The sequence below is a fragment of the Sarcophilus harrisii genome, chromosome 3, assembly GCF_902635505.1.
Source record: "Sarcophilus harrisii chromosome 3, mSarHar1.11, whole genome shotgun sequence".
Classification (NCBI taxonomy): Eukaryota; Metazoa; Chordata; class Mammalia; order Dasyuromorphia; family Dasyuridae; genus Sarcophilus; species Sarcophilus harrisii.
The window spans coordinates 8872020-8984940 of NC_045428.1; the positions used below are offsets into that span (position 1 = coordinate 8872020).

Sequence of the window (112921 nt, forward strand, 5' to 3'; positions counted from 1 at the left end):
GACTTTTTGAACTTCACAAGGTCCTCCTTCAACATATATGTGGGGGCGGGGGGTGTCAACTAGTTGGGGGTGTTTAAAACCAAGTCCTTCAGCCAATCCCACTAGATTTCCTATTATTCCTAGGGAGATATGACCAGACCTTGTTCACATGGAGCTCACAGTCTCCTTGATTAATTCCTGGATCCGTATATTCTCACCTTGTTACAGTATTTTGACACTTATTTTGAAGTGATCAAAGAAGAGATAGCATGCTGATCAGGGTGAATGGGATGCTATAGAGAGAGGGAAGAGGGTCTCAACTCTTATTTATTTCTGCTTTCTCTACCAAGGTTAATAATCTTTGGACTGGAAAGAACAAGGCATAATGGTTGATGAATTGATATGCAATATAAATTTTAAAAACTAGTTATAAAGTTATTAATTATATTGTATTATATTATATATTATATTTATTATATATTATAATCTATAATAATTAATAAGTTTGAATGATAAATCCAAATAAATTTGATCCCATGTAAGATACTAGTACCCTTTATCTATGGAGCACTTTTGTGCCAGAAAGGGGGGGGGGGGCATTTTTGTGAAAATAAAGCATTTAAATCAACTAGTAAAGAAGGTAAGATATGTCCAAGATAAAAATGTTGATGCCAAAAAATAGAAAAATAACTTTGGCTTAATAAAAAAACAACAGCTAAAATATGTGTTGGGGCAGCTAGGTAGTACAGTTGCTAAAACACTGGGTTTGGAATCAAGAACACTTATTTTCATGAGTTTAAATCTGGTCTTAAGACATCTACTAGTTGGATGACACTGGACAAGTCCCTTAACACTGTTTGCCTCAGTTCCTCATTTGTAAAATAAGGTGGAGAAGGAAATGTCAAACCCCTTTTTTTGCCAAGAAAACCCACAAAATGGGGTCAAGAAAAGCAGGACGTGACTAAATAATAACAGCAAAGAATACATAAATAAATATAGTTTTCAGTTAGGATTTGAGCAGTTTTGCTCAGAAAATGAACTGTGATGTAAATATAGGAATCAAATCATTATATACATGATATAAGATGTTTCATTTGTATGTGAAGAGTTTAATCAATGAAATAGACAAAGTACTAATTTTTTTAAATAGGAAAGAATGAGTATTAATAAACAGTTCCCAAGACACAAAGGGAGACACAAAGGATTATATTAAAGATCTAAGGGTTTAGAGCTTTGTGGTACGCAAAGTTGCTACAAGACCCAAATTGTATTTAAAGGAGAACTCATAGAACAGTGTTTGACACATAGTAGGTGCTTGAATAAAATGCTGATTGATTGATTGGAGACTACAGTAGAACTTTTAAAAGATTTCCATAGAGAAAATTTGTCATTGTCATCTTTTAAGTGAAAGGTACCTGAGATCCAGAAGGCTCTGACTGAAATTCTTCTATGACATAGGAAATAGAGAAAAGAGCTGAATTTTGATGAATGACAGGAAAACTCAGAGGGGAGTGAAAAGCAACTTTGTTTTAGTTGTCTGAAAAGAAAGTGTAGCCCCATTTCCTGTTGGCTAAGGGCAGGGGCACCTCTAGCAATCCCCTTTCTGTGCCACCTAGAGTTTAAGAGATGAAGTCACTCAGAAGTTTTTGCAGCCCTTCTCTATCTCCTCTTGTCTGAGAGGAAAAGGCATAAAAGGGAAGGACAGGTCCTGCAGCTGCTTTGCTCTATGAGGACAGATAGTAGGGCTATTTTACATCGTTCAGACAGTCAATCTGAGTTATTTGCTATGAACTCTGTTTTCATTGGACACTGCAGCATCCTGGTAAGGGAAGACACTATTGGGCTGTCTTAAGTACTCAAAAAGGGATGATGTGGTGAGTTGCAATTTTCTGGTTTGCTAGAAATGAAATGAGCTGCCTCAAAAGGTAGTAAGTTCCCCCAAGTCTTCTAGCAAAGATTGCATAACCAAGTTGCAAGTGTGATAGAGGGCAAAATTTAAAACACGTACCTTTCAAGCCTGATTTCATATTACTGTCCCTCACAGAGTCTATATTCCACTGAAACTAATCTGCTTCTTACTCTGGAGCTTTCTAGCTGGCTTAAAGAGTCTAGCAATACACATTCCATCTCCTGCTTCCAGGCTTTTAAATACATTTCCAGGCATACCTCCAACGCATGGAAAACTTTCTCTCCTCACTTCCAAATCTTAGAATCACTAGCTTCCTTCAGAGCACAATTCATAGAATATATTCTCCCTCTCATTCCTCACTCCCACCTCAGTTGTTTGGTCTTCATTCTCTTCTAAGATTATTTTACATTTATTTATCTGTATTCTCTCAATAGACTATAAGTTTTTTGAGAACTTATTTCATTTTGGTTTTGCATCGCTAAGACCTAACACAATGTCTATTTAATAGATGATTGTTGCAGCCAAGATGGTGGATCAGGAAAAAATACCGTAAGAAGTGCAAACTCCTTCAAACTGATCTAGAAAATTATATGAGACCAAACCCTGAAAAGGAAATCCCAAAAAAAGTCATAATCTTTTTTTTCAGCTAAGAAAACATAGGGAGATGCAGGGATATGTAGACAGTGTGGATGTGGTTAGGAAACAGAGCACTCCAGCACAAAGAGAGCAAGAAGTAATCCCAGATCCAGCACCAAGAAACCTAAACCTGTGTGGGATTCAGGAAAAATGTTATCTGGCAACTTTATTGTTCACTCTCCAGTGCCAGGTTACAGCTGAAAGGATGACTTAATAGAGGGCCCAAACAGAAGATGGCATCCCATTCTTGGATTAGGAACAGTAATAGCTACTATGTGGTTCATCCAGAAAGGAGAAAACAGAAGCAGTGTGGGTTTGATCCCAGGAGCACAGCAGAATCTCAGTTCCAGCTTACAGTCCAGTCTGAATCCTGCAGAGAAATAACCAGGACAGGAATCCCAGACCAAAAAGAAGCCTGCAGTTCTATTACTCTGAAGCTTTCTAGCTGGCTTAAGGAGTCTAGCAATATAGCAGTCTATTGCTGCTCAGAACCAAAAGCAGTTCAGGAATTTACAGAGTTCAGTTCAGGGGGCAGAAAACAGACTTTGTCCTAAATCAGACTATCCTGAGAGCATTGAAAGCTTCCAGGTCCCTAGCCTGAACCGTTCCTGAGATTCTGAAAAAACATAACCTTCAAAAACCCAAGATAGCAGCAAAAAGATTAGCTGAGACCTCCCTCCAAAAGAGCACGGAACCTGGCCCTAACATCAAATCTAAAGTCAGGAAGTAAGCTAAAAGAATGAGAAGGGGAAAAAAGAATCCCAACATAGGATGCTATCATGATGACAGGAATATTTACTATAGAAGAAGAGACTTCAAAAAATCTACAAGCAAAACAAAGCCTCAAAAAAAAAAAACCAAAAAAGAAAAAAAAACCACAGACTGACAACACAGTTACTAGAATTCCTGGATGAAGGGAGAGTTTTAATTATTGTTTTTAAGAGTATAAATTTTTTTAATGAAATGTAATATTTAGTATTTGATAAGCCCCAAAGATCCAAGTTTTGGGGACGAGAATTCCCTAGTTGATAAAAATTTCTGGGAAAATTGAAAGGCAATTTGACAGAAAGTATGTACAGACCAACATCCCACCCTATGTACCAAGATGAGGTCAAAATGGTTACATGATTTAGACATAAAAGATAATATTATAAGCAAATTAAGGAAGCAAGGAAAATTATATCTGTCCAATGGTAAGAGAAAAAATTATAACCAAACAAGAAATACAGAGCACTACAGTATCTAAAATGGATAATTTTGATTAAATTAAATTTAAAGGTTTTGCACAAACAAAACCAATGCAACCAAGATTAAAAGGAAAGCAAAAAATTGGGGGGAATTTTTACAGCAAGTTTCTCTGATATTTCTCAAATATAGAGAGAATTGAGTCAAATTTATAAGAATATAAGTCATTCCCCATTTGATAAGGGTATGAACAAGCAGTTTTCAGAAGAAGAAATCAAAGCTATCTATATTCATATGGGGAAACACTCTAAGTCACTTTTAAGTAGAAAAATGCAAATTAAAATAATTATAAGGTACCATCTCATACCTATCAGATTTGGTGAATATGGCAGAAAAGGAAAATGACAAATGTTGGAGGGGATATGAAAAAACTGGGATACTGATGCACTGTTGATGGAATTCTGAATCAACCCAACCAACTATTCTGGGGAGCCACTGGGAATATGCTCAAAGGGCTATGAATCTTTGCATATTCTTTCACCCAGAAATATCACGACTAGGACTATATCTCAAAGACATCAAATAAAAAGGAAAATAACTTATATGTACAAACATATTTAGTTTTTTATGGTAACAAAGAATTGGAAATTGAGGGGTTGCCCATCAGATGGGAAATGGTCACATTATGGTATATGGTTGTAATAAAATACTGTTGTGCTATAAGAAATGATTTGAAAAGATGTAAATGAACTGATGCAAAGAGAAGTGAGCAAGGCCAGGAAAACATTATACATTGAAACAGCAATATTGTACAATGATCAACTGGCTGTTCTAATCAAAACAATGGACTTATGATGAAAAATGCTAACCAGCTTCAGAAAAAGAACTGATGAAGTCTGAATTAATGTCAAAGCATGATGTTTTTAATTTTATTTTTCTTAGGAGGTTTTTTGGTCTGTTTTCTTTTATGACATGGTTAATATGGTAATATGTTTTGCATATCATAACATGTAGGTTATAAATCTATATCAAATTGCTTGCCTTCTGAAGGATAGGGAGGGGAAAGAGAGAGGGATTTTGAAAATCAAATTTTTAAAAATTTCAACACATTTATATATGATTAAAATATTAAATGAAATAATATTATGTTGGGGGAAGATTACCTGAGGATACTGGAGGAAAATTTTGAAATTAAGTGAGTTCTAAGGAAGAAAGAATTGGAAAGGGAATTAACAACTTGAAATATAAAACCTTGTCCATGTGACAAACTCCCTAAAAATTAAAATAAATCAAATAGAAGTTAATAATTTTATGAGACAACAAGAAATATTAAAAGTCATTTCTATAGTGAAAGAGGAATGGGAAGAAAATAAAAAGAAATTTATATGATAATCTTGATGTATATTTGAAAGGATTAGCAAGTTGTGCATAGTAGATTTGCAGTTCCATGTGCAATAATCATTTTGTTGTTATGTTATGAAAATGTTTGTTTTATTCCATAAATCAAAAGTGAAATTTAAAAAAATAAAAAGATTGAAAAAGTGGAAGAAAATATAAGTTGCCTCATAGTGAAAGCAACTAACATGGAAAACAGATCGAGGAGGAAAATATTTAAAAATTACTTTGACTACTTGCAAGCCATGAACCAAAAAAAGAACATAGATATATTTTCATATTTCAAGAAATCTTACAAGAATAGGGCAAAGAAAAAACCATGCAAGCAAACAGAAAGAAAGAATGCAATACTGAAAGAAAATAGATAATGAAATAGAGGATTTCCAAGAATCCCTGATGAAAATACCAGAGCTGCATAGGAACTTTGAAGTTTAAACACAGGATTTAAGAGAAACATTAAAAAGTAAAAACAACTGAACAATCATCAAGGACTAAAGAAGAATAAACTGCTTACATTCAAATATAAAAAGATGATACATGCATCCATTTTAAGCCATATATTTATTAGGGATCATAAAGAGAGTCTAATTAGACAGAAAGTCTGCTAGTGTTTCCATTATGTCTTGATAAATTTAAAAGAACAATGGAAAAAAGAGAGGAAGAGAAATTCACTAAGAGGAAGAGAAAGAAAAATTGAGGGAAATTATCTCATATAATCGCATGTACAAGTACAAGCCTATACAAAGAATGAGTAGGGGAGCAGCTAACCCTTGAACCTCATTCTTATCTGAACTAGTCAAAGAAGAGAAGAACACACATACACACACTCACAGTTTGATTCTGAAATAAATTTCACTCAACAACAACAACAAAAAAAAAGTAGAGGGAAAGGTGAATTAAATTAAATTATTAAAGAGAATGGGGGGGGGGGAATTGAGAGAAATTAGTCCTAAGCAAAACAAATTCTAATTAAGGATTTACAAAAATATATATAACTTTTTTCAAAGTGGCAACGAATAAGAATCTAGGGAGGTAGACCTATCACTTAAAGAACAGCTAAACAAATGGTGGTATGTGAATGAGATGGAATACTGTGGAGGAGGAGGAATGGTGAAGAGAAGCCTGGGAAGACTTACTTGTATGAACTGATGCAGTCACCAGAACCAGGAGAGAAACAAACACGTCACAGATATATGGGTAGATATATCTAGAGATAGATAGATAAAGATATAGATAGACATATATCTAGAGATAGATAAGTAGGTAGGTAGATGACAAATAGATAAGAAGGAAAAAATCCATGGAAGATACTCTAGTTCGAGTATGGCTCCCCAATTCTGTGATTCTAATCATATATGAAATTATTCCCAGGAACTCGGAGCATGACTTTTATCCTTTATCTGAAACCCTTAGCAGCCTCCTAAGCAACCATATAAAACATTTGTCCTCAAATTTGAGCCTCTCTTAATGATATTTTCCTAAACAAATCCTTTTTTTTCTGATTGACTCTGAGGCATGGATTACAAGAACAGTAATGATAATGACAGAGGAATGATGGGCCAGCCAAGAAGCCCTGGCTCATCCGTGGATCCTGGGATTTAGAGACGGATGAAGGATCTAAAGGTACCCCAGTGGAAAGAGCGCTGGATTTGGCAGCAGAGGCCATGGGTGCGAAATGCGTCTCTGCCGTCCATCGTCTTGTATGAGCTTGGGAAAACCACTTGAAAGTCACGGACTTTAGTCACCCTAACTGTACAAGACTAGGAGTGGATGACATCACATTGGGTTAGAAGAGCGAAGGCTCCCCGAGAGCACGGGTTATTTCAGGGCTTTTGTCTTCGCATCCCGAGCGCCTGGCTCAGTCCCCGAAGTCGTCGGTGTTTAATAAACGCTTGGTTGCTTGCTTGATTGTTGTTTGGTTGGTCGGTTGAAGTTCTACTGCAAATTTCTAATGTTACGTATGAAGAGACGTAGACCCAGAAAGGCAAACCGTTTGCTCAGTCACACCTCAAGGAGAGCTGGCCCCTAATTGCGTTCCGCCACTATCCTCGCTCCCCTTCCCGTACACGAGGCACCTTGCCCTCCCTTTAGAAGTCTCTTAGCTTATGACACCGTCCTTAAGAAAGACCCAGGCGACGTCACAGAGGGAGACCCGTCCCCCGGGAGCCATCTCGTCCCCCGGCTGAAGGGACCTTGTCGTGCAGAGGTCACCGGAGCCACGCGAAGCCCCGAAGAAGCACGCGGCGGATGGGCAGAAGGCACCTCCGGGGACCAGATTTCCACGAGCGCCTGGGCGGCCCTGCGGAGCCCCGACGGAAAGCTGCCCTCGGAGCCCCCGTTTGTGGTTGAGATTTTCCAGGGAGAGGCCGGCGGCCGCCAGAGCCGCGCTCGGGCCCGGTGGCTCAGGCTGTGGGTCCCCTCCCGCGCCCGGGAAGAGCGAGCTCGGCCGCAGACTGAGGCCGGAGCGCGGCTCCATTGGGCCCGACGCTGCCTCCGCCAGCTGCGCCGGCCCCGCTCGCCTGCGTTCAGGAAACCCCTCTGTTCCCGGGGAAATGGAATCCATGTGTCCCTGATTCATTTGCGCTGAAATCATGAGCATGTTCCCGGAGAGGCATTTGATGTCGGAGAAGCCCTTTGAGTCTCCTAATGAGACGCTGAAAGCGCTTCGCCTGGTGCTTGGAACAGAAAGTCTCCGTCTGCCAAGAGTCCGAACCGGGCTCTTCTCTCATCCCTTCCATTCGTACCCACAAAGTGGGTGGTTCCCACTCCATCACACCCTGGCTGGCAAGACAGGCTATTGAAAGTGGAGACACAGAGAGAAGGAGAGAGGGAGGGGGAGAGGGAGAGAGACAGAGACAGAGAGAAAGAAGAGAGAGACAGAGACAGAAAGACAGAAACAGAGACACAGACACACACACACACAGAAAGAGAGAGAGAGACAGAGACAAAGAAGAGAGAGACAGAGACAGAGACAAAGAAGAGAGAGACAGACAGAGACAGAGACAAAGAAGAGAGAGACAGACAGAGACAAAAAAGAGACAGATTCAGAGACAAAGAAGAGACAGACAGATAAAGGCCTCATTTCCAAAATATATAGAGAATTAACTCTAATTTATAAAAAATCAAGCCATTCTCCAATTGAAAAATGGTCAAAGGATATGAACAGACAATTCTCAGATGAAGAAATTGAAACTATTTCTAGTCATATGAAAAGATGCTCCAAGTCATTATTAATCAGAGAAATGCAAATTAAGACAACTCTAAGATACTACTACACACCTGTCGATTGGCTAAGATGACAGGAAAAAATAATGATGATTGTTGGAGGGGATGTGGGAAAACTGGGACATTGATTCATTGTTGGTTGAGTTGTGAACGAATCCAACCATTCTGGAGAGTAGTTTGGAACTATGCTCAAAAAGTTATCAAACTGTGCATACCCTTTGATCCAGCAGTGTTACTCCTGGGATTATATCCCAAAGAGATTATAAAGAAGGGAAAGGGACCTGTATGTGCACGAATGTTTGTGGCAGCCCTCTTGTAGTGGCTAGAAACTGGAAACTGAATGGATGTCCATCAGTTGGAGAATGGCTGAATAAATCGTGGTATAAGAAAATTATGGAATATTACTGTTCTGTAAGAAATGACCAACAGGATGATTTCAGAAAGGCCTGGAGAGACTCACATGAACTGATGCTGAGTGAAATGAGCAGGACCAGGAGATCATTATATACTTCAACAACAATACTAGATGATGACCAGTTCTGATGGATCAGGCCATCCTCAGCAACGAGATCAACCAAATCATTTCTAATGGAGCAGTAATGAACTGAACTAGCTATGCCCAGAAAAAGAACTCTGGGAGATGACTAAAACCATTACATTGAATTCCCAATCCCTATCTTTATGCACACCTGCATTTTTGATTTCCTTCACAAGCTAATTGTACAATAATTCAGAGTCTGATTCTTTTTGTACAGCAAAATAATGTTTTGGTCATGTATACATATTGTGTATCTAAGTTATATTTTAATATATTTAACATCTACTGGTCATCCTGCCATTTAGGGAGGGTGGGGGTAAGAGGTGAAAATTGGAACAAGAGGTTTGGCAATTGTTAATGCTGTAAAGTTACCCATGTATATATCCTGTAAATAAAAGGCTATTAAATAAAAAAAAAAGAAGAGACAGACAGAGAGACAGAGACAGAGAGAGAGAGAGAGAGAGAGAGAGAGAGAGAGAGAGAGAGAGAGAGAGAGAGATGCCGAGAGGGGCGATAGCCTCCAGAAGGTTGGTATTGGCCCAAAGGGATGTCAAACCTATCACAGAGATTGATGCTGAATTTGAAGTCAGAGAATCTGGGTCCAAAATCCCTTTCTGTCATGGTCTTTGCAAGTGTCTAAACTTCTGGTCCTCACTGTGCTTGATTTTAAATCACAGGGTGAGACCAGACGGCCTGGAAGGTGCCTTCTAGCTCTAAGTTCCTGATCCCAGGTGTTATCCATTGGCGGGAGTTATGTACTTGGGGTGAGGAAGAGCTCGGTTCCAACACCACCTGTGCCATTAACGCTGTATGCTATTGGGTGAAAGAAACTTGCCAAGCCTCAGTTTCCACAAGTGTCACATTGATTAAGCAATCAATTGACAACACTAACTCAGCGACTGCTATAACAGGACTGAGTAGTCAAAGGCAAAACAAAACTTTCCCCCCGAGGGAACTTCCCTTTCTCCTGGGGGAGATAAGGGGAACGTGTGGTGCTACGTACAAAAGTTTGGGGAGAGGCAGAGCATACGTCCCACAGGATGTTGTGATGCTCACGTGAGCAGAGGCTTGTGAGGGCTTTGCAAGCCCCAAACGCATGTGAGCTCCATGCGTGTAGCACCCAGATCCTTACTAGCTGTGCATTGCTCTTTAAGCCAAAGTTGACACAGAACGAGGGAAAAGGATGAATCAGAAATTCTTCCTGGATTCTCGGTCACATTTTCCCAGAATCCATACGTCCATATGGACATGTACATTTCTGCAGACACACCCTGAGTGAGGTCTCTGGGATTCACTGGGTTCTCTCTGGAGTAAATTAGCTCCCTGGACATTGGCACCATTTGCAAGGAAGTGGGGAAAACAACTGAAAAAGTTTTACTTTCAAGTGAGAAAGACCAACTGCGCAGTGGAAGGGGCCCATCCTGCCTGGAGTTCCTTGCCAAGGTTCCCATTCATAGGAAACCTGTAGTTGTTGGTATTCTCACTGGAGAGGAACGAGGCTAAGGACTCGGTGTCTGGCCAGAGGTGCCTTCCCATGTGAGCGGGGAAGAATTTTCTCCTCAACTTGTTCTTTTCTAATAAATGGTGTTTTTCCTTTGGTGTGTTTTATTATTATTTTGGTTTGTCTTTGAGCGTGTCCTGTGGGTAAGCAATTCTGGCCATCTGGAAAGGGAGACAGAAAAAAATCACAGAGCTAGAAAGGACAGAAAGACAAAGGGAGAAGGAGTAAAAAAAAAAGGATAGGAGGGGCAGACAGGAAAAATAAAGGGACAAAAGCAGGGTGAGAGGGAGAGAAAGGCAGGCAGGAGAGTAGAAAGGGAGGGGGAAAGGGAAAGGGAAAAGGAGAGGGAGTGGAGAAGGAGGAGGAGAAAAGAGAAAGAGACAGAGGGGGGGAGAAAGGGGGAGACAGAGAAAGGAGGAGAGGAGAGGAGACCAGAGACACTAGAGAGACAGAGAAAGAGAGGTGGAAAAGGAGAGGAGAGGAGAGAGAGGGAGGGAGGGGGAGGAGAGAGAGAGACAAAAATAGAGATAGAAAAAAAAAGAGAAAGGAGTGAGGGGGAGAGAGGAAAGTGGGAGAGAGAGAAGAGTGGGGGAGAGAGGAAAGAGGGAGAGAGAGTTGAGAGGGAGAGAGAGGAGAGAGGGGGAGTAGAGAAAGGGGAAGAGAGAGAGAGGAGAGAAGGAAAGAGAGAGAGAGAGAGAGAGAGAGAGAGAGAGAGAGAGAGAGAGAGAGGTCTGTTGCAGGCAGGAGAAGGCGTGACCTGAATGGAGAATGCCAGCCAACTCCCCAGACACACACAGGGCTCTCAGAACAAAGATAAGACAAAGAGTGGAGCCCAGGAGAGCCAGTCCCAGAACTGACACCGGGAAAGAGAGCCTGCAAAAATAAAGCAGGGGCTGGACTCTAAAGCTCCCAAGAGCAGCCAAGGCAGAATCATGAGGTGAGTGCCAGGGGTCCCCAGAGCTGCGAGGGTGGGGAGAGCAATCCCCTCTCCTCTCAGGGACAAGATCGCAGAGTGTCCGGGGCTGCCCGGAGGGGCCCCTCTGAGCGGCCGTCCCCACCGTCCAGGGAGGCTCTCCCTCTCCCCCGCCGAGCAGGCTGGCCCGGCTCTCCCAGGCACTGGGCTGGCGGGGCTGTCCCTCTGCTGGCTGCTGGGATGGTGCTGTTGGGAAAGCTGCAACTTTACACTGGCCACTTTTGCGGGGCTCCCTCTGGGAAGCCCCAAGCTCTGACTAAACCTCCTACACACACACACACACACACACACACTGCCCTTCCAGCTGACTCTGGCTGCCGCCTTTAGAAGAAGGTGCCTTCTCCTCTCTCATCTGGGATCTGTGGTTGCTTCCTCCTCTGAAATAAGCCGAAATTTGCCTCTCTCAGCAGTGCTGGGGTTGGGGGGGGGAATCAGGGGAGGGGGCTGCCTGTTGCTCCGTGTGTGTGTCGGGTGTTTATTTGTTTGGAACAGAAAAGTCCATTTCCCCGGTGCCAGCTCTTGCGGTTTCCCAATCCTTCAGAAGTTTGCCAGTTAAACCTCAATCTGAATAAATAAAACCTGTCACTATGGTACATAAAGTCCCCTATAAGTCACAGCCCCAGACAACTGGAATCGAGCAAATATAGCCTGCGCCTTTTTAGTGGATGATGCCCAGAGCACGCAGCAGGCGCCGGGACCCCCCAAAAAGAGCAGAAACTTCCAGGCAGCTTTGCTGACCTTGGGCTAAAGCTAAGGCTCTGGCGGGCGCTGAGCCCTCCTCTCCCCCGAGCCGACCTGCGCTCCCAGTTAGGGGCGCTCCGAGAAAACTCCCAGCTCATGACTTAAGCACCCCCGGGATTTTTCTAATAAGTTTGGGGGCTGCTTTGACAACCACCCCTAAAAAACCCCCAAATTCCACCGATGGGGCAACCCCCCAAAATTCCCATCCCTCCCCTCTCCCCAGCTGATTTTCCTTTCGATTGGGAAAGGCGTTAGAGGGCAGAGGACTAGAGCTGGAATGACCTTGTTCTTGCTGGGTTCCAGTCCCATTCCGGGCACTGACCGAGATCCGAAGCAAACCCTTCTCTCGGCTTCGGCTTCCGTATTGCTAAAAGAGCGATCAAAGAATCAGAGCTAGAAGGAAGTTGTCTCATCCCAGTTCCCTCCTCTTAAAAACTGAGGACAGAGAAGAGACAGTTAGGATTGTCGATTTATATCTGGAGCAGACCTGGCCCAACACCCTCATTTTACAGAAAAAGAAGCTGAGGCACAAGGGAGCATAAGGGACTGACCCAAGGTCACTATGGAAAAATCGAAAACCGAGGCATAAACGCTCTTTACAGACCTCCTGCTTCCCTGATAAGGGCTGTAGTAATTCTCTTACCGAGGCAGGGGGTTCCGATGATAGAACTTGGGCAGAGCCCTTTGCAATCTATGTCACTGGGAGGTATTATCCACAAAGAGACTCTAAGGGAATTGGGAGCACGCTCAGAGCCAGAAACACCACCGTGGCTACACGCAGGTTAGGCGCCATGTGCCCTCTCAATGTTTGTCTAGACCCTCTAAGATAATAAATTATAGAAAAATCAGCAACATGTGGTGAAGCTCCCCATCCAAATCTCTGGGACCCTCCCAGAAGCTCTCCATCCAAATCTCTGGGACCCTCCCAGAAGCTCCCCATCCAAATCTGTGAGATGCTCCCAGAAGCTCCCCATCCCGATCTGGGGTATATAATATTATTCATTTCTACAGTGCTTGGGTCAGTCAATTCTTCCTTCACTGCAGCTAAGTTCAGCATGGACAGATCCATCACTTTAAAAAAAAAACTTCATTGGCATTTGGACCTCCCAGGGAAACTAGTCCCTCTACCAATGCAGATCAACACTGGTTTTCAGCCTAAAGTCGCAGAGGTTGGTTCAGTTGAAATCATTTAGGTTTATGAGGTGCTTTCCTCACCACAGTTTACATATAGGGAAGCTAAGGCTCAGAACCTCAAACCCTAGAAGGGGCTCAAGGATTTCTGGTCTAACTCCTTTAGTTGATAGTTAAGGAAACTGAGACATAAAGACTTTACCCAGAAATCTCAGAGGCGAAGCTAGCTTCCCAAACTTCAGTGATCCTCCCATTTTAGCTTTTTGATGCTGCTGGGCATTCTTTGTCACTGTCCCCTATACCTGGAACTCTCTCCTCATCTCTGACCACTGACTTCCTGGGCTTCCTCTAGGTCCCAACTGCAGAAATCCTTCCCTGGCCCTATTAATTCCAGTGCCTTCCTTTTGCTAATTTTTTCCTCTTCATCTTGTCTATAGATTGGCTTTTAAATATGTGCATGTTTCTCTTGTCATGATATTAGAAGGTTTTGTATCTTTGTATCTTTTGCTTAGAGCAGTGACTGGTACACAGTAGGTGCATGATAAATGTTTTTGATCGATTGGTTACCTCTGATTTAGCCTGTTTGTGCAAGTAGCTGCGGCAGAGGCAGGATCTGAATGCAGATGTTTCTGAGTCTAGGTTCAGAAGTCCTTTCCCAAGTCCTAGGATGCCTCAGTGGGAGGCAACAACCCTTTAGCTGAGGGTACTAATGAACAGGAAAAATCGTGTTCCTTAAGCTAATTTAACTTTTCTAGATTTAACCCCAATGGAATCACAAAGGGGAGCCAAAAGTCTGACCCTCTGACTTTTCTATTGGATGAATCTGTTTTAATACGTAGAAATAAACAAAATCTAAGAACCTCAAAGACAGGAATTGTTTTTGTTTTTAGTCTTTGAACTGCAAAGACAAGCAACATATCTTGTATGTGATAGGTGCCTAATAAGGGCTTATTGAATCGATTTGACTTGATTGGGATGAACAGTGGTCTATATATATGAGCTAAAACCAAATGAAAAGCAAAACACTTCAGACAAAACAGGCTTCAGACCAAGCCTGTTAGATGACAGGGAGGGTCTGGCAAGTCTGGGTTCCTGGCTTCTCCACAGAGTAGGTTACCTGTGTGACAATCCAGCAGTGGGTAGTGCAGTGAACAGAGTATGATCTGGAAGGCTGAATTCAAATCCTGAACAAGGTTTAAAGGTCTACTTTTTCCATTGCTCTTTTTTCCAAGTCATGTTGTCAGGACTTTGGTTTCCCCAGCCCATTTTGGTGGGGTGCTTTACATGATACTCTGTTTTAGCTTCTACCTGAGGCTTTTCCAGGTCCCCGCCATTGCTATATCTTCCTCTCCCAGGTTATCTTGTATCTGCTTTAGCGAGTAAGGTATGCATACAGAAGCATAGATTATCTTCTCCTATAAGAACGGAAGCTCCTCCAGGCTAGGTTTCATTTTTGTCTCTGAAGCCCTAGCACCCAGCACAGTGCCTGGCACATAGTAGGCATTTAATAAATGTTTCTGGCTTAATAGTATATTATCATAATGTCATCCTATAAAAAAAAATCAAAGGTTGTCGGTAAAGAAACCGAGGTTAAGTGACTGGGTAAAAACTACCATAAATGTAAAAATTGTGAGTATGAGAATGAAACCCTGGTTTTTCTGTCCCTCCCCTTTATTTTGATAATGGCTGATCTCACCCTTCTTGGAAATAAGAAGGAGAGGGATTTTGTACCTCATCTCCCCAATTCATCCCAACCACAGAGAAATGTTCTCTCTTCCAAGGAAAAAGACGGTGCCCGGTGTATCAGAACTGGGACCCTATCATTCTCTCCAAAGACTCTGGTTGGATTTTCTCCCTGCTAATAGAGAGCAGCTGCTGGAGGCTGGATAGACAATGCCTTGACTAACAAGCTCAGACATTTGAGGACAGGGAAAGAGGAGCTGGTGGTGAATTACTGTTGGCATTTACAATCCTCCTTTGCAGCTTAAAGCAATTTTCAAAGTGTGCACCGTGGCTTGTCTTATAGTGAAGGGGCATTGACTTAGAACTCTTTAAAATCATTATGAGGATATAGAGCCGGGGAAAACAGAATGTCATGTGAATCGATGTCTTCCCACCCACTTCACCAAAATGGGCTGGGGAAAGCAAAGTCCTGATGACACGGCTTGGAAAAGAGCAATGGAAAAAATGGACCTTTTGACCCTGTGCAATTTGGGTCACGATAGTGAGTCAAGGCTGATCCTTGAGCCAAACCAGTATGTAGGACAGACAATGAGGAAGGAGATGATATTGACGATTCATCCATAAAGGGTCTCCCATTATGGGTCATCAAAGGCAATGTGGCCTTGGAGTCCTGAAGACCTGAGTTCAAATTCCACCTCTAACTGATTGTGTGGTCCTGGGAAAGTTACTTACTCTCTGTTTCATCCTCTGTAAAATGAGGATAAGTATCTGTTAGTATCCATCAAGTTTGTTGGGAACCTCAAATAAGATGCTATATACAACATGCTTTGCAAATTGGAAAAGATTATATATTATTATATATTATTACTACAAAATCCAAATACTGAATTTTTTCTAAATGTTGTAGGGGATGGAGAAGTAACACCAGAATGTTGCTTAGGATTTGGACAAGAGGCTGGAGCACAGTCCTTGGAATCACAAGTTAAAAGTTCTGGGACCATAGCCAGACAGACATGTAACTTCCTTCCTCCGTTCCTCCAGAATCCTCACTCAAAGATGTGCTCTAAATTATTGACATTCTATGATATCATTAGAGATCATAATTCTAGACCTCAAAGGGCCCTGAGAAGTCAACTAATCTAGCCCCCTCACCTTACAAGTCATACAAGTAAGAACAGGAAAGATTTGAATCAAAGTCATTGTCCTTTCTAACTATCGTGTTACCTCTCTTGGAAACTGACTTATTGGTTAAATGTCACCCTTACCATCTTCTCCCCTAAAACTCAATTCCTAAAATATGTGTTAAGCATTTACTGTATATAATGCACTGTGCCAGGCACTGAAACTACAAATGCATTGAGAAAATCTCCCCATCTTCAAGGAGTTCCTATTCTTCTGACAGTTATAATATGGATGCACATAAGTATAATGCAAAGTAATAAAAAAATTTTTTTAAATGCTTTAATCTTTACATCTTTTTTATTTATTTGGCCAAAAATCGGACATTAATAATAAAGCAATTCAACTGTTGTTTTTCTTTTTTTAACATTTTTTATTTTGAATTCCAAATTCTGTCCCTCCCACCCACTCCTCCTCCATGCATTGAGAAGGCAAGCAATATGATATCCATTATACATGTGAAGTCATGCAAAATATATTTCCATATTAACTATGCTGCAAGAAAAAAAGAAAGTGAAAAAATATGCTTCAATCTGCACTTAGAGTTCATCAGTTCTTTCTCTGGAGGTGGATAGGATTTTTGATCATGAATCCTTTGGAGTCCTTTTGGAATTGGCTGAATCTTTCAAATTAACCATCATTACAATGTGGTTGTTTGTGCAAGGTTTTTCTACTTTTATTCACTTTACTTTGAATCGGCTCGTACAAGTCTTCCCAGGTGTTTTTTTGAAACCACCCTCTTCCCCATTTCTTATAGAACAACAGAATTCCATCAATATCCCACGCCACAGCTTGTTCAGTCATTCTCCCCTCAATTTTCAATTCTTTGCCACCATGAAAAGAACTGTTGCAAATATTTTGGTAGATATGGATCCTTTTCCCTTTTCTTTGATCTCATTGAGATACAGTTCTACTAGTTTTATAGCCCTGTGGATGTAGTTCCAAATTATTCTTCAGAACAGTAGAACCAGTTCACAACTCCATGAGTGTAGCTATTTTTCCACATCTCCTCCAGCATTTGTTATTTCCCTTTTCTTTCATGTTAACCAATATGATAGGAGTTAGATGGTACCTCAGGGTTGTTTTAATTTGCTTTTTCTAGTGTATAGTGATTTATAGTATTTTTATGTGACTATAAATGGCTTTAATTTTTCTGAAAAACTGTCTTTTCAAATCCTTTGACTATCATTCGCTGCTGTTCAGTCATTTTTTCAGTTGCATCTTAATTTTTGTGATCCCATTTGAGGTTTTCTTGGCAAAAATACTGGAATGGTTTGTCACATCATTTTCTAGCTCATTTTACAGATGAGGAAACTGAGGCAAACGGTTAAATAACTTGCTTAGGATCACAAAGCTAGCAACTGACTGGAAGAGGAGTCTTCCTCACTCCAGGCCTAACATTCTATCCATCTTGCAAGAAGTTTAAAGATGAATAAAACTGTTGGTGGGAAGGGAACATCGAGAAAGATTAGTACAAGAAGGAGCATCTGAATTGTATTTAGATGGAAGCCAGAGATTCTGAAGAAAGAAATGGGGAAGAATTACCCTCTAGACATGGAGAGCAGTTTTTTCGAAGGCAGAGAAGAAAAATCAAAATGATGATCATTTGTTGGACACTCAAAAGTGTCCCCTGTTTCCCCATTGTCAGTCAAGATCGGGGCTCCTTCCCCTCAGCTCTCAGTTTATCCCTTGGACTAGTGACCATTCTAGAGCACAGCTCATAAAAGTGCTGCCCCCGGGATGAAGAGCCTTTGTTATGGGGACCTCCCAGAGTCATCCCTTCAGACAGCCAGACCCAACCCAAAGGGAATCCCTTCTAGAGCATCCCCAACCTAGCCAGCCTTTGTCCGAAAGCCTCCGGGTCTCTCTCTCAGCCAGAACCCTCCGGTGCAGCCCTTCCCCTTGGTGATCTGCCCCAATTAGGACACCCTGCTGAAATCCTACCTTTTGCAGCTCCTCCTCATTGCTCAGCTCTGCCTCCTGGGGCCAAGAAGACCTAAGCTGATCCCACTCCCTTATAACAAACCTTCGGTTATTAGAAGATACCTGGCATATGCCCTCTGAGAAGTAACTCAGCTCAACACACATGCACGTGTACACACTCACACACACACACTCACACACACACTATATCACACATACTCTTTTATACATACACACTCACACACACACACGCACACACACATACACACACACACTCACACACATTCATACACACACTCACACTCACATTTGTACTCACACACACATACACACACTCACACTCACTCGTATTCACACACACATGCATGCACACTCACTCACACACACTATTACACACACACACACACACACACACACACACTCTTATCCAAGTCAGGCTTGAGTCAGCAAAATCCACTGGTTCAGGCTCATGACCATTTAACAATTATCAAAAGGAAAGGAAGCTTGTTTCACACCATCAGGGAAGCTCCTTAGCCAGGAGTCACCAGGAAACTTCCTTGGTGGCTCGAGCCTTAATATCCTGGCCCGGATCAGCATCGTTGCCTTTGAAGGAAAAGCTGGCCCAGATCATCCAGAGTAGATGCTTCTCCCACCATACACGTGCACAGACTTCCCAGAGCATCACAACTCAGAAAAGCCTTGAGTTCTTTGCAATTATCATATTTGCAAAGCACCATGAAACTAATGTGACCCCAACCAGACAAGAGAAGAGAAGCGCCCTGAGAGGGGCAGGGAGAGCCAGCAGGATGGCTTAGGACAGGAGAGGAGGGGAGAACGGAGGACCAGAGGCCTGGGCCGCTGCCCCTGGGGAGCCGTATCACCAGCAAGGCAGCCAACCTTCCAGAGGCTCGGTGTGCTCAGCTGGGGACAATAATCCGGCCCTTCTGACGTTGCTAGTCATTTTATTTTTGTTTTTTGTGCCTGTGTCTTTCTTGACAGAGGGAGGTCTCCATGAGGAATTCTCTCTTGATGCCTGTTAGACTGTGCTCTATAACCTGGAGTTTTAAGAACTGCCTGCAGGGCTGAAAGGCACCCGACTTGCCCAAGGTCCCACAGTCCACAGGCAGCCATCCAATCCTCGCACCTGAGCTCAGACTATCCTGAGTCTCGGACTGGCCACAATATGCTTCCTCTTGGCTTCGAAGGGTTTTTGACAAAAGCTTATTGCATATCATCGATGTGGACTTTTATTCTTATTTTCTGGACTTAGATCAATGAGATCCCAAACCAAAATCTCCTTCTAGCCAGCCCCTGAAGGTCAGCCCAAAGCTCCCTTTCTCCATCACTTCTCCAGGCTCTCAGAAAGCCCCTGACACCGTGTGCCCCTCCCTGTCTTCCAGGGCCTTCCTGCTCTGCTGCTCCCTGTACGTGTGTCTGCTCAGAGCGGCCGCCAACATCGTGGAACTGAACGACATGTTCGGGGAGATCCAGTCGCCCAACTTCCCCGACTCCTATCCCAGTGACTCCGAAGTGACCTGGAACATCACAGTGCCTGAGGGGTTCAGGATCAAGCTGTACTTCATGCACTTTGACCTGGAATCCTCCTACCTCTGTGAATATGACTATGTGAAGGTAAGACTCTCCTGCCCGGCTGCCGCCTTAGACCAAGGGAGGGGGAAGGGGGTCTCTCTTCTTTGGTCTCCTCTTCTCATTCTACCCCCATTCCCCTTCTGGCAATCCCTTCATTTTGTCCCTTGTTTCTCTAGGGACTGCCCCAAAGCAGGGACTAAATTATCCTCTTTTCCCTCCTCCTTTGGAATATCCTCTTAGCCTTGAATAGGCAACGCATGTACTCATATTTCCAAGCTAATGACCAATGTGGCCTTCGTCATAAAATAATGTCACAGATTTGGAGCTTTGGCCCCTGAGGAGAAACTCTCCAGCTTCATCCGTTGCCTTCTATTACCCTTGACGAGGGAAGTCTTTTTAAATGGGCATCTCTAGACGTGTGCCAGACATGGGAAGGGAGTTCCATGACCTACAGCTGAAGTCTAGTCAGGTGGCCACTACCTGGATGAGCCAGTATTGATCATTAGAATGAGAGAGAGAGAGAGAGAGAGAAGGAGGGAAAGAGAGAGGGGAAGTCAGTCCCTCTATCCTTATAAAGCCCTCTACATATTTCATGTTCTTCAAGGTTCCTATTCATTTTATCACTCATTTCTTCATTTATTGAGCATCTTTTATGACCAAAGGATTGTGCTAAGACACAAAGGTGGATAAGATATGGTTGCAATACTCAAGGAATAGCAACAAAGCAAACAGACAATGATCTGTAATATCTGGCAAATGTGTACGGGTTCGAGGAGGGGGGAGATGTTGAGAGGAGAGAACTCAGGGGAGGTTTTATGAAGGAGATGGCATTCAGTCTGAGCCTTAGATACCAGATGGAAGATGCCGGTGAGTTGCTAAGTATTAGGCAAATTGAATATTGAGGCAGCCTTTACCTTGCTTAGAACTCAACAAATCATTGTCATAAATAGCACATTTGGCACTTGGACAACATTTTCCCATGTAAACAATAGTAGTCAGCTTCCTAGTTGAGCTACAAAAACGCTTAAATCCATAATGGGTAGCTGGACTTTCCACAAATGCCCTTTTTGGATTGTGGTAGCATAGGAATGGGGATAGATAAAGACCATACCATGGAGACCAAGCCCTGACAGGTCCTGTCCGGGTAGAAAGGGGAAAGAGAATAAGCCTTTATTAAGCACCTACTATGTGCCAAGCACTGTGCTTAATGCTTCACAAATATTACCTCAGATCCTCACAAAGACTTGTGAGGAAGGCACTGATGTGAAGCTCATTTTACAAACAAGGAAACCAGTGCTAACAGACTTGAAGCGATTTGTCCAAGTCACAGCCAGAAAGTGGCTGAGGCTGAATTTGAACACTCATCTTCTGAACTCTAGACCCAGTGTTCTAGCCACTGAACCACCTTGATGCCCAGTGGTAAAGGCTTAACAAGAATGGTCCAAGGGTTTCCGATGCCAAGGAGAAGCCAAGTGCAGGGCCTCTTCCCCCTCTCCCACCTACCCTGCTTAACAATGTAGTCCCTGCTCCTTTCAAAACTCCCTCACAAAATTGCCATTTGCTCAGTGAGTGGGCCTCTTGTCAGGGGTCAGAGGGAAAACAAGCGGATCAAATAATGTACACAATGTATGGATAACGGAGGGTGCATTGACCTTTCCAGGGGTATTTGTCTTTTTGAAAGATGACACTGTTTAAACCAAGTAAATTGAAGTTGAGAGAAAGAAAAAGACAGAGAGAGACTGACAGACAGAGATAGAGTCAGAGAGACAGAGAAAGAGACAGAGAGAAGAGAGAGATAAAGATGGAGAGAGACAGTCAGAGAGACAGAGAGAGAAAGAGACAGAGAGAAGGAGAGATAGAGAAAGATGGAGACAAAGACAGAGACAGAGTCAGAGAGACAGACAGACACAAGAGACAGTGACAGAGAGAGAGATAGAGATAGGAGAAAGATAGAGAAAGATGGAGACAAAGACAGAGACAGAGTCAGAGAGAGAAATCCACTACCTTCTGCTACAGAATTACTTCTCAAACCCACTCTCAAGATGAACATCTTGTTTCACCTTTGTCAATCTTTTTCCGTTTAAACCTCTGAATCCTTTCAGGGTGAGGAATGACTAGAGGACCTCTTCCAACTTGTGACTTTATATTGACTCAGCCAATGGCAGAGGGTAGAACCAGAGGCCCTACAAGATCTTTATAGGTTCTGGACCACCCAGCTAAAACACAAGTCCTTCTCTCGGAGACTTTATGATGGAATCTCCATGTTGGCAGAAAGGGGCCCGAACATTTTCCAGTTTCGATTTCCGAGTGAGGACGGAGGGCTTATAGGAAAGTACTGATGATTAACTAGTGGCTTTCCCCAGTGAGGGCCAGGCAAACAAAATTCTGGGAAGCAAGCTGTGCTCTCTCCAGTGGACTTTGCACCAAATTATTGAATCCCAAGCTGAAAGGAAAACTACAAGCATGATGAATCCCAGCCACACAGATCCCTATTGTTTTCCTCCGGTTTTCTTCAAAGGAAACCTTGTTTTGATTTGGTATCATCTGCTTTTAGGCAGACATCATGAAGGAAGACAAACAGAAAAGAGAGTTGACAGAGAGACAGAGACAGACAGAGAAAGACAGAGAGACAAAGAGAACGTACTGAGCGTTTACGATGTTTCTGACACTGCTAAGTCCTGAGGACACAAATAGAAGCACCCACATATAAGCCTTTCCTTTTGTCCCTATGAAATTTCATCTTATTACATTAGATCAAAGAGATAAATTTAAGCTTCAGATCAGGGACACCTTCCTAACAATTAGACTGATTCCAAAGTGACACGGGCAGCCTCTTGAAGACGAGCAGAGATTGTTGACCTCTTGACAGATCTTTAATTCCAGAGAATTATGAATTACGGCGATGTATTTCCCACCCATACCCTCTCCACCACCTCCCCACACCCATGCTCCAGTAGTTTTTGAGACTGATGCTCAACTTGGTTCTTCCTCCTGACATTACTGGGAAATTCAGTCCATTTATACATTGTATCTCTCCAGTGGAATTAGAGGCAGGGAATATTTTCCTTGTGATTTTGTATTCCTAGCCTTAGCGCAAGACCCAAGGATTAAACATCAAGTTTTAAGACAAATTTCTGGGATTTAGGTTGTGCTCATTCTGATGGACTTGAAACTGCAAGATTAGATCCCTCATCTAGTGGGAAACCAGAGAGACCATGGTGCTCATTGTTTGGATTCAGTCAGTGCTATGTGCAAACAACCTCATTTAAGAGGGAAGATTTTTAATCTGTGTCTAAGGCTTTCTTGAAAGGATTCCTTCTCATCATCACATTGTATAACTCCAGCGTGGTGAATGAGCCTGAAGTCCAGAGAGTTATCAATTACTCTCCTGTTGACAGTTTCTTCCTTGTTAATTCTACCAGGCTTGCGACCATATGTAAACCTTCATATATAATAGGCTTTCCCGGTAGGAGTCTTTACAAAAAGGCTGGATGGCCATGTGAAGGTCCTATACAGGAGACTGGGGGGGGGGGTTGTATTCAGGTCCAGACTACATGCCCTCCGAGATTCTTACTGGGGGACTCTGGTAGGGTACGATGCAATGTAAACATTATAAAAATAAATGCTTCTCTGAAGCTACCAAACCATTCATCCTCCATACGTATCAAGCCCCTACTGGTAGTCTGATTAAAGAGCATTGGATTGGATTGGTTTTTATCAGATTGGTACAAATCGGAGCAAAATAGATTCATTTTTGACATGTGTCCCTAGGGAATTGACAAGTCTTTGTTTATTGATTGATTGATTGAGGAATGGATTGGGATGACATGGAAAACAGCTTGATCTTTTCATGATCTTTTCATGAAATCCTAGATTTTAGTCCTGGCTAATAAGAAGCTCAGTTTTTCTACTTATCAACTAGGTGGTTGCTGGCAAATCTTTGAACCATTTTGACCTTCAGTGTTCTCATCTTCAACCTTGTAGAGTGAATCAGGAAGACCTGGTTTCAAACCTGACCAATAGTTTCTAGTTGTGTGAGCCTGAACAAACTGCTAAGGCTCCAGGTCTCCCAGGCAATTCTCTAAGATTATAAGCTGAACAAGTTCTGGTCTATGTAGATGAAAGGAGTTTCCTCAGTGAAAATTCCCTACACCAATGAAATCACAAGTCTGAATCAAAAATAGACCTAGAGATTTACAGTTTCCAAATTCAGAAGGTTATTGTGAGAAAAGCATCCTAGAATTAAAGGCGGAATGGATCTTAGAAGCCACTGGGGTCAACCCCTTCATTTTACAGAGAAAGAAATGGAGCCACAGAGATTGAACAATTTGCCCAGCATTGCACAACCACCAATGTCTGGCGTGGGATTTGAATCCAAGTTTTCCAGATTCTGCCTCTGGCTTGGAACTATTCCCCACTGCTTCCTTGAAGCAATTTTGTTGTCAAGCTAATGGTGGAAAATTCCTTCAGACAAACCTCTTCCTTCTTCTCCCTTCCTCAAGCCAAACATAGAAAGAGCTGTACCCACCCGATGTTCCATGGATTTTGTAAATGATAGAGCCATGAGGGAAAATTCACTGTCAGAGAGAGGATGCTCAGCTTAAGTGTGTGGCCATTCCGCCATTTTCAGATTGAGCAGAACCGTACACCCCTTCCCTTCTATCATGCTGGGAGCAGTAGCTGAATCCACTTTGGTCCAGCCTCCTGTGAATGTCCTCAACGTCCAGATCTTCAGCCTCCCTTCTCTCTTGCTTGATGAGGAACAGAGACCTCAGCACATCAGGAAATGCTAAATGGAGAATGTGAGTGAGCAGAAATCATTTGAATTTTTCTCCTCTGTTCCCTTCATGCAAAATAATCTTCTCTGGTAAGAAGTGCTGTCTCATCGACTGGAGGTCAGCCTTCCACATGGGACACTCCAAACACCCCAGATCCTGGCCCAGAATGAGTACAAATGTGACTCCTATTTCCAGGTTCTTATAACCCCTCTCCTTCACTGAAAGTTATCAGAAGCAGGGAGCAGATGTGGGAAAGTCCATGCAAGGGGAAAATACTGGTCTTTGGACACAATGCCGTTCCTTTCTTACTCAAATGATGTGGAGGCAGACATTTGTAGTAAAAAGGGAGGATGGAAAGGAAGGATAGCAGACTTCTGCCCTAGTGTATTGGGCAGGTAAAGCTCTTTCTGTGTTTGGTCTGAATAAAGGAGAAAAAGGAAAGTATCTGTCATTCTGTCTGTTGGAATCATTGGTTGTCAGCATGACAACAAAATTGTTTCCAAAGAGCAGAAAACATCCCCTACTCCCAGGCTCATGTACAAGTGCAAAGTACAGTATCTAAATCCATAAGTGATGGGTGACCCGTAGGGCTTGGGGAAGGGAGCACTGGGGGGAGTAAATGATATTAGTGACTGACAAAATAGCAGTAAATGCTTTAAGATTTACCAGAGGCTTTATCCACATTCTCTTGCCTTGGGAGATGAGTAAACCATTGAGGAAAGAATGACTTCTTCCTGTTTTCACAGCTAGTAAACACCTGAAGTTAGATTCTAACTCAGTACCTCACGTCCACAAGATCCGCTCTCTATTCACTTCTTATTCATCAAATTCAAACACCAGATTGCTACAGACCTTGGTTGCCCAGGAAAGTTGACCACATCTGTCAACCAGTTGTAGCCATGAGTCGATCCAGTAGCCAACACAGGAGCCAGGAGCTAGACCAGAGGAGGGGATGAGGTGAAGAACATAAAGATGGAGTCTAAAAACCAGCGGCATTCTTGCATTTCAATTTGTATCAGGGACCCTTTGGTCAGTAACTCCACTAGACTGTGTGTCGTGATAACAGGGTATTCAGTGGGCACCCCTTTGTCGGGATAAGTTGAGTTAAATAACCACAGAAGTTGCTAAAATGCTGCACTCCTATGACTTGAGTCTCCATTCTCATACTTGGGAGAAAATCACTTAACTTTATTGGACCCTTAATTTCCTCATCCATAAAATGGGAGTTATGGGATCTCCATTTATGGAGAGACTCAGCAACATGAGGTCTTGTTTTCCCATTAAATACCCCAGTACTTAGCTCCTAAAGTAATTGTTTAATGAATGGTTTGTCATTCATCCATTTGCTTATATAAGTTGACAAATACTTAAGTTCTTCATAAAATGCTATGCAATCGTGACACGACATTATGACATGGTTCTGGTAAATATTCTTCCACTTTCCTTCTACCATTCTTCATGGCTCAGTTGGTACTTCTGCCTGGTCTTCCTCAGCAGCTCCTGCCCCGGCCACCTAAAGTGTTTTCTTCACCCTGGGATTTTCCCAGAATCCATTTTTCTCCATCTCTCTTGCATCCCCCTCAGTCCTCCATCCCCTACCCTACCTTGCTTCATACTTTTCAGTGTATACGCAGAACAAGAGCTCACCCAGGCAAGGGACCATCCTTGTTGCCACGAGAGGCGGTGTGGTTCAATGAGCCCTGCAGAGTTCTAAACTTGGAGTGAGGAAGACTCAGATTTAGATCCCAGCTCTGCCACTTAGCGCTGAGTCTCTTTGGGCAAGTATCTTCTGGCTTTAGTTCTCTCCTCTACAAAAAGGGGCGGTTGTAGTCAACGTGAGGGACCTCCGGTTTGACATCCATGAGTCTATGATTTGTGTATCCCTGCGCCCAGCATTCATTTCATAAAAAACCCATCGCCTGAGCTCTCGCGGGCAGGACGGGCTCCGTTTGGTTGGGCTGGTTGGGTTTTGCTCTAAATTTTCCCTTTCTTTGGCTCCCTCACCCTGGCCCGACGCCAGGCATATGGAAGGTTAGGGTTAGAGGCGGCTTCAAAAATGTTTGTTGACTTGGCTCGATTTGGATGGGATTAGCGGGAGAGCGGGGACTTAGCATAATTTATGGCTAACTCGGAGGCTCTTTGTGGGGCTGTTTTTATTTGTCCGTTTCTTCCTGGAATTGGCTCAAGCTGTGAAAGAGGGATTAGGCTGTTCTGCTTGGGCCCAGAAGTAGGGCTAGGAGGAGCGGGTGGAAGTGACGGGCGGGAGAACCTGGGCTGGAAGTCAGGAAAACTCCCTCCCGGCGAGGTCTGCGAGGGTGGCCATCCACCAAATGGAGCTTGGGCGGCCGGTCATCGCGAGTGACCAGAGGGAAACTGTGTCAGGATGAAGGAGCCCCGTGGCCCCTGAGCTCCCTTCCAAGGTTTAGGAAAGCTGGCTCTCTCAGCCCTCTTCAAATCAAGAAACTCACCAATCATCGCCCTGTTCCGACCTCTCCATCTGTGGGGATGACAAAGATGCTGAGGAGGAGAGTGTTTTAAGCCCCAACTCTGTCAGCAAAGCCAATAAAAGCATTGCTCTCAGCAGCTGCATCTTATAGCAAGAAGAGCCTTGGTGATGGGGTCCTGGACAGAGAGAGACACTGAAGGATCCAGATAAATCAATGGTGGGATGTATCAATGATGGACCAGAGTCTTTCTCTCCCACTAGGAAAGTAAGAAAGGGGATACAGGGGCTGATCTTTAAAGGAAAAGAAAACCTTCTGCATCTTGAGCAAGAACAGACTTGGTGATGGGGTCCTGGACAGAGAGAGACACTGGGGGATAGCCCTCCCATTCTTACTCCAAGGGTCAGATAGATCAATAATGGGTCAGAGTCCTTTTCTCCCCGTAAGGAAGTAGGAGAGGGGCCACAGGGGCTGATCTTGAAAGGAAAAGAAAGATTTCCAGTCAGAGATGAGCAGTGAGTTCCAGGCATGGAGAAGGAGAGGTCAAGTCTTGTGAACAAAGGTCCAGGGAAGAGTCGGGTCTCAATTAGTCCAAGGCCATAAAGGCCAGCTGGAGGAGTTTTCATGTCAAAGTCCGATCAACAAGTATCTGTTATCCACAATGTGGTTTTAGGCTCCAAAAATACAAAAATAGAACATGGCACAGTTAGTTCCTCCCTTCAAGGAGCTCACACAGGATCATGAATTCATAGTAAGAACTCCAACCCTCTCAGTTCACAGATGAGGAAACTGAGGCACAAAGAAATTCCATGACCTAAAGCAGGCGTCCTCAAACTATGGCCCGTGGGCCAGATATGGCAGCTGAAGACAATTATCCCCCTTCCCCAGGGCTATGAAGTTTCTTTATTTAAAGGCCCACAAAACAAAGGTTTTGTTTTTACTCTAGTCTGGCCCTCCAACAGTCTGAGGGACAGTGAAATGACCCCCTAGTTAAAAAGTTTGAGGACCCCTGACCTAAAGGGTCACCCAGGTCTTCCTGCTTCCAGATCCAGTGTCTTACTGGGAAAAGACACCCACAGAAGAGAGAAATGGCAGCAAAAAGAAAGCCCTTTAAGGTGCTATGGACATGAAGAATCCAGGTTCAAAAACAAAGGAATAGGACTGATCTAGATGGCCAACACAACTGCCATCCATGTGCGTGGCTGTGGGGGTCAGCTCCCACAGGACTGGGCTTCCAAAAGCCCAGTCCAGAGGTGATGAGGGCATGGGGTCTTGGGGAGCTCTGGATGCCCCTTTCAGAGCTGTGCTTCTCCTGGCCACTGGCCACCAGCCAGCTAGGCTGGAGAAAGCTGAGGACGGGGAGTCGACTCCAGCTCTCCTGTCTTGTGCACTACTCCGGTCCTCAGCTCTCCGCTCCGGTCCTCGGCTCTCCACTCCAGGCATCGGCTCTCCGCTCCAGAACTAGGAATTCCTTTGGAATCCAAGATGCTACTGGAATAGGACCTCATCTGTTTATTCTTCGGGGCACACGCTCCCCTTCCACCGTGTCCTCCTGGCTTGGGGACTGACTCCCACTGCAGTGTCTCTGACAGCTGGGGGAGGGGGACATTAGACAAGCCCCGATGCTGCTTTGGCTAGCCATCGATCCAGTGGGTCGGGCTGTCCGGGGCAGCAAAGGCCTCTCCTCCTCAGACCCACAGACATGTGCGCTCCCCAGGATGCCCCACCTGACCAGAGCAATGGGCCAGCCCAGGGGGGCGTCCTCCCTGGCTCTGTCCAGTCGAGTCCGGTCACCCAGATGGCCACGTGCTGGGACACTTGGCCACTGAGCAGCCCGGCCCACAGGCATTCCTCTGTGTCATCGCTTGACTGAGATCAGCGATTTGGGGAGAGTGTGGTTTGGCTGCCGTCTTCATCAGAGCCGGATGTCCTCCTGGTCAACAGCAGGATCTCAGTCACAGAACCCCTGAGCGGGGGAGGAGCTTGGGGGTCCCCTGGGTCAACCCTCTGAGGAACAAGTAGAGTGTCCAAGCTCTACTTGAAGACCTCCAAAGGAACAAGTCAGGATGGATTGTCCAGCTCCAGCAGTGGGGGACCCTTCTATTCTACATCTCTGTCTCTCCTTGTTAGGAAATGCTTCCTCACAGCCAGCTGGACCTTCAGAACTTAGGATGGCAGACTTTGAGCTAAGATGGAGAAACTGAGGCCCCGAGAGGTGCTGCTGTGTCAGGAGTCTCGTAGCTCATGAGTGCTCAAGGCGGGAGCCAAAGCCAAGTTTTCCTGGTTCCTAGCCAGTCTCCCCCGTGCCATGCTCCTCCTATTCTTCAATTACCAACTTCTTCCCAAAGGCTCTGGGAGGCATCTCCCATCCATGATGTCATCTGTGGAGATGTTTCTCCTCAAGTCTCCTTTGAACATGGGATTCTACACTTTCACCCCATTTCCCTGGGCTGGACCCGAGCTCCTCAGCCACCCCTATTTCGTTCGTCAGTACACCTTGTAGAGAGCTTTGGAGCTGCAGAGATCCAAATTCAGATCCCAGCTGTCCCAAACTAACTGTGTTGGTTCCTGGGAAGTCACTTCTCCAACAGGGTCCAGGCAGCTGCCGCTCCAATACACACTGTAGATATGGCACAAGTCTGCACTGGGAGAGGGAATTTCCTCCCCTACACTGAGAAGAGCCCTCTCTACTCCTTTATTATCCCCTCTCGGTAATTCTGACATTAGCAAAGAAGAGAAGGGACTTCTGGGAGCCAAACTCAGGTGGCATTTTGTCACATCAAGCTGGGAAAGCCTCCCGACTGCCACTCCCCCTACCTCCCTTCCAGGCTGCTTGGTCTCTCCTCCTGGGCTCCAGGGGGACTTCTCCCCTCCCCCTGGGCTCCTCCAGAGACTCTGGGGCCACGGACCCCAGAAGGGAAGCTCCCCAGCCCGCCTTCCCCTGATCCGTGCTGGGTTGATGACAGCTCTGATGACAGTGAGTGCCGAGAACATGAAAAAGTGCAGGACCCCGGCCCCAGCCGAGCGGGATGTTCCTGCTTTGTGCAGACGCTTCCCACGGCCCGTGGCCTGATTTCCTCAGGCCTCCTCGGCTCCCTGAGCCCAGGAACATCTGTAGGCCAGGAGTGGTCTGCTCTGAGCACGGGGGCACAGCCGGGGACTGTGCTCCCGAGGGGCTCGGTGGGACCGCCTCACTGGACTCCTGGGGCCAACGGGGCCGGATGAGAACCATCGCCCCCGCTCCCCCGCTCGGCCAGGGGAAAGGGGGTGCCAGCCTCCCGTCCCCTCCCCGTCCTGCGCCTGACACTCCTCTCCTCCCGGTGCTGCAGGAAGCTCCCCAGCACATAATTAGACTCCTCTCTGTCTGCAGAGACTGACTGAAGCCCAGAGTCCCTCATAACCTGCTCCCCAAGCCACCCTCGACCTCTCCTCCCACTGGTCCCCCTCACACACCCCGTGTTCAGTTAGGAGACTCAATATCTCCACAACACTCCCTCTGCTTTTCCACCTCAGAACACACTGTCCCTCCTGCTTCCTCGGTCTTTGGATGCCAGTTTAGGCCCTCAACAGATTGCCTTTCGTCTAGACTTATTGCATTGGGTAGTAGGGAGCCATGGCAAGTTTTAAGGCAAAGGTGAAAACATGGTTAAAGTTATCTCTGGCTTCTGGCTCTTTCTAGATCATTTATTTGTCAAAGGGCAGCATGACATAGATGAGAGACAGAGAGAGAGGGATGGATGGATGGATGGATGGATAAACTGAAAGAAAAAAATAATAAAGATAAAAATTTCATATATATACATAAATTTTATAAATATATATTTATATATAAATTTATAAATATAAATATATTATATAATAATATATAAGTAAATATAAATATATATTCTGTGCTGAGCCTGAGGATTCCAATACCGGCATATTAGGAGGAACTTGCCTTCTAGGTTCATCCATTCTAATGAAGGATCAAAGAGATAAAGAGACAGGTAGAGACAAAGAGAGAGGGAGAGAGAGAGGGATGGATAGATAGATGGATGGATGGATAAACTAAAAGAATAAAAATAATAAAGATAAAAATTTTATTTACATATATATAAATTTTATAAATATAATATATATTCTGTGCTGAGTCTGAGGATTCCAATACCGGCAGGATAGGAGGAACTTGCCTTCTAGGTTCATCCATTCCAATGGCCTCCATGGCCAAATGGAGGGAGCTTGGAAGGGGAGGGCAGATGCGCTGCTCTCATGGCCCAGGAATGGGCTGGCAGGCAGCACGCTGCTGGCAAACCACAGCCACAGCCCAGCCGGGGGAGCCTGGGAGCCAGAAGCCCCACGAGCAGAGAGGAGGGGGGAGAAAGGGATTGCCCTCACCCAGGAGAGAGGGAGCCGGCAGCCTGCACTCTGAGGAGCCACCTCTGCTTCCTGGGCCCAGCCCATGCTAACTCTGTCACGGAACAAGTCACAGCGACTGCTCCCTTTTCTCCATCTCTGAGATAGAGGAACATGTGCCAGACCCTGGGATCATAATATGGTTCCAGTATCGGTTATTTCCAGGAAAGTGTTTTGCAATCCTGGGGAGATGGGGGGGGGGGACGGGGTGGTTACTTTGTTCCATCTCCCCTCTCCTACAGTCCCTTTCCATCAATGGTTTCAGGGAAAATAAGAAAGTAGTGCAGGTCCCCCCTTACGGACAAGGAAACTAAGATCGGAAGAGGCGGCTGAGCAAGTCTCTCAGCCCTCACTGCTCAGTCGCTGGTGACCCTGGTCACATCCCCGGTGCCTCTGAGCCTTGGTTTACTCATCTGTTAAACAGCAACTGCACCAAGTCCCCGGGAGAGCTGCACTATTTGAGCTGTCCTGGTCTGCTCAAGGTTATCCTAGAGTTGGTGCAAAGCTGAGACTGTCCTTCAGACTGTCCCCTCCCAAACGAGCCTGCACCCCCCCAATAGCTCTGCCGTCTCCCCTCTCCCTTCCCAAGGAAGGGCTTGGCAGCGCCACACATGGGCTGTGCTCAGTGCAGGCAGTGTGTGGGACCCCTGGGCTAACCCAGAGCTCTGCTGAGCCTGCAAGCAGCAGAAGCAGTGATGATGGGCCCCCCATGGGCAGAGGCACGGGAGCAGCGGCAATGACGGGCCCCCCATGGGCAGAGGCATGGGGGCAGTGGTGATGATGGGACCCCCATGGGGCAGAAGCTCGGGAGCAGCAGTGATGATGGGACCCCCAGGGGGAGAGGCACGGGAGCAGCAGCGATGACGGGCCCCCCAGGGGCAGAGGCACGGGGGCAGTGGTGATGAGTTCCTAGAGGAAGAGGGGAAAAGAAAATGGTTTTGAAAATCCCAAGATAAGTAACAGATTTTCTCCATAAATTAGTGTTCAGGCTGTGAAAATCATAGCAGGGGAAGGTGAAACTGACAAAACAAGAAACCTAGCACTATCTGCACCCTCACACACACACACACACACACACACACACACACACACACACACACACACATACTCACGCTCACACACTTACACACTCACACACACACTCACGCTCACACACACAGAGACACACTGACACACACAGACACACTCACACATTCTCACACTCATACACACTTTCACACTCACACACCACAGGAGCAGGAAGGGGTTGTTAGGGAAGCTTTGTATGTGAGTGCGCACACGCACAAGTTCATGCTGTATCAATCTCTGATTCTGAGGCAGACATAAAAGGCATGAGTAGCTCTACTTTACAGATAAACTGATAGTCAGGATAGTGACTTGCCTGGAGTCTCACCGCCAATGAAATCCAGAAACAGGAGTAACCCCAAGGTCTCCCTGATCCCAAGGCCAGCAGACTTGCTAGTTCTCCACGCTGGCCTCTTGAGCCAATAAAATGATGGGGGGCTGTCTGCCAACTTTGGTTCTCTAAATTTCAATTAGGGAGCTGAATAATAAGAGAAAATATCCCAGAGAACAATGACAATTATGGGAAGAGTAGCTAGTATTTGTTTAACGTTGATCTCATTTCTATGGTTTACAAAGTACTCTCCACCCAACAAGACCAGAGTAACTAGAGGAGTTGTCCCCATACCCTCTGCTTTACAGAAGAAGGAACTGAGTTAGGATGATCTAACTCTATGGTCCTTATTTGTTTGAGGGGAGGGGGTTACCTTGTGCAAACTCTTTACTCCCCTTCCTTTCAGTTTCCATATCAACAAAAGCAAAGTTTTAGGCTAGATGCAAAGACCCCTTGCAACTCTTAAGTACCCACGAATCTATGACTGAGATCAAAATCCAATATTTATTAAGCACCAATGGTATGCCTACTATTCTATTCTACTATTCTATCTAGTATATCTACTATTCTAGACAAAGACGTCACAAAAAATGTTGAACTCACAGGACTTTATTTTCTACTGAGGTGATACAACAGACTCACAATCACACTATACATTGGTATATCAGTTTAAAAGGAAATTTTCAAATAATTCCTTTTTTAACTTATACAGTCAACATGATCGTTTTTATACTTTAAAACTTTCAGATATTCAACCTTCTCTCCCTTTTCTGCATCATTCGCTTTACGTGACTTGACAATGTGGCGCAGAAATACTTGATCACTCATTAGGAAATGCCATTTTTCTCTAAGTCTGCTACGAATGATTCAATGGGGTTGAAATCAAATAAGTTCCTGAACAATTGAATCATGTTCCTCTCCATCTCTTGGATAAATGTCTTAACTTTCTGTGACATATGGCATGGTCATGCTATAGCATTTTCTCACTCTTTAGGAATTTCTATAATTCTGGAAAAATACTGCTTCTCAGAACAGCAATCCATTGGAGAGACAAGATTCCTAACCCTCTGGAAGTAAAACATCTCCAAAACAGTTTGAGGATCTAGTGGTTTATATTCTCCTAAAGATGCCCTTTCAGCATCAACTGAACTTTTTCTGATTTTTTCTGGCTTATGTTAAGACTTACATGAAAAAGTTAATTTCATCAGTAGGAATTATCTTTTGCAAATCTTCAGCATTCGACCTTGCTACAGTCTTCTAATTCATGACAAATATTTTTCTTCATCTCAGTGCTATTTTTATATTGGTCCTGCCGTTGTGCCAGCCTCAGGAAGCCAATGTCACACTTTAGAGAAATGACAATCCCTCCAGATCCCTCTGAAGGTCCTTGTTTTCTGAGGATTTCTTTGTATTTCAGAGCAAAAGTTTAACACTTCTTGATCATTTTTGACCATATTTTCCTTTGCACTGAAGTGAAATTGATTCTATTTCTATGTAGTTTTAAATAATCATTAAAATCTCCCACCCAACAGCCATCACAATATCTTTACCAATCATTGAAGTATGATCTCTTAAGAAGAACAACTTTTGCCCATTTACTCAAGTCAATATTTATTTCCAAATCAAAGAATTAAAATCCCAACAATAGAGAGCCACGAAAGATGGAAAGTGCAAAATCTAGGACTCAAATAATCCAAAGCTAAGGACTCGGTTCCTTTTCATCCGGTCAAGCTCAGATCTTCTGAATCAGCCTATTATGAATAGAAACACACATGCAAAACCATTGCTGTCGCAATATGAAACCACATTAAAATTATTGTTTACCCCCAAGTGATTCATAAATGACTATAAGAAGATAGAGTTTTGGACATAAGAGTTAGGATGTCCCGAGTTCAAATTCTGCCTCAAACACTTGCTAGCTATATGATCTTTGTCTGAATCCATTTCTTCATCGGTAAAATGGAGATTATAATAGTATCTACTTCACTACTACTACTACTACTAACTACTTGTAAGTTTCAAATGAGGTAATATTTGTAAAGTTCTTAAAAATCTAAATTCATCATATAAATGTTGTTATTATTATGTAAACTTATTATTAAAGTAAAGAGAGAGGGAAGAGGTCAAAAATGACAGGACCACAATTTAAGTCAGAAGGGACTTTAGAGAACTTTAGAGTTTTGGGAAACCTTAGAAACCTCAAGTTTCTTAGAGAACTTGAGAAAACTTGAAGTCAAAAGAGGTTTCCCAAAATCAAACAAAGAATAAGTATATCGGGGAGGGAGGAGATATGAACTCAGAAAAGCTGGCTCCAAATCTATAGTTCTTTCCACTGTGTTGGCCCATCTTTGATAGAGGAAGTCTAGAAAATTTTCTCCTGATGGGGTTCTGGAGCCATCTCCTATCAGCTTTTTAGCCTGTTAAATTTTCAGGATGAGCATTTACATCTCAGAAATCCAAAAAGGCCATTGACAAGTGTTTGATGGATTGTTTTGATGATGATCTAGACTTAAGAAAATGATAATAAAATATTAGCAATGCCGATTAAGCTTTTGGGGAGAAGGATGCTCACCAGCCACCTCTTTAATGATCCTTTTGAGGGATCTCTCAGGAATCATGATCCATCATCATCATTTCAAAGGATCTTGCTTCTTTGGGGCCAACTTTGGCCTTTGTAATTTCACAGCATTCACTTTTACGTTTCTTGACTTTTTTTGTTCTTTCCACTTGCATTATTGCAGACACTCTTGCTCTTGCTTACTTGATCATGCATCATAGACACTCTCAGGCTTCTCTGTATTTGTCACATGCATCATTTCTTACAAGCACAATCATATTCCATTAGATTCCTGCACCATAATTTGTTTAGCCATTCCCCAAAGGGCATTGATTTTGTTACTAATTCTTTGCTATCACAAAAAGTGATGCTATATTTTGATATGTTTGGGACCCTTCTTATTGTCGGTCTCCTCAGAAATAAAATTGGGTCAAAAGATAGACATTTAGTCATTTCCAAATTATTTCCCAAAATAGTTGTAGTTATTGACAGTTACACCAACAATGTATTGGTACACTTGTCTTCCCATCACCCCTCCAACAGGGAATATTTCCTCCTTTTAGCAAAAAACAAACATTACTAACACAAGTCAGAGACAGAATCTTTTCTCTATAAAAAGAAAAGGCTGTTGAACCGTTTCCAAGGCTGGTGTGATATGGAGGAATGCAAATTATACTGAAATATGTCATGGATTTTTGGTTGGCTTGTTGTTAAATATTTGCCAGCAAGTGGCTGGTTTTGCAGTGAAATTTGAGAAAGGAGAGATTATAAGAAGACAGATTAATGGTTTGTAAGGGACCTTAGAGATCACCAAGTTCATCTTCCTCATATGACAAATGAGGAAACTGAGGCACACATAGACTGACTCACTTGTTTAAGGTGATACAGGTAGAAGTTTCAAACCCAGAATCCCGTGATTCTAGACCAGCATTTTTTATCTTTTCTGGCAACTGAGGCACACACAGGTTGACTGACTTGCTAAAGGTAGAAAGTAACGGAACCGAGTTTCAAACCCAGAATGCCGGGGTTCTAGACCAGCACTCTTTCTATCTTTTCTGGCTGGCAATTACTGTCATTTCTTGTTCCCCTTCCTGCCTTGTTTCCCCAACCCCCCCACACACACACACCATCTGTAAGCAGCAAGGTACCTGGCGAGGCTTCCCCCTCCCAGATCCTTTCTCCTTCCTCCAAGAAGGGGGACCCGGGGAGTGAGTTCTGTGTTCCTCCCCCTCCTCCCTGGCCTGGAAGCTCCGCTTCCCCATTGTCCTTGCCTACCAGTTCCTGGGCTGCTCCCCTCCCTGCTTTGGCCGGGCGCCTGAGCCCTGGGCTGCCCACATCTCTCCGCTGCCAGGGAGGGATTTGCATGTGAATGCGACTTCCCTTTTTCCCTGAAAGAGGGCTTCCTCCCCCGTGTCCCACAATTCCAGCCTCCGCTATTCACCGTGGCAAAGGAGCTGGAAGGGGAGCTCTCCCAGGACTGCTCCTCATTCCTCTTTCCCAGACCTTCCCCCCTTTTTCTCCAGCCCCTTCCTGGAATAAAGGGCCAAGCCTCTGCCCCCCACCTGCGGGATGTCCCTGCCTGCGGATTCCCAGGCCTCGGCCCTTTCTTCTCCCCTGGCGTCTGCGCTCCGAGTCTATCCCTTTCTTGTCCCCCTTGCTCCCCACCGGGGCGCATCCTGGCAGCCGGCACTTTCCCAGCCTCCCAGGGACCTGCCAGCTGCTGCTCCGACCCGCCCATTATTTTTGGCCTCTAGCCGCGTGGGAGGAACAATACCCTCCTTGTGTCTAGCGCCTTCTTCCACTTGGTCCTGGTCCTTGTTACCAGACTCAGCCCCACATAGGCTGAGGATGTGGAGACATCCCTGATGGGCCCGGCTCAGGCCACTCACCCCCCAGGGACTTGAACTTGCCCCCTTCTGGCCCCGCCCACTTTCCCAGTCCGCAAAATCATGGCCTCGGAGCTCCCACCAGCTAAGGATGGATGCTTCCATGACCCTGAGTGATCTAGGGCATGTCACTCAAAATCTGTGTGCCTCAGTTTCCTCAAACTGAAGATGATAATAATAGATTTATTCACCAGATTGGTGTGAGGCTCAGATGAAACGATGTGCTCTGAAGGGCTTGGTCAGTCTAAAAACCAGTGATTCGTGAAATTGGTGGGACCTCGGATGCCCGGTCAGCATTCCGGGGTCACCTCCTGGCCCGTGGAGCCGGTCCCCACTGCCACTGCCGGATGGAACATCTACACTGAGTAGGAAAGGAAGTTCCCGAATCGGGTCACTGGCCTGAGAGATGGGAGCCAGGAGCACAAGGTCTCAGTACTCGCCCTAACAAGCTGTGGGACTGAGTTCTGAAACCTCTCTGTGCCTTTGTGACCTGAGAAGCTCTTACCCACTGGTGAGAATGACAGAACACATTTCCATATGCTTGGGGAGCGGAGAACTCAAAGGGTTGTCACAGGAACCACCGTGGTCATGGGACACCTTCCCTGGGGCAGAATTTGTCCCAAGATGAGAAGAACTTCGTATTTTCACGACAGCATTAGGAGATGGAAATGGGCAGAAATTGAGGCTTATAGAGTCTGGAAAGGAAGTCAGAGATTATTTCTAAGCCAACCATTCATTGTACAGATCATGTCTCTGCCCTCTATCCCTTCCCAGGAGAGTGTCCCTTTGGATCATGAGCTCTCCGAAATAACGATTAATCGACATTATTAATATTTTCTCCATCATTTTCTTAAGTCTAGACAATCCACAAAACAATATACCGAGCCTTGATTTGTAACATTTGCTCATTTCTGAGGCATAAGTGCTCACATCAAAAATTTAACTGTCGACTTACCATTGGAGCCGACTACAGGACATTTCTGGGTGTGGAGATCCCCCCAAGCTCCTAAAGTCCCTTTCTGGAGGGCACAAGCATGGCAAATCCCTCAAAGACCCCCCAGTGAGCTGCTCTTGCCACTCAAGGACTAGCCAAGTTCACTGGGGAGAGGTCTGTCACCAGAGGCTGTGATGAGACTTTGGCTCCAGTGACTCACAAAGATGCTCTGCCCAGGCATGGTAGGGTTTCCATCTGCGTCAATGGAAAGAATCCTGGTGTTGAGGATGCCAGAGGTCCCTACAGAATTGCAGAGCTATCCGGTTAAGAACTAATGCCCAAAGAAAATAGCCCACAGACCACACGAAGGCAGTGGTGGAACCCTACTGTGGTCTGACACACACTGAGGAAACTTTAGCCCAAAGGAAATTGTCCTAATACTAGTTTTAAAAATGTTATTCGTATTTATAGAGCCTTTTTGTTTACAAGGCTGAAGAAAGAAGTGGTAAAATTCAATCAAAAAGAAGGATAATTTTACTCTGGGATTTGGGGCAATCTGTCAGGACTCTGTGCTCAACTGAATGAATGCATGAATGAATGAATGAAAAAAGCATCATTAAGCACTTACTTCATAACAAGGCATTATGCTGACATTTATTCAGTACATATCATAGGCAAGAAACTCTAGATACAGGGACCCATGTGAATAATTAAAAAAACAAACTTCAAGGAACTCACATGTTCCTAGGGGATGCCCCCATCCACAGAGAAGAAAATAGAATAGAAAGCAATTCCAAGTATGGCAATCAAGAGAAGCTTCCTGTAGGAGGTGGCAAGAGGCAGAAGGAATGACTAAGTGTGTTCAGGGCATGGGGAGAACCTGGACAAAGGCCCAGAGATCAGAGATAAGAGTTTCTGAGAAAGCAGGCCAGTGTAGCTGGCTTGTGAGTAGCACCTGACTCGATCTACCTGGAAAGGAATTGTGGATGTTAGAGTTCTAGGGTGGGACTTCCAGAGCAAGGATTCAAATCCCTTTTTTGCTACTTATTCACTGTGTTAAACCTCAGGCCACCCTGTTCCCCTCTCCGAGTTTCAGTTTTCTAAACTGTAAAATGGGAATAGCAGGGTCACCATCTCATTTCTACTGAGCCATGCTTTGATTTGCTGGAACCAATCCAATGGGTGGTTTGCACTTTTTTTTTTTTTGATAGTCAAATGTTACCTTAGGGCTTTTTGTAAATATTTTTATTTTAAGCTTAAATACAAAATGAGAAAAGAAAAAATGCCATTTATACAGCAGACTATAAGAAAGGATTCAATACAAAAAATTTCCATTTCAAGAAAACCCATTAAATACTACATATTGTTTCAAAGGTGCCGTGCTTTTTTTGCTTCCCTGTTGGTTTTCTTTTCTTCTCTGCTGGGCACTTTTTACCTTTTCCTCCTCTCCCGTCCCCACCTTTCTCCATCCTAAAGAAAGAAATATATATATATATATATATATGAATAGTATGGCTTTAAATATATATATATATATATTTAAAGCCATACTATTCTTATTTCTTCACATCATCTGTTTTTCTGAAGTTGGAAAGTATCTTCCTTCATAAGTCTAAGTATTTCTATGTTTTCAACCAGCTCATCATTACCTATACCACAGCTATATTCCAATCCAATCACATCCTACAAGATTATGAAAGTCTTTCTTTAAACCAATTTTCTACACTCCTTCTATTCTTGGATACATAGCTTTCATTTATATGAAGAAATTTTAATTTAAAATAATCAAAGCTATCCTTTTAACCTTTAGCAAAGCTCTTCCTTATAACATAGTTTGTTTGATATTGCTGAAATCGACTTCCTTTACATCTCTTTTCCTGGTTTCTTTGAAGTTCTTGATATTTTGTTCTTCTAAATGAACTTTGTTATTATTTTTTCTAACTCAGTAAAATAATTTCTTAGCAATTTAATTGGGATGATATTGAATAAATATATTAGATAAAATTTTAAAAATTGTTTTGACTATCTATTCAGGATCAAAAATGTTATTTCAATTATTTAGATCTGAGTTAATTTGCATGAAGTGTTTTCTGTTTATGTTCATATTGTTCCTGTGTCTGTTTTGGCAGGTATGCCCTCAGGTATTTTATACTGTCTAGGTATTTTAAATAGTCCAAAATAATATTTCTGACACAGAATAGTTTCTCTATTTTTCACTGTTGATTAAATTTATTTTAATGTTAATTTTGCCTGTGATCATAATTATTATCCCTGCTTTTTTACATCTCAAATTCTGCTCCAGCTCTTTCTTTTACCTTTATGTGCATCTCTCATTTTTGTTTCCTGAAATCAACATGTTACTGAATTCAAATTTTTAATCTACTATCCATTCCTGTTTTATGAGTAAATTTGTCTCATTCACATTCTAAGCTATAATTACCTGTGTGTTTTCCTCCTCCCTATCCCCCTCACCCTCTTTAGACTAGCCTTCCTTATTCCTCTACTTTACTTCTACCTGCTACCTTGTTCTCCTATTCCTTAACCTGCCCACCCCTCTAAGAATCCCTTCCTTATCTTCCCCCCCACACCCTTTCCCCTTGTCCTCTTATTTCTTTCCAAACTTAGAAGAGTTTTATAGCTTTTTGGATACAGATATAGATATAGAAATATTCTCTCTTTAACCCATTCCTGATGAGAGTAAGATCCAGCACTACCACCCTCCCCCCACTAGCTTCTGTATCAATTTTCTCTCTTGCATCTCATTTATATGAGGTAATTACTCCTTCTATTCTTTTCTATACAGTTTTATTTTTTAGAATTTCTTCATCACACTCAGCTCACTTATGCCTTCCTTTTAAACTACCCAAATAATGCTGATAATCATGAGAGAATTGCTAATATTTTCACATATACAAAGGTCAGTTTGCTTTGAGGAGAGTACTTGGTGCTAAACAGGAAGGCAACAATGTCCAGTTTGAGGGAGGAAGGGAGGAAGGAAGAGAGGAAGGAAGGGAGGAAGGAGGGAGAGTGAAAGGAAGGGAGGAAGGAAGAGAAGAAGGAAGGGAGGAAGGAAGGAAGGATGGAGGAGGGAGGGAGGGAGAGAAGAAGAGAAGAAGGGAGGGAGGAAGGAAGGGAAGAAGGAGGGAGACTGGAAGGGAGGGAGGGAGGGAGGGAACCTGGCCATGCAAGGACGATCAGAGAAGTTTGAGATGCTTTGACTGGAAAAGGGCAAGACTTGTTGGGGACATGATAGTGTCTGTCCTTGAGTATAGCGCCGAAAGGGCTGAGCTCTGCTTGGCTATAGAGAACAGAATGGTGGAGAGGTGCAGAGAGGAGGTCTTTGAATGTCAGGAGAAACCTCCCAACCGTCTGAGCTGCCCCCCAGGCTGCCTTGGGAGGTAGTGAGCTCCCTGCCCCAGGTGGTCTTCACACAGAGCTGGCATGTGGCTGAGAGGCTTTTTGTTCAGATTCAGGCTGGGTTCATGGGTCTCTGTGGAACCGTCTGTGACTCAGGTCCCCTGATTCTCCTGCCTGAGTCGCCTCTGCTCTTGCCTGGATCTTCTGGTGAGATGCTCCCCCCTGGGTCTCTCCCTCTGGCCTCTCTTTCCTGATTGCTGCTGTTCTCCCCTTCTCGCCCTCATCCTCACTTCTTTCCTGGGTTCGTGCTTGACACAACGTCCAGCCACCAGGCAGAGTCCCCAGGTACAGCTCCAAGTCCCAGGGCAAACTCTCGATGCCCTCTGGGAGAGGGCAGTTCTGTGAGCTAACATCTTGGCTGGCATTTAATGGAATTGAAATAGGAGAGGCTCCAGCTTTAGGAGGATCCAAAAGGTGCCTCTAATGGGAGCCTCAGTGATCCCTTGCCCCATGACACCTGGAAGCTCCCGCTGAGCCAGCAGGGAGCTCACACTGAAGGTGTGATTCCTCACTCACACTGACTAATGAAGACACAAAGCATGCAGTGCTGGAGACCACTCGTCAGCTCTGCTGGGGAAGGAGATGGGAGGGCTCCCTGGGGGAGAGAGAATCAAAGGCCCCTCCTTGCACAGACAAATATAAAACAGACAGGGTCCTGTTTCATTAACCCTTGGACATCTGCCTCAATCTGGACTGCAAAGCACCTTGGGGATCTGAAGGGAACAGCCCAAAGACAGGATTTGTGGCTGAAAAGCAGAGCACTGGGATCTTACCCTCTGAGTCTCAGTTTCTATTTTTTTAAAACGACAATAACGATTTAAACAAAAACATCCACAAGCTGTATCTTCCTGGGTGGCGATAAGAGCCAAATGAGGCGCTGGATATAACAAATTCACAGGCATTATGGTGTTACTGCTTTTATTCCCCCACCCTCACCCCAATCTTCAGCATTCCCAGACTTCTCTGTTATTGTGGAGGGCATCACAAATCTCCTGGTCAGTAGATTGCAAACTTCAATTTTGTACCCTCCTGAACCCCAATCCCTTCTTCCCAAATCCATCACTTGCCAAACCTTGTCATCTCTACTTCCCCCTGCCCCCACAGCCCTTTCCCTGTTTTCCATTCACATCTACCCCTCTGGGACAAGCGCTCACCATCTCTCTCCTAGACTATTGCAAAAGGCCCCTCATTCATCTTTCTGCCTCGTCTCTCCTAGCTCACATCTCTCTTTCTCTCAGCCACAAAGTGATTTTCCTAAAACAGAGTCTGACTGTATCCTCTTCCACCACCAATTCACCCAATAAACCCCAGTGGCTCCCTATTATCTCTAGGATCATCTACAATCTTCTTTTGGGTCTTTAAAGAGTTTTATAAATTGGCCTTTCCAGTTTTCAATTCATTCAATAAACATTTCATACACTTTATTCCATCCACCATTATTGAGTCATTTTTCAGTCCTAACTCTTCATGACCCTATTTGGGATTTTCTCGGCAAAGATACTGGAGTGGTTTGCCATTTCCTTCCCCAGCTTATTTGACAGATGGAGACACTGAGATAAATTTGCCATTTCCTTCCCCAGCTCATTTGACAGATTGGGAAACTGAGATAAACTTGCCATTTCCTTCCCCAACTCATTTGACAGATGGGGAAACTGAGATAAATAGGGTTAAGTGACTTGCTAGTAAGTAGCTGAGGTGGGATTTGAACTCAGCGATGATGTCTTTCTAGCACTCTGCACTAAGGACACCCCTTAGCTGTTCCCCTTACACTTCTCCATGAAATCCATTTCTTCACTCTGATTTCTTTGCTCTTACTTTCACTTGATGTTCCTCTCTCATTAGAGAACCTTGGATCTTCCCTCCATCCTGCCAGGGAATCTTCACTTTCACCTCATAGATCCCATGACTTTTTAAAGACTCAGCTCAAAATCCCATCTTCTGTAGGAATCCTTCCACAGCATCACCCCTGTACCAGGATATATCTCCTATGGGCCTTACTCTTTGCATGTGGTCTTCCCCCATTAGAATGGAAGCCCACTAAGAACAGGGACTCTTTTTTATCTCAAAATCCCACCTTCTGTCGGAATCCTTCCACAGCATCGCTCCTGCACCAGGATATATCTGGTATGAGCCTTACTGTTTGCATATGGTCTCCCCCCATTGGGACGGAAGCCCACTGAGGACGGGAACTCCTTTTTGTCCTTCTCTGGGTCCCCAGGCTAAGCCTGCTGCTTGGCGCTAAGAGAAGGGACCTAATAAATGCCTGTTGGGTGACTGACTGTTGGCTGTTACTATCCCAGGGCAGGGATGGTGCCTTCGGTGTCTGGGGCATCACCCTCGACATTAGCGTGCCCAGGACAGGGCCGGGCACGGATGCCAGCCAGGCTGACCGACAGCTGGGGCAGAAACAGCAGGACAGGCTGGGAAAGGAGGCGGAATGGAAGGCTAGTGAATCCAGGCACTGGCGGCTCCGGGAGAATGAGGTCATTGGACAAGCGTTCGGCTGGACTGGGGCAGCAACAACAGGAAGCGGAGGGGGGCAGCCCCAGGGCTCGGGGAGCCCGCGGGGCGGGGGATTCTGGGAGAGACTCCCTTCCACTTTGACACTGCCCTGCCTAAGGAAGCTTCTCTAGTGAAAACGTTGACTCCATGACCCCTGAGGCAAAGGCTCCAAACAAGGAGTCGGGATTAATTACCAGGCTGCTCTGGGACTGTAAATGATCCAGAGAAAGTATACACTTCATCAGGGAGGCGGCAGAGCCGGGCGGGCCGGCAGCCGCTTTGTTTATGTGACTGCCAGAGGCCCGTCCTGTTCTGTGTCCTCCCCGGAGCTCTCCGTGGGAGGGAGATAAGGCTTCCAGGGCCGCTCTCGCCTCCCATGCCTCCAGGCGGGACAGGGGGGTCAGAAGGGAGCTCCCCGCCAGCAAGCAGGGATCCCGATCCCTTCTGCCTTCAGGAATAAAAATCTCCCCATGTCCACAGACTCCCGATCCCTGAGGGAGCAGCGACCGGTCACACAGACTCCGGAGGTGGTGCCAGCCTGTGCCCTTCCTTCCCCAGGGTTTCGCTCCTGATGTTTGTACCTGGCAGCGTCCCTAGGCCAAGTGTCCTGACTGAGACCCACAACCATTCAGAGTTAGGCCTGACTAACCTACAAGACAACCTAAGTGGGTGAAGACTTGCTGGGACTCAGCTGGAGGGTACCCATCTTTGCAATCAAGCCCTGACTGACAGGGCCCTATGAAAAAACATTTAACTGGTGGCAAAATTTCACCTTCAAGACCACACTCCGGCCAAATATTCCCAGGGCATATGTCAGCTGTGTCATGCCTGGGGATCTAGAGCTAGACAAGAAAGGCAGGACCCACATCTCACTTGCACTGATGAGAAAACTAAAGTCCAAAGTCCTACATGGAGTAGAATGACTGGGCAAAGCTAGGATATGAACCTCCAGGATTATTTTTTCCTTTTTCCAGTTTTTTCTAACTTCTCAAGGGTTTTTTGCCTTTTTTGTATCCCCAGTGTTTACCAGAGTACCTGGCATACAGTAAGCATCTAATAAATGCCTGACTCGGAGTAAACCATGAGATTCCTTGGCAGGTTCAACAAGTGGTAACTATTGCTGATCATCCTCTTACTAATTACTTTGAACTCTTATAGAGGAAAAAAAGATTTAAAGGTTTTATTTAACTTGATCTAGAGACACCATTTGTAATTCCATAATTTAGAACACACTATGGATTAGATCATGTTCATAGCGTGAGGCTATGAGATGTGTGTTCACCTTTATCATGGAGGAGATCCAGCAAAGAGTCCAAACTGCAAAGGGATCCCCAGGGAGGGGGAGGCGGAGACTCTCAGGGAGTACCTCTTTGTAGCTGGAGCACCAGGTCCCCTCTCTCCTTTTCCCCTCCCTCCCTCTCTCTCTCTCTCTCACTCTCTCTCTCTCCCCCTCTCTCCCTGCCTCTGTCTCTTCCTCCCTCTTCCCCATCCCTCTCTCTCCCTCCCTCTCTTTCCCTCTCTCCCTTTCTTTCTTCCTCTCCCTCTGTCTCTCTCTCTCTTTCCTTCTCTTCTCCATCTCTCTCTCCCTCTTCTCTCTACAGGCTAATTTGGGGAAGCAGACTGGATTATTTTTAAACACTGCCTTGTTTTGCCAAGAACTCTTAAGGAAGACCTAGCAACTGTCACTTAAATAAACAAAGCATACCATTGTGTTGAAAGAAGTGTCCAAACAAGCCTTGCTGGCTAACTTATTGACGGTTGGTGGCACCCCGGTGGCCTATATTAAGACTCCGGCTGCAGCCCTTGCCTGGGGGCAGACCTGCAGTCACAACAGTGGTCCCCCAGTGGGGTCAGCAGAGATCAGCAGTGGTTCTAGAGCCCGAGGACCTGGATTGAAACGCTCAGCTCTGCCACTTACTGCAGAGAAACCATGGAGAAGTCGTCTGTCTGAGCCTCAGTTTCCTCACACACAGAGCCAGAGCTCCAGGCTGTGATTCCATGAGCCTGCTCCCCCGACGACAATGTGGGGGTGACCCTGCATTCTTAGAGGAGGTGCCAGCAGAGGGCAGACTTTGACAGCTCCTACCCAACTGGAAGGCTGCAGCTTTGTAAGCCCAGAAAGCCACCAACAAGGATATGAAAAGGCAAATTTCAGATGAAGAATTTCTAGTCATTTTCTAGTCATATGAGAAGGTTCTCCAAATCACTATGGATCAGAGAAATGCAAATTAACACAACTCTGAGGTACCACCTCACACCTCTCAGATTGGCTAAGTGACAGGAAAAGACAATGCAGAACGTTGGAGGGGATGTGGGAAAACTGGGACACTGATACATTATTGGTGGAGCTGTGAATACATCCAACCATTCTGGAGAGCAATCTGGAATTATGGCCAAAAAGCTATCAAACTGTGCATATCCTTGGACCCAGCAGTGCTACTACTGGGCTTAGATCCCAAAGAGATACTAAAGAAGGAAAAAGGACCTGTATGTGCCAAAATGTTTGTGGCAGCCCTGTTTGTAGTGGCCAGAAACTGGAAAGTGAGTGGATGCCCTTCAATTGGACAATGGTGGTAAATTATGGCGTATGGATATTATAAAATATTATTTCTGTAAGAAATGACCAGCAGGAGGATTTCAGAAAGGCCTGGAGAGACTTACACGAACTGATGCTGAGTGAAACGAGCAGGACCAGGAGATCATTGTACCCGGCAACAGCAAGACTATACGATGATCAATTCTGATGGACGTGGCTCTCCTCAACAATGAGATGGTCCAGGCCAATTCCAATAATCTTGGAGAGAGCCATCTGCACCCAGAGAGAGGACTGTGGGAACTGAGTGTGGATCACAACAGAGCATTTTCACTTGTTGTTTGTTTGCATGTTGTTTTCCATCTTTTTTTTTTTTTTTGCTTTTTGATCTGATTTTTCTCGTGCAACATGCATTATGGAAATACATATAGAAGAAGTGCACATGGTTAACATATATTGGACCACTTGCTGCTAGGGGAGGGGTGGGGGAAGGGAGGAAAAAAATGAGAACACAAAATTTTGTAAGGGGGAATGCTGAAAATTATCCATGTGTATATTTTGAAAATAAAAAGCTTTAATTTAAAAAAAAAAAAAAAAAGACTGGCCACCAGCTCATGAACTTCTCAGCCCCAACAAGGGCTGAAACTGAGTCCCAAATTGTGCCATGGGATGAATGATCCTGCCTCCTAGGTCTGGGCACTTTGGGGCCATTATCCTGGCAAACACCAAACATCTCAGGGCAGTCCTCCCTGGAACAACCTCATGGGCCCTCTACTTACAAGTGCCAGCTGCTCGGGAGCATCCAAAAAGGACACCGCCTGCATCATGGGGGTCCCTAGCTGGCCCGCAGCATCCTTGTGCTTCCTCTTCGAGGATCCCAGCACAGTAATTGAATACTCCTATGGATCAGCCTGCTGCTGCCGGTGGGCTAATTGATTAAGATCCAGACTCTGGAGAAGGGAGAGCCTGTAGAAGACATCCAGGACACGATGACACAGCTGGGAGACTGGCCACAAAGGGAGAGAGTGTCCCACAAGGCCCTTGACAAGCCTGCGAACCCCATATCAAGGCTAGCCCATGGTACTAAGGAGACATATCTCACTACAGAGCCCCAAGGACTTAGGCAAGCGAGTTCCCTTGTTCTGTGACCGAGGAGGATGACCAGCTCCCTTCCACCCCGGTCCCTGCTCTGAGCCCCCTTCCTCCTCCCAAGCAGAATTAGCGGCAACATCCTGCGAGTCAGATCATCCAGGCAACCCTGGCTTGTCGAGAACGGAGCCCTGTGCCCATGAGAAGGCACTTGGAGGCTTCCTGTGTGGCCTGGCCCGCTCCTGGACCGTCCTGAGCCTACCGGCCTTCTCCATAAATCACCAGAGGAGATGGAGAGAGCACTCACGTCTGTGGCCCTCCCATTCGCAAACATTTCAGACTTGGCCTTGGTCCCTTGGAGAGGCAAAGCGAGGCAGCTGGCTTCCCTCCTGTTTGCCCCCAAGGTTTGTTTATTCTGCTTCGCTGAAGCCTGAGCTAATGATTTATAGGACCCTCAGATCTCACGCAGAGCCCTTCTGGCTCCTCCCAAGGAGGGACATCCATCTGTCAAGAGCAGGTTTCCACCCTGGGCCTGTAACACAGACGCGCAGGAAGCACAGCCAAGAAAGGATTCCCAGCTCTCCGCTTCTGTCAAGGGCCCCATCAGCCCCCGGGCCCCGAGACTCAAGTCCTCAGAATCATTCTCCCTCCCTCCCAACCCTCCCACCACACGGCTGAAAGAACCTCCTAAGGGGCCGATATCTCTCCCCTACACAGTCATCAACGTTACAGCCCAAGCGGGATGGGTCCCTTCCCTTCCTGATCGGGACTTCCAGGTCTCCCCACTGCCTCTGGGATGAAATGGAAACTTTCCCAATCTGGGGCCAATCTGGAAGGCCACTGGCACATCCTTTGATGCAGTCACACTGTGCTCTTTGCTTTTCCTTACATGGACATCCCATCTCCCCCTCCCCCCCCCCGCAGCTTTACACAGGCTGGGCCCCACTCCTGGAACACCCCTCTTGTTTTCTCTGTTCTTGGACGCCCCCCCCAGCTCCCTTCAAGGCTCAGCTTTTATCATCTCCAACACGAGACAGGTCCTGATTCTCTCAGTTACTAGTGCCCCCCACCCATTCCTTCCCATTCATCCCTTATTTACTTGTCCATATGTGTATCGTGTCTGTCTCCGCAGCAAGTCAGCAACTTGAAGCACCCTGTTCTTCTCTTATAACTCCAGTAACTGGTCTGGCACATAGTAGGCACTTAGGAAAATCATCTTGTCTTATAACTCAGTAACTAGTCTGGCACATAGTAGGCACTTAGGAAAATCATCTTGTCTTATAACCCCTATGTATAATTAACCTAGTACACAGTAGGCATTTAATAAAATTGTCCTGTTTTGGATTGAATTGAATAGTAGACTACCTGTTAAAAAGACCACATTCCCAAAAAAATCAGAGGACGTCTCCCATGCAAGAAGAATCCTTTCTCTGAGAAGATCACAAAGAGCTAGACCTTATATGTCCTTTTAAGGTTGGCAAGCCTTTGCCCAAGTTATTCCATCAGAGCTGGAAGGGAGGTGTATTATTGTCTCCATCGTACAGAGAAAGAGAATGAACTACAGGTGACACGCTCAGGGTCACAAAGCTGGGGATCTGATCTCAGGCTCACTGACTCCAAACCCAGAAATCCAGCCTCTGGCCCACCCAGCCATCTGTTCCTCTTGTGGCATTATGGGCGATTGCAGGCGTCCCGAGGTGCTGCCGGCAGCCTGACGAGACCCTTCCCAAAGCTCTAGCACCCCAGACTTCCGTATCCATCCGGGTCCTTCACACCCCCAGGCCCCTGACATCACCTCCATGTCACAGAATCTCGCTCTGGACTTGGGGATGCTTTGTTCGACCCGTCCCAGTTGCCACAGTCTGTGAGTGAGGGCGGCCCTGAGACCTTCATTGTGTCTCCAAGGCTCGGTCTCATGCCAAATGGACGGATTTATAGCCCCTCTAGTCATAGGGGGAGTGTGAGAATCCAGTGCATAGAATGGTGAGCCTGAAAGAATTGGGGCTTGACTGTTAGTGGAGCTGGGGTTTTCCCTCATCTCTTGAGGCTCCAGGCTCCTCATCTGCAGGAGGTTGTAGCCACACTCATACTCTGTACCCCAGAGAGCAGCTGAGGGATGGACGGTGGTCCAGGGTCACAAAGCGTCCTCGATCCCGGTCTGTGGCCAAGGCTGACCTCTTTTTTCTTGCCTCTCCTTCAGGTAGAAGCCGAGGACCAGGTGCTGGCTCTTTTTTGTGGGAGGGAGACCACGGACACAGAGCAGGCCCCTGGCCAGCAGGTGGTCCTGTCCCCTGGCCCCTTCATGGCCCTCACTTTCCGATCAGATTTCTCCAACGAGGAACGCTTCACCGGCTTTGACGCCCATTACATGGCAGTGGGTAAGCCGAGACTCTGTGATTTCTTGCTTTGTCCCCTCCCCTCTTAGAGCCCCGTGTGTTTCCAGAAGCTGGACACCTCTGGATGCCTTAGGCCCCCTCCCCTCCCTCCTCCCCAGCTAATCTGCCCCCTCCCCTCCTTTCCCCAGATGTGGACGAGTGTACGGAGAAGAGCGACGAGGAGCTGGCATGTGATCATTACTGCCACAACTACATCGGGGGCTACTACTGCTCCTGCCGCATCGGCTACATCCTCCACACGGACAACAGGACCTGCAGAGGTAAGGGCGGCCTGGGGCCCCAGAGCCCGGCAGCCCCCCCGAGATTGACCTAACAACACAGCCCAATAGGAGTGGGCAGGATGGGGGGAGGAGGGAATGCAGTAGGTCCTTAATAAATGCTCTTTCCATCTATCTACCATTGGCCATTCCATCCATCACACGCTTCCACTTACTGGACAAGGCTCTCCCGTTCAGAAAATGTTCATGGATGATCCAGGAGCTAAGTGATTGTTAGCACTTGCCCTTCCCCTTTCTAACCCCCGGCCCCCATCGTTGCCAAAGCAGGAGGCGGGGGAGGAGCCCTTCCTCATTTTAGAGGTGAGCCTCCTGACTTGATTGCGGATGAAAAGTCACAGGGAATAGCCATCAAATAAGGGCCTTTCCGATGATTCCAGCCTCGCTTTCCAGACTAATTCATATTATTTCCTCTCACACAAGTTACGGCCCAGATTTAGCCAATTTAATTACTACCATTCTCTACAACCAAAAGCTCCATCTCCTACCTCTGAGCTTTTGCCCAAGCTGTATCCCAGTCCGGCAATAATCTCCATCCTTCCCTCCACTCCCAGAATCCCTAGTGGCCTGGAAGTCCCCCCCAGGTGCCATCTCCTCCAAGGATGCCTTCCTTCCTCTCCCTGTCGAGAGTGCCGGCTCCCCTCTGAGACTACTGGAATTATCACTCACACATCAGGGTGTGCGTCTGAGGAGTCGCTGTTCCCTACGGTCAGGGACTGGTTCAGACTTGTCTTCACATCCCTGAGATCTAGCACAGTGCGGTACATAACAGGCACTTAATAATTCTTGCTGAGTGTGAGAGGCAGGTCGGAGTAAGCCTGGAACTCCTGGGTTCCCATTTCACCTCTGACACGTGGACTGGGGGGCCCCAGGAAAGACTCTTCACCTTCAGAATGACAAATGGCAGAGAAGGTGCCTCCCTGCGTTGGAGGAGGGATCTTTTCATCCCAGAGTTCTCCACGCCCTAGATTTCATGCTCTCTTTACAGAAAAGAAGCCCCACGAGGGCAAGCTCTGTTTCATTTTTGTCTTCATAACCAGTGTCTAACACATTAATTAGGTGCTCAATAAATGCCTACTCGTTATTCTTTTCACACTTATGAACCCCATGAGGTCAGCATGCATTCATTAAGTCCCTACTGTGTGCATTCCTTTAAGTAGCTCAGTGTAATGGGCAGGAAGGTCCCATTATCGTCCCCATTTGAAAGTAAAGAAGGCAGAGAACCTGGAAGGTAACACGTCCCTCCTGGGTCCCACGGCTGGTAACCATCTGAGGGAATTTGAACCCTAACACTCGCTTCCACAGCTCACCCACAAAGGGGGAGAAGGGTCCCCGGGGGATCCAACGGCCATTGAGTAAAAGAGCCCGTGGCCAGCTTTCTCTAGGACAGACAGAGCCTCCGGTGCCAGCTAGAGACTGAACTTGCCCCTTGGGAAAGCCCAGGAAGCCCCTTGCTGAGCCCTGAGTGACCAAGGAGCCCTGTGGGGCTCAAAAGAAAGAGCAGCGAGCGGGAGGGAGCAGCAAGCGGAGGGAGCTCACCGGCAGGACTCAGGGAGGTTAACCAAGGCAACGGCAGCTTTGCTTATAGCTACAGGATCAAACAAAGCTCTGGCTCCTCAGCTTTCCCTAATTATATCTGCAGCAAGGATGCAGAAGGCCCACTCACACTTGGGTTCTTCTCAAAGGATTTTGGGGTTTTCCCTTCAGTTCAGCAAATATTTTGGGGAGTTTGCTGTTTCTAGGTACTGCACCAAGCCCTAGGGCCCCAAAGGAATAACAGCCGGGGTACCTGCCCTCAAGGGGATCCCGGGCTCGAGGTCTGCAGTGGGGCAGAGGGCAGAAAGGGCCACCAAAAGTGCCACCAAAAGTCTGGGATCATGTGATGAGCAGCACAAAGTCTGCGTCATGAGTTCAGATGAGAAGGATCTGGGCTGAGATCTAGATAGAACGTGTGGGGGAGGATCTTTTGACTTTTGATTCAGACGCTTGATCTTGGGCATAAAGGGGGTGCGAGGGTCCTTGGCCAAGACAAAGAGCTAAAATTGCTGCCAGACCCCTCCACATTGTCTGGATTTAGGGTCAGAGATCCCAGATCCAAATCCTGGCTTTGACTTGAGCAAATCCATTCATCTCCCTGGTTGAATTTTTCTCATTTGTAGAATGAAGGGGGTGAGCAGATGCCCCCCGGGGTCCGGATCTGAGCTCTTTGGTCCATCCCTCAGAACCACACACTTGCTTGAATCCCCTGCAAAGTTCCCCTGATCCCCAGCCAAGCACCAGGGTTACAGACAGAGGCACAAGCCCCTCCCTCAAAGAGCTCTGGTTTCCCGCGAGCGTGGCTGTCCAGCGCATCAGTAGAGATTCCCCTCCGATGCCACCCTGAATCATTCCTGGTGACCCCAGCTCTTTGCCCCACCCCATACCCCCACATCCCCAAGATTCCGAACATGACAGCCCTTTGGACTCAGTAGAGCCCTGCTGGGCTATCAGACACTAAGGAAGCTTCCGGGGGGACCATGGAGCTGGGGGGGGCTATGGGCCTCCTCCTGTGTGACCAGCTCACGTGTTCCAACAGTGGAGTGCAGCGACAACGTCTTCACCCAGAGGACCGGGGTGATCACCAGCGCCGACTTCCCTGGGCCCTACCCCAAGAGCTCCGACTGCCTCTACAGGATCGAGCTGGAGGACGGCTTTGCCATCACGCTCCTGTTTGAGGAGAGCTTTGACGTCGAGGACCACCCCGAGGTGTCCTGCCCCTATGATTACATCAAGGTGAGGATGGTCAGGGGGAGGGGGCAGAACCGTACGCCTGGGGATGGAGGCTGGGGGGGACAGAAGGGGAAGCAGGCTGGACCCGGCTGGTTCCCAGCTTAGCCACTGACAAGGGCTTACCACGTCCCTTCTCTCCCGTCCGCTCAGGGTTTGGGGCCCTGCGATGGATGTCCAGAGGACCTAGTTAAGCCCACTCCGCCCTCCAGATGCCCATGTGGCTCTCATCCCCGCTAGACCCTCGTGGGCCTGTGCTCTGGGATAAAAGGCTCAGATTTAGACCTGCAAGGGACTCTAAAGACCGTCCAATCAGTCAACCAACAAATATCTATTAAACATGTGCCAGGGAATACAAACAGACACAAAATCAGTCCCTGCCCTCAAGGAGCTTCCACACTAATGGGGGAATCCAACATGCAAAAAGAAGCTGAGGAGGGGGCAGGTAGGATGGAGAATGCCAAAGAAGTCCAAAAGTCACGTGGCCAGTGATAAATGGGGAAGAGGCCGAGCCCCCTTTTTAAAGAGGACCCTCCATTCTGAGGGTCCAACCGGAGGGGCAGGAGAGTCTGATGAAGTACAAGGACCAAGGCTGATTCTGAGATGAGTTTCCTGAAGAAGGGAAGCATGATTTAGGAGAAATCTAAAAGCAATCCAATTCTCCCATTTTACAGATGAGGAAATGAAGGACAGGAAAGGTGAAGGGACTCCCCCATGGGAACCAATAAGGGACACTGACCAGGACCTTGGTCACAAAGGGATTGGACCTTAATAAAAGATAGCTCATGGGAAGCCATCACCATTCCCGGGGAAATGCCCAGGAGCAGGGCACTGCCCTCATGCCCAGTGGATTGGTGATTGCCACACCATGATCTTCTCAGTCCAGTCACCTTAGAAAAGAGAACATTTGAGTTCCGGATTCAGTGGCCTTCTGGGACACAATGGGCTCCATTATTTCCCTGAGAAACCCTGTAGTTTAAGTATTTGTCATTTTGTTCTGAAAAATGGAAACTGGCCCAGGACCCATTCTTTGGGCAGGACAGGAAGGGTGTCCGAGAGTTGTGATGTGCACAAGGAGGATGTCAGGGCATGATGGAAGGAGCCGTCTCTAGAATCTGGGACTCCATCCTGGCTCTGTCACTTACCCCCCATGTGACCATTTATGAGTCTTCTAACCTCCTTACTCCTAACATGTAAAATGATGGGGGGGGGGGGCTTCTAAGGTCTTAATCTTTGATTCTGTAATGATGGCGACCAGAGCTGGTAGGGAAAGCAGAACCACTTGGCCAAGGAATCCTGGGATATTCGTTAGGAACCCACGTTGAAGAATCATGGGCTTGATCCTCAAGCCTGACTTGAAGCCATGACATCCTCATGCCTTGGGGACTTAGAAAGCAGTGAGCTCTTCAAACTAGCTCTTGCTCAATCTCTTCTGCACAGAAGACACAGCCTCGTGCCCCTTTCCTTCCGTACTCTTGCTCCTACTTCTCTGTCTAGATATTGGTACCCGCTACCCCTACCACCACCACCTTCCTGGAGGTCAGGGATTCAGGATTCCCCAGCCTTGCATCCCTGCACCTACAGCCCTGCTCACAGGTGGGAATGCTGGCCAAAACCGTCCCGTGGAGGAATCCAGATACCAATGCCCCCTTAACTTGAGAGAGAAAGGAAGGGCTTTGAGCACGGTGTCAGCCCCCCCATAATCCTGCCCCCTTTTCTCTCTTTGTCCTTGGGCAGATTAAGGCTGGGCAGAAAGAGTTTGGCCCTTACTGTGGAGAGAAATCCCCGGGACGCATCGACACCCAGAGCAACAGTGTCCAGATTTTGTTCCACAGCGACAACTCGGGGGAGAACGGAGGCTGGAGGCTTTCCTACACATCCACAGGTAACAAGGCTCACTGCCCTTACCTTCCCTCTCAGAGACTCAGGAGCAGAGATCCTGGGGAGGGGGCTCAGGACACCTAATCCCGGCTCTGCCCCTTACTGGCTGTTTGGCCTCTCCATAATTCCTTCCAAGGGCTTGCCTTTCTCATTATTGTCAAGGGCACTCCCATTCACCCAGGCACAAGGCTCACAACCTCACCATCTCTCACCCCTCCATAGCCAATTAGTTGCCAGTTCTGATCAATTTTATTTTCCTCATGCCTCTCCAATCTGCCCCCTTCTCTTCTCTGACATTACTACCCCCACCCCCGGGAGCAGGACCTCATGCCTGGATTGTTCCAATGCCCTGTTGGGAGGTCTGCCAGCCTTGTGCCTCTCCCTGCTCCAATCCATCCTCCATTCAGCCACCAAAGGCATTTTCATAAAGTCAAATCTGACCACATTATCCCCCCAACACTCAGTAAACACCAATGGCTCCTTCCCTTTTCCAGGATGAAATAAATCCTCTGTTCGACATGTGAATCCCTTCATAAACTGTCTTCTCACCTTTCCATTCTTCTTATACCTGAAACTGCGCACACACACACACACACACACACACACACTTTGATGGAGTGTCATGGATGGAGAGCATTCTCTCTGCTGTCCCTGGTACCTGAAATGTTCTCTCTCCACATTTCTGTCTTCAGGATTTCTTCAAATCATGCTAAAATTCCACCTTCTGCTGGAAACCTTTCCCAATCCCTCATAATTCTAGGGCTTTCCCTCTCTATTTCCTTTTTTATCTCGTATATGACTTCTTTGTACATAGTTATTTGTACACATCTCCCACGTTTGACCATGAACTCCTCAAGAGCAGGAATTTCTTTGGTCTCTCTCCAACAATTAACATAATCCCTGGCATATAGTAGCTGCTTAATCAATAGTTATTGACTGATTGATCTTGGGAAAGTTACTCTTCTTTTTGTAATCCAGTTCCCTCCTGTGCAAAATAAGTAAACTAAACTCCACTAACTCTGCGGTCCTTTCTGAGCTCTGATACTCCCTGATTTCACAGAGCTCCACTTTATGAAGTCCTATAGGTAAGGACATGTTTTAATCTGAGAATTTGCCCATCTATTGGCCATCTTAGATCAGAAATCCCAACCCTTGGGATTGGTACGTATTGAGATGCCATGGGACAAAGTGACAGAGAAAACGACTTTATTTCCCAGCTTCCAAAAGCTGGCTTCCTGCTGGCTAGAACCTGGAAAGAACTGCCCATTCCAAGGTAGTCTGAGCCCTCATTCAAATATGCAGCCACTCTGGGAAGAAGAGGGTAGAGAGACATGAGACAGTCTAGCCTTTTCTGCCTTGTTTCCAGATTTTTGTATCAATTTGTTTTAATTCAATTCAGTAATTTGTTAAACACTATCTCTGTGTCTGATGATGATGATGATAACTCTGTGTCAAATAAGTAAGTTCTAGAAATACCAGGACAAAAATGAAAAAAAGTATTTCTTTTGAATTATGTAAGTCTTCATCAATTCATCAAAAAGTACCTATTATGTAATCACTTTGTGTCAGGTACTCTTCCAGGTGTTGGACGTACAAAGATAAAAATGAAACAGTCCCTACTCTTACAAAGATTGCATTCTGTTGGAGGAAAGTAAATTGTAAATTGAACATTTAATAACAAACATACACAAGGTAAATTCTAAAGGGAAGGCAAAGGTGAAATATAAAAGACTGTTTACCTCCCATATATGTGCCCCATCTATCTTTTTTTTTTTTTTTTTTTTGCTGAGGCAATTGGGATTAAGTGATTGCCCAGGATCCCACAGCTAGGAAGTATTCAGTGTCTGAGGCTAGATTTGAACTCGGGTCCTCTTGACTTCAGGGCTGGTGCTCTATCCACTGCACCATCTGCCTATCTTTATTGACACTAGAGTCAAATATAGTTTTCTAATTTAAAAAATCCCCCAGAGATTGTTACAGAACACTTTAAAATATAGTGGGAAAGAGATTCTTGCTATGGTCATCAATGTCATTGGCTAGCTGGACTGGGTCAAGTCAGAGATAGTTTTCATTGGTTATGATGCCAGGGACACTAGCAATTCTCCAGGTGCTGATGGACAGCTCAGACAGACAGAAGATACCATATACAACAAGTCCCTTCCTTCTCTTCTTTCAGTCCCTACTACCATAACACAAGACGAAGGCTCCAGGTTAGGGTCTTCAGATGCAGAGCATCTCTAGGTCAATCCTTAGTATAGCATTAGAGGAGTGATAGACCTTTCCTCCACAACCACAATGTCTCACCAGGTTCTGTTTTTGGTCTTTTCTTCTCCCTTAACACGCTCTTTCTTGGTGATTTCATCAGCTCCCATGAGTTCAATTACCATCTCTATGTGGATGACTCTCAGATCTATACAATACATCCTAATCTCTCTCCTGAGCTCCAGTCCCATATCACCAGCCACAAGCTGGACATCTCCACCCAGATAACCGATAGGTGCTTTAATCTTAACTTGTTAAAAACAGAACTTATTATCTTCCCTGTACTTAGCAATCTTCCCCTTCTTCCACAGTCATCTGTATGTAACAGAGACAAGCCCTGAATTCAGATCTTCCGGACTGTACCACACTGCCTCTCAGGCTATTTGCCTACTTATATATTTAAAGAGTGTGTGTAACCCTTCCAAAAGGGCATAAATGCCTTAAGAGCATGAACTCTGTTTTTTGTTTTGTTTTGTTTTGTCTCCCAAGCACCTAGCACAAAATCTGACACATAAAAGGGTTGTTCATAGATGGCTTTAAAAAAATGAATAGGGAGGGGACTTCCAAGGGTGGAGCCAAGATGGCAGAGAGACTCTCTGTAGCCTCCTCTAACCTTCTCTCAAACCAACAGCAAATTAAGCCTCTAAACTGGTTTTGGAGTCACAGAAGCCACAAATATTTGGAGTACAACACATTCCCAGAAGAAGTTACCTTGGAAGAACTTCAGAACAGCTCTGTTTCAATCGGGCAGGGGGACAGTCTGCTGAGCCCAGATCATAGCACAGGGAGCCCAGGCAAGGAGCTTGAGCAGAAGCCAGAGCCTTGCAGCTTCCATGCACCTGGGAGTGGACCTCTTAGGCTACTCTGTGCTGATTACAAGCAGGTGGTTTGGCAGATTTGCCTTTTGTAAAAGACAAATTGTAAACCACTGTGCCCCCAAAGAATGCAGGACCTAGCACTGGAAATCAATCAGCAGAACTTCCCTAGGGCAAATTAAAGCATCTGTCGCTCCTTTGCATCGAACAGATCTCAAGCCTTAGAAAAATTAATAAAAAACAAAAAAGAACTCTCACCATAGACAACTTTTATGGAGAGAGAGAGAAGAACAGACCTCAAATCCTGAGGTTCCTAAAGGCAAAGCAACTCCAGAAGAAGCCCCAAAGAGAGGCATGAGCTGGTCCCCATTTCATAAGGCTTTCTTCAAAGATTGCATAAAGGATCTTAAAAGAGAGTTAAAAGAAAAATGGGGAAATTAAATGAGATCATTACAAGAAGGAATGGAAAAAATGAAAAATAATGCAATGAACAAAAAAATTTAATTGGTCAATTGCAAAAGGAGCTAAAAAAGGTAACTGAAGAAAATAATACACTAAAAATTAGAATTGATGATCAGTGATGGACAGAAACAGCTACACCCAAAGAAAGAATACTAGGAAATGAATGTAAACTGTTTGCATTTTTGTTTTTCTTCCCAGGTTATTTTTACCTTCTGAATCCAATTCTTCCTATGCAACAAGAGAACTGTTCGGTTCTCCACATATATATTGTATCTAGGATATATTGTGACATATTTAACATGTATAGGACTGCTTGCCATCTGGAGGAAAGGGTGGAGGGAGGGAGGGAAAAGTCGGAACAGAAGTGAATGCAAGGGATAATGTTGTAAAAAATTACCCAAGCATATGTTCTGTCAATAAAAAGTTATAATTATTTTAAAAAATTAGAATTGAACAAATGGAAAGACAATCTAAGGATTATTGGGCTTCCCAAAAGCCATGATGAAAAAAGAATCTAGACATTATCTTACAGGAAATCATAAAAGAAAACTGCCCTGATATTTGAGAATCAGAAGGTAAAATAGCCATTGAGAGAATCCACCGACCATCTCCTGAAAGAAACCCCAAAATTAAATCCCTAAGGAATATGTGTCTAAATTTCAGAACTATTGTAACAAGAAAAAGATATTTCAAGCAGCCAGAAAAAAAAACAATTTAAATACTGAGGAGCCACAATTAGGATTACCTAGGACCTAGCAGCTTCCACCTTAAAGGATCTAAAGGCCTGGAACTGTATATTCTAAAAAGCAAAGGAACTGGGATCACAGCCAAGAATAAACTATCCAGCTAAAATAAGCATGATCTTTCAGGGAAGAAGATGGACATTCAGTGATATAAGTGAATTTCACCTATTTCTAATGGAAAGACCAGAACTGAACAAAAAAATTGAAAAAATAAATTGGATCAAAATCAAATTCTCAAGACATGGCTCAATGACACCCTCTTCACCTCCTGAGTAATTTAGAAGAGATAAGAAAAAATCTCATATTGAGCCTGGGACATATAGGAATGGAGTAAATCCTCAGCCCCAGTGTCCCAATATCCTTATATTCTTGGTTACTGTGACCTGGGTTATAGATCTGTGGGCAAGAGTCATTGCAAGCTCACTTAACTCATTATAATTAGACAGACCAGACCATGTTTTACATCCTAACCAGGGTTCTATCAACATCTCATTAGCTATCCCACTGTGGACACCTTGCCATCTCTCCTGGAACCTCTCAAACCATCCCCCCATCTCTTCCATCTTTTGCTCTTACTCTGGAAAGTACAGTTAAATCAATGCTGTCATTGCTACTAGAAAAGGCACATTATATGGCTCAACTCACCATCCCTATGACTTCCAGACTCAAATGTCCTTCCCCAGTCACCCCTCCCTTATTTGTGTGGTAGTCCTCTGTTAGAATGTAGGTCCCTTGAAGACAGGAGCTAATTCACTTTTGTATGTGTGCTCCCAGCTCCTAACACAGTGTCTGGCACATGTTTGGAGCTTAATAAATTTTTCCTTCATTCCTTCTGGGTCCCTTGTCCCCTCTACATATTTTGTATCCCTTAAAAGATGCAAGTTCTCTGAGGGTTTGGACAGAATTATTTTTATATTTGCATCTACAGCCTTCGGCACAATGTCTGGCCCAGATTAAGCACTTAATAAAAGCTTTTTCACTCAGTCATTTACAGAAATGACCAACTGTCACCACATCCACATCTGTTTTTCACCTACTAGATTCTTCATCCTTCTCTAACTCATCACTTCTGTCTCTCTGCCTACCACCAGGAAACCCATGCCCCGGCTTGCAGCCTCCTGCGAATGGGAAACTTGATCCCTTACAGGCTAAATATACCTTCAAAGACCAAGTGCTCATCATCTGTGACCTAGGCTACAAAGTAATCAAGGTATGGGGGCTCCTGCCTGGCTGGAGGGATGGACATGGACAGTCCCCAGAGTCATATTTAGTAGATACGGCCATGTTGAGAGACAGGAATTCTACAGTCATCCAAAGGGGGTCAGATTGTTAGGCAGGATTGAAAAAGTACCATGATACCGAGCCAGGGAGCTGAGTGTGCAAGAGGAGTTGGACATTGCCTCTTCCTCTTCAAGTTTCCATGAGAGTTCAAGGTGTGGATAATGTGCCCAGGTCCCCCAGGAGGTGCCCATTGCCTCATGTCTGGGAAGAGGCCGTTTCCACCTGTTTCTAAGGCCTATGTTTAGCCTATTAAATGATTCTGTGAAGCCGTGACTTGGTGTGCCTAGGGAAAGTGCTGCCATTTCCCCTGGAGCCTGGTAAACAAGGGGAAAATGGATGTGGAATCAAGTTGATATGGATTCAAATTCTCCCTCTGACTGACCAGGCATGTGACCTTGGGGGAGTCAAAACCTCTCTGACCTTCAGTCTCTTCCTCAATGAGGTGAGAGGACTGGAACAAATGGATCCTATGGTCCCCTCTCCATGGAAGTCCTTCATCTTCCCTTTCTTTGAGCCTGGAATTTTTCCTTCCTTTGGAAGGCTCTTTTGAGTCCCATGGCTTGAACATTTTCAAATCAATCTCATAAAGACCATCAGGCCATAGAGGACATCAAATCCAACCCTTTTATTTAACAAATGAGGGAAATGAGACCAGAGAGGGTGACTTGGCAAGGTCACACAGGTGCCTGACATGTATGACTCCAGGTAACACTCTCTATCCATGATGTCATCTCAGGGAAGGTTGGAGGTCCTACTTAAATCACCTATGACATTCCCTTCGTCCCCGCCTCATTTGTGTTCTCTCCACCCCCACCCCCAGGACAACCTGGAGATGGACACGTTCCAGATTGAGTGTCTGAAAGATGGAACATGGAGTAACAAGATCCCGCCCTGTAAAAGTAAGCAAAGTTCCCCACGTGTCTCATGCTTCTGCTCTGTGTAGAGTACTGCTGGCTTTAAGGGAATTGGAAGGAGAGAGGCTCTGGGACCTCCACTGTGGCCCCGGGAAGTTCTCCCGGTCTCGCTTTGTTTGGAGGGAGCCGAGAGCCCTGCTAAGCTGGTTCCTGGCTCAGAGTCTTTGCCTTAGCCAGCTCTGCACAAACAGTCACCTGGGTGGCAAGAAGGAGTCTTTCACCCACTGCGCCAGAGTGGCCAGGGAAGGGTCTCCTGCAAAGAGGAAAGGCTGGGTAGCTGAAGCGCCAGCCCAGGGATCATGGAAGGTCTTAGGAGGAGGAATCTTCCTCAAGGGCTTCAGAGCAATGTCCAGAACCATTTTTCTCATTTTTCATTTACTATACTCTTAAAATATACTTTGAAAAGGTATAAAATTGCCAACCCCCAAAATGCCATCACTCTTCCCCATGTGGGCCAGGCTCTGCATTAAGCACATGTCAATAATCCCTACCCTTAAGAAGTTTATATTCTATGGAAGAGAGGAGCATGCATTCTATATGTGTGTGTGTGTTTGAGTATATGTACGTATATAAATGTACACACATAGCTATATGTAATATATATTATATTTACATAGAATATTATAGATAGATATAGATCGAGACATATGTATATACAAAATAGACCCAATGTAATTTGGGGAGAAAAGGTCCCGATAGCATCCAGAACAATCTAATGTTAAAGGGGGCGTTTGAACTGAGTTTTTTACAAAACCAGGTGAAGGTGAGGAGGGAGTACAGGCCAGACATGAGGATAAGCCAATAAAAAGAGACTGTCATTCCTCCATGAAAGGACAGAAGGAGCCAAAGAAATGCTGCTCGCTCTTCCTTTCTCCCCACAAATATCACTTGGGTCAGCACTTGGATAGCTCCACTCCACACTATTTGAGGGGAGATGTCCCTGAGGTTCCATCCAAAGCTGCGATCCTTGAAGACCTGAGATCTGGTCCCTTTAAAATGACCCGTTTTGTGACTTTGAACAAGTCATGTCTTCACTCAGAGTCTCAGGAAACTTATTTTTATCTTGAGAAATCTGAACTAAATTATCTCAAAGCTTTCAGCCAATTCTCCAGTGACATTGGGGAATTCTAGGTAAAGTCCCTAGCTTTGAAACTGCTTTGAACCAGTGAATTTTTCAAAAACTGGAGGCTATCTTCCCAAGATGAAGGCAGCTTCAAAAATTATCTGTTACATTTAATTGGTTGGTTCAAAGCATCAAAGAATAATAAGATCTGTGTTTAAAAAGAAACCGTCTTCAGGCTTCCCTGCACCAGCACGCCATGTAAAAGCTAAAAAAAAAATTTTAAAAAAAATCAAAGACCTTCATTGATATTTGTTCTTGTGCATGTATAACCAGAGGGGATGCCATAGATTCCTTCTTCCCATTTTTTTGTCCCCAAACACTATAGAATAGAAAGATATCAGTCTAGTCTCAAATCTAGTCAAGCCCAAAGCCATTGGGAATAAATATGATTTGGAGAAAAACCTGGTAGTAAAAGAACATGAGCACACAGGGTAATGTAAGAAGGAGCATGTTACCTTGTTAGATTGTGATTTCCTTCATGCAGACACATTCTCCACTGGTTTCGATAGCAACCCAGGCACACTTGGTCATCCTCTGATTCTTGTCCCTGTTCTCCCTCCCTCCCTCATCTAGCAAGTATCCAAGAATCATGCTACGACCTGTAGCATTCTGGGATTGGGGGAGGTCTCTGATATCCCTGGAGCAGTCTTAGCAGTTGTCTATTGCTGGGTGACCAGCCCACCAGTTCTTCCGGTCACCAGTATTTTTTTCATTCATTCACTCCACTTCTTAAACAAATTGCCATTGGTATCAGGACGCTATCTCCTGAGGACACCAGTCATCTTTCCATTGCTTCACTAGCTGTGTCTGAGGCCCATGTACTGATATTCAATTTCCTCATCTTTAGAATGGAGATTATGACCCTTAAATACCTATTTCACAAGGTTCATCTGAGAAAAGGACTCAGCAAATCTTAAGTCACCGTGCAGAAGGGAGAAGTTGTTATTACTTCTCAATTCTGAACCAAATTTATTGTGTACCCATTGTGATTTAAACCATAGTAGGTGCTTAACTAAACAAGATTGAACTAAGGGGAACTAAAGTGAAGTGGAAATTGAAAGAAATTAACTAACAAAACCTATATTTCCTTTTATGTTTTCTTTAAGGACTCTTTAGATGAGCCATTATGTGCCATTTTCAAGATTTTTTAGCAATAAGAAAATGGGCACATGAGTTCACAGTCACACATCTTCCTTCACAGCCATGGTGACATAGTAGTTACACATCTTCCCAATCACTTTTTATGCTCGTAAATTGTACCATCCGTGGGTTTTCATGCCTTTGTAATCTTTATGCTTTTTTAAAGATCTCTTGAGCTTCAATATTTGAGTTCCTTTAGCATTCTGTCACCTTCACTTGGATTCTCAATTATGGTCTTGATCAAACTTTTCTTCCTGACCTCATCTTCCCACAGGTCATTTTCCTTCCTCATATTGGGTATAGAAGCCCAATTGTGACGGTTCCATTTTTTCCTCACTGTGCAGAGATTGTCACAAAATGCTAGCAGATCTGTCCCATGATCTGTGTTTGTTGTCTGCCTTCAGACATCCCCTAAGAACACTCTGGTGGATGCTTGGGCTTTGGTGGTATGGATATCACACTGAGCTCTTCCTTAATCACTTTTCAGTCTGTTTTGGGGTATCTCCTTGCAAATTAGTGGGTGTTCTAAGCCATTATTTCTTTTAGCATCCCCCTCTCTCTACTCAGGCAGCAAGATAAGGCAGTTTCTGGGTTTTGTCAACCTCCTCATTGTAACAACCATATTCTATCATGCAAGCACTTCCAGGAAATGGTTCATTTTTTTTTTCCCTTGGCCCATTCCTTATTGTGGGGAGGCAGCAGTTTCTCTGAGCAGGATGGGCTGGAGCTGCTATCACTTCCCACATCTTTAGCCTTCCTTCTGATTTGAGAATTGCTCTTTTATCCTTGTTCTCACAGGCTGGTGATCTGACATCACCAGCATGCAGCCGGTTCTGACGGGACGGCTGTATTGATGACCGATCACTTCCTTTCTGTGAAGAGAGAGCCAATACAAATTTTGTGGAGCCATTCAGTGCTTCCTATGTCTATGACCTGAGGAAAGTATTGGTGCCCCACGTGAAGAATACTCCTTCCTGGTCTGAAAATCTTTAACCGGGTTCATTTCCGGACCCACTCCCAATCATATCGGTCATTAGTTTTCAGCCTCCCCATGACCATTTCCACAAGGAAGCATCCAATTATCAAAGAATATAATCTCACAAGTGCCAGGACCAGAGAGAAGGTTTTCATAGATATTTTGTACATCTTCCTCCTCTGCCACAAATCCCACCTTGAAACTCTGCTTTTCTTCAGAATGGTCTGCTATGGGAAGTTTATGGTGAGCACTGAAAAGTAAGATGAACCAAACATGAACCTCCTGAAATTACATCTCTTGTAGTTTTGGGAAAGATGCTTAAGACAAAGCCAGCAATTTTCTATTCATCCATTTGAGAAAAACTGAATGCTTCTGCCACTGAATTTTTATTTTTTACATAAAGTACATTTTTAGTATGAGGTGCAACAGAAAAAAGAAGAATTATATTTCAGTTTGATGCAATTAATTCTAGGAGCCTTTTGGACCATTATTAAGCTTGCAGAACTGTGTAAAAACAGAAGGGACGGCAAAGACCTGGCAGGGTATAATCCAAAGATGTGAGTCCTATATTCCAGACACAGAGATCTTCAAGCTAGAGATTTAGAAGAAATAGAAAGAGAATCAGGGGGAGAATTCAAGAAAGAAAGAGTTAGAGGCAGAGAAATAAGAGTGAAGGAGGGAGGAGATGGGGACAGAAGCGGACGTACATGAAGAGAGCTCCTTCTTCACAATGATCTTTTCACTGTCTCATATGTTCAATCACTTTTGAAGAACTCACAGTTTATGGATTAAAAAAATTTGCCCCCATTGGGAAGCAGAGCCCATTCTCCAAAATCTGACTGACCCTTAAACCCATGGGCTGTTGGGTAAGGCTGCCAAGCGCCCTCATTTGGACTAACCTCTTGAATAACCCTTTAGGGCTGGGGTGTGGGTATTTATTTTTTCTTTTCCATTTTCCTTTGCATGTGACAAGGCTGGGGGCTACCTGGTATATTCTGGGCTTGGAGTCAGAGGGCCTGAGTTCAAACTTTGCTTCTGCTACTAATTGTGTGGTCTCGAACCCTTCTCTCTCTAGATCCGTTTCCTCATCTGTAAAATGAGGGGGTTGGATTAAATGGCCTCCGTGGCTCTGTGACCTCTGAGAGAAAGGGCACTTTATGGGTCAGTCTCCCATCCATCACTTCGAGAGTAGAGTTATCGAAAAATCCTGCCAGTGAAGCTGCTTGGGCTTTATCAAATATACATGAATGTTTTCTCCTAATAAACAATGTCCGTGATAAATTCCGCTCCGATATTTGGTGATAGTGACTCCCAGGCCATAGGAGCCAGAGATACTCTTATGATATTATAGCACCCTCAAGTCTGGTCTGATGGAAAGGTTCTGGATGCGAGGCCCTATTCTGGCTTCAGCTCTGGGCAAATCATCCTGGTGTATAGTGAGAGCAGCTCTGTCCCTATAGCCAGAGATCCAGGCTCAAGGTTCAATGCGCCCCTCTGACACATGTTATCTGTGTGACTTTGGGCCAGCCCCTTAACCTCTATTGCCTCAGTTTCCCTATCTGTAAAAGGAAGATACCTTCCTTGCACTAGAAACCTCCAAGGAGCTTTATGTTCCTGGAGCTACAGTGTGTCACTGTACCTCTGAGACCCCATCTACAAAATGAGATTAACATCCTTTATGTATATGACCTACTTGGCAGAGTTGCTCCATAGAAAGGGCTTTTAAAGACTAAAACAGTCCAGAAATATTGAGCCTCCAGCTCTGAAAAATACAGAAACCTTTTTCCCCGAAAGTATATGATTCCATCACAGCATTCTGCGCACCGTGAGGTCAAAACACAGGAACCTATATTAGCACAATGAGCCAGACATTGCTGTGAGCGGACAGAAAGCTGCCCTCGGGGTCAAGTCCTCCCCAAGCACTGGCTGGCTGACCCTGGGCATCTGCCAGTTGATGAGTGGAGTCGTTTCCCTCACTGGGAGTCCCCCCAGAACATGAAATGCAATATCCAGAATTCATAACAATAAGCCCTCCCCCCCCCAACAGCTGCCCTTCTCTTGTGCCAGCCTTGTGCACCTTGGCCAGTCTGGCTAAAATGATCGCTCTCTCTCCTGCATGAGCTGCTCCTGCTTTGCCCAATAATCTCTCTTTCTCTTCTTTTCTCTCCTCTCTCTCTCTCCCCCCTCTCTTGCGGCTTCTTTCCCGGTTCCTCCCATCCCTTGTCCTTCACCACGGGGGCAGAGCCTGAAAATGGAACGGAGAGTGAAGTGCCCACGGAAGAGGAGACCAAGTGACCCGCAGGATCTCCTGGCAGTGTCTTCCTGAGATGGATCAGCTACCCCAGGACCTCCGGAGAGCCCCCTGGGACTTCTGCAGATCGGGACAAGTGGCTCTCCACGAGCACTGGATGCGTCCCATGCAGTCCTGAGTCCTTCACGGACTGCTCCCCACACCCGGCCCAATTCTTTGGCAACTCCTGCTTGAGTGTCCCACCTTTCCCTGCTCATTTTCTCGCTGACTTGGGAGTGTTGCTAAAAACCAGTTCATTAGGTTCTCGGCAATGCTGAGCAGCTCGAAACTCCTTCAAAGTGCAAACTGAGTCTGAGATCCCGAGATAAATGACTCTCAATCTGCACCTAAGGGGGCTTGCACGGGGGTCACGATGGCCTCGTGAGCTCCATGGAGCGATCAGTGTGATTTAGGCAAAACTCGTTTATGTTTAATTGTTCTCACTATTTAACCTGCTGTTTGTTACTCCTAGAAGAGGGGTGATCTTAGGGGTGCTTGAAGTAGGTAGCTTCTTGTGGGGGGATTTGAGGGGCTCTCAACAGGCCTTCTTGCCCACCTGTCCCAGTGCCTGAAATGCCACCATTAGAGATTCACTCCTTTTGGTTTTGGACGCATATTTGTCTCCAACGAGAGACACTTCTGAACCCCATGAAAATGCAACAACTGTAAAATGCTGTAAGCAGATGGCCCCCTGCTTTCTTCCTTGGTGACTCTCAGAATGGAAGATCTAGCTCCTAGTTGGGCAATAGAGATGGGCCCAATACAAAGTACCTTCCTCCTCCCCTCCTCCATTTGTTCACCCAAGAACTTCTCCAGTTCAGACCCAGTCTAGAAAGAGGTCCAAGTATGGCTGTGGTACCCAAGGGTACGTTGGGTTATAGAGATGGACCCAATACAAAGTACCTTCCTCCTCCCCTCCTCCATTTATACATCCAAGAACTTCTCCAATTCAGACCTGGTCTAAACAGGGGTCCAAGTACGTCTGTGGTACCCAAGAGCACTTTGGGTTATGGAAACGGGCCCAATACAAAGTACCTTCCTCCTCCCCTCCTCCATTTATACATCCAAGAACTTCTCCAATTCAGACCTGGTCTAGACAGGGGTCCAAGTATGTCTGTGGTACCCAAGAGCACTTTGGGTTATGGAAACGGGCCCAATACAAAGTACCTTCCTCCATTTGTACACCCAAGAATTTCTCCAATTCAGACCTGGTCTAGACAGGGGTCTAGACAGTGGTACCCAAGAGTATTTTGGAAGAATAGGACTGGGAACTTTGCCAGACCCTCCTTTAGAGATCACTGGGGATCCGGGCCCTGGAGTTGGCTCTCATTCTAATTCTCTTCTCAACACACCTGAATCTCAATAGATTGGGGCAGTAACCAAGAGGTAGAAGAAAAGGGGAGAGGCTGAGACAGGAACAGAGAAGCCACAAGGGAAGGAAAAGAAACAGGAATAAGCCTTAGATGTTAAGGAAGAAGAGAGAGATAGAGTTGAAAGCCTCAGGTGGGGGAAGAAACTGCTGAGTAACAGAGGGAAACTGAGAAAATACAAACCGAAGATTACTCTTGGCCCAACAGTATGGAAGTGACAAAGGGAGGGAAAGTGAAAAATTCCAAAAGTCACCAGCCTTGGGTCATAAGCAGATGCCCGGGGACGGGGCCACAATGAGTCTGGATGCAAACAGAAGGAACCCGTCTGGCCCAGACAGGGAGGTGAAGAGAAAGTCTTAGCTAAAACCTCCTTTCAACTAAGGAAATCTGGGCTCAGAAAAGGAGGCTGACTTGGAACGCAGAAAAGCGATAAAAAGTGATCTAGTCACATGTAGATGGAGAAATGGGAAGGCTACATGGAGTTCTAAAATAAATAAACGTCTTCATCTTCCATTGACCCAGGGCTGCCTCCATTTATATGTCTTGGGGTATTTTCTCATGGATCAGACTGCCTGATCTAATGGGAAGAGAGTGTTCTAAACTAAGAATCAGGGATCTTTCTTCTCCCTATCTCCTCCCCTTGGCCCAAATTGGTAGGAGTGTTGAGGAATGAGAGGAGGAGGGGAGCTGAGAAATATTCGCAGAGAGATAATTATCTGATCAACTGATGAGCTGGGGGCGAGGGGAAGAATTCACGGGTCAGAATACGGTCTAAGGTTGCGGCTGAATATTCTCTGCCTGTTACCAGAAAGAAGGCAGACGAAATCTGCAATGAGAGAAGCCGTGAAGAGCTCCCAGCAAAAATCCCCTTCCCTAAGATTAAATCGGGCAAAGCTTTCGAAGTTTGTACGTATATGATCGAGCCGAGAAAAGGCCGATGTCCAACGTTATGAGTCGGATAACAGCGTGTCCAACAGCTAATATTATCTGTCAGCCAGACGACCTCACTAATGGGTGCCCTAATGGGTGCCCTCGAATGAAAATGGAAACACAATAAAATCCCGCCTTTGCTAGTAGCTTGGAGAGTATTTGGCCAAATCGACCTTGCGGTCACATGACCCAAGGTACATTTACAACTTAAATTACTTTTCTCCCTGTTTTCCTTCGGCCCCTCCATAAAAAGTCCCACCCTTTGGATTAACGATTCCAGACTTCTCCGACGTTTATTGTGTTAGTTATGGCGAGTGTCTACATGGATGCAAAGGCGTGGAATCCATGGGGTCCTAAGGTAGGACTCCTCTGGCTCAGAAATTAATTAGAGTAAAACTGAAGAAGAAGAGAAGGGTCTGTAGAAGTACCGGAAAGCAGCTCTGATTCAGGGAGGAAGGCTTCCACAAGAGTATGTGACCCCAGAGCACGATTCCCCAGACTAAAGTTGTCAAAGAACGGTTTCCATTTTGCCTTTTCTCTGTGTAAATGATGCAGGGAATATGTCACCCTTCCGATGAAAGGTGTTGCTGTTTCCCATGCTGCTAAGAGACAGGCTGGGGATGGAGGGTCCTGGACCGGGAAATGGGCTGGAAGCCACCACGTTGCGGGGGGAGGGGAGTAAACCCACACTTGGGACTTTTCGAAGGTCATTCTTTCTTTCCTTGTTTTCTGGGGGATTAATATAATTCATCCCTCAGAAATCTCAAAAAAGGAGCAGGTGAGGGGGGGGCCGGTAGGAGCTCTCACCCAGAGTCTCTGAATGCTGGGGTCTGACCCCAACACAGAATGCTGAGGTGAAAGAGACTCCCAAAGGACAGATAAGTCTATGAACTATGAAATACAAACCCTGGGACAGGCGAACTATACGGGGATCCGTCGTTGGGTCTTGTTGGCCTGGATTTTGTTGTTAAGGGGATTACCTGTGAGAAGTCACCTGCCCCCCCAAGGGAAAGGACTCTGTTGGGGGGGTTCTGTTGTAGTGGTGAATGTTGCAAAGCCTCCAGGCATTGAGAGTATGGAAAGATTGAGTTTTTTTGGGCCAGGAAAACCCAAGAAGTGTTTCCAAGGTACAGCCTGTGTCCCATGTAAATCTGGAGGCCCACAATTCTGCAGAGGCCCCCACTCCCCCAACCCTCCAGGTCATAGCCCCAGGACATGGCCCCCACTACACTTGGCTTTGGCTTCTGGGGATTTTTGGGAGTCTGGGCAAATGAGAGCTCAAAAGTTGGGTTCTAAGGAAACTGGAAAAGGGAACGGAGGTCCAAACTCAAAGGCTCTTCAGGAAGGAGACACAAGGCCCAAAACAAGCAGAGAGAAGAGAACAAAGCCCTCGGATCCTGGCACGGGAAGCCCTTGCCTCCTGCATCTGGGATTCCAGGCAGGACAAACTGCTCTTTCCCTAAAAGTAGGAGTGCTCCCTCCCCCAGCCAGAGTGACCCTCAGCCTTCAGTTCCAACCCCCCCCCCCCCTGCAATGGGGATCATGAAGTATCCGGGTTTCTTCCCAGCTCTCCTCCTGCCAAGGCCATGATGTTGTCACCCCACAGGCCCTGATGAGAGCGAGACTTTGGAGGCTTCTGTGCCAGTCAGAACTCGTTCTGGAGCTGATGGCCCAGAGTTTGGGGCCGGGTAGACAGAAGTCAGGTCCGGACTCGCCCAGTGTCGGGAGGCCCTCGGGGACCTGGAGATGGGAGTACTTGAGGGGGAGGGGTCAGCTGCCGCCCCACGTAGGCATCAGAGGCTTGAGGTGACAGGACTCCCTTCTCTCTCAGTTGTAGACTGCAGCACCCCCACAGAGCTGGAGCACGGGCACGTCACCTTTGCCACCAGGAACAACCTCACCACCTACAAATCCCAGGTCCACTACTCCTGCCAGAAGCCCTATTACACGCTGTTTCCCAACGTCACAGGTGAGGCTTTCGCCAAGGTGCTTCTGGGAGTGGGGAGATGGGTCCCTGAGGCCCCCCCAGGGTTCTGGGAGTGGAGAGATGGGGACTCCTTCTCTGGGAGGATCCTCTGACAGAAGCAGAGATTCTTAGGCTGAGCACCCCCGGACCAGCTGTGACCCCAAGACCCTTCACTATCCCGCTCAGAAAAGCAGTTTCATTGGTTGAGGGAACCCGTGGGTGCGGAGACTTCCTTCACTAACACAGTCTCAATCGTTGAGAGAGGTGCAGAGACCCCCAAGATTACAAGCCAGGTCTGGGGCAGCAGGTCCTGAATCCTGCCTGCTCCGGCTCCGTGTCTAACTGCTTCTCAATAAAAATCCAACATGGGCCGTGGCCGTGGCGGCCGCTGGGCTCCTGGGGGCGAGCAGCATGGTGGGGGGTGGGGGGCCGACCCCGGAGACCCCGCTCAGGCCCCAGCTCTGGCACCACATGGAGAAAGGACGCGTCAAGGGGGCATGACTGGGAAGGGGAAGGGGCCTGGGATCACCAGGCTGGGAAACGGGTGGCTCTGTCAGCAAGCGCCCGCAAGAGGGCCCACTCCTTCGGCCAGCCCCAGCGGGCGCTGGGAGGGGGGGGAACTGGAAGAAGGGCAGCTTCAGCCAGACCAGCAGGGAGAGCCGGCCCTTAGTGGGAGGAGATCTCCCCAAGGAGTGACTGCCAAGCCCTGGAAGGCTGCGGAGTCTGAGTGGCCTTTTTCAGTGTTGTGGCTGAACTCCATGCTCCTGCGTGGCTTACGTGGGTTAATAATAGTGTAACAACAGCATGATGACAATCACCGTCACCCAGCTCAGGAAGCTGGTAAAGGGCTTTTGAGATTGTCTTGCTGACCTCCCCACGCCAGGAGGCCGGTGCCCTGGGGACTGGATAATTACTGGCATGGTAAGGCCCTGGCAAAGCTCCTGAGCTCAGATCCTGCCTCTGACAGTCCCTGTCCCGGAGCCTCCCCTCTGGGTCTCACCTGCAGAGTGAGGGCTGGGACTGGGCCTGAGCCTCGGTCCTCCCCACGGCTGGGAGGCTCCTCTGGCCGGCCGGGGCCCCTGGCCCGCTGCTCCTGGCCCACTGCCCTCCGCGCCCTCCTCCACTTCCTTCCTCTCCCACTCCCCTCTTCCCTCGCTTCGCCTTTATTTCCCACCCACGTCTGTCTCCCTCGTCACCTTCCATTGTTTTGGTTCTTTCCAGGCACGTACACCTGCGAGGCCCAAGGGGTCTGGATGCACAGAGAGCTGGGGAGGAAGCTGCCCACTTGTCTCCCAGGTACTTTGCAAGGAAAGCCTGGGCCGGGCTAAACCTAGGCTGGCCCGGGCCGGCTGGGCTAGAATAAGCAGGCCTGGACTGACCGGGGCCGGCCTGGGCCCCCTTAGCTGGACTGAGCTGGGCTAAGCCAGACTGGGCTGGGCTGGGCTGGGTAGGACCAGGTTAGCCTACATTGAACTGAATTTATATCGGGCCTTGCTTGGCTTGGCTGGATTGGGCTACCTTGGGCTAGGCTGGGCTGAGCTAGGCTGCTTTGGGCTAGCCTCGATTGGACTGCACTGTATATTGGGCCTTCCCCATGGAGGCCCCGGCCCCAGGCTCTAAGTGAGCTCAGAGAACATCCATCATGTGTGGGAAGGGACTCTTAGAGAGACCAGCTTCCCAGGCGACAGCAGTGGGGCCTCCCATCATCCCTTGCATGTCCGTGTGTCTGTCTGTGTGTGTGCTTGGGACATGGAAGGGGAAGGGGCTCCCCTGGGGCCCACTCACTCAGAAGGACATTTCAGGGCACCCAGAGGGTTCTGAGCTGCTCTAGGCCTGGTCTGTGCAGGGGAGGTGGGGGTGAGGACAGGGGGGACTAGCGAGTGTTTTGGTTCCAGGGTATGAGGGATCTTGGTCATGCTGGATTCTGAAAGTCATGGATGGCCATCCAGGGTGAGGGGGCGGGTCTGGGGTTCAAAGTCAGTCAGCACCCTGTAGATTTTGACTTCCTGAGCTAATAGCCCAGCTGTCCTACTTTAGTTATGTCCCTGACGTGGGCAGGCTAAGAGCAAAATTGAGCTCATGGGTGAGATTCCCTCCAATCAGTGAGTGCTGCTGGAGCATGCGTCCTCCGTGTGGAAGAGGCCAGAAAGAGACCACCTCTCCCTCCCCCATTATATCCAGCCCATGCCCACTCCTGGGGCAGTTCTCCGGGACCCAGAGGGAAGTTTGCAGAAGCAGCTCTTACCCAGGGAGAGCGTATAGAGCAAAAGAAAGAACTCACGGGAGATTTAGGGACAGACTAGTCTGCGGAGTGGTTGCCCCGGCTGGGCTGCATCTAGGTGGCAGTGTGACCCTGGACAAGTCACTTAACCTAGATCTGTCTCAGAGTTCTCATCCATAAAATGGGAAAAAATAATAACAAGACATCTTACTTCCCAGAGTTGTTGTGAGGAAAAGAAATGATATATGCAAAGTACTTTGCAAACCTTCAAGCTCTATCTTAATCCTACTTATTGTTGTTATTATTATTTCTGTGACTTAGTGACAGGAATGTGTATCAGGGAGTCAGACCCTGGTCATCCAAATGCTATATAAATGCTATTATATTGTTGTTGTTGTAGTAGTTAATTAGTACAGGTTAGAGATCAGAACCCATAGCTGGGAGTCTGGCCACCCTGCTCCTATTCTGGGGGGAGTCTCTCTGGGTCATCAAGAGGAGCCCACCTGATTCCTGCCAAACCAAATTCAATTCAACAAAACATGCATTGATTAAGCCCCTACTGTGTGCTAGGCACCAGGGCTACAAAGACAAAAATGAGGGGCCGAGTCCACCACCAGCACATTATGGACAAAAAAGATGGCGCCCAAACTGGCCTTCGGCTTTCTCTGTACTGTGAGGAGGAGGCGGAAAAGTGACCACAGTACCGGGACGGCCTTGTGTGCGAATGGGCACGGGCCTCCAGGTCTTTTAAGTGCTCCCCTTCTCCAGGCAGAAGGCAGGGAAGTGCACTGAATAGAGCTGGCTTTGGAAGACCTTGTTCAAGTGTGGTCTGTGACACAAACTGCCTGACCCTAGCTGAGATGTCGATTCTCCAGGGGCCCCAGAAAGCGTTCGGAGACTGGAGGTCCCAATGACATACATGGAGGAAGTTTGCTCGGCAGGGAGCTCCCCTAATCAGTGAGCCAGACCCAGTCCCCATCCTCCTATTTCAAGCACGGCTCTAGGTAGTAGGGATCTAAAGGCAAAAGGAGAATAATCGCAGCACAGGGATCTATGTGACCCTTGAGGTTTGCAAAGCTCTTTACACGGCATCTCATTGGATCTTCACAACAACCTTGGGAGGGAGATATGATTATTATTCCCATTTTACAGATGGGAATCTAGCAAGTGTCTGAAGCGGTATTAGAACTTGTGTTTCCCAGGTTCTGCTCATGGCTCCATCTAATCCATACACTTGAAAGGAGACAGAAAACTTACAAACCAAGTGCACTGAGTTTGCAGGAGAGGAGCCCTAGCTCCGGGCTCGGGAGAGGCCCCGTTGGGAGGTGGTGTTTGGGGTCAGCTTGGAAGGAAGCCTTTGATTGTAAGAGGTGGAGGTGAGATGAGGATTTATCCCAGGCAGGGGTCAGCATAAGGGCCCGGAGCCTGGAAAATGCAACGTCAACATGGAAAGAAAAGAGGGGGAGAGGGGAATAAGAAAACCAGTGCGGCTAGACCACAGGGAACAGGAAGGAGAGGTCGTGTAACAGCCCAGAAAGGGACGCCAAGCCTCATGTGGCCTGAGAAGGTTCCAAAAGGCAAGCGTAATCTGGGAGGGAGGAGTGGGCGAAGTATAGCAGCCAACACTCTCTCCATGTTCGTGTCAGACCCAGCCACAGGCAGCTCTGACCAAATAGGGTGGGCAGCACCCATGGGCCTGTGGGAGGATGAATCCCATACCCTGCAGGCTGGCCTGTCATGGGGAAGGGTGCAGAGATGGTTTCCAGCACTCCCAGAAGCCTCCAGTGAAAGCCAGCAAACATCTGGCTGGGGTGCCGGGGACAGGAACTCCCCACTGGGCATCCACAATGTGTATCTGGGACTTTGTTGGCACTGAGGAAGCGAACAGCTGGGATCCATTAGGCCCGGAAATGGTTTTCTATTCCAAGCTTCCAGAAAAAAAAATGTCAAGGCTTTTTAATCTGTGAAGAAACTCTCAGGGAATCTGAAGCCCCAGGTGTGAGGGAGTGTCAGGCCGTTGGCACTCCAGGAGATGGAGCACACGGGTACACGGGTTTGGCACTCAGATGGGATGCTAAGAAGACACTGATTGGCCAAGGACTCAGCAGCAAGCCCTGGGACTTGAACTAGGGTTGTCTGAGTTTCTCTCTCATCAGCCCGGGCCATTTGGAAGACCGTCCCACTCTGGGAAGGGAACCCGGGTTCCAGGACATCAGCGGGGGCATGTGCATGTTGGGGCTTTCCTCGGCGAAGCAGAGTTTGCTAAGACCCTTCCTCCCCAAAAGGTACCCGGGGCTCCAGCAAGCAATGATGGCTGGCTCTCCAAAGACTCAGGCATCATTGCTGTTAGATTATGCCACCCCCATCCCCGCCCCGAACACAGCATCCAGCCCAGTTCCACGACTCGGCATGTCCTCGCCCAATAACACACATTTAATCTGCTGACTGCATCTATATTAACAGGAAATCCACCTTGACCTTCACCAGCATGCTCCCTGAGACCCGGCAGGCTTCAGGCCTCCCTGCCAAGCTTTCCCAGTTATCCCCCACCCCCCTTGCTAGGAGATGTCACTTCCCAGAATACTGCTGCATGGCCTCTGCTTTAGTCCCTAAGGCACTCCTCACCAAGCAAGGATCCGGCAGACTGAACTAACTGGTGCATGCAAGCACAGGCTAGGCGGGGTGGACCGAGCCATTAGACAACATGGTCCGTACCAAGGACGGAGACTCCTGGGTCAGAAGCAGACTGAGCTAGCCAGTCCTCCCCTCTGTATTTCAGCTTCACCTATGTAACACACACAGGCCCCAGGCTAGCCAGCCCTCCTCATACTCTGAAATGAAGAAAACCCAGTGTCAGCACCTCCAACCCATGTTTTCTGGACTTAGCTCACATCCCCTCTGCCAAAATCGAAATGGGATTAGAAAACAGTGTCAAATAACCATGGGGCAGCCCAAAGGAGCTCAGCTGCCTGGAACCATCTGGCGGGCTGTCTTTTATTTAAAGGGAAGAAGCTTCCTAAGGACAGAGGGGAAAATAATCTGAATTCACGGCTGACAATACAGGAAAGCAGCTTTTTTTGTCTTTTTTACCAAACTTTTAAGTCATTTTGTCAGGTTTTTTTTTAAGTTAACAAAAACGAGTTTTTGTAATTGTGAGACTACTTTATTAAATTTCAACTGGAGGGAGTGAATTCTGAACTTGGAGTCAGAAGTGGCCAGGGTTTGAGGCCTTCCGATGTTCACTCCATTGGAGTGAACCCTGTGCTCAAGCTCCTCATTTGTAAAATGAGGGTTATAATGATGTCTACTTCCTGGTCAACTCTCTTGAACCTTAAAGTACTAGATAAATGTCAGCTATGATTTTCCTTGAATTTGCCATTTATGAAACCTGATTTCCATGATCAGGTGGCCACAGCTCCACATTAAAATGATTCAGGGTTTTCACGGGCTACACCAGAGGAGTGTAGGGTCCTGGAAGGCCAAGAGGGCTTTGTAAAGCAGGCTCAGCTCCAGACCAAACGTCCGTTACCTGGGAAGCAGCCCAGCTAAATTTGGAAATGCAAAGCAGCTGAATGTTGAGGGCTGTGGACCCATGACAACCCACAATCTGTGTGACTCCATGTAGCGAGTTCAAAGTGTCTCAAAGGGAATGGACAAAAGCTCTCCATGACCTCTATTCTATTCGTCCATGGCCAAAGTGACTCTGGCTTGTCTTACTCCACCCCTAATCCTTCCCACAATTCTCTTTATACACCAAAAGATCAAGCCAGCACAGAATAGTGGGAAGGGCCATTTTCCAAGCAGATGTTAATACAGTATTGTCCAATCGGTAGTTAGCCGTAAGTGCTAGGTTGTCTGATTCCAGTGCACCTATTCAGAGTTTCAGCCCTTTAAAGGAAGACTCTACACCAATAAAGGCATTTATTAAGCACCTACTACTTCCCAGGCACCAAAGAAAGCACAGATCTGAAAGAAATTTAAAGGAACAAAGAGAAAAACTAAACTATCCCTGTTCTCAAGCAGGTTGTGTTCTACTCACTCTGAAAAATCTCTCAGATAAGGGATAACTCAAGTTAATTCAGCCTAGGGTCAGGGAAGACACAAGTAGCCCAATGAGTGTCACTGAGAGATTGGTCCCAGATGTGACATGTGCTCAGAATCACCCTGGAGGGAGGGAAAACTGTGGCTTGGCTTCATTTGCTGGCCTGGAATTCCAGACTTACAGAGACACCACTGGATGGAATCCTAGTGGTCACAGAATAGCCTCCCCTTCTCTTTTACCAGTGGAGAAACTGAGACTCACCCTCTAACTTAAACGGGCTAGACTGGATAACCTCTAATATCTGATGCCAAAATCTTAAATAAGATATTAGCAAAAAGACTACAGAAAATTATCCCCAGGATAATACACCATGATCAAGTAGGATTTATACCAGGAATACAGGGCTGGTTCAATATTAGGAAAACCATCAACATAATTGGCTATATTAATAACCAAATTAACAAAAACCATATGATCATCTCAATCAATGCAGAAAAAGCATTTGATAAAATCCAACACCCATTCCTATTAAAAACACTTGGGAGTATAGGAATAAATGGACTTTTCCTTAAAATAACGAGTAGCATCTATTTAAAACCATCAGTAAGCATATATGCAATGAGGACAAACTGCAACCATTCCCAATAAAATCAGGAGTGAAACAAGGTTGCCCACTATCACCATTACTATTCAATATTGTATTAGAAATGCTAGCTTTGGCAATAAGAATTGAGAAAGAGATTAAAGGAATTAGAGTAGGTAATGAGGAAACCAAACTATCACTCTTTGCAGACAATATGATGGTATACTTAGAGAACCCCAGAGATTCTACTAAAAAGTTATTAGAGACAACTTTTAATATCTCTTCTAAGTCAGCAGTCCTTTGACATGCCCAAAATCACACAGATGTACAGGCAAAAACCAGGATTCACCCTGACTTTAATGCCACCTCTATTTCCAGCACACACACACACACACACACGCACAATTTCTAGAGTCTCAGTGAAAGAAACTGGCCGATACTTTTTCATTTATGCTCCTGAGAATGGGAGGCCACAGAGAAATAGAAGAGGTAAATAGTACTCCCTCATTTACAGATGGAGAAACTGAGTCCCCAGGAGAAAGAAAAGTCAAAGATTAGTGTCTAAGAGCCCTGCTACTCTTGCCAAAGATCCTCCTTTCCTGCACTTGAATTGAGTCAGAATCAATCCAATAACAAGTATTTATTAAATGTCAGACACTGAACTGAACATGTGGGATCCAAAGAAACCCCAAAATAATAATAGGAATAATAACCCCTGCCCTCCAGAAACTAAAGGAGGAAACATCTGTATACCAGATAGAAGGAAGGTGCCCACCTAGAAGCAAGGCACAAGGTGGGGAGGCTCTGGAAAAACCTCCTGGTGAAGGCGAGGTTGGAAATCCTCGGGTCCATTAGCCTGTAAGTCATGATGCTCTGGCCCTATCCTAGAGATGGCAGCTCTGAAATACTAGGTACCCTCTCCTACCCCTCTCAGGGACTGTGAGGTCACCACCCTATTATCCAACTTAACTCAGTGAAGTACCATTGAATTCAATTCAGTAAGCATTTATTAAACACTTACTGTGTGCTCAGCATTGTGCTAGTGAGTATATAGATATATATAAAGACAAAATGAATCAATCTCTGCCCTGAGGAGAATTTGGGCTAATGCAGCCAACATTGCCCAAAAGAAAATCCAAAGGCAATGTGTCTAAAAGGACACAAAAAACGCTTAGGGACCCCCCCGGCCCGGCCCATTGCTCACCCTCCATTTCTCAGTGCTCCCTCGGAGCAGTGAGAACCATCAGTGACTCTCTCCCTTTATCGGTCCAGAATGGAGAAAGGAGAGGACGGGAGCCGGACCAGGGCTGACCATTCCTCAGGGTGGCATAATCTATGGTCCGTGTGGTGTCGCTGGGGGGTTCTGCGCCCCCGGGCTGCTTTGGGTGACCTGGTTTCTTTGTTTCTCTCGCTCCCCCTCCTCCCTCTGCAGTGTGTGGTAAGCCCTCCCACTCCCTGCCCACCCTGGTCAAGAGGATCATCGGGGGCCGCAATGCGGAGCCGGGCTTCTTCCCCTGGCAGGCCCTGATCGTGGTGGAGGACACATCCCGGGTGCCCAATGACAAGTGGTTCGGGAGCGGGGCCCTCCTCTCTGAGTCCTGGGTCCTGACGGCGGCCCATGTGCTGCGCTCCCAGCGGAGGGACAACACCGTCATCCCCGTCTCCAGGGAGCATGTCACCGTCTACCTGGGGCTTCACGACGTCCGGGACAAGGCAGGGGCAGTGAACCGCACAGCAGCCCGCGTGGTGCTGCACCCCGACTTCGACATCCAGAACTACAACCACGACATCGCGCTGGTGCAACTGCGGGAGCCCGTGGCCCTGGGGCCCCGTGTCTTGCCCGTCTGCCTGCCCGGCCCAGAGCCCGAGGGGCCGCTGCCCCACACGCTGGGCCTGGTGGCTGGCTGGGGCATCTCCAATCCCAACGTGACCGTGGACGAGGTCCTCAGCAGCGGCATGCGCACCCTGTCCGACGTGCTCCAGTATGTGAAGCTGCCCGTGGTCCTCCACGCCGAGTGCAAGGCCAGCTACGAGTCCCGCTCGGGCAACTACAGCGTCACCGAGAACATGTTCTGCGCCGGCTACTTCGAGGGTGGCAAGGACACCTGCCTGGGCGACAGCGGGGGGGCCTTCGTCATCCAGGACCCGCTGAGCCGGCGCTGGGTGGCCCAGGGGCTCGTGTCGTGGGGCGGCCCCGAGGAGTGCGGCAGCAAGCAGGTGTACGGCGTCTACACCAAAGTCTCCAACTATGTGGCCTGGGTGGGGTCCCAGCTGGGCTCCCCGCGGGCCCAGGGGCGGGGCGAGCGGTGAGCCCCTGGCAGGGGTCCTGGCTACTCCTGGCAACTCTGATTTCCCCTAACCAGGAGGTGTACCCCAACACCACTCGCCACACCTGTCCCAGCTGGGCTCCCCGCAGGCCTAAGGCGGGGGTGCCGAGCAATGAACCCCTCACGGCCTGGCAGGGGTCCTGGCTGCTCCTGGCAACTCTGATTTCCCCCCCGCCCCCAAGCAGGAGGTGTACCCCAATACCACTCACCATGCCAGTCCCAGCTGGGCTCCCCGCAGGCCGAAGGGGGGGGGGCTGAGCAATGAGCCCCTTGCAGCCTGGCAGGGGTCCTGGCTGTTCCTGGCAACTCTGATTTCCTCCCCCCACCCCTAAGCAGGAGGTGTACCCCAATACCACGCCCATCCCAGCTGGGCTTCCTCTGCGGATGTGGAATTAAAATCCCAAGAGGGCCGCCCTCCCTCCCAGGGGGATCTCTCAGAAAGCTGGGGGCCCGGGCTTTCACTGTACCCACCCCTTGGCAAGCCCTTCCGGGGCACGCTGCTGGGGTCACTGGGCCCTCCAGCGTCCTTCAGCCGACTTCCTCTGTTCTACCTTCTTACTGTTCTTTGGGTTCCAAGACTTTGTAGAACACAGTGGGGGGGGTGGGATCCAGATTTCCCAAGATACCCATTTAGTGGGGTTCAGCTAGACCCCGCCTTCCCTTGACTCCTTTACCCCTGAATAGCAGAAGGGGTATCTCGGCTCACTGGCCCATCCTGCCCTGAAGTTCGGGACCCCAGGCAGAGGCCCCCCCCCTGGGGGGCATACAGGCAGTGTCTGGGGCCTGAGATGGTCCAGCCCAATTTCACCCCCAGCCCATGTCGTGTACCCGTATAACAGGCCAGTAGTGAAGGCCCTAGCCCTGATCCCTCCTGGCTCCTTCACCATCCCTTCTGCGGCGCCTCCTTCACCAGCGCCCTCCCGGGAGCCCATGGGCTGGGCTCTGCTCTTGCCAGCATCCCTGCCTCTGGCCCCCAGTGGGACCTTCCCAAGCCACCCGACACGTCATCGTAGAACAGGAGCTTTGGACCAGAAGACCGACTTTGGAGGGGCCTCCCATGATCCTCTTCTCCACCAGGAACAGCCTCAGCCTCGCCACCTTACTGGGGGAAGGCGGCCCCCTCCTTTCCAAGGGCCTGCGGGGCCTTAGGTCCAGGCGAGCAGAGACGCCCCTCCCAGAGGTCCCCCTCAGGCCTCCATTCTTGCTTGTCCTTGCGACCTCGACCTCAACCCCCTCCAGGGACCCAGAGCCAGGGAGATGGGACCCCAGACTGACTCCCACGCTGGGAAGGGCTCAGGGGTCCAGCCCAGACCCTCACGCTCGTGCCCCTGCCAGAGAACGTGACAGAGACCCCAGGCCAGAGGCTCCCTAAGCTGGTGACAAACACCCTCTGCCTCCCAAGCGCACGAGCACCAGCCTCCACCCACTGGGGGTCCCTGCATTTTGTACTCCATGGCTTAAGTTTCCCCGGCTCCTTTCCTCGGGGACTGAGGTGGGAATAAAGTCCCTCTGAACAGACACGGGGCAGGTGCAGTTCTGTTCTAGGACCCCGAGGACACGCCTAGCACGTTATTGGCCAAACCCTTCATTGTACAGATTGGGAAACTGAGGCACGGCAAGTTCTGTGCCCTGCCCAAGGTCGTCCAGCTGGGAAGTGACAGGCCAGAATTCGCACTCTGAACGCTTCTCCCCAGAGGAGCCAGATCCACACCCACTGCACAGGGCAGAGTGGGGAGTGAGTAACCTGCCGAGCTTTGGAAGCCACTTTGTGCCTCCATTGTCCCTTCTGGAAAAGGAGACTGGGCTAGATCCCCTGTGAGGGCCCCTGTGCCTCCGGGGGAGACGGTGTCAGGCTGGGGCTGGAAGCCCCCCAGAAGGTGGCCGCAGTGGGTGTTAGGTTAGCACAGAATGAGGGGCTGAGACATCTCTCCACGCTGGACCATGGACCCACAGCCCCTAGAGCATCAGGGACCTGGCCCCTGTCACTGTCGACAGGGACCCCCATGGCATGGGGGGCTCTGAGGCCCCCCCCCAGGGGGCTGTGGTCAGCAGCTCCTCTTCCCTTCATCTGGCTCAGGCCAGGAGAAGCTGGAGGTCGCTCCTGCTGCCCCAGCTTCTCCCCCCACTCTGTGGGCTTTCTCAGCTCCTCCTCTCCTTCCGGGTCCCTCGATCCCCCCGCCCCATCCGTGGTTCTGGGAGAACCTGCGGGCCTCCACTTACACCCCCGAGCCCCACCCGGCCAAGAGCTCCCCGCTCCCGCAGGCCCATTCACCGGGCACTCGTCTCCCCCAGGCCTCGCCAGGGCCTTGATCCCTGATGGCAGCGTCTCCGGGGGTGGTGCCCGTCAAAGTATGAGGGGAAACAGAGGCAGGTTGGATGAGGGGAAACAGAGGCAGGCTGGATGAGGGAAAGGAACGCAAGCCCCCAGCCTGTGCTGTGGAAGTCAGACCCCAGGATCCGGCCCGGCTCCTCCCAGAATTAGCCTTTCCAGGCCAGGAGGAGGATGGGGAACTTGGTGGCAACAAACTTCCCTGGAGGATTCTGGGTGCTACGTCCTCATGCGGAGGGGAAGGAGGTCCCGCTGGGGAAAGGAACGGGGCCGCAATGGGCAACAGCGGGAATGGCTGAGGGGGGGGAGAGACTCCCGGGGCCCTGCTCTCGCACCCTGGGCCTCCACCACCTCACTCTCTTCCTCCCTCCCCTGGCTACAGTGTGTGGAAGGCCCAAGTTCTCCAACCAGCTGCTGTCCAGGACAGTCAGTGGGCGCCCGGCCCAGAGGGGGACCTCCCCGTGGATCGCCATGCTGCTCACGGATGGGCGACCGTTCTGTGGGGGTGCTCTCCTAGGTAAGGAGCGGGGGAGGGGGCACTTGGTCCAGGGGCGCCTGAAGAGATTAGACTGAGCCTGGGTCTGTCTTGGATGTGCTTGGAGGCTGCTTGGAGTCAGGGAGAACGTCCCCGACCCCAGACCCCCCCCACCCCCCGCCCAGGGAGCCAGCTCTCCACGGCGACCAAAGACGCTTCCGCCTTGTCCCAATTTAATTTGATCCAGCCCTTTTTGATGAAATACTTGGTCTGCGCCCGATGCTGGGGCTCCAAGGTGGGTAACGGGCACAAGCTGCCCTGAGGACTCTCACCCTGCCAAGGGACATGATGTGTAAACTAATAAACTGTGGGAGGGAAGAACGTAACAAAGGGCGGGGGGCTGGAAGGCTTCCCATAGGAGGGAGCCTCCAAGGAAGCCAAAAGCCTCCGTTTCTTTACCTGAAAAATTAGAGCCCGTCAGATCTGACTGGAGAGACCTCAGAGGCCCTTCTGGCTCCAAATCTAGTCCTATTGATGTGAAACAATATCCTTGGGTCTCACGCTCCCAGAGGTACAGGCCGGGATTCAAATGAACACTTCCCAACTGTGTGAGCGCGGGCAAGCTCCTTAATCCAGTTTGCCTCAGTTTTCTCAGCTGTAAAGTGGGGATAATAGTAGCACTTACTTTGTAGGGTTGTTGTGGGGATCAAATGAGCTAGCCCATAGTGGGGCTACATAAATGCCCATTCCGTCCCTGAGTCAGGGCGGCGACATCGGTCCCTCGAGGAGCACCAGGAACCTGAAAGGCTTGGGGGTGTTCCTTTCCCAGCATCCCCAGGCCCCCACTGGGTAGCTTCACACGCACAACGGTGGGTCCCGGGACCCTAGCAACAGTTAGCTTTCAGGAAGGGGTCGTGCACTCTCTAGAGCATTCACTGAAGCCAAAGCAGGAGCGGCCTCTGGTCCCACTGCCGGGCCTGGGGTCAGGGACCCAGACCGAGCTGGTTCCCTCCCCAGGGAGCTGAGGCTCAGTCCTGAAGGCCGGCCCTCGCCTCTCTGGGAACCTGGACCGGGCCAGTCACTAACCCGGGGCTGGGACAGCCCGAGCTCAGGGGCTCTGGGATCCTCCCGACCTTTCAGAGCTCACAAGGTCGTAGCCTCCAACCCCTTCCCTGAGAACTCATAACCCAGAGGGGGCTCCCTGGCCTCCTCCATGGGGGGACCCAAGACTGGGCCACTGCCATGCTGTGGGAAGATGCCTCCTATCCCTGGGCCCCTGGGGGGAGGGGGCTGGACTAGACCCCCTTGGACCCATGGATGGGTGACTCCAAGAGGGAGCAGGAAAGCAGAAAAGCCCAGGGGGGTTCCCCAGGTGAAAGATGAGCTAAGTGTGGAGCTCATCTCCTAAAGGAGTGAGCCACGGTGACAGAACTGGAGACCAGATGGTCTCCCCAAAGATCCCCCACGCCCCTTCATGTCTTGGGCGTGACAGCAGGCTTCCCCGGGCCAGGCCGCAGGGTGCAGGCTCCAGGAGAGCCTCCAGTCGGCCGGGCCCTGGGGACAGGCTCAGTGACGGGCCCAGATGGAGAGGGCTCATCGCCACACAGCTGCGGCACCTCGTAATATCTACCGGCTCGCAGAGGGCTGGGCCCCGCACTGGGGAGGGGACGCTCACCTTAATGAAGTCCCAAACACAGAGAGCAGAAAGAATTCAGAGCCAGAGCGGAAAGGGGCCGACCTCACTTCTTCGACCATGGACTACGGGACCCCAGACCCAGAGCTGGACCCCAGAGCCGTGGCGGGGAACTCACAGAATAAGAGAGGAGGGAGAAGGGGGGAGAACCCACATTTTTATTGTTATGGACCAGGGACAGTGCCCAGTGCTTCTTAAACACGTGATCTCATTTGGTCAGCTGTCCTTCCAGGTACGCACCGCCGGTCTGCCCATCTCACAATTAAGGAAACTGAGGCAAACACTTCAGGCCCAGCACAAGAAATAATCATAATAATAATGGCCAACCTTTATCTATATGGTTCTTACTATGTGCCAGGCCCTATGCTAAGGGCTTTACATTTATTGTCTAATCATCCTTACAATGACCTTGACAGGTAAATGATGTCATTATCCCTATTTTTGCCAATAAAGAAACTGAGGCACAAAGTTCAGGGTCACACAGTTAGCAAATCTCTTTGAATTCAGATCTCCCTGACTGCAGAACCGACACTATAGTAATAATTAAGTAACTAACACTAATGTAGGGTTATGTGCCAGACACTGGCAATCACAATTATTATATCATGATCTTCACAATAACCTTGGGAGGTAGATGCTGTTATTATCCCCATTGGACAGTTGAGTAAACTGAGGCAGGGGTTAAGTAACCCCTCTGTGGCCCCGCAGGAAGTGTGTGATGCAGGATTTGAGCTCAAGGCTCCCCGACTTGGGCCTGGGGCTCCGTCCCCCGCCCCACAGATTCCCCCGATGGAGAGGAAAGGCTCACCGAGGAGACAGGGACGGGATCAGCCATTGTGTGGCTGTTGGGGCAGCTACAGCATTGCTGGACGGTCCCTTTGTAGAGGGAGGGGTTTGGGCTGAGACCTGCCAGTGAAAAGGCCGAGATGAGGCAAGGAAGGAGAGCCAGGAGGTGGGCGTCCAGCTCGGAGGATTCAGGCTGAGCAAGCGGCCCCATGGGAGGGGATGGAGCCCCTACCCCAGCCCCGATGCTCTTTCCCTACATCTCAGAGCATCCAGATGGTCATCCCCTCTTCTGGGTCCCGGGCAGCACGCACATACCCACAATCCTCTCTGGCCTGAGGAGCACTTCCCTGTATTTTAAGCCCCAGCAAAGCAAGAAAGACACAGCAATAATATCTCCCACTCGGGGCTTTTGGGAAGCCAGGAGAGGCGCTTTCTGTAAAGAGCTTGCGAGGTCCCCGCTCAGCGCAGGCGTTTAATGAGGGCTTGTTTCCTTCCTTCTTGAGCATGAGGGAGAGGAGGGTCCCCTCCACACCTGGGGCACCCCAAGTGAGGGTTCTGGTGGTTCTGTGCTGAGACCCGTGGGCTAATCGGCCCATTCTGGCTCCCAGGGAGCCCAGTCAGAAGTGAGGACGTCAGCTCCCCGTGCATCCGGGCCGGCCCCCTGGCCAGGGAGCATGGTCAGAGCGGCCCGACCCAGCTTCCGCTGCGGGACTGTCTGGCCAGGGCCACAGCTGGGCCGCCAGATGGGGGGGTCCTCCCAGCAAGATGGGGGGGCTCCTTCCAGCGAGAATAAATTCATGGCAAGTGGGAGGAAGGGGAGCAGCGGAGAGGGTCTGGAGAGAATCCGAAAAGAATCCAGAAAGAATCTAGAGAGAATCCAAAGAGGGTCCGGATGGGCTCCCGCAGGAGGCAGTTAAGCTGTGGCTTCTGGGAAAGACCTGGAGGCAGCAGATGGAGGAAGGAGGCGGGGGGCACAGCCGGGGTAAAGGCCCGGAGGAAAGAGCTTCTGGGAGGTGGAGGGAGGAGTGAGGGTGCTCCAGGCACTGGGCACTGCCAGGACAAAGGCTTGGGGATGGAGATAGGAGGACTGCGAGGGAGGACGGGGAGGATGGGTTTGACTGGATCAAAAAGCACAGGAAAGGGAGCGATGCTGAAAATAGCTGGAAGGTTGGGTGCAGGCCAGGTCCCAAGGGAGGCAGGGTGGGAGCCCTCAATCCATGTGGAAGATGATTGCTTAATACAGGAAAAGGCGGCAGGGGGAGGGGGGAAGATTGTCAGCCACAGGAGCAGGAGTGGCTGGCGGGGAATAGGAAGGCTGCTGCTCTCCAGGGCATCCAAGAGGGAGCCAGTCAGCCCGGCCAGGCCCGCAGCCACGAGGACACCCCCCGGGGATGGCAGCACCAGAAGGGAGGGGTCCAAGAGGGAGCACAGCCCTTTGGGAAGGGCCAATGGCAAGGGGGGACTCAGACCCACGAGAAGCATTCAAGGTTCAGAAGGAGCATAACAACAACAGCCGACTTTGGATCACCCTTTCAAGTTCACAAGCACTGGGGTGGGCACTCGGGCATTTCATGCCCATTTTTAGGAGAGGAAACTGAGGCTCATTGGAGGGTGACCTGCCTGTGATTCCCCCACACTGCCATTTGCGGCATCTGCTCCCTCCGGGCCTTTACCCCGGCTGTGCCCCTCCCACCTCCTTCCTCCATTCTCCATCTCTGGGGTTTGCCTCCCAGAATCCAAAGCTCACTTGAGCATCCTTTCCCATCTGAAACCTTTCCTGCAGGTGCCCAGCTATCAGGCCTGTCCCTCCTTTCCCTCCTGCCAGCCCTTAACCTGGCCTGTTTTTCTGAGTAAGGGATTACCTTCCAGAGCCAGACACTCCGTGGTTCCCCCGTCTCCGGACCTTTTGAAACAAAGGACGGGCAGAACCTGGCCCGAGAAGGCCCGGAGGAGCCGGGGGCCCAGAGCGGCAGGAAGCGGGCACTGGCTTCTCTGTCCGGTGCTGGTCCCAACCTTCCCCAAAGTCTCCCCGGGCCCCGGCCGGCGGCGGGCCACTCCTTGCCTTCCTCCGGATGCCGGGGCTTGTGGGATGGACCTAGGGAAAGAACCACAGCTCTCACCGTACTGGGCAGAACCAGGGGCCTTCATGACCGGGAAGCGGCCGGAGAAAGGCGGGGAGGGGCTGCTCCCCGTCCTCACCGGCCGCCCTCGCCACACAGCCCGGCGCTTTTGTCTCCAGGAAACAGGTGGATCGTGACGGCCGCCCACTGCCTGCACCAGCCCCTGGAGTTCGAGAGCGCCCCGCTGACCAGCGCCGACCACCTCCCTCTCGCTGACATCAGAGTCATCCTGGGTGAGCGGCCACGGCCCGAATCTATGGGGACACTAATCCCCAATTATTCTTGTGACGAGACTTAACCATGTATTCAATGCGTGATTGTTAATTGTATCATTATTGTGTTATATTATTAATCAATCTCTAGTCTCTAATGTAGTGTATTGTACTATATATGGTATGTATTATATATAGTACAGTATGTATTATATACAGTGCAGTACATACTATATATAACATAGTAGGAACTATATATGGTATGTATTATATATAGTATATTATGTACTATATATACTATATAGAGTATATATAATTAGCACCTGTTAATAGTATCACACATGTATCTGTGTATTATTAGTATATAGTACATATTATTAGTCTATAATATATATGATTTGTGTATAAAATAGATCATTAGTATGTAACATGTAGTATTACTATATGTTGTGTATATATGTGATTTATTATTTGTATATTATATATACATATTAGAAGAATATGGTGTATATATATGTGTGTGTATATATATATATATATATATATATATAATAAGTTTGAAATATTGTGAGATTTCCAAAAATGTGATGCAATATGAGCATGTGCTGGGGGGGGAAATGGCCCAGGGTTCTCACCCACCTTCAATTTGTTTAAAAAAAATACACTACCTGCCCAGCGCAGTGCAGTGCCATATGCCTGCAGAAAACAGGCTAGGAGCTAGAAAAAGAGCCTGAAAGGGCTTAAAGCATTAGCCGCCCCCGGGAATGCACAAGTACAAAAGATGGTGGGGAGAGTTCGAGGATCAGTCAGAGAACTGGGCCCTCTCCTCCTGTGGGCAAATCCCTTCTTCTCCCGGGCCTCAGGTTTCCTCCTCTGTAGAGTGAGAGAACGGGACTGAGGCAGTCAAGGAGCCCACGCTGGGGGCTCGAGACAAAGACTCACTCATCCAGCTCTTGCCCTCAGGGAGCTTCCATTCTATTGGCTAAAACTACCCGTGGGTAAGCTCCTCCAGCCCTCTGTCTTGACCCTAGAATTTCTACTTCCAGGTGAGGTCACTCCCACATCTAGGTACCAGAAGGATTTTTTAATTTTATCAGAGAACGGACTTGATAACCAGACACTGGGCTGGACTTTCAGACGTCACGGAGCCAGGAGGAGAAATCTGTGGGGGGCAGAAGGCCTCCCAGCCGCCCGTAGCCAGGGTTTGCTCTTAAAGCCAAGCCTTCTTTTCGATCTTGGGCTGATGGCGTCTCCCTTCCGTGGCTGGGACTGGGAAAGGAGATTAGCCGATTAAGCCCCATTCCATCCCCTGACCCTGCATCCTCTGCGTTCCCCAGCTCTAACAGGTCCCGGGTGAACGTGGTGATAGGGGAGAGACAGCAACGGCCGCAGACCTCCCGGGGCAGGAGCCTCCTCCAAATGAACCTTTCTTTCCTTCTTTCCCTCTAGGCAAGCACATGACCCAAAAGAAGGACGCCACAGAGCAGCAGTTCCGGGCAAAGAGCGTCACCTTCCATCCATCCTACAAGGCGGCCACCTTGGAGAACGACCTGGCTCTCATAGAGCTTCTGGAAGAGCCAGTGCTGAATGACTATGTGATGCCCATCTGCCTCCCGGAGGAGCCCCCCCAGGAAGGTACCCATTTGTGGGGGGATTTCCCAACGCCCACTTCAGTGATCCCCGGGATGCTCCACTAGAGACCCTGAAATTCTCCTCGATGCTTTTTCCCTTGCTGAAGGCCTCATGCCCACCATTGATCCCCGGGAGACTCCACCAAACACCTTCCAATTCTCCTCAATGCTTTTTTCCTTCGGGAAGGGAATTAGTTCCTCCCTGGCAAGAGAGTAATGAAAGCTGAGTTTCCATGTTCATACACCTTCTTCTCCCACTTCCAGGTACCATGGTTCTCGTGAGTGGCTGGGGGAAGCAGCCCCTGAATAGGCTCCCTGAGTTCCTGATGGAGGTGACCTTCAACTTCTCCCGTGGGCAGCAGACACCCATGGGATAGTCAGTGTTCCTGCACTAGAGCTTTCCTTAAGGAGAGGAGAGGAGGGGAGTGAGGCAGCAGGACAGAAAGGAGGCTTGGAGGAAAGGGAATCATGGGAAATCTGCTTTACTTCCCACTGAATTCAGCTAACAAAGCCCATTGGAGCCCTGAGTCTTAGTCAGCATGAGCCCTCAGGTGATGCCCTTTTCCTTGGTGATCCAGAAAGCTCCTCCTGGAATCAGGGGCTTGGATCTGCAGCTATTAATGAGCCTTGCCCATCAGTGAGGCTTCTGGGGACTCCTCAGTGACCCCATTCATTGTAGCCATGATGACTCACTGGCCTTAAAGAGACATGAAATAAGTAAAATGAGTAAAAATAAGTTAAATAAGTAAAAAAAAAAAAAAAAAAAAAAAGCAGAGAAATAGAGCCTTGAGAAGGGAAGATAGGAGAAGTGTGTGTCTGTTTCTCAGCCATTTGTGCCTGTCCTACTCTTCATGACCCCACAGACCATCACATGGCAGGTCCTTTTATCCTTTACAACTCTCCAGGTCTGTCCAATGTCATGGACACTATTTCCATGACACTATCAGGAGTCAAGATGGCAAAGTGAGCACAAGGGTGACACTCTCCATCTCATCCTCTGCCAATCCCTTCTCTCTTTTCCTTCTGTCTTTCCCCACACCTGGGACTTTTCCAATAAATCCCATCTTCTCGTTATGTGACCCAAGTATTTAAGCTTCAGCTTCGGCGTTTTACCTTCCGGTGAACAGCTTGAATTAATTTCTTTAAGTATTGACTTAAATGTCTGACTCTTTGTGACCCCACTTGGGGTTTTCTTGGCAAAGGTACTGGAATGGTTTGCTATTTCCTTCCAGAATCATGTTACAGATAAGCAAGGCAGACAGAGCCACAGCTAGTACGTGTCTGCAGCTGGATTTGAACTCAGGCGTTCCCATCTCCAGAGTCAGCACCCCCATCACACTCCGAGCTGCCCGCGGCACTGGGGAGGAATTCGATTTATCCCTCTTAGAGCCGGAGGGCAGAAGAAGCATCAGTCAGTGCGACAGAGAACCAGAGTTAGCCCTGACACTGAGCGGTGGGGGGACGTATTAGTGACGAGACCATCCAGACAAAAAGCCCTGGGTCCGAGTCCCACTTCTGCCCATCCTGGCTCTGCAGGACAGAAGTGACCCAGACAGTGCATGAGAGGGAACGTCCTCCATCCTGAGGGAAAGAAGTCGTGATGGGAGAGAGTGAGGTCACCGTCACTGGAGGTCTCTGAGTAGAGGCTGGATGAGCTCTGATCAGGGAAGGTGTAAAGGGGAGTCCTGACCTGACCAGAACATCTCAGACTGGTGCCGCCAAGGTCCCCTTCCTTCTGAGAGTCTGTGACCTTGTGCTCACACACACACACACACAAACACACACACACACAAACACACATACACGTACACATGAGCACACATAGAGACACGTATGCACACGTATATGCACACACAGATACACACACATACACAGGGCCCTTTGCTAATAGTTCAGCATGTCTGACACACGGCCCTCTTGCAACAGGCTTTATAATAATGAATCACTTATCAGTTCCCCTCAGTCCCTTAGCAGCAGCAGCCGCATGCCCTTCTCTCTCCTACGAGCCAGAGGCAGTAGCCATTGAGCTCGGGGCCCTCACAGGCGCCTCACGTTCTAGACCAGGAGCCCCTTAGACAGTGACTGACCAAGCAGCCTGAGCCCCCCACCTTTTCTAACAAAGTACCTCTGTTCCAGATTGAGGTGCCCATAGTCAGCCGGGAAGTCTGCCAGAAGGCGTACAGCAACATCCATCGGAGAGTCACCGGTGACATGGTTTGTGCCGGAGAAAGGGAGGGTGAGTCCTTCCCCTGCCCAGTCCAGACCAGGGTCGGTCAGGAGGGTGGGGCTGAGGCCTCCCTAGACTTGCAGCTCCAGGGGGAAGACAGAGACCAGCAGGATTTGAGAGACAAGGGGGCGGGGGCACCTAGAGCAGGGTTTGGGGTGCCCCGGGAATGGTACCAGGAAGTAGGTCTGAGGCAGGAAGGGGGTCTGCTTTTCTTGGAGAGCATTATAACTGAAATCACGAAGGGGTGGTGGGTTCGAGACTTCCCTTCCTTGGGGACCTCTCTCAGCCAGCTTTGTGCCCATATAGTTGGGATCTCAATAATATCCTCACTGCTCTGGGAGGCCCAGAGGCGGTGTGCTGGCTCGCAAGCTTTCTGCAGCGGAGCGCGCACTGGTTAGATCGCTGGCTCTGCAGTTAGGGAGATCTGAGCGCAAGTCCAGCCTCGGATCTCCCCCAGCTGGGGGCTCTAGGCAAGTCACTGGGCTCTCGCTCTCCTCATCTGTAAAGTGGGAGGCGATAACAGCACCCAGTTCCTCAGGTTGGCGAGAGGACCAAACGAGGCGATATTTGTGCGGTTTGGCGCCAGTGAGGGGGATGATGATGAAAACCATTCCCCGGAGACTCTATTGGGGCAGGGTGAGAGAAAAGCAAACCGGCCACTGCTGGGCCGCAGCCCTGCTCTGCCCCATGGCCTCCAAGGCTTCCCTTCTCTGAAGCTCCTCGTCAGAATGGGAGCAACGATGGCCTTTGGGGTCCTCTCCAGGTCTGTAATTTAAAGCACGTCCCTCACCTGGCTTCCTGACAGGGCATCTCAGAGGCTCAGAGGTGGAGGGTTGGAGGAGTTAGTATTAGGGGGAGACCCCCGTGGGCAGAAGCACCTTCAAGGCTTTATCTCTTTTCTTCCTTAGGAGGGAAAGACGCCTGTAGTGGGGACTCTGGAGGCCCTATGGTGACCCGCGACAAGGAGCGCTCCCGCTGGTACTTGGTGGGCACCGTGTCCTGGGGAGACGGCTGTGGCAAGAGTAACAGGTACGGCGTGTACTCCAGCGTCCACGAGAACCGGGCCTGGATTCAGGAAGTCACCAGAGTCCAGAACTAGACCCCTGCCCGTGACCAGCAGCGCAGGGAGGGCGCCAGAAGCTGGCCCGTCGCCCGGCCTCCCCTCCCCAGAAGAAGCCATGATAGACTGGGCGGTGTTTGCCCCTCTGCCCAGCTGCTGACCATGACCACGGAGTCTTTGGCATCCATATGGTGGGCGGGGGGATGACTGTCAGTGTTTCCTTCTCTGTCCTTTTCCTCCTATACCCACTCGGCAGCAGCAACATTGTGACTTTAAAAAAAAGGACCTGATGTCCTAAGATTAAGGACATTCTCACCTCATCTTGGGAGAATCCATTATGTCCAGAACATTTATCTAAAGTCCAGTCTGTTCCAAATAGCTCGAAATAAGCCGGTTAAGTGGAATTCAAGGATTAGAATTCATTACCTTGATATGTCTGGGTATGACATAAAAGCCATGCTCTACCCTCAGGAAGCTCCCCTGCTGGCCAAGCAAGAATGACTTGGGTGGGAGCCATATGGGAGAGGCTCCCAAGCAGCTCTGGGTAGCGGCTCAGGGTCAGTGGCTCCCAAGGAACTCTGGGTAGTGGCTCAGGGTCAGTGGCTCCCAAGCAGCTCCGGGTAGCGGATCAGGGACAGTGGCTCCCAAGGAGCTCTGGGTAGCGGCTTGGGGTCAGTGGCTCCCAAGGAGCTCGGGGTCAGTGGCTCTGGGTCAGTGGCTCCCAATCCCGGCTCTGCCTGAACTGGACACATGTTCTGGGACCATCCGATTTACTCCTCGGCCCCTGCCCTTCTGGGTGTGCGTTCCTATGAAGGGAGATGCTTCCACCTACCCAGGCAGTGTCCGCACCTCGGACATGCCGTGTTAGAGCCACACCAGACCCCCGCAGGAAGGTGCCCGGGAGCCCGCTGGCAGAAAGTTTGTGAACCGCATCATGACAGTCAAATGTTCCCACTCATTTTCCCCTTTCAGACACAGCTTCCTAGCAGGAGGGGGGAGATTTAACCTAGTAAGGCTAGGTGGGGAAATAACTCGGAGAGATTGGAGTTCCTTATCCTTTCCAAGACATCCCAACACCTGGGACGTTCACTTCGGAGGCAGAGGAGCTGATTCCACCATTCGAGCTCACACCGCTTTGCAAAAGTCACTCAACGCTCTCCGAAGCTCAGTTTTCTCATCTGCAAAATGAGCATCTTGGATCAGAATGGCTTTAAGTCCTCTCCGACACTCCAGAGACTTGCTGACGACCAGTCTCAGGTGTTGCTCTCCTTTCCAGCCAGGCAGTCCACACCCCGCTACAGTCTCCATCGTCCATCATTACGGGCTCAGTCCCCGTGATCTCCACTTTGTCCTGGATGGTCCTAAAAGGTCCATCCTGGGAACATCGGCTTCCCCTCCCCTTCTCTCCCTAGGAGCTCCCGCTATTCTCTGGCATGGATTCGGAACGTTCTCAGATTTCAGAACAACCAAGATAAAAGCATAAAGGAGGCGGGAAGAGGGCTCCTGAGTCCCTAAGACCAAGTAGGGGCAGAGCAGGAGGAGGCTGTTTCCTCACTGGGAGTTCTCTCCAAAAGGGAGCCTCATATCTGGGCACACAATCCTCCAAACCATCATGAACCAAACTGCTATTGACGTCATTATTTTGAGAGAGACAGAGACAGTGACAGAGAGACAGAGATAGAGAGGGAGACAGTGACAGAGAGACAGAGACAGAGAGGGAGACAGAGACAGACAGAGACAGAGACAGAGAGACAGAGAGAGAGACAGAGAGAGCCAGTTCTGAAGCTGAGTTCATGGCGCAGAATTTCACACCTCAGCTCTACCTCACTCTAACTCTGTCCAAGGTGCTGCCTCTTTTTTGCCCCCAGGGCCCAGATTCAATTTGTAATCTGAGCTTGTCCCAGATCCTTTCCATGCTTCAATCCCCTGGGGCACGGTACTCCAAAGCAGGCGTGGCCTTGAAGCTGGCTCAAGGACCCCCACAAGCCCCTCCCCGGGGCTGGGATGTGGAGCCCCCCCCTCACCTCTTCTCTGAGGCCATGGGAACATTCACTCCTTGGCCACATAGCGGTGGGCAGGACCCAACGATGTAATGTCGGGAAAGCACTTTATAGCCCCGAAAGCCCCATAAAACTGAGCCATCCAGTTTCTGGCTCAGCTCTTGGCCCATGGCTGGAGGATAAACAACAAATGTTCAGAGCACAAACAGTCAGAAGACGAGTTCACAATGACAGGCCGGTGCGCCTCCCGGCTCCAAATAAAATCGAGCTTGAGCCCAAGCCCCCCCCTTGTTTTGGTTTTGCTTCTGAGAAACCCCCACTTCACTCATTTCTGCCTAATCGAGGCTGGGTCGCATTCACGGGGATCTACACACATGGAGCAGTAGGAAGATCCCCACCCAGGGACCAAGTTCAAATGCCCCCTTGGGACTTCCCACCATGGGACCCCAGACCCGCTGCTCAGTCCGTCAGGGCCGCCATATTCTTAGCTGTTGAGCGAGGCAGTGGAAAGTAGACTTGGCTTGTAGCTGGGAGGCTGGGAGCCACTCTGGGTTTAGAATATTACTCAGAAAGTAACTGCACCAACCTGTGCCTCGGTTCCCTCGCTGGGAAATTGAATGGGTGGATCCCATTGATCTGAGGGGCTTCCAGCTTAATTACAGGATATCTCGTCAGGAAGTGGGGAGCTCCTGCTCAAGAGCCCGCCCCTGGGCCCGACTGGACTCGCCTCAGGCCGCCGGCCGCCTCCCACCCCAGTGCAATGGAAGCCAATGGGAAGAAAGGGCTCTGGGTTATTATCCTGTGAATGGCTGTGAATGCCGATGGAGAGATGGGAAGACTATGTCTGGGTCGCAGAAGGGACGGGCCCCTTTAAGGCAAGAGTTCCCAAGGAGTCCCTAAATAAATTTCAGACGGCCCATGATTTGGGTCCAACACAAAGCTCACCTTTATTTGCACTGCCCTTGGATTCCCTTAAAAACCCCCACACTTTATAAGCTGTTGGGGGAAGAAGGGTTCCCAGCAGCCTGACTGTCCAGGGGCCACAACATGAGGAAGGATCGGGAGCCCTACTTGGACTCTGGGTTGGGTCAGGGGGACGCATCTTGGGATGTCCCATAGTTCCTCTGGGCTCGGCTAAAGCTTTCCCACAATCGCCTTTCTCCGTTGGAAAATAGGAAAAGTGTGGGTCCCGCCAGCAGGAGAGACCAGGGTTCGAGCCTTGTTCCTGACACTTGCTGGACTATGAGCGGTCACTTAGCCTTTCAGAACCTCAGTCTTCTCATCTCCTAAATAGGAATCATCAGACCTAAAGGTATAAATACCAGCAAGTCTATGTCCACCCCCAACTTTTGTACTAATGGCAACGTCTAAGCAGAAGCTGGTGAGTCTCCTCATGAAAATCTGCCCCCAGCCTGGGCCCTGGATCCCCTCGAGAGGCTCTGAAGAGTCAGCACTTCCCCAGCAGCAGCAGCAGCCCTTCCCCTTACACACTCACACACACATACACTCACACACACACATACACTCTCTCATACACACACTCACACATACACTCTCATGCACACTCACACACACAGTCACACACACACACTTATACACTCACACACACACAATCACGCAACACACAGTCACACACTCACACACACTCACATACACTCACACAGTTGCACACACTCACACACTCACACACACACATCCCAGACCTCAGCACAAGAGTCCTGAAAAGTCGCCATCCCTGACCCAGATATTGACGGTTTCCAGGAAGAACAAAGTCACTGCTGATAAGACAGAGCCCTGGGGAGATGCCCGGCTGATTGGGGGAGGACTGGCCTGGAAGCCAGGGAGGGAGGGGCTGGGGAGAGAGGGAGGGAAATGGAACCCCGAACATGAAGAGGCTCCCAGTTCCCAGGTCCTGCTTTGACCTCCAGTTCCTGGGCCCTGGTTCCAAAGGGGAAACTTCTGAGTTCCCTAAAATTATTTTTTTTATTGGAGAAAAACAAATTCTTGGCAGGGAGTTCTGGGTCTGGTTTATTTGTTGTGGGTTGGTGTGTGCATGTGTGTGTGTGTATTTGTGTGTGAGTGTGTGTGTTTGTGTGTGTGTGATTGTGCATGCGATTGTGTGTTTGTATGTATTTGTGCATGTGTGTGTATATGTGCATGTATGTATGTGTGTTTGTGTGTAAGAAGATAAAGACAATGTCACTGGAAAGCAAACCCCGCGCTGGGCTCCCAGGAAGGAGTTTCTGATCACAGAGACGAGACAGGGAGGTAGAGGCAGGACCCCTCCCGGAGCCCCCAGGATGCTCCTTACCTGCTGCGACAGCGGCTCGCTGACCGTCACTGGTAGGATTCAGCTCCTTTTCAGAACACGGGAGAACCGAGCACCATCAGAGCCCTGAGTAACCCTGAGAGTCCGGCTGACCTTCACCCCCCAGCCCTTAGTCATCCATTGCTCCCAGTGTCACTCCTGGCTCCAAAATTCTATCTCTTCTCCCGGGCCTCTTTAGAATCAAATGTGAATGATTCTTACTAAAGGACTGAGGAGTTTGAGTCATTCCTCCCAGAAAAAAACATACCAGTAGGGACTTAATTCAAGTCCCCTCCTCGGCCGAATTAGCCCCATTCTGGGTCTGCAAGTGCCCTTTTTGCCAGATGTTGACTCCCCACCCCCTCCCGTTATTCCCTTCCTAGAATAACCCAGAGCCTGGTTCTGATCTCAGAGCCACTGGATGAGCAGAAAGTCACCAACTTTACTCCTTCTGGTAAGTGGCAGCTACTGGGCCTTTGTCCTGCCCTGGAAACATGCCTTGGGGACCCCAGATCTCCCCATGTTCTCCTCAGCTGGGCCTTCCTGCCAGAACGTAGGCTCCACCCAACCAGGGGCTGTCCTGCTTTTCTAAGTACCCACTACTTGGCACTAACCTTGGCACCCAGCAAGTGCCTAATAAATGCGCTTCCACATAATGTTTGTATTTCTAATGCAGGTGTTGTCACCCTCGTTCTGCTTCAGCCACTCAGGTGGTCACTCCAAACTCTGCAGGGCAGGACAATGGACAGTCAGGATCATGAGCTTCCTTTCTTATTGACCCCCATTTTAAGATGACCCTCCCTGACTTCAAAGCTGGCTCTCTAACCACCGCACTACCAGCTACCCCCATTTTTCTGAGAAGGAGCCAAATCATACTTAATCTCTTGGGGAGACTGGACAGCACTTGTTAGTAATGTGTCAGAAGAAGGTCAGTTTAGTTGGATTCGAGGCAACTCTGATGTCCTGCAAAACTGGAGTCCCAGATTTAGAACTGGAAGATACTTTTAGAGTCATTTTGCAAATGGGGAAACTGAGTCCTGCTGAAGTTCCAGAACAAGGGGCAGAGCTAGTGCTGTGAAGCCGCCTTCCCCTTCTTCCCTAGGACCATCGAGACCTTTCAGCAAAGTCCCCCCTTTTCCCAGCCTCAGTTTCCCAGATTTCCCAGAATTCCCCGCTTGTCCCTTAGGGAGAACACATCGCCATGGCAACACTCAGTCCCAGGAGGCCCCTCCCTCGCTGTGGTGTGGGGAATACCCAGGACCCGGACATGCAGAATCTGTGCAGCTAGAGAGGGAGGAATGGCTTCTTCAGGATGGCCGGAGATCGGCTAACCGGCTCTGCGTGCGCTGCTATTATTTATCACTGAACAAATTCAGAGGGTGCCGGGTCTCCCCACCCACAGTGGCTATGGGGCAGCCCGAGATCACACTCGCACAGCCCTCGTTCACACTCACACAGCCTGGGTTCACACTCACACACCCATGTTCACACTCGCACACCCGTGTTCACACTCTCACAGCCCAGGTTCACACTTGCACAGCCCGGGAGGAAGGCATCAGAACGCCTGGGGAGGGAGGGACTCTCGTCTCCTGAGAATGCTCGTTCCACTTCCGGGTGGGATGGCTCCTCATCAGCCACTGCCGGGACCGCTGCCAATCTCACCACTTCCCAGCCGGCTCCTGCTCGGAAGGCTCCGTCAGCAAGACGGGCCTAGGCTCGGACATCAGACAGACCGACCGGAGCACAGGAGGCTCCCTCTGCCATCCCCTGGGGCACTGGGTCAGTGCTGGACTGAAAGCTAAGGTCCCCTGCGGCTTGTGGGGGTCACTGACTGGGGTCCCCGCCTTCCTCACCCTGGGAGGGCCTGCTGCATGTGGGCAGTCTGCCTCCCACTCCAGAAGCCCACAAAAATACACCCTGCATCCACAGCCCTGGGGAATGCTGGGAGGCTGAGCTTCTGAAAGGAGTGGAGTGGAGGGAGTGGGGAGTGAGGGGTCAGTGCGCTGCAAGCCGCCTGTGGGACAACATGGTGACACGATAACCCAGGAAGTGTTCACAAGCAGCAGGTTTTCCCCAAGGCGACCCCCTCTCACTTGGAGCACTATGGGAAGTTCTTTTAGCAATGGCAGTTAGAGGATGGGGCCTGGAGGGGCTAAGATGGAGAAGTACCAAGAACGGGTTAAACAAACCAGAGAAGGGCAGAGGGGCTGCACATGGAAGCTCTCCTCAAGTCTCCAAAGGTCGTCCCCTGGAAGACCTGATTGGGCTTTGGAGGGCAGGACCAGGAGCAACAGCCAATCAGCAAAGAAAAGGATGTGGGCTTGAGATAAGGAAGGACTTACCACAATGGAAGGCTTCCCTCCCTGCTCTGGAGACCTTCAAATAGAAATGGCTGCACTCCAGGGACCATCAAAAGGATGCTTCCAAGTCCAGTCTGGACTGTGTTTGCCCAGGGGAGGGAGAGTTTGGAAAGCCTGGGGGAAACTTCTAAGCTTGGATTATCTACACACGCAAACGTTCCTTGATCCCCAGATCAGCAAACGGGTCCTCACACAGTGGGGCAACAACCATTTCACACGTGGGATGCTCACAACCACCAAGTAATCGTTCAATCCAAGCTCATTTGATGGGCTTTTCATCTCGCTGCTTACACGGCAATACCATGCTCACAGAGGAGGCAAGGGACGGCTTCCTAAACATCAGGGAACCAGATAGGCAAGACCCTGCTCCAAACCCCCTGTCTGGTCCCCAGACTTCTGGAGGCCATTTGCAACTTCATTAACTGGCAAAGGCAGAAAATGACTACATGGAGAGACATGGCCTGGATGCTGGCGCATTTAGGTAAATGTAAGACTGGGTCAATGATCAAAAGTGAGAAATAACGATTACTGGCTCAATGAAAACATGGCGGCTGTCTCCAGAGGAACATCCCCTGTGCCCTCATGAGCCCTGGTTTCTGGAGGGTCACCTTTGGGATAACCCGCTCTTTGTGGATACTTTCTTGGTTATTGTATCACACTGTTGTCCCATAGGCAGCTTGCAGCCCACTGACCCTCCCTCTCCCTCTACTCCAGCTCCTTTTTAGAAGCACAACCTCCCAACAACTCCAAAAACTGAGTTTTTATCAATAACTCAGATGAAGGTCTAGATATCATAGATCAGGACTGTGGCTAACAGAACGAGGGGGGTAGGGAATACCCCGGATAATAATGATTAATGACATAATAACAATAATAATACCCAGGTCCTCCTGACTCCAAGCCCAATACTCTGACATCATCCCAAGTTGTCTCTAATAAATATTCAGATCTCTTCTGGGCAATGGGTAAGACCTAGAAAGACAAAACATAATAACGCTAAATAAAAACTCCATCGAGTTCAAAATCTCAACCGCTCGAGGACCATACCAGGGAGGGACAGCCAGACAACAGAGCGGAGGGTTTAGCGGGCGACAGACTTGATATGTAGCAACAGCACAACATGGCAACAAAAAATCCACTGTATCTCAATTTTAATAAATAACAATAACATAGTAATAGCAATAGCAGTAAAGAATTAACATAAAGCACTTTAGGTTTTGATAAAGAAGACATGGAGTGGAGGGGGGAAGTTCATCTGTCCCAAGCCTAATCCCACCGGAGGGGCCGTGTGTCCTTGGGGATGCCATATTTCAGGCAGTGAGGGACAAAATCAGTGGTGGAGGATTTTGGGATCACGTAGATGTTCAGTCTGGAGAAGCAAAAGCTTAAACACAGCGTCACAGCTGCTTTCCGGTCTGGAAGGGCTGCCCTGGGAGAAGGGTCCATCTCGGGCTTGGGAGAGGAGAACCAGGAGCAATTGAGGGGAGGTAGGCTGGGGAGGGAGGCGAAGAAAGCCAGGTCTCAGGCTCAGCTCCATTGGTTTGTTTAATCGGACTCTGTTCCAAGACTGCCATCTGTAGGCCCTTTCTAGAACAAAGTTTAATTACACAAAAACCGAGAAGCAAACGTTTTAGGGTGTGGGACAGATCCCCCAAACTCAGAACCATCAGAACCAGGGCCCGATCTGAATTACAGGCTTTAAAGAACCGCATCTTCATTTGTGTGAGCCTGGTCAGGCACAGAAACAAAGCACATAAAATGCTATCGAGGTCCTTCAGGAACCTGCTTTAACGAACAAGTCATTTCTCCTTGCTCACCATCCCCCTGGAATTGTGGCTAGGTTGCTGATTTGCCAAAAACAAGAGTCTCTTCTTCCCCGAGGCGTGTTCACATTATTGCTCACGAGCAAAGCTGGAGCTAGACTCCATCGGCGACTAACTCGAGACGCTGCTCCCCCTGCCCAAGATGGCCCCATCTCCGGCTGGCCGCCTTCTCCAACCCCCATTCCTGCCATGCACGGGCAGTTCCATGTGGCCAAGGGGGACAAGGCAAAAGAGCTGTGCAGGCACTTGGGAAAAATCACCAACTTTGGTCAAATGGAGCAAAGGTCCAGCTCTGAGGCAGCAAGGAGTGAATGGGAAATGGCCGCTTCATTGGGGTCCCCTGAGATTGTGGGAGAACAGTGGCCTAGCCACTGAAGACACCTGTATGGTCAGCTGCATCTCCAGAGCAGAGATACAGAGATACCCAGAGTGGGGATCATGGGCAAGTCCCTTCCTTTCTCTAGATCTCAATTTGCTCATATAAAATGAGGAAGAGGAGGGGAGACTATCTCTAAGGTTCTTTCAAGCCCAAAGTCCAGAGCCTACCTAGCTGTTCTGAGAGGGGGGCACAAAGGGGGAGGAAGAAGGGATGTAGGGGTAAAGGATAGAAAATATGTCAAAGGGACCCCCCCAGCCTTCTGTCTTTGCAGCTTTTACCCAAGGCAAAGAAAAATCCACCCAACTGACCAAGCATCAGAGCAGAGGTCAGGGGTACACTGCAGTGATTCATGCTCGGCCCGAGTCCCCAAGATGAGGAGAGTCCACGCTCTGCTTCTGAAGCAGGAGACCCAAGCCCTGGCCTTGCCCACCGAGGAGCCCAGCCAGACTCCGGAAGCCAATAAGAGACACTGGAGATGCAGAAGGGGCCCCCTGGGAGCAGGGTGTTCATTGATGGGAACTTTCATGAGAACCACATTTGGAGGCCAGTGGTCTCAATCTGGACTCCACTGGGCACTAAGGGTGAGGCTTAATTCACCAGATTCATTCCTAGAGGACTAGCCAGCTCCCAGTCCCTTGCAAGGTGAAGGCACCTCCACCTTTCTATGCAAGTCGGGAAATGGCAGTGGAACCAAAGGAGTCTGTGCCATCTTGTGCCCACTCTCTGACCTAATGACCCAGAACTGATCACAAGACTCAGACCTAGCAGCAACCAGAGAGACCATCCAACCCTCTGGGTTTGGAAATGGGAAAAGTGAATCAGAAAGGTTGGCTGCAAATGTCCGAGCCAAAATCGGCAGTCAAGAAAACGTATGAGACAAAGATAAATGGAAGGAAGGGAGGGAGAAAGGGAGGGAGGGAGGAAGAAAGGAAGGGAGGGAGGGAGGAAGGAAGGAAGAAAGGAAGGGAGGGAGAAAGGGAGGGAGGGAGGAAGAAAGGAAGGGAGGGAGGGAGGGAGGAAGGAAGGAAGAAAGGAAGGGAGGGAGAGAGGGAGGGAGGGAGGGAGAAGAAAGGGAAGGAGGGAGGGAGGAAGGAAGGAAGGAAACAGATTAGGAGTACCTCTTTGGGGCTGATATAGAATTTTCAAAGCTGGGTAGAATCAGAGAGCAAGTAGGGCCAGTGAAAAGGATCTAGTATGAAATTCTCTCACGTGAGAATGCAAGAACCATCAAGGTGATCTCTCAGAGCTCAACACAGCCCCCACTAAATGAAAAAGGAAACAAGATAGAAGATCCCCAGGAAGTTCCCAATGGGGATAAATATATCAATGAAACAAAAATTCAGAAGGAGTAGAAAACTCAGGGTTCAAATTCAGGCTTGTTCCAGTTTACATAGAATATGAAATTAGCTCACTATGCTCTCTGCGTGCGCACACACACACACACACACACACACACATACACACACACACACACACACACACACCTGATTAACAAAGCCCCCAAATCTCCCCAGTGAAGGGGGGCTTCATGCCCATATGAAAACCATTGGTTTCCATGCCCTTTCTCTCCAGGCAGTTTCTCACTCACTCTCCCCCTCACCATCACCTCCTCTAGTTCCCCACGTCAGTCAGTCAGTCAGTCAGCTACAAATTATTAAGCCCCTACTGTGCCCCGGGCCTGTGCTAAGTGGGGGAAGCCCGTTGAGCAGGGAGCAGCTGACCAGAGGGGTTTAGCACTAGCACCGGAGGCCCGTCTCTTCTGCGCTGGGGTCCCTGCCGCTCCTCAGCCCTGGGCTTCTACCCACCCTCCCAAGGGCCCAGAGGGCTCTAAAAACTTGGGCCTGTTATCGGCTAGTCCCGTCCTGCCCTTTCTCCATCTAGAGGTGCCGGGCCAGGAGCACAGAACACTTGGGCTAAGATTCCTTAGGCGGGAGGGTCCTTGGAATCGGAGGCATCCTCCATTAGTCAGCCTGGGGGGGGAGGGAAGGTGAAGGGGGCTGAATTTTCATCTCGTTCCTGAGTGTTCTGAGCCCAAATAACCCCCAGGAGTTGGGGCTGGCCTTGGAACCTGAACTCTGGACTGGGAGAGGAGGCAGAGGAGGACTGATGGCCGGCCCAGAGCAGGTGGCCCTCCCTAAGGTCGGACGGGATGAAGACACCTCATCCGCCCTCCCTGAAGGTAACCATCCGTCTCCATCATTTAGTAGAAAGTCACAGAAATGGGGCAAAGCCAATGGGGGGGACAGAGAGGTCAAAGGGGGCTGGGACTTGGGGATAAGGGGGATCCGGATGGGGGCGAGACTCCCGGAGGACACCCCCGCCGGCGCGCGGCTTGGCCCAGTGCGGCCCCTAGGCCGAGCTGCGGAAGGAGAACTGCAGGTAGATGATGAGCAGGAGCACGGTGGCCCAGAAGAGGCACCAGGGGACGGAGCAGAAGTTGCAGCCCTGGCCGCCGCCCTCGGCCGCCTTGGCGGGGCTGGCCGGCCGGGAGAAGGTGTACGTGGTCGCCTCCTCGTCCAGCATCTTCTCGCTGGGCTTCCAGTGGTTGATGCCGGCCAGGCAGGCCTCGCACGACTCCCCGCGGTGGCGCCGGCTGTCCTGGCGGCCGGCCACGTGGATGCGGTACTGGCCGCCGCGCTCGCCGTAGCACTGCTCGCGCAGGCTGGTGATGAGGTTGTCCACCAGCCCCTCGATGTTCTCCTCCAGCATGCTGGACTCGTCCTGGCGCGCCGAGCCGCACTCGTAGCACAGCTGCCTGAACACGCGCATCCGCACGCAGCCCATCCTCTGCGTCGGGTCCAGGAACATGTGGAAGAGGATGACCACGTGCGAGGACTGCCACGAGTGCCAGCACCAAGAGCAGTGGAACCTGCGGGGGAAGGGCATGCAGGGCTGCGTCTCCCGGCGGAGCCCACGCCGGCTTCCCGGCCCGTCCCTCGGCCTCCCGGCCCGTCCCTCGGCCTCCCGGGCCCGTCCCTCGGCCTCCCGGCCCGTCCCTCGGCCTCCCGGGCCCGTCCCTCTGCCTCCTGGGCCTGTCCCTTGGGCTGCAGCGCCTCCTGGGAGAGTCCTCCCCCAGAGGGGCTGCCCGGGCTGTGGGCTCCCGCCGGCCTCCCAGCTCGTTAACCCGCCTTCCGGACCCGTAACGAGACCCACGCTTGCCCATTTGGTCTAAATCCCAGCTGCCCCCGGGCCAACCCCACCTTCATCCAGGCATGGCTTCAGAGCCAAAAGCCCTGGGAGGCAGAACAACCTCAGAAGGAGGTCCCTTTCCCTGCCTTCTACAGCCTGGCCTGATCGCCCAGTCTGAAGATCCCGCCGTCTTCCCTGGGCTCCCCTCCCGTGCCTCAGTTTCCTCATCCGCAAAATGGAGGAGATGAGCTCCAAAGGCTCTTCCGCCTCTGTCAGTGATGCTTAGTCTCAAGAACTTTCCCTTGCGATGATGGTCACCAAAATACCAAGGACAGGGACTAACTAACGTTTACGTGACGCTTAAATTTTTACATCTGGGGAGCGCAGAGGACTGGACCCTGAACCCGACGTCCGGAAGGCCTGAGTTCAAATCCAGCTTCAGATACTTAATAGCTGTGTGACCCTGATGTCTGTTTACCTCGGTCTCCCCTTCTATAAAAGGGGGGTAACAGCGGCACCTGCCTCCTGGGGTGGTTGTGCCGACAGCATGAGATCATGTTTGTAAAGTTCCCGGAAGCTTTAAAATAAACGCTAAGCCTCTGGTTTGTCCCTGGAAGTAAGTCTGAGAAGCGGGGCTATTATTAATGCCCATTCTATGGGGGGCGGAAACTGAGCCCGAATGAGGTTAAAGGATTGTCCAGAGTCACACAGCTGATGCGTCTGAGGCAGGATTTGAAGCCAGTTCTTCCTGCCTTCAAATCCGGAGCTCTGAGACCTTGACCTATCCTTCCAGTGCCTTTTGTTTTCTCCCCACGAGGTCCAGTCTGAGACCTCTCCCCCTCCGGGCAGCCGCCACACATGAAGTGAGCACCCAGGATCTTTCCTGCCTGGGCTGCCCGTGTGCAGCCACCCCAGGGGGCCCTTTATACAGCTAGGTCTGCTTTTCTGTCCAGGGTCTCCTTCCTCCTCCTGGACCCGAAGCCCTCTGAGAGGCTTTGCTCTCTCCTTGGGCTAGTAAACAGCACTGTCCTTGCCGTGTAAACAGTAAGTGCTCAGGACGGATTTGTTCATAGGATTTTAGAATCACACGGCGGGTGTTGGAAATACCTCTGAGGTCATGTGGCCCAATCCATTCATTTTACAAAAAAGAAACTGAGGCACGAAGGTTCTGTGATGTGATGTGTTCCTAAGCCGGCTGCATTTCCCATGGCTGTCATCAGGACCTTCCCTGTCCAGCTTCATCTTTCAGCTCAGCCCACGATACACAGGGAAGGCAAAGCTTGGGAAGCCAGGGAGTGTGTGAGGCTTAATTAGCCCCTCGGGTTAATGTCTCACTTTTCAAGCTACAAGAGCAGCCCTGGGCTTGCCTCCTTCCCTTCTTCCCCAACCACCTGTTCTTCTGCAGAAACCCCTCCCTTGATCATTCCACCCACCCCCCATCTGACATCTTTTCTTCTCTTGTGACAAAAACTCCTAGAAGAGCCATCTCCGGTCCCCACCTCCTCTTGCTCTCTTCACTCACTCCTTAGCTTCCTATAGTTTGGCTTCCAAATGCCAAGGTCTTTGGGCAGAGGCTTGGTCATGGAGGGCAGTGGGGAAGAAGGGGTGAGCAGAGAGGAACACCCTGGCTCTGCAATCTCTCTGCTGCAAGAGAAAAGGGGGCCGATATTCCTCCAGGGCGGAGGCAGCTGGGACCCAGGCCCCTCGCTTGTCCAATAGAAACCCTTTTTCCCTAAGGGGAAGGGTAGGGTTAGGAGGAGCTGTTGTAGCCAGAGCCTGTATTAATCAGTGTTTAAAATGAGCAAGTGCACCCCTTTGCTTCCCTGAAACCTAAAAAAAGACCCCCTTTGTTTGAGCCTCCATCTCTTCAGAACTCTCGTGTGAAGAACCCCTCCCCTACCTCCACCCAAGGGGCTCGAGCACCCTCTGAACCAACCCTTCTCCAGGGACACCATAACAGCAGAAAGACTCTGGAATAGACTGTGTGTGCACAGCCCAGCCTCAAAGCTAAACCACAGCTGGAGGCTAGAGGGGGAGGGCAGGGGGTCCCATCCTCCGCCCACAGCCAAAGACCAGTGCATTTCACCAGGCCTGCGTTGTCCAGCCGCCCGGCCTGCTGCCACCCTTCACTTGCTAGTTCTGTGTGCCCTGGAGGGAAGAGATCCTTGGCTCATAGGTGTCAAGGGGACCTGCAAGGGACTTCAGTGACATGTAGTCCCAGCCCCTGTGTTACAGAAGAGGAAACTGAGATCCAGAGAAGCCAGAGGATCCCAAACAGTGCTAGAAGGCACTGTGGGGACCATCTACTCTAATCCCCCTATTTTATAGATGCAGAAACAAATTCAGCATGAAGTGGGAAAGGGGTAGACAGAGGAGAAAGTCAAAGAGTAAAGTAGAAGTGAAATCTGAACTCGGGTCCAGTGTCTCCAAAGCCTGTGATTTCTCCCTTGTCCTATGAAGACTCAAGCTTCCAGCCTCCCCCCACAGCCTGCTTCCACTGGAATCCCAGGTCCTTGTGCTGCCCTCGGGATCCTGTTCCCTAGTTCCCCCAGCCCTTCCATCCCCTCCGGTCACACTCCCAAAGACTTGTTCTGCCCCGGATCCTTTTTCCTAGTTCCGCCAGCCCTTTAGCCCTCTCCCATCACACTCCCAAACCCAGATCCTGTTCCCTAGTTCCCCCAGCCCTTCCATCCTCTCCCATCACACAGTCCAAAGACTAGAGTCCTCAGGCTGCCTCTCCTCTGATACTCAGCTCTGGGACATGCTCCTGGTGTCCATTGGCCCCTCCTGAGCCACGGCCCTTCCCGTCTGACACTGCCCCTCCTCGACTCCAACGTGAGCGGTGGGAAGAGAAGAGCAGGGCTGACTGGGCCAGCCCAAGTTCCTGGGCTCCCTCCCTCCGGACCTGGCTTGGCTCACCTGCCTGAGGCATGCTGCTCCAGGTACTGCTTCCAGCCCGGGGCCAGGACGTTGTGCTGCAGGTTAGGGTCCATGATGAGGTCCCAGCTGTCAGCGGGCTTCGCCTCTTCCATCTTCTCGTAGAAGATCTTCTTCCATTCGGCGGTGGTCAGGCTCTTGCACATGTCCCCTTGGGGTGAGGTGGCGGGCTCGGGCCTCCTCCACAGAGAGAGAACGGTCAGCGAGGGCAGGCTGATGGCAGGACAGCGGAGCTTCCACGGTCTGAACTTCCTCATGGACAGGACCTGGCAGCAAAAGCTCCAGCGAGCTCCCTCCTTTGTCCTCCTAGGCACCCGTCACCAAGGCAACCAGGCTGGGAGCCAAGCACCCCGGGCTCAGAGAAAAGCCAAATCTACGGGGAGTTTGAGGAGACTCAGGAGGGGGTGGGGTGGAGGCCGAGAGGCAGGAGCTGGGAGGCAGAGACGAGGGCTCCACCTGCAGGAACACCTGAGCCACAGAACGGTGGGGATGGAGGGACCTTGGAGAGCTCCGCCGAGAGCCTCAGAGGCCACTGGGTCCCACAGCCTCGTTTTTACTGAGGAAGAAACAGTCAGGGGTAAACTGATTTGTCCAAAGCTGCCCAGGCGGGTAGGGGAAGAGCTGAGAGTTTGCCCTGGTCTTGTGAATTCAAAGCCCGGGCGTTGAGCTCGGAGACCGTCTAATCCAATAGAGAAGAGACCCAAGGTCCAGAGAAGAAAGATTCAGAGCTAGAAATGACCTCCAAGGTCATCCAGCCCAACTCCCTCCTTTTTCGGAGGAGGACAGTGAGGCTCAGGGAAGGGGAGCCCCATACATGTCGAGCTTTGAGATGGACGGGACCGGCCCCAAGTTCTGGCCTCCTCCTCCCAGCTGGGCTGTGTGGAGAATGGATGGGCAGTTCTGGTAGTGAAAGAGGAGAGGTGGCGGCTTTCCCGACCCACCCTTCTATTTCTGTAATGTGACGGGGAGTTCATTGTCTTTTACTGCTGCCTGTCCCCAAAGAAGAGCTGCTCCCAGAGTCAGAGATTGGAGAGTGGGGGGTGGAAGACAGAGAAGTGGGAGGGAGTGTTCAATTACAAACAGTGCTAGAAGGTACTTCAGGGACCATCTTCTCTAATCCCCCCATTTTATAGATACAGAAACAAATTCAGAGTTAAGTGGGAAAGGAGTAGACACAGAGACTCTGTGTCTGTGTAGACACAGAGTAGACAGAAAGTCAAAGAGTAAAGTGGCAGAGGTGAAATTTGAACTCAGGTCCAGTGTCTCCAAAGCCTGGGATTTCTCCATTGTCCTATGAAGCTTCCAGCCTCTAGGATAGTAAATAATAAATCACAAGGTGATAGAGCTAAAGCCCAAGCACTTTACAATCATTCACCAATCAACAAAATAATGCACAGGTGGGGTGCGGCCAAATCCCTTCCTTCAGAGTTCACTATCATCAATCTACTCTCTTTTAACAGATGGTATCTTTTTAGATTGATCAGAAAAGTAGTAAGGTTTTTAAATGTTTCTCCAAATAATAGTCATTATTCACATAGTTTTCTTTGTAGGAATAATAATATTCCTATTATATTAATCTAGTCATAAAATCACTGTTCTTAGAAGCAGCGCCTTGCACATCAAAGGAGCAATAATCACTCACAGCAGGCCAGTGGTGATCAATGACTCTTGACATTGATCTCGTTGAATGTCTCGTTGACATTGATTCTTGATTGATTTTTTGGATCTCAGAAGAATATAAGGAAAGAGACAGAAATTGGTTTTCAGATTTCATTGGGAAAAGGGGCTCTTTGATGAAGTAACTCCATTGGCTAATAGAAGTCAACATATTTTCAACAACTTCTTGTCTTAGAAAATTGACTTGAGCACATGGGGATGGGAGATTTGCCTAGGGTTGCGCAACCAATATATGTCAGAGGCAAGGCCTGAAGCACGTCCCAAGAGCAGGTCTCTATCCATTATTCCACACTTGAGTACAACACTTTAGAAGTCAATTAGCCAACAAGCATTTATTCCTTGGAATAAATTCCAATAAATTCCAACCTTCTGTGGGCCAGGTTGGAATTGCCAAGAACAAAGTCTTTAATTACAAGGAATTTATAGTCTAGTCTATCAGGCTCTCTCCTATCTTTGAACCTTTCCAGAGGCTTTCTCCTGGTTAGGGATTCTAGTAAATCAGGAATCAGGAGACCCAAAACACATCCAACCCACTGCCATCTGCCAACTCTCATCACTCACAACACCATGCCACATGAAAGAGACCACTCACACATTAGTCATACACTCCCACCCCCAACACTCCCCATCCACTTTGGCTACTCAGTAGATACGCAAATAAGTCAGGACGACTGTCTGAGCACTCAATTCCCAGAGCACGATCCCAAAGCTGTGGTTCCCAATCCAAATAATTTAATGACCAAAGGAAAGGTTTAGTTCTGAATTTCCATAAGTCAGATGGCTCCTTTTTAAGATGAACTCAATTGAACCTTCCAGATAAGTCACAAAAAGTGTTTGACGCTTGGAAAACTTTGAATTTCAATCTGTCCGTTTCAAATATCAAGGAAACAGGAGGACGAATGATGGACATGGAATGAGAAAAAAAGTGCCTGGCGTTGGAAATCTAGCTGCCCCCAGAGGTGGCTAAATAGAGGATGACTGTAATGCTGATGGTAGAAAGTAAGCTCCTAAGAGCAAAGATTGTTTCACGTTTTTTTCTTGGTACCCTAGAAAAATGGCACAATTCCTGGCACTTAGTGTGTGCTTAATCCGCGCTTTTAGGAATGGGTTAATTGATGTTAACGTAAAACGTAAGGTCCTTGAGGGGAGAGACAACTGTGGTTTTCTGTGTTTGTCTCCCAGCTCCTACCACAATTCCTGACATGAAACAGGGCTTAATAAATGAGGGTTGAATGGTTACTATTGGATTCAAGTCTGCATTCACCTATTAAGCACTTCCCACACACTAAGCACCGAAGAATACAATAACAAGACCCTCCATCCTTCAAGAGTTTACATTCTGTCGAATAGTCTGAGTCAACGGCTCAGTTAAAACTGGCTCATTTAAATCCACACTGGGCTACAATGAAATGATCTGAACCAAGCTAAGATATTCCAGCAAATCCTTGGGGATGAGAAGGCAAGCTCCAAGGATGTCACTTGCTTTTGACTAATCATATATTTCTATTATCCATAGATTAATGATATGACATTTATTCCTATTATAAAGTGAATTTAATTATCCATATTAATTACATATTATATGTGCTATATATTGCCATATATCCTTCACTGATCACATACAATGCAGTTGCATATTAATACATTGATAATTAGTAATAATAGGTGATTTTACATAGCACAAGATGTCATCTTTTCCCTATCCAAGTTCACAGATGCTCCTGGAGTTTATTCATGGACTCCTTAGGTCCAGGCTAACAACTACTGATGGTGACAATAGGACCACTGGAACCAAGGTTTCCCCTCAGCAAAGGTCTTCGGGCAATGGCTGGATGGCTGCTTATTGGTGTATTGCCTAGGCAATGGCTCAGCAGCCTCCGAGGTCCTTTCCAAACCATTTTCCAATGGTGTCCAAGCGGCGTCCCTTAGATTTGTGCTCTTAGAAGATCGGCAGTGGTACAAACTCCAGTCCAAGCAAGGCATTAGCCTAGTTCCTGGCTAACTCCCATATCAAGTGTCAGTTGTTATGGAAATCCAAGCTGGCACGAGAAAGGCAGTGGGGCTGGGGTCATCCCCAGAGTCGAACTGACTCCTGCCTCTGAGGAGCTAATGGCCTGGCATCCTGCCAAGCCTGATTAACTACCGCTAGGCTTTAACCCTCTCCGAGTGTTTGCCTGCAATGAGCATAATGAGCCGCAAAGAAGAAAAACAAAAAGACAGAGGGTGGGAATCTTCAGCAGATTGGAGTGTGTGTTTTTTAAACCAGGTGATGCAATTCCCAGGAGCCCAGAGCCAGGTTTAGTTTAGACACAGAGCCCAGTGGGGGAGCTTGCTGTCTAATTGGACGCTCCTAGAGCCAAACCTCATTATTGCCCTGATGAGGGCACCGGGCAGGAATCGCAGAACCGAGAAAGGTCCACATTGCCAAGGTACTTTGCTGGTGATGCTGCAGTCATATAAATTCAGAGGGGATTTTTCAGAACCATAGATTGGAAACTGGAAATGACAGCACCGGCCGGCACGTTCAAGCCATGCCCCAAAGAATCCTCTCTATAACCTACTCAGCAAAGGGCGTCCAATCTTTGACGACTCCAGCAGAAAAAGCCCCCTTCGAAAGGGACCTGTATGTGCACGAATGTTTGTGGCAGCCCTTTTTGTAGTGGCTAGAAACTGGAAACTGAATGGATGTCCATCAGTTGGAGAATGGCTGAATAAATTGTGGTATATGAAAATTATGGAATATTACTGTTCTGTAAGAAATGACCAACAGGATGATTTCAGAAAGGCCTGGAGAGACTTACACGAACTGATGCTGAATGAAATGAGCAGGACCAGGAGATCATTATATACTTCAACAACAATACTAGATGATGACCAGTTCTGATGGATCAGGTCATCCTCAGCAACGAGATCAACCAAATCATTTCTAATGGAGCAGTAATGAACTGAACTAGCTATACCCAGAAAAAGAACTCTGGGAGATGACTAAAAACCATTACATTGAATTCCCAATCCCTATATTTATGCACACATGCATTTTTGATTTCCTTCACAAGCTAATTGTACAATAATTCAGAGTCTGATTCTTTTTGTACAGCAAAATAATGTTTTGGTCATGTATACTTATTGTGTATCTAATTTTATATTTTAATATATTTAACATCTACTGGTCATCCTGCCATTTAGGGGAGGGGGTGGGGGGGGGTAAGAGGTGAAAAATTGGAACAAGAGGTTTGGCAATTGTTAATCCTGTAAAGTTACCCATGTATATATCCTGTAAATAAAAGGCTATTAAATAAAAAAAAAAAAAAAAGAAAAAGCCCCCTTCCCCAGAACAGCCCATGCCACCTTTGGACAGCTCTGGTGCGCAGAAGGCTCTTCCTGAGAGCAATCCTGACCCTGAAACTCTTTGCAAACTCCACGCTTGGCTATGTGTCCTGCCGTCTGGGGCCATGGAGAACAAAGCTGATCCATGTGATCTCATGCCTCCTCTGAG

General features: G+C 48.4%; 2 protein-coding genes across 4 annotated transcripts; one reads left to right on the forward strand and one right to left on the reverse strand.

Moving 5' to 3' along the window:
• Window positions 1-11096: 11096 nt before the first annotated feature.
• On the forward strand, window positions 11097-96327 carry MASP1 (mannan binding lectin serine peptidase 1). Of its 3 annotated transcripts, XM_031957443.1 has the most exons (16): window positions 11097-11305; window positions 19399-19630; window positions 49717-49894; window positions 50041-50172; window positions 52763-52959; window positions 54691-54838; window positions 60208-60326; window positions 61218-61296; window positions 70972-71109; window positions 72328-72402; window positions 82991-83125; window positions 87802-87915; window positions 89344-89529; window positions 89790-89857; window positions 91662-91761; window positions 92661-96327. In XM_031957443.1, the coding sequence occupies exons 1-16, from the start codon at window positions 11301-11303 to the stop codon at window positions 92849-92851; spliced, it is 2097 nt and encodes a 698-aa protein (XP_031813303.1). In that variant the 5' UTR covers window positions 11097-11300; the 3' UTR covers window positions 92852-96327. The 3 variants fall into 3 exon arrangements, with proteins under 3 accessions (XP_031813303.1, XP_031813302.1, XP_031813304.1); XM_031957442.1 differs by lacking the exons at window positions 82991-83125; window positions 87802-87915; window positions 89344-89529; ... (1 more) ...; window positions 91662-91761; window positions 92661-96327 and adding an exon at window positions 79385-81043; XM_031957444.1 differs by lacking the exons at window positions 70972-71109; window positions 72328-72402; window positions 82991-83125; ... (3 more) ...; window positions 91662-91761; window positions 92661-96327 and adding an exon at window positions 66793-69254.
• A 7704-nt stretch (window positions 96328-104031) lies between these two features.
• On the reverse strand, window positions 104032-108005 carry LOC100928970 (receptor-transporting protein 1). The gene is made up of 2 exons (XM_031963681.1): window positions 107731-108005; window positions 104032-104551 (listed from the first exon to the last, which is right to left on the reverse strand). The coding sequence occupies exons 1-2, from the start codon at window positions 108003-108005 to the stop codon at window positions 104032-104034; spliced, it is 795 nt and encodes a 264-aa protein (XP_031819541.1).
• Between the last annotated feature and the right edge of the window lie 4916 nt (window positions 108006-112921).

Excerpts from the sequence above, each read along its gene's own strand:
- LOC100928970 (XM_031963681.1), bottom strand. The coding sequence starts at position 108,005 with ATGAGGAAGTTCAGACCGTGGAAGCTCCGCTGTCCTGCCATCAGCCTG. Across the intron at positions 104,552-107,730 it reads GAGCAGCATGCCTCAGGCAG|GTTCCACTGCTCTTGGTGCT; the intron begins GTGAGCCAAGCC and ends CTTCCCCCGCAG.
- MASP1 (XM_031957442.1), top strand. Across the intron at positions 60,327-61,217 it reads TAGGCTACAAAGTAATCAAG|GACAACCTGGAGATGGACAC; the intron begins GTATGGGGGCTC and ends CCCCACCCCCAG. Across the intron at positions 72,403-79,384 it reads GCTGCCCACTTGTCTCCCAG|TGTGTGGTAAGCCCTCCCAC; the intron begins GTACTTTGCAAG and ends CTCCCTCTGCAG.